General features: G+C 53.1%; 4 protein-coding genes and 4 long non-coding RNA genes across 14 annotated transcripts in view; 1 reads left to right on the plus strand and 7 right to left on the minus strand.

The window, feature by feature from the left end:
- Positions 1-23,818: 23,818 nt before the first annotated feature.
- LOC135308291 (uncharacterized) lies at positions 23,819-98,573 on the minus strand. Its single transcript, XM_064433230.1, has 8 exons — positions 98,491-98,573; positions 97,941-98,048; positions 97,216-97,287; positions 97,056-97,127; positions 96,867-96,968; positions 96,320-96,436; positions 23,975-24,046; positions 23,819-23,886 (listed from the first exon to the last, which is right to left on the minus strand). The coding sequence occupies exons 1-8, from the start codon at positions 98,528-98,530 to the stop codon at positions 23,819-23,821; spliced, it is 651 nt and encodes a 216-aa protein (XP_064289300.1). The 5' UTR covers positions 98,531-98,573.
- LOC135307157 (uncharacterized) lies at positions 47,018-52,772 on the minus strand. 2 transcript variants are annotated; one of them, XM_064431791.1, is made up of 9 exons: positions 52,566-52,772; positions 52,015-52,122; positions 51,258-51,329; positions 51,098-51,169; positions 50,911-51,009; positions 49,024-49,095; positions 48,604-48,717; positions 47,810-47,975; positions 47,018-47,284 (listed from the first exon to the last, which is right to left on the minus strand). In XM_064431791.1, exons 1-9 carry the CDS (start codon positions 52,606-52,608, stop codon positions 47,089-47,091), a joined length of 942 nt encoding a protein of 313 aa, XP_064287861.1. In that variant the 5' UTR covers positions 52,609-52,772; the 3' UTR covers positions 47,018-47,088. The 2 variants fall into 2 exon arrangements, with proteins under 2 accessions (XP_064287861.1, XP_064287860.1); XM_064431790.1 differs by lacking the exon at positions 52,566-52,772 and having other exon boundaries at positions 52,015-52,340.
- Positions 79,213-80,961, minus strand: LOC135307158 (uncharacterized). Its single transcript, XR_010367883.1, has 4 exons — positions 80,844-80,961; positions 80,659-80,757; positions 80,112-80,219; positions 79,213-79,464 (listed from the first exon to the last, which is right to left on the minus strand). It is a non-coding gene; the product is annotated as an uncharacterized LOC135307158 (long non-coding RNA).
- On the minus strand, positions 81,070-85,165 carry LOC135307159 (uncharacterized). 5 transcript variants are annotated; one of them, XM_064431794.1, is made up of 9 exons: positions 85,095-85,165; positions 84,752-84,841; positions 84,206-84,316; positions 83,441-83,512; positions 83,281-83,352; positions 83,092-83,193; positions 82,557-82,661; positions 81,816-81,887; positions 81,070-81,188 (listed from the first exon to the last, which is right to left on the minus strand). In XM_064431794.1, exons 1-9 carry the CDS (start codon positions 85,126-85,128, stop codon positions 81,127-81,129), a joined length of 720 nt encoding a protein of 239 aa, XP_064287864.1. In that variant the 5' UTR covers positions 85,129-85,165; the 3' UTR covers positions 81,070-81,126. The 5 variants fall into 5 exon arrangements, with proteins under 5 accessions (XP_064287864.1, XP_064287865.1, XP_064287863.1 ...); XM_064431795.1 differs by having other exon boundaries at positions 83,281-83,340; positions 84,752-84,853; XM_064431793.1 differs by having other exon boundaries at positions 84,752-84,853.
- On the minus strand, positions 95,596-96,003 carry LOC135307165 (uncharacterized). Its single transcript, XR_010367888.1, has 3 exons — positions 95,929-96,003; positions 95,769-95,840; positions 95,596-95,681 (listed from the first exon to the last, which is right to left on the minus strand). It is a non-coding gene; the product is annotated as an uncharacterized LOC135307165 (long non-coding RNA).
- Positions 98,574-98,677: 104 nt separating the features above from the next.
- LOC135307160 (uncharacterized) lies at positions 98,678-101,140 on the minus strand. The gene is made up of 3 exons (XR_010367884.1): positions 100,499-101,140; positions 98,953-99,050; positions 98,678-98,751 (listed from the first exon to the last, which is right to left on the minus strand). It is a non-coding gene; the product is annotated as an uncharacterized LOC135307160 (long non-coding RNA).
- Positions 101,141-120,168: 19,028 nt separating this feature from the next.
- LOC135307161 (uncharacterized) lies at positions 120,169-123,315 on the plus strand. Of its 2 annotated transcripts, XR_010367886.1 has the most exons (5): positions 120,169-120,538; positions 121,413-121,550; positions 121,752-121,996; positions 122,455-122,620; positions 123,131-123,315. It is a non-coding gene; the product is annotated as an uncharacterized LOC135307161 (long non-coding RNA). The 2 variants fall into 2 exon arrangements; XR_010367885.1 differs by lacking the exon at positions 120,169-120,538 and having other exon boundaries at positions 121,356-121,550.
- A 9,020-nt stretch (positions 123,316-132,335) lies between these two features.
- LOC135307641 (complex I assembly factor ACAD9, mitochondrial-like) overlaps positions 132,336-138,893 on the minus strand; it is an 11,344-nt gene continuing 4,786 nt past the window's right edge. The window contains exons 7-16 of the mRNA XM_064432043.1: positions 138,697-138,772; positions 137,932-138,002; positions 137,482-137,601; positions 136,728-136,856; positions 135,895-135,974; positions 135,279-135,405; positions 134,498-134,575; positions 133,883-134,011; positions 133,069-133,141; positions 132,336-132,618 (exon numbers count right to left, since the gene is read on the minus strand). Coding sequence (XP_064288113.1) covers positions 132,518-132,618; positions 133,069-133,141; positions 133,883-134,011; positions 134,498-134,575; positions 135,279-135,405; positions 135,895-135,974; positions 136,728-136,856; positions 137,482-137,601; positions 137,932-138,002; positions 138,697-138,772 — 984 coding nt within the window. The 3' untranslated portion in view covers positions 132,336-132,517. The remainder of the gene's footprint in view (positions 132,619-133,068; positions 133,142-133,882; positions 134,012-134,497; positions 134,576-135,278; positions 135,406-135,894; positions 135,975-136,727; positions 136,857-137,481; positions 137,602-137,931; positions 138,003-138,696; positions 138,773-138,893) is intronic.

The following is a 138,893-nucleotide window of genomic DNA, read 5'->3' on the forward strand; positions in this document are numbered from 1 at the left end:
TCCTCTGCTTCAATAATGGCGTATCCTGATGCCCATTTTCCCATTACTGTTTGGGAGGATCCATCTATATACTGGATCCTTCCATATGGTAAGGGGTCTTCTTCTAGCTCTTCTCTTACATTTGTTTGCATCTCAATTAGCTCTATACAATTATGATCTAAATTTTCCATTTTTGGTTCCCCGGTTAAGAATTGAGCAGGGTTTCAACCTTTTGAGGTGACAGTCTCTAGATTCTTGACATTCATCAGGGTTATTTCATACCTCAGGATTCAGCTGTGTGTTAGCCACTGAGGAGTTTTTGGCTTAACACTGTCCTCAAATAATGGGATGTGTGTACTGAAATCCTTCCATTTAATGTAGGATTTGGAGTGTCTTCTAATAAGGTAGCTGTGGCTGCCACAGCTTGAATAGAGGCTGGCCACCCTCTTGCAACCACATCCAATAATTTTGACAGATAAGCCACCAGCTTCCTGCTTCCCCCCCAGCCTTGGGTTATCACTCCATATGCTATCCATTCATTAACATTAACAAACAGATCAAATGGTTTTCTTCAATTAGGCAGACTCAAAACTGGGGTTTTCGTCAATCGAGCCTTTAAGTCTTGGAACCGTTCGGTATCCTCCAGAGTCCAGACTACAGGTTCTGTGCTTGTTAATTTTTCATACAAAAATTTTACAGCTTGAGTATACTGATCAATCCATAATATACAAGAGCCCATTAGACCTATTATCTTTCTTAGTAAAAGTTAGTAATTTCTCCACCTTCACTTTGTGGGAAATTGTGGGGGCAAAAAAGTTCCAAGCAAAACAGGGCTCAGCTCAACTACAGCCCTCAGGTTTTGCATAGAGGATCTATTTAAAAAGCAGTGAAACATCATCCCAGCTGTAACTTTCTGTTGTTAAGGGATGCTTCAAAAAAAACATGCAGAGTGTACTTCAAAGTGGTCCTTAGATGAAAAATTACCCCATTTTGGAGCAAGCTTTAGATACTACAACGATGAATTTAATAACCTATCCTTTACTAGTCAAAACAAGAATTTGTTATCAAGATTCCTGCACAATTACCTTGGTTTACAAAATTCAAGATCCTTTATGCTTCCTTGCACCATCACTGACAACATCCAGACAATAAAAACCATGTTCCCAACTCCCCAGTGGCTGGTTTTTCATGTGAACCATAAATAAAGATTATTAAAAGGGAAAAAATCATTGAAGAGGATATATATTTAGAGAAACCTGCAGGAAAATAGGGGCAATATCAATTGTTTTGACTACAAAATCCACTAAATTATACACATTGTATACAAACATGGAGAGAGATATTAAATAAAAAGAAATTTTAATAAAAAGCACAGCTTATTGTTGGTTCTCTTTTTCCAAAGAAAGGTTCACTTCTTGAAAGCTGTGAGAGACATGTGATTTCTTACCCATTTATAGGGCTAGCTTTGAATTTTTATGTGTTAGACAGTAACTCTTCTGTAACTTTCACACACACGGAAAAAAATATATTTAGTTCCCCAAAACAACGACTTCAAACAAGTTTGCAACCACTCAATACATTCCACACAAAGTGCACACATGGTCAGACTTCCATTTCTCTACAGTTCTGGCCCAGATAAAAAAAAAAGCAAAACATGCACTGAAATCTGTCAAAGTTTCATCCGAGTTGAAGTACAATTGTGCCGAGTTGCTGTCCGAGGTTTTTTCTCTACTCCCCCGGGCGGGGGAGGAGGCTGCACCGGCCGAGCTGTGGCACAGCAACTGACAGCCGGGGGGGCACTGCCCAGATGCGCCGGGGGCGTCCGGGCAGCGCCTCAGCAGGAGGCAGCAGTGATCAGCAAGAAGGCGAAGTAGAAAAGAGGGACCCGAATCAGGGCAAAGTCCAGAGTGCTTTAATGTCTCCAGGGAACGCCAGCTGAGTCGGGACTACGAGGCAGGGGTACAGCCGATTAGAAAGGGACGGAACATAGAACATTTCAACCAATGAGAGAGAACTTGGGAGGGAACAAACTTGTGACAAATATGCCGGCTCGCCAATAGGGAATGCGACAGGGAGGGACCCTTGTTCCCGATCCAGTCACCCACCGAGGAGGGGAGAACTTTCTGGAAATAGGGAAGGGGACAGTGGCTGATGGACAGGAACTCAGGGAGGGATTGACAGAGGGTAACCAGGGGAACAGGGGTGGAGACAAAAAACTGACACTCTCAAAAGGAGGGGCTGCCAGGGGGGGAACCCTAGGACCGAACCGTTATAACTTTAGGGGGAAACGGAAGAAACCAAATGAACCCTGCACCACAACACAATTGCAATAGTCATCAGATATTTAAAGATATTTAAAAGTCATATGCAGTACACAGTTACTTCTTAATTATTTTGTGGAAGATTGCTGATATATTCACTTGATCTTATTTAAGTTAATCCAAATTCCAGTGCACTGATTGTATGCTATAATGTGTATCATTGAAAATATTTCTGAAAAACCTCTGAATTAAAAACAATTTCATCTGGTTTTAAAATGCTTTCACAAAAATGTACACCATGTCCTTGGCTAACAACAACAGTTAAAAGGCTTAAAGAAACTGATAACTTTTTTATTATCTATGTGCCCATGAAACAAAAGTGCAGGACATCTGGAACAAGCTGGATACTATCTGAACCTGGGGTTTGGATAAACCCCTCATAGCAAGTGAAGGCACATGAAAACCATGGACCTAAAGACATACCATACTCTGAAATTTTCCAAAATGTTGACGTTGAGAGCTGCATTACAGCCACATACACTGCTTAAAATTCAACAGTCTATGATAAAAAGATGACTTTACACTAAGAAAATTTACTCTTCATGGTAAAACCACAAGTGTTTAATTCCTTAAAATTTACTCTTCATGACAAAACCACAAGTGTTTCATTGACCATATTCTTTGGCTGTGGGTACTTGTCCTTTACCTCTCCTAAAGTTTGTCCCAGCTACCTTCCACAAACTACTACCCCATCATCCCCACCACACAGAGGCAGCCCAGTTGCCCACTGCTAAATAGATATTTATACATAGACAACACGAGGAGAAAGGCCAGTCCACATGCTGTGGTTCTTGTTTCCATGTGAAGTTTAATATGATGATGGTTTCCATTTTCAGAGGGCAATTTTCTGAACTGATAGGCAGATCTGAATCATCTGTAAATAACAGTGTCTTCAGCTTGGCATCAGCTCTCTTCTCTGCAGCACTAACTTTGTTCTTGCCCTAATGACTTCTCAGCCATAGTTTTCCCCAGACTCTAATAATGCTAAATTTAGATCACAACAGATATTTTTTATTATATTCTCTGGCATCTTTGCACTACAACCATTGCCTTACATTAGCTGCACTTTTTTAGCTCCACTGCTTTTACTCCCATAGCTCTTTTTCCAAGAGTGCTCTAACAACTAATTATGTGAGCTAACAGATAAGAAAAAAGTACTTATTTTTTTCAGACCCTCATGTGAATATAATCATATTGTTAAGTAGATTTTACCTACTTTCATCCACATATTTATTTTGAAAAGTAACTGAAATGGGATAGTTTAGTCTTCATTATCATACAGGATCAAAAACTTAAATACAGCAGATTTTTATTTTAGACTGGAAAATAAAATTTAAAAAAAGGCAAAAAACCCAGCAACAACAACCCAACATGGGAATAAGAAAACACTGGAAATCAAAAATACTCCATAGGCAAATGTAGTGAACCTTAGGAGTTTTTGACACATATTAAATTGTTAAAAAAAATTAAAAAAAGCTTGACCAAAACATTGTTTCCAATTTGTGGAATTAAGTCAGATGCAAAGAGCACTGAAGTCAAAGCTTCTTTTTGACATACTTCAAGGGGCTCTGAATTAGACTGTAAGTAATAACCTGCTTCAACTTTAGTTTCATGTTATTTTGTACATTTAAGCTATTCAACATCCACAATTCTTTGATAATGACAGTTACGCTTTCTTAGGAATGACTGATTTTTAGTCGACATCTGTGTTCCTTCCTAAACCTACCACAGTAAAAGAACTACTTTTCAGCTTGGTCTAACTGGACAATTTTTTTGAGAAAATTATGTAACACAGGCCCAGCATGGAATTCTTTTAACATGAGAGGCCTAAAAATAAGCAAAGTCTTCAGACTTTACAAGGTCCCCTGGGTGCTGTGGTGGGGGGAACAATCATCACTGATGACCTGTAGTAAGACCTGAGCCTACTCAAGCCCATAAACCTGTTGATGGACCTGTTCCCATTTCTCCTCTTCCCACCACACCCATGCCTGACATGGACAAAGTCCCAGCCAGCACCCACAAGGACACCGTCCCCAAGTGAGGGGAGTGGGGCACACAGAACTCACCGATTGTGAGGTCACGGGCACATCTCCAGGGAGGCCTGAGGTATAACCGTTGCGGTACATCAACATTGCACTCAGAGCTGAGGACAGGATCCCGAGAGGGAGCTTGCCCAAGGCTGCTGAGCGAGTTTTGGTGTCTCTGAGACATCTCTCTTCACTCAAGGAAGGATTGGAAGGCTTTGTCAGGAGGAGAAAGGCCGGCAGTGCTGTGGCACAGACCATCCAGGCATTCCTCCATACCCACAATGGTGCAGCAGAACGCTGCTAAGAAGCGTCCCCCTGGCAAGGAACGAGGTGAGAGCCAAGTCTCCCTCCCCACAGATGGCAGAGGGGGAGCGGCCAAGAGCAGCAGAAAGGGGAAACAGGAGATCCACAGAATCACCCCAGAGTAGAGGCCCTCCTCTCATGGGCCAGAGGAGCCAGGCTGGGCTGTGGGCACTGGCACTTCCCCTGCCCTTTAGCCAGCCAGCAGGGCCTTGGGGACAATGCTGCAGGGACATTTCCTGAGCTCTACAAGGTGCTCACTCCCCCTGCCCCCTCTCTCTCTCCCCAATGCACACCGTGTCACCGGGCAGAAGCAGACGCAGAGAGCGGCAGCTGCCTCTCCGGACATGCCAGGCCGGACCAGGCTCGTCGCCGTTCATGGAGACAGCAAGCACAAGACTCGGGCAGCCAGAAAGGAAAACGCATCCGGCTCAACCGCGTGCCACTGCTGCGTGCTGAGACCAGCAGCCCCAGCACCGCCCCTCAGGCGGTGTCAGGGCAGTCCCAGGCCGTGGGGCTGGTCACCAGCAGCAGCTTGCCCTGCCGAAAGCAGGGCCTGAAGCGAGGCCACCCACGGGGAGACACGGAGCCTCAGGCACCCAAGAGCCCACTGGCAAAGCGCCGCAGGTTGGAGGATGGTCCAGCCCCTCAGGAGGTGTCAGGGTGGTCCCAGGCCGTGGGGCTGGTCACCAGCAGCAGCTTGCCCTGCCGAAAGCAGGGCCTGAAGCGAGGCCACCCACGGGGAGACACGGATCCTCAGGCACCCAAGAGCCCACTGGCAAAGCGCCGCAGGTTGGAGGATGGTCCAGCCCAGAGTGCTGGTACCACCAGCCAGGTGGCATTGAGGCTGTCCCAGGAATCTCAGTCATCCAGGAAACAAACAGCCCCATACATACCCCCCTGGATCTTGCCCCGCTCCCAATCCGGGCCAATTCGTGTGAGGCACGTCTTGCGGCGGCAGCTGCGAGATAAAAAGCCCTACAGTCGGCCTGAAAACCAGGGCAGGACCAGACGAGCACCCACCCCTGTTGTTTGGCCCCCTCATCCCTCAAAATAAAGTTTTCTGGTTTGTTTGTTTGAACTGGGAGATGCCACATTCTTGTTTCCAGTCGTCTGCAGCTGATCTCCAAATAGGGGCCCCAAGCTCAGTGGGACAAGTGTGTGCCTTCAAGGACTCACCTGTCCCATGGCAACACCCAGCGTCACCACGTTCCATGGCAACACCCAGTGTCACCATGTCCCCTGGTCTGGAGATACCAGCCCTGCTTCTGCCAGGGAAAAAACAGAACTCTGCAAAAGGAGCACGGGGATTTTGCAAGCATTCCTGGCTGAGGCAGCCTCAGTGGGAGGGCACAGCTCTGCCTGCTGCAGGTGCCCAGGAGGGAAAATCATGGATGCAGTAGGATTATTCCCCTCCCAACCCAGCCCAGGCACAGTTCAATCTACCACTGCTGCCACTGGGGTTGCACGTACCAGCCTGGAGAGTAACTGGAATAAGAGAGAGTAACTTCCCAGCATCAGTGCAGCTGATGCTGGGAAGGTAAAACTAAAGCCAGTCCCGCCCCCAGTAAAAATACACTGCACCTGAAAAAAAATAGCCAGCACCCTCCTGTTCTCTGCAAATGGGACCAAAAATTTCAAAAGCATTAAAAAAATTAACCAGGCTTTGGAGCAGTTACAGGTCAGACTACATGAGGCTGGAAAAGATTGTACAGGTGACAGTTCTCAGAGGAAAATTAGCAGGAAATCCCTTCTTTCTGCTATTAAAATCTCAGGCTGTTGCCATGAGACACTCAAGCCACAAGAAAAGTACTTCAGCACCAGCATCCAACTGAGCACCTGTTTGATCCACTTCAGTGGAAAGCCATCACTTTGCCAGCAGAATTCCTCCTCTGGGTTACACACAACATATTTTTTTCTATCTGGGAGTGCCACTGGATTTTTTTACCTAGCATTTAATATTAAATTGTGGAAGTATTTTAAATTAAAAGGGAATGAAAAGATGGACCCACGAGATGGGACAGGAGGAAGCCGGGCAGCCCTTTAAAGAGGGAGATGCTAAGCTGTACATCCAGGAGAGCTCCTCTGAGCACAGAGCAGCCACAGAGCACACCTGACCACAACATTTCTAGTTCACCTGTGTCCTTATAAATGGGAAAAGAACAAAACAGTGGCAGGAAAGGAGGCAGAAGTCAACAGTGAAAGTTTCATTCACAACACATGATACTCAAAATCAGAATGAAGGCCTATCAAGGAACACCAATAGCTATGAAAATATAGGTAAGCAGCAGAGACAGGTGCTATGTATGTCCCTTCTGCTTCCCAGCCTCAATGCAGACTCAGTTTCAGGATGCAGCGGCATCCCAGGAAGCTGCAAATGCTCAGGAGTGCAGTGGCTCGTGCCTCACTGATAACCACTTGGAAAAACATACTGTTTCATATAAATTAGAGGAAACCTAGGAATCTAGCCTAAATCAAGTTCTAGGCAAGACCCCAACCAACATAAAATATGGAGAGGCACAAAAGTGCCTCCATTTTCCACTCCACCTCCCTTGAACTCAGCAAGAACTAATCCCCAAACCTCACAGCCGGAGGCAAATGCAGTTGGTTGGGAGAGGAAATCTAAAGTCTCCTTGCGAGGCAGCTCTCCAAGGCTGAGCCCCAGGAGAGGCAGCTCCCGCAGCACGTGTGCAGGTGGCACAAAAAGAACCTGTGTGCCATGACCAGCAGGACAGTGCCAGCCAAAGGGCTGCCTGAGGACGGCCACCGATGGTTTCACTGCCAGCCCTGGCTGAGGGGAAACCTGGACACAGGACAAGGCAGAGAGGGGCCAAATGTTCTACTCCTTCTCAAAACAAGTTGCTGTTTTTGTTTCCAAGCCTAGCACTTTTTGGATCTAATTAAATTTGAAGAGGGAAATGAGGAGTAAGCAAAATTCTTGGACAGCAGGCTGGTTTGTTCAGCTAGCTGGGGCTGCAAGCCATGCGTGAAAAGCAATGTCAGGTGCTAAAGCAAATCTCTGTGTCCTTCAACAGCAACAAGAGAAGTGTGAACAAGACAGAGAATATACCTATTTTAGGAATGTAATTGTTTTATAGGAAACACACCAACACCCAGTGTTCTTCTAATCTTGCTTTTTAATACTCAGCGCTTGTAAATTTCTTCAATCTGGGAAGTCCAAGATTTCATCTGATAGCATAAATATTTGTTCCGCACCATTTGGGGTTTTTTTTTTTAATTCTTAATGTTTATATAAATATCACTTAGCGAACACTGGACCTGTGAAGAATTAAGGAAATATGCCTTTAACTACTCTGTGTAGGTCACCTGCAACAAATTTCATGGCAGAGGAGCTTCTGGAAGCCCCTGGTTTACCATCACTACCAAAACTTGGTAGTGATCTTCCAGAGACCCAACACGGAGAGGCCAAACAACTGTTACTGGTCTCAAAACAAAAAGAAAATTGCTCCATGGAGCTTAAGAGAGCATGCTGTCTTGGCATTAATTCCTACCAAGTCTGCTGACAGTACAGGGCAGTAAATAATGCAGATTTCTAATTTATACCTCTTAAAGCACAGCCTAAAAATAGGAAAGACTCCTATAACAAAGAATCCTCCATTGAGTGCTCAAGAAGGAATTCTTACATCTTCTTCAAGACCACACATAAACCAGGTGGAATCAGTTCTGAAGTCAGATTTTAATAGCTCTGAGAGAGATTTTCTTTCACAGTTGCATTATTGAAGCCATGTAAACTCCTGGAATCCATATCATCTTCTAACTATAAGCTGCAGAGATTAAATTTCTCACTGTGTGGAGAAATACCTGATTCAGTTTGTTTTGAATCTGCTGCCTGTCAACTTTTTTTGATCTTGTCAAAGGCTGTCTGGGGAGAACGTTGTCAATACAATTTTTGTGAAATCTACATGAGAATCTGAGGAGATTACTACACAGCTTGGATGCTAGAGGAACTTCTGCAAATAGGTTACAGGGTATTTATTTAACTGATTCAGAACTTTGCTTCAGCTGGCAATAGTTCGAAAATTTTCTTTCTAGTGTCTTTTGGTGGCCCACATTAAAAAACAAAAAAAAAAACCACAAAACAAAAAAAAAAACCAAAGAACAAGTTCTGTCCTTTTCCAATTTCAAACAGATATTCTTTTTCTTTACCCATGAATTATGACAAAGCAAGTGACGTTCAAAGTCAGCATTCAGAAAGAGCCCTGAGAAGAGACTAGATGTATGCCAATTCCCTCTTGCTATTCAGCTGATTTTATATACTAGCTTTCTGTGTCTCTAGCTTTTTATATGATCTCTGTTACTACAGCCACTTCCAAATCTTGGTAAAAATTAGTAATTTCTCCACCTTCACTTTGTGGGAAATTGTGGGGGCAAAAAAGTAGCATTGTTTAGTCCAAGTTCAAGCAGAAAAACAGAAATTCAGAAATACATTCTGACCCTTGGCCAGTTTTAATTTTTATTTAACAGCACCCACAAGGACACCGTCCCCAAGTGAGGGGAGTGGGGCTCGCAGAACTCACCGATTGTGAGGTCACGGGCACATCTCCAGGGAGGCCTGAGGTATAACCGTTGCGGTACATCAACATTGCACTCAGAGCTGAGGACAGGATCCCGAGAGGGAGCTTGCCCAAGGCTGCTGAGCGAGTTTTGGTGTCTCTGAGACATCTCTCTTCACTCAAGGAAGGATTGGAAGGCTTTGTCAGGAGGAGAAAGGCCGGCAGTGCTGTGGCACAGACCGTCCAGGCATTCCTCCGTACCCACAATGGTGCAGCAGAACGCTGCTAAGAAGCGCCCCCCTGGCAAGGAGCGAGGTGAGAGCCAAGTCTCCCTCCCCACAGATGGCAGAGGGGGAGCGGCCAAGAGCAGCAGAAAGGGGAAACAGGAGATCCACAGAATCACCCCAGAGTAGAGGCCCTCCTCTCATGGGCCAGAGGAGCCAGGCTGGGCTGTGGGCACCGGCACTTCCCCTGCCCTTTAGCCAGCCAGCAGGGCCTTGGGGACAATGCTGCAGGGACATTTCCTGAGCTCTACAAGGTGCTCACTCCCCGTGCCCTCTCTCTCTCTCCCCAATGCACACCGTGTCACCGGGCAGAGGCAGACTCAGAGAGCGGCAGCTGCCTCTCCGGACATGCCAGGCCGGACCAAGCTCGTCGCCGTTCATGGAGACAGCAAGCACAAGACTCGGGCAGCCAGAAAGGAAAACGCATCCGGCTCAACCGCGTGCCACTGCTGCGTGCTGAGACCAGCAGCCCCAGCACCGCCCCTCAGGCGGTGTCAGGGCAGTCCCAGGCCGTGGGGCTGGTCACCAGCAGCAGCAGCAGCTTGCCCTGCCGAAAGCAGGGCCTGAAGCGAGGCCACCCACGGGGAGACACGGAGCCTCAGGCACCCAAGAGCCCACTGGCAAAGCGCCGCAGGTTGGAGGATGGTCCAGCCCCTCAGGAGGTGTCAGGGTGGTCCCAGGCCATGGGGCTGGTCACCAGCAGCAGCTTGCCCTGCCGAAAGCAGGGCCTGAAGCGAGGCCACCCACGGGGAGACACGGATCCTCAGGCACCCAAGAGCCCACTGGCAAAGCGCCGCAGGTTGGAGGATGGTCCAGCCCAGAGTGCTGGTACCACCAGCCAGGTGGCATTGAGGCTGTCCCAGGAATCTCAGTCATCCAGGAAACAAACAGCCCCATACATACCCCCCTGGATCTTGCCCCGCTCCCAATCCGGGCCAGTTCGTGTGAGGCACGTCTTGCGGCGGCAGCTGCGAGATAAAAAGCCCTACAGTCGGCCTGAAAACCAGGGCAGGACCAGACGAGCACCCACCCCTGTTGTTTGGCCCCCTCATCCCTCAAAATAAAGTTTTCTGGTTTGTTTGTTTGAACTGGGAGATGCCACATTCTTGTTTCCAGTCGTCTGCAGCTGATCTCCAAATAGGGGCCCCAAGCTCAGTGGGACAAGTGTGTGCCTTCAAGGACTCACCTGTCCCATGGCAACACCCAGCGTCACCACGTTCCATGGCAACACCCAGTGTCACCATGTCCCCTGGTCTGGAGATACCAGCCCTGCTTCTGCCAGGGAAAAAACAGAACTCTGCAAAAGGAGCACGGGGATTTTGCAAGCATTCCTGGCTGAGGCAGCCTCAGTGGGAGGGCACAGCTCTGCCTGCTGCAGGTGCCCAGGAGGGAAAATCATGGATGCAGTAGGATTATTCCCCTCCCAACCCAGCCCAGGCACAGTTCAATCTACCACTGCTGCCACTGGGGTTGCACGTACCAGCCTGGAGAGTAACTGGAATAAGAGAGAGTAACTTCCCAGCATCAGTGCAGCTGATGCTGGGAAGGTAAAACTAAAGCCAGTCCCGCCCCCAGTAAAAATACACTGCACCTGAAAAAAAATAGCCAGCACCCTCCTGTTCTCTGCAAATGGGACCAAAAATTTCAAAAGCATTAAAAAAATTAACCAGGCTTTGGAGCAGTTACAGGTCAGACTACATGAGGCTGGAAAAGATTGTACAGGTGACAGTTCTCAGAGGAAAATTAGCAGGAAATCCCTTCTTTCTGCTATTAAAATCTCAGGCTGTTGCCATGAGACACTCAAGCCACAAGAAAAGTACTTCAGCACCAGCATCCAACTGAGCACCTGTTTGATCCACTTCAGTGGAAAGCCATCACTTTGCCAGCAGAATTCCTCCTCTGGGTTACACACAACATATTTTTTTCTATCTGGGAGTGCCACTGGATTTTTTTACCTAGCATTTAATATTAAATTGTGGAAGTATTTTAAATTAAAAGGGAATGAAAAGATGGACCCACGAGATGGGACAGGAGGAAGCCGGGCAGCCCTTTAAAGAGGGAGATGCTAAGCTGTACATCCAGGAGAGCTCCTCTGAGCACAGAGCAGCCACAGAGGACATCTGACCACAACATTTCTAGTTCACCTGTGTCCTTATAAATGGGAAAAGAACAAAACAGTGGCAGGAAAGGAGGCAGAAGTCAACTGTGAAAGTTTCATTCACAACACATGATTCTCTGCAAGAAGCACTGGAGAAGTGCATGGGGTAAGAGTTCTGCAAGTGCCAGGCTCTTCTGCAGCAGAAAAGGTCTGAAAAAATCAAAATTCTAGCAAGCAAAATAAATCCATCCTTTAGGGCTTGTAAATACTCCGATGAATCTCAGTTACTTTGGGACAAAAACAAACACAGGGCAAACTTTCCCAAGTATGGTTTCATGACAAAATTCCCATTTGTCTGCTCCTGTTTGTCGGAGAAGACAAGGTTACAAGCTGCCCAGCTCAAGAAGGAAAGGAGGATCTACACTTCCCTGTCATATTTTCCTACTGACAAAGGATTTAAGACAGAGAATTTGGGTAAATGGAAGGATAAGACTGGAGTACGGATGAAGTTTCACATCTAAGATACTTCATTTGCTAAAATAGAAGCACTTTTGTTGTACATGGATCTCCTTGCTAAACCTCTTTGTCTTCAAACTCCCTTCCTCCATGGCAGAACTGAGCAAGCTCCATGTGTCAGAGCTTCGAGTTAAAAGCTCTATGATGAGTTAGTTTTAATGGATCCATTTCCTGTCCGTGGGGTTGCTGTCATGAGGAGCTCAGGTGGCTTTTTGTTGAGATCAAAATCAATGAGCCATTTGTCCCAGCTCCACCTGTCCTGAGGCAGCACTGGCTCCACTGTGCCATTTCTAATGAAAATTGAACCTCCTAAAGAAGCCAGGCCAAAATCACAAGAGAGTAGTCACAAAAATTAATTTCGGCAGTTTACTGGGTATTGATCTAACAGCTACCACCTTCCCAAAGTCCAGGCAACAGTTAACAAGGCTCTTTGCTCTGTAAACGGCCTTTCAATTGGTAGTGTTTCATACCCATGCAGAAAAACAAAAAGCCACTTCCACTGTAGAAACATGAGCTGCAGCTATGCAGTAAGTTGTGCTCAGTAGCTGACCTGCTGCTTTAGTTTTGGGGCAGGAGATACTGCCATAAAATTTCACAAGGAAACTATCAAGTATCTAAACTATGCAGCATTATGTTATTTTCTACCTCCAGTATTGCCAGCACATAGCTTAAGGAAGACAGGTATTTACCAGCCACCATAGATGAAAAAATTAGAATGAAAAATGGCTTTTAAGGAAATCAGAGTGATGGCCACCAGTCATTTTCCAGCTTTGCAGGATTTTGGTTCACAGTCAATCTAAACAAGCCTGCATATGTCTAGCAAGAAGGAAATCACAGAAACATTTCATAGATTGTAGCAGTTTGTTTGGGGGGGGGGGGGGGGGGTTCCCCGGGGAGTCCCCGGAGGGCCCCCTGGGCTGTGAGTTGGCTGGCAGCAGCAGGCACGCAAGGAGACTCCACACGGCTTCTGAGGGTGCTGATTAGATGAGGGTTTATTGGGGGCCCCAGCCCCGGGTGTAACATGGTTTCAGAGGGAGAAGGGGGAAAGGCAAAAGGAAGGGGGAGAGAGGGCGAGCCTAGGGGAGAGATGGGCCATGAGAGAATCTGGTCTTCCTCGCACAGCTTAAGAGGGAAATTCAAAGTGGGCACGAAATAAGATTTGGGCCAATGGGATTGCAGATTCATGGGACTTCAGGGGAGGAACACAGGTTGGAATAAATCATACATTTTTGAGGGGTACATTTTCAAGATAGAGCATACCATTTGAATGAAATGCAACACCACAATAGATTAATATGATAGATGATAGATAGATAGATAGATAGATAGGTAGATAGATAGATAGATTGACAAGGAAAATAGAGATATATGGATGCACTTGCCTGTATAACTTTGTATAGAAAAGGATGGGGAAGTGAGAGGTTATTCTTTTCCACACATGGGAAACTGTCTTTTTCCCAGAAAAATCAGCTTCCTTCTCCAGTGACCACCAGGGTATCTGAAGACCCCACCAAGAAGGCCCTGTGATGCCAATGGCCTGTGCATCCAGCAAGACAAGAAAGTAAGGCCTGCCTCTTAATACTACAGTGGTGTTAAAGAGGTTTATTCTCGGTTTTTGGTACCAAGAGGAACAAACTGAAGCCACTTGCCATAAAATGCCTGCACAAGCACCAGTGCAAATCACAGCCAAAGGAAGGATGAAGCCAAGGTGTCCCACAACCACAGCCCAAGCGGCCAGAGATCCTCCTTCAACCCTGGCTGCATTGAAGCCCCACTGACTGCCAAGAAGAAAAGCACCCTACTGAGAGCAAGCAAACTTAACCCTCTGGCAGGACACAAATTCAGAGGGAAAAAAATTTTAAAATCCCCACACCACCAGACACACTTCCCAGTGAGAAGGGTTGGAACATTCCGCCCCCCAGCACTTCCCCGGCAGGCAGGTTCCCAAAGGTGCTGGGAGCTAAGCTGTGCCCTGCGAGGGAACAGAGCCAGCCTCCCTTCAGTGGGAGAAGGCGCGGCCTCAGCTGTAGCCCCGGGTGCCTGCGGTGGCCCAGGGCACGGCCATGGCTGTCAATGTGTTGGGCTGCAGCACAGGGCAGGCCGGAGCTCAGCAGCCTCAGCAGAGCCCAGGGCCGCGGCCCTTCCCTGCCGGGGCCCGAGCCTGGCCCGGCCCGGCCCGGCCTGAGCAGCCCGGACTGGCCCAGGGGATGGGCTGCGCCCGCCCGCTGTGCCCACAGGCTGGGCCCAAGCCTTTGCAAGAGGCTTTCTCCCAGCTTGGCAAAACCTCGGCCAAGTGTCCCTGTGCTGTGCTGAGAAGAGTAAAAACCCTCTCAAATTTAACCCTGCTGCCCACCGCATGAGGGATCCCTGCACACCTTAGGAGAGGCCATCAATACTCCTTTGTGCCTCATGAGGGATCCCTGCACCCCTCAGCAGGGACACCAAAATATCCCTTTGAGCCTCTTCAGGTCCAGGCCCAGATGATGCCACGGAAGGAAATGTGCCCTCAGCCCAGGGACGCTCAGCATGGGCTCCCCCATCCCCTCGGGGCCCCGCCGCTGGGCACAGCAGCCCCTGCCTGGCTCCTGCCTGCCCACACCGTGGGCATCCACGGCTGCTCCTGGGCACGGAGCTCAGTCAGTGCTGGTGCCGGGTGGGCTTTGTTGGTGCTACCAACCGGACATAGCTGTGAAAACTCTAATTCTTTATTTAAACATAAAATGTGGGACAAGCCCTGCCCTGCCAGGCAAGGGCTGCCCACCTTCAGTCCTGGCTGGGGAACAGGACCAGGGGGCTCAGGGGCAGAGGGTCTCGTTGAGGAGGGGTGGGTTTTGGGACGGCCGCATGGCGGGGATGCAGCCACGGCAGGGCAGATAGGGGCAGAAGGGAAGAGCTGGGATAAACTGCCAGGTTGTCATTGCCTCTGTTTTTAGGTTTGTCTTCTGAAGATACACGCGAGCACCTGTGAATAGAGGTGGTGGCTGAGGCCCCAGCTGCCAGTGGCACACAGGGAGCCTCCTGCACAGCAGGGCTCAGAGCTGGCAAGGCTCCCCAGCACGGCTGGAGCTGCTGGCACAGCTGGGCCCAGCTGGACAGCTGCCCCTCAAGGCCCCGGCCAGCAGGGCACGGCTCTGGGCAGGGTCCCTGGCCAGGAGCGGGCCCCAGAGCGCCTCTGCCTTTCAAGAGCAACCTCGGCCCTGCTCTTTCTCCTCCCCACCTCCCTCTGCCTCTGCCCCGTGCCCCTGGGGCTGCTCTTGGCCAGGCAGCCTCAGTGGGAGCCAGCTCTGGCTGCAGCCCCAGCGGGGCCCCCAGGACAAGGCCCAGCAATTGAGAGGCCAATGGAAGCACTGGGCAGCAGCAGAACCCTCAGGAGAGTTATTTGGACTATCATGGACTGGCCACAACTCCACTGCAGCCTCAATGGGAATGTTCCCTGTCCACGTTAGACTTTGAAAAGAAGCTGTTGGAGGGGGAGAGCACAAAACACTCACTGTTTTCTGTTCCAAGAATACCAGATTCCAATGCAGCACAATATGAAGACAAGCTCCAAATAAAGCACGCCTGCCAGAAACCCTAGCCAGCAGCCTGTTCCCTGACAGAAACCACTTCCGAGGCCATCCTGGGCATTGGGAACAGGTCTTGTGGTGCCAGCTGCATCTGTAGGAGCAATGGGAAGCGTGAGCCCGTGCTGTGCTGCACTGCTGAGCTGGCAGCACGGTGGATACGGGCAGGACGTTCTCTGTTTCCCCCAGAGCTGGGGCCTGCAGGCACCTTGCCGGCCCTTGGCACAGGCTGTGCCAGCCAGCAAAGCCCAGCAGGCCGGGAGGAGAGCCCGGGGGCAGCGCAGCTGCTTGGGCAGTGGCTGCTGCCAGGGACACGGGCCAAAGCCATCCCTGAGCAGCCACTGCCACCCCTGGCCCTCCCTGCCCCGTGACAGCTCCCCCAGCCCCAGGGGACAGGCTCAGGCCCTGTCAGGACCCAGCGCAGCCCCTGCCCAGTCGGGAGCCAGGGCTGGCTCTGGCCCTGGGCTGGCGGCAGGGCTCCCGCTCGGGGCTGCTCCTGTGCCTTGGGCCTCTGGGCACTCAGGGCCAGTTCCGCAGCAGCTGCAGCGCCAGGGACGTTGCTGCAGCAGTCCCGTTTCCCCGGGGCTCTGAACCAGCTCCAGAGGCCTGGAAGCCGAGGCGCCTCCAGCTTTGGCTGCTGCCGGGCTGGGCAAGGGCAGGCCCTGGGGGAAGAGCTGCTGCCACACAGCCCCGGCCAGGCCTGAGCCTGGCACAGCAATTACCTGCTGTGCCTGTGCCCATGTCTGGCATCGCCTTCCTTCCTGCAGCTAGCGCTGCCAGTGAGCCACTGCTTCTCCCTGAGTGTTCCTCCTCCTGCAGAGCCTTTTGGTCCATCACTTGAAAAAGGAAAAAAGGGACAACTGGATCAAATGGAAACATTCCCCACTGGGGAAGTGGCATCTTCATCAGGAAATGCTTGTCAAAGTCACAGATAAAGACCAGGAAAAATCCCAGGTAATTTGGGCTAGGCCAGTGCACTCCCATGAGCAAACAGCTACACCGCCTGATTTCTCAGAGACTGGGAAATGGCAGGGGATCTCAGGCCCACAGTACAGTTGGGGCACCCTATCAGCTAATGCCAAATTCCATCCTGCAGAGGCTGGGGAGGAATTGCAGCCAGGCCAGAATGGGAAACAGCCCTGCAGGGTGTGAAAGCAGCAGCGGGGCAGCGAGGCTGCCATGGATCCCTTCCCGCTGTGCCGGGCACGGCGTGTCCAGATGTGCAGCCAAAGCCCCCGGCTGATGAGTCCCAGGGGAAGCATGAGGGAAATGCACCCACCTTGTCCTCCGGGTGCTTCCTTCTGTGTTTCTCTCAGGAATTCATCTGCCTCATGAGACATTTTGGCTGCAGTATCTTGGGTCTTCCCTTTTGGAGGACCTTAAGAGAAAGAGTTCCATTTCCCAGGAATGGATCCCGCAAAAGCAGGGCTCAGCCTGTGGTGTCAGCAGGGACACACTACTCACCCCTGCCATGGGAGCTGGGTTGGGGCCAAGCATCCAGCCCTGGAGCTGGAGAAGTCCTCCCTGCAGACACACCTGTAACTCAACAGCCACAGAAGCTTCTGCCATCTCTGCTGATCTGCACGGGCACCACTGAGCCGCAGCAGCGGTGAGGGGATCGTGCAGGGCGCGGGCACACACGTGCATGGTTCTGTGCTGGCACCTGCAGCGCTGCCTCCCTGGCCCAGCTTTGGGCTCTGAGCTGGCAGCTCTCCCAGGGGAAAGGCCTTGACCTACCCTCAGCATCTCCCAGAGGCTCAGTCCTGGATGTGGGGCCTTCACCGGCAGGTTCAGCTGCAAAGAAAGGCAGGACAGAAGAGCTCCTGTGGCACTGCAGGAGATCCTCAGGCTGCCCACAAGGCTCAGCCCCGGGGCACAGCCCTGGGCCCGGCCCCTTCCCTCCCTGCTCTTCTCTTTGACTGCACAGAGCACACGGAAGGACACACTGGCACAGCACACGGGAGGAGGACTGAAAGATCAATGCTCCTTCCTCCCACTGACAGCGATCCTGAGGGATCCCTCAGGGATCCAGAAGGGAGAAGGGAAAGATTCTCAGAATCCTTCAGCCTTTACATAATGTTAAGGGAAATGGTTTATAAATGAGCTTTTGTTGCATTGATCCTGATTATTCACTCAGGAAGGGCAGAATGAAAACTTGCCTCCAGCATCCTCCAGGAACTTCAAACCATCCTTCATCAGGACTTCCTGAAAACCCATGTCACGATTCCAGTCTAAAAGGGAGCAGAGATCAGAACTGTATCTGCGGCATGCTGGGATGCCCGAATGCTACATGGAAAAGGGCACTGGAAGGGGGTCGTGTAAGGCTATGGGACCCAGATGGGAATGGACATGGCCAAAGCTGCACAGGGGCCTGGGGAGCTCTGGGCTGGCTCCTGATCACTCTCCACACTCTTTCCCTGCCCTCAGCAACATCCCTGGGAGGGGTCGCTGCAGCAGTGCAGGGACCTGGGACTCTCCCCCTCACACACAGAAGAAATCCTCCCTAAAGCATGGGGGAAAACTGCAGCAGGCAGTGCCACAGCTATCCATCCTGCCCTCCCTCTGTCCCTCCTGCCCTCCTTCTGTGGGGAAACCCCCCAGATCCCAAGGGCAAACAGCCAGGCCCTCTCAGGACACACTGGAGCCTTGCTCTCCCCCTCTGTCCTTTCCCCACCGTGGGCACCCCGTGCAGTCGCTCCCAGGTTTCAGGACATGTCTCCCATGGAGGGACCCCAGCAGGACTGCTCAGTGCCCTGCGCCTGCTCGGGATAATTCCCCTGGGCTGTGCTGCTCTAGTCCAGGCTGTGCCCGCACTGCCAAGCAGCAGAGAGGGCAGCTCAAGCCTCAGCAGGGCTCAGGCCCAGAGGCACAGCAATTACCTCCTGGGCCTGTGCCTGGCCTGGCCTCCCTTCCTGCAGCAGAGGCTGGCATGCAACCACTGCTTCCTCCGGGAAATGCTTCTTTCTCCGCAGGCTCTCCTTTCATTTCTGGAGAATGGAAAAGAGACAGCTGGATCAGATGAAAACATTCCTGACTGGGAATGGGGAAGGGGACAATTTCAGGAGGCATCACTTGTGAAAGGAATGCACAAGGATCAGAAAACACCCAGGATTTTGGGACAACCCAAGGCTGCTTCCTTCCCCAAACAGCCCCAACATCTGATCGGCCTGGACAACAGGAAATTGCAGGGGATCTGAGGGTGGGCATGGCCTGTGGTGCAATTGGGGCTGTCTGCCAGCTGATGCCAAACGCCTTCCTGCAGAGGCTGGGGAGAAGCTGCAGCCAGGCCAGGCTGGGAAACAGCCCTGCAGGGCGTGAAAGCAGCAGCGGGGCAGCAAGGCTGCCATGGATCCCTTCCCACTGTGCCGGGCATGGCGTTTCCAGATGTGCAGCCAAAGCCCCCGGCTGCTGACTCCCAGGAGCAGCATGAGGGAAATGCACCCACCTTGTCTTCTCTGCAGGGGTTCCTTCAGCTCTTGCCTCATCTGTTTGGATGGTTCTAGGGATATCTTATCTGTTGTATCTTGGATTTTCCCTGTTGGAGTACCTTAGAGAAAAATATTTCCATTTGCCAGGAATGGATCCCAGAAAAGCAGGGTTCAGCCTGTGGGGTCAGCAGGGACACACTACTCACCCCTGAGATGGGAGCTGGGCTTGAGTGCAGCATCCAAGGTAGCAGCTGGAGAAGCTGGAGAAGTCTTCCCTCTAGACACATCTGTAACACAACAGCCACAGAAGCTTCTGTCACCTGGTGCCTGCCCGCTTGTCTACAATTCTTCCTTGGTGGCACACTGAGAACATACCTGCAGGAGGCTCCAAGGGCTTCAAAACTTTATTCATCCAAGCTGATGGAGAAGCCTTCCCAGCACCCTCATCTACAATGCAGCACCGATGAGAACATTTTCCAGTGTGTGCTGGGATCTCTTTCTGCCACAGGGAACTGGGCACTGCCAGGGAGTCGGGTAAGGCCATGGCAGCCAGATGTGAATAGACATGGCCAAAGCTGCCCAGGGGCCTGGGGAGCTCTGGGCTGGCTCCTGGTCACTCTCCACACTCTTTCCCTGCCCTCAGCAACATCCCTGGGAGGGGTCGCTGCAGCAGTGCAGGGACCTGGGACTCTCCCCCTCACACACAGAAGGAATCCTCCCTAAAGCATGGGGGAAAACTGCAGCAGGCAGTGCCACAGCTCTCCATCCTGCCCTCCCTCTGTCCCTCCTGCCCTCCTTCTGTGGGGAAACCCCCCAGATCCCAAGGGCAAACAGCCAGGCCCTCTCAGGACACACTGGAGCCTTGCTCTCCCCCTCTGTCCTTTCCCCACCGTGGGCACCCTGTGCAGTCGCTGTCAGGTTTCAGGACATGTCTCCCATGGAGGGACCCCAGCAGGACTGCTCAGTGCCCTGAGCCTGCTCGGGATAATTCCCCTGGGCTGTGCTGCTCCAGTCCAGGCTGTGCCCGCACTGCCTAACAGCAGAGAGGGCAGCTCAAGCCTCAGCAGGGCTCAGGCCCAGAGGCACGGCAATTACCTCCTGTGCCTGTGCCTGGCATGGCCTCCCTTCCTGCAGCAGAGGCTGGCATGCAACCACTGCTTCCTCCGGGAAATGCTTCTTTCTCCGCAGGCTCTCCTTTCATTTCTGGAGAATGGAAAAGAGACAGCTGGATCAGATGAAAACATTCCTGACTGGGAATGGGGAAGGGGACAATTTCAGGAGGCATCACTTGTGAAAGGAATGCATAAGGATCAGAAAACACCCAGGATTTTGGGACAACCCAAGGCTGCTTCCTTCCCCAAACAGCCCCAACATCTGATCTGCCTGGACACCAGGAAATTGCAGGGGATCTGAGGGTGGGCATGGCCTGTGGTGCATTTGGGGCTGTCTGCCAGCTGATGCCAAATGCCTTCCTGCAGAGGCTGGGCAGAAGCTGCAGCCAGGCCAGGCTGGGAAACAGCCCTGCAGGGCGTGAAAGCAGCAGCGGGGCAGCAAGGCTGCCATGGATCCCTTCCCGCTGTGCCGGGCATGGCGTGTCCAGATGTGCAGCCAAAGGCCCTGGCTGCTGAGTCCCAGGAGCAGCATGAGGGAAATGCACCCACCTTGTCTTCTCTGCAGACATTCCTTCAGCATTTGCCACATGATTTCTAATGTGTCCTGGAATTTCCTGCCTGCCATGTCTTTGGTCTTTCCTGTCAGAGGACCTTAAGAGAAAGTAGTTCCATTTCCCAGCAATGGACCCCACAAAAGCAGGGCTCAGCCTGAGGGGTCAGCAGGGACACACTACTCACCCCTGTCATGGGAGCTGGGCCTTATTTGCAGCATCCAATGTAGGAGTTGGTGAGGTCGTCCCTGCAGACACGGCTGTAACACAACAGCCACAGAAGCTTCTGTCACCTGGTTCTTACCAGTCAGTCAAACATTACGCCTTGGTGGGACAGTGAGAACATACCTGCAGAATGCTCAGAGGGCTTCACAACTTCAGAGCGCCAGGCTAATGGAGAATCCTTCCCAGCATCCCAGTCTGGAAGCAAACCAAGATGAGAACTGTTTCCATTGTGTGCCAGGGCTGGCTCTGGCCCTGGGCTGGCGGCAGGGCTCCCGCTCGGGGCTGCTCCTGTGCCTTGGGCCTCTGGGCACTCAGGGCCAGCTCCGCAGCAGCTGCAGCGCCAGGGACGTTGCTGCACCAGTCCCGTTTCCCCGGGGCTCTGAACCAGCTCCAGAGGCCTGGAAGCCGAGGCGCCTCCAGCTTTGGCTGCTGCCGGGCCGGGCAAGGGCAGGCCCTGGGGGAAGAGCTGCTGCCACACAGCCCCGGCCAGGCCTGAGCCCGGCACAGCAATTACCTGCTGTGCCTGTGCCCGTGTCTGGCTTTGCCTTCCTTCCTGCAGCAGGGGCTGGCACCGAAGATGGAGTGCTTCCTTCAAGAAATACCACCTTCCACTGAAGCACTATGTCCATCTCTTGACAAAGGAAGGGAGACAGCTGCATCAGATGGAGCTGTTTCCCACTTGGGTGGTGGCATCAGAGGTAATATTTGTGAAATTTATGGAGCAGGAAAATGGCCAGGTTACAGTGGCATGATGAGAGCACTTCCACCACCAAACAGCCACCCTTTTCCTAATCTGCAGGGCTGGATATAGTGGGGGATCTCAGGGTGTGATACAGTTTGGGCATGGCCTGTCAGCTGATGCCAAACGCCTTCCTGCAGAGGCTGGGGAGAAGCTGCAGCCAGGCCAGGCTGGGAAACAGCCCTGCAGGGCGTGAAAGCAGCAGCGGGGCAGCAAGGCTGCCATGGATCCCTTCCCACTGTGCCGGGCATGGCGTTTCCAGATGTGCAGCCAAAGCCCCCGGCTGCTGACTCCCAGGAGCAGCATGAGGGAAATGCACCCACCTTGTCTTCTCTGCAGGGGTTCCTTCAGCTCTTGCCTCATCTGTTTGGATGGTTCTAGGGATATCTTATCTGTTGTATCTTGGATTTTCCCTGTTGGAGTACCTTAGAGAAAAATATTTCCATTTGCCAGGAATGGATCCCAGAAAAGCAGGGTTCAGCCTGTGGGGTCAGCAGGGACACACTACTCACCCCTGAGATGGGAGCTGGGCTTGAGTGCAGCATCCAAGGTAGCAGCTGGAGAAGCTGGAGAAGTCTTCCCTCTAGACACATCTGTAACACAACAGCCACAGAAGCTTCTGTCACCTGGTGCCTGCCCGCTTGTCTACAATTCTTCCTTGGTGGCACACTGAGAACATACCTGCAGGAGGCTCCAAGGGCTTCAAAACTTTATTCATCCAAGCTGATGGAGAAGCCTTCCCAGCACCCTCATCTACAATGCAGCACCGATGAGAACATTTTCCAGTGTGTGCTGGGATCTCTTTCTGCCACAGGGAACTGGGCACTGCCAGGGAGTCGGGTAAGGCCATGGCAGCCAGATGTGAATAGACATGGCCAAAGCTGCCCAGGGGCCTGGGGAGCTCTGGGCTGGCTCCTGGTCACTCTCCACACTCTTTCCCTGCCCTCAGCAACATCCCTGGGAGGGGTCGCTGCAGCAGTGCAGGGACCTGGGACTCTCCCCCTCACACACAGAAGGAATCCTCCCTAAAGCATGGGGGAAAACTGCAGCAGGCAGTGCCACAGCTCTCCATCCTGCCCTCCCTCTGTCCCTCCTGCCCTCCTTCTGTGGGGAAACCCCCCAGATCCCAAGGGCAAACAGCCAGGCCCTCTCAGGACACACTGGAGCCTTGCTCTCCCCCTCTGTCCTTTCCCCACCGTGGGCACCCTGTGCAGTCGCTGTCAGGTTTCAGGACATGTCTCCCATGGAGGGACCCCAGCAGGACTGCTCAGTGCCCTGAGCCTGCTCGGGATAATTCCCCTGGGCTGTGCTGCTCCAGTCCAGGCTGTGCCCGCACTGCCTAACAGCAGAGAGGGCAGCTCAAGCCTCAGCAGGGCTCAGGCCCAGAGGCACGGCAATTACCTCCTGTGCCTGTGCCTGGCATGGCCTCCCTTCCTGCAGCAGAGGCTGGCATGCAACCACTGCTTCCTCCGGGAAATGCTTCTTTCTCCGCAGGCTCTCCTTTCATTTCTGGAGAATGGAAAAGAGACAGCTGGATCAGATGAAAACATTCCTGACTGGGAATGGGGAAGGGGACAATTTCAGGAGGCATCACTTGTGAAAGGAATGCATAAGGATCAGAAAACACCCAGGATTTTGGGACAACCCAAGGCTGCTTCCTTCCCCAAACAGCCCCAACATCTGATCTGCCTGGACACCAGGAAATTGCAGGGGATCTGAGGGTGGGCATGGCCTGTGGTGCATTTGGGGCTGTCTGCCAGCTGATGCCAAATGCCTTCCTGCAGAGGCTGGGCAGAAGCTGCAGCCAGGCCAGGCTGGGAAACAGCCCTGCAGGGCGTGAAAGCAGCAGCGGGGCAGCAAGGCTGCCATGGATCCCTTCCCGCTGTGCCGGGCATGGCGTGTCCAGATGTGCAGCCAAAGGCCCTGGCTGCTGAGTCCCAGGAGCAGCATGAGGGAAATGCACCCACCTTGTCTTCTCTGCAGACATTCCTTCAGCATTTGCCACATGATTTCTAATGTGTCCTGGAATTTCCTGCCTGCCATGTCTTTGGTCTTTCCTGTCAGAGGACCTTAAGAGAAAGTAGTTCCATTTCCCAGCAATGGACCCCACAAAAGCAGGGCTCAGCCTGAGGGGTCAGCAGGGACACACTACTCACCCCTGTCATGGGAGCTGGGCCTTATTTGCAGCATCCAATGTAGGAGTTGGTGAGGTCGTCCCTGCAGACACGGCTGTAACACAACAGCCACAGAAGCTTCTGTCACCTGGTTCTTACCAGTCAGTCAAACATTACGCCTTGGTGGGACAGTGAGAACATACCTGCAGAATGCTCAGAGGGCTTCACAACTTCAGAGCGCCAGGCTAATGGAGAATCCTTCCCAGCATCCCAGTCTGGAAGCAAACCAAGATGAGAACTGTTTCCATTGTGTGCCAGGGCTGGCTCTGGCCCTGGGCTGGCGGCAGGGCTCCCGCTCGGGGCTGCTCCTGTGCCTTGGGCCTCTGGGCACTCAGGGCCAGCTCCGCAGCAGCTGCAGCGCCAGGGACGTTGCTGCACCAGTCCCGTTTCCCCGGGGCTCTGAACCAGCTCCAGAGGCCTGGAAGCCGAGGCGCCTCCAGCTTTGGCTGCTGCCGGGCCGGGCAAGGGCAGGCCCTGGGGGAAGAGCTGCTGCCACACAGCCCCGGCCAGGCCTGAGCCCGGCACAGCAATTACCTGCTGTGCCTGTGCCCGTGTCTGCCATCGCCTTCCTTCCTGCAGCAGGGGCTGGCACCGAAGATGGAGTGCTTCCTTCAAGAAATACCACCTTCCACTGAAGTACTATGTCCATCTCTTGACAAAGGAAGGGAGACAGCTACATCAGATGGAGCTGTTTCCCACTTGGGTGGTGGCATCAGAGGTAATATTTGTGAAATTTATGGAGCAGGAAAATGGCCAGGTTACAGTGGCATGATGAGAGCACTTCCACCACCAAACAGCCACCCTTTTCCTAATCTGCAGGGCTGGATATAGTGGGGGATCTCAGGGTGTGTTACAGTTTGGGCATGGCCTGTCAGCTGATGCCAAACGCCTTCCTGCAGAGGCTGGGGAGAAGCTGCAGCCAGGCCAGGCTGGGAAACAGCCCTGCAGGGCGTGAAAGCAGCAGCGGGGCAGCAAGGCTGCCATGGATCCCTTCCCACTGTGCTGGGCATGGCGTGTCCAGATGTGCAGCCAAAGCCCCCGGCTGCTGACTCCCAGGAGCAGCATGAGGGAAATGCACCCACGTTGTCTTATCTGCAGGGGTTCCTTCAGCTCTTGCCTCATCTGTTTGGATGGTTCTAGGGATATCTTATCTGTTGTATCTTGGATTTTCCCTGTTGGAGTACCTTAGAGAAAAATATTTCCATTTGCCAGGAATGGATCCCAGAAAAGCAGGGTTCAGCCTGTGGGGTCAGCAGGGACACACTACTCACCCCTGAGATGGGAGATGGGCTTGAGTGCAGCATCCAAGGTAGCAGCTGGAGAAGCTGGAGAAGTCTTCCCTCTAGACACATCTGTAACACAACAGCCACAGAAGCTTCTGTCACCTGGTGCCTGCCCGCTTGTCTACAATTCTTCCTTGGTGGCACACTGAGAACATACCTGCAGGAGGCTCCAAGGGCTTCAAAACTTTATTCATCCAAGCTGATGGAGAAGCCTTCCCAGCACCCTCATCTACAATGCAGCACAGATGAGAACATTTTCCAGTGTGTGCTGGGATCTCTTTCTGCCACAGGGAACTGGGCACTGCCAGGGAGTCGGCTAAGGCCATGGGAGCCAGATGTGAATAGACATGGCCAAAGCTGCCCAGGGGCCTGGGGAGCTCTGGGCTGGCTCCTGGTCACTCTCCACACTCTTTCCCTGCCCTCAGCAACATCCCTGGGAGGGGTGGCTGCAGCAGTGCAGGGACCTGGGACTCTCCCCCTCACACACAGAAGGAATCCTCCCTAAAGCATGGGGGAAAACTGCAGCAGGCAGTGCCACAGCTATCCATCCTGCCCTCCCTCTGTCCCTCCTGCCCTCCTTCTGCTGGGACAGCTCCCAGATCCCAAGGGCAAACAGCCAGGCCCTCTCAGGACACACTGGAGCCTTGCTCTCCCCCTCTGTCCTTTCCCCACCGTGGGCACCCTGTGCAGTCGCTCCCAGGTTTCAGGACATGTCTCCCATGGAGGGACCCCAGCAGGACTGCTCAGGACCCAAATGCCCTGAGCCTGCTCGGGATAATTCCCCTGGGCTGTGCCGCTCTAGTCCAGGCTGTGCCCGCACTGCCAAGCAGCAGAGAGGGCAGCTCAAGCCTCAGCAGGGCTCAGGCCCAGAGGCACAGCAATTACCTCCTGTGCCTGTGCCTGGCATCACCTCCCTTCCTGCAGCCGAGGCTGGCACAGAACCACTGCTTCCTCCGGGAAATACTTCCTTCTGCACAGGCTCTCCTTTCATTTCTGGAGAATGAAAAAGAGACAGCTGGATCAGATGGAAACATTCCTCACTGGGAATGGGCCATGGATGCCATCCCGCTGTGCCGGGAACCATGCGTTCAGATGTGCAGCCAAAGCCCCCGGCTGCTGACTCCCAGGGGAAGCATGAGGCAAATGCACCCACCTTGTCCTCCCTGCAGCATTTTCTTCAGCACTTGCTTCGTCTGTTTGGATGGTTCCAGGGATATCTTCTCTGTTGTGTCTTGCATCTTCCTCTTCGGATGAACTTAGAGAAAAATATTTCCATTTCCCAGGAATGCATCCCACAAAAGCAGTGCTCAACTTGTCGGGTCAGCAGGGACACACTACTCACCCCTGCCATGGGGGCTGGCCTTGTTGGCAATAACCACCAAAGGACGTATGAATCTCCTCCCTGCAGACACACCTGTAACTCAACAGCCACAGAAGCTTCTGCCATCTCTGCTGATCTGCACGGGCACCACTGAGCCGCAGCAGTGGTGAGGGGATCGTGCAGGGCGAGGGCACACACGTGCATGGTTCTGTGCTGGCACCTGCAGCGCTGCCTCCCTGGCCCAGCTTTGGGCTCTGAGCTGGCAGCTATCCCAGGGGAAAGGCCTTGACCTACCCTCAGCATCTCCCAGAGCCTCAGTCCTGGATGTGGGACCTTCACCGGCAGGTTCAGCTGCAAAGAAATGCAGGACAGAAGAGCTCCTGTGACACTGCAGGAGATCCTCAGGCTGCCCACAAGGCTCAGCCCCGGGGCACAGCCCTGGGCCCAGCCCGGCCCCTTCCCTCCCTGCTCTTCTCTTTGACAGCACAGAGCACATGGTAGGACACACTGGCATTGCACACGGGAGGAAGACTGAAAGCTAAGTGCTCCTTCCTCCCAATGACAGCGATCCTGTGGGATCCCTCAGGGCTCCAGAAGGGAGCAGGGCAAGATTTTCAGAATCCTTCAGCCCTTACATAATGTTAAGGGAAATGGCTTATGAGTGAGCTCTTGTCGCATTGATCCTGATTATTCTGTCAAGAAAGGCACACGGAGGAATAGCCTCCAGCATCCTCCAAGAATTTCAAGCCATTTTCCAGCAGGGCTTCCAAAAAATCAAAGTCATGATTCCAGTCTAGAAGGGAGCAGAGAACAGAACGATATCAGTGGCATTCTGGGATCCCCTTCTGCCACACAGAACTGGGCACTGCAAGGGGGTCGGGTAAAGCCGTGGGAGCCAGATGGGAATAGACATGGCCAAAGCTGCCCAGGGGCCTGGGGAGCTCTGGGCTGGCTCCTGGTCACTCCCCACACTCTGTCCCTGCCCTCAGCAACACCCTTGAGAGGGGTGGCTGCAGCAGCGCAGGGACCTGGGACTCTCTCCCTCACACACAGAGGAAATCCTCCCTAAGGCACGGGGGAAAACTGCAGCAGGCAGTGCCACAGCTATCCCTCCCTCCCTTCCTTCTCCCCTCCTGCCCTCCTTCTGATGGGACACCTCCCCCAGATCCCAAGGGCAAACAGCCAGGCCCTCTCAGGACACACTGGAGCCTTGCTCTCCCCCTCTGTCCTTTCCCCACCGTGGGCACCCCGTGCAGTCGCTCCCAGGTTTCAGGACATGTCTCCCATGGAGGGACCCCAGCAGGACTGCTCAGTGCCCTGAGCCTGCTCGGGATAATTCCCCTGGGCTGTGCCGCTCTAGTCCAGGCTGTGCCCGCACTGCCAAGCAGCAGAGAGGGCAGCTCAAGCCTCAGCAGGGCTCAGGCCCAGAGGCACAGCAATTACCTCCTGGGCCTGTGCCTGGCCTGGCCTCCCTTCCTGCAGCAGAGGCTGGCACGGAACCACTGCTTCCTCCGGGAAATGCTTCCATCTGCACAGGCTCTCCTTTCATTTCTGGAGAATGGAAAAGAAACACATGGATCGGATGGAAACATTCCTGACTGGGAATGGGGAAGGGGACAATTTCAGGAGGCATCACTTGTGAAAGGAATGCACAAGGATCAGAAAACACCCAGGATTTTGGGACAACCCAAGGCTGCTTCCTTCCCCAAACAGCCCCAACATCTGATCTGCCTGGACAGAAGTAATTTGCAGGGGATCTGAGGGTGGGCATGGACTGTGGTACAATTGGGGCTGCCTGTCAGCTGATGCCAAATGCCTTCCTGCAGAGGCTGGGCAGAAGCTGCAGCCAGGCCAGGCTGGGAAACAGCCCTGCAGGGCGTGAAAGCAGCAGCGGGGCAGCAAGGCTGCCATGGACCCCTTCCCGCTGTGCCGGGCACGGCGTGTCCAGATGTGCAGCCAAAGGCCCTGGCTGCTGAGTCCCAGGGGAAGCATGAGGGAAATGCACCCACCTTGTCCTCCTCCCTGCAGCGATTCTTTCAGCATTTGCCTCATGTTTTTGGATGGCTCATGGGGTTTCTGGTGTCCTGTAGCTTTGTTCTTTCCCCTCAGAGGACCTTCGAGCAACAGAGTTCCATTTCCCAGGAACGGATCCCAGAAAAGCAGGGCTCAGCCTGTGGGGTCATCAGGGACACACTACTCACCCCTGCCATGGGAGCTGGGCTTTTGTGTAGGAATCAGCAAAGCAGCTAGACAAGTCCTCCCTGCAGACACACCTGGAACACAAGAGCCACAGAAGCTTCTGTCACCTGATTCCTGCCAGGTTCACAACAATTATTCCTTGGTGGCACACTGAGAACATACCTGACGGTGGCTCAGATAGGACCAACACTTTATGCAGCCAAGCTAATGGAGAAGCCTTCCCAGACACCTCATCTAGAAGGGAGCAGAGATCAGACCCATTTCCATGGTGTGCTGGAGTCCCCTTCTGCCTCAGGGAACTGGGCACTGCAAGGGGCTCAGGTAAGTTTGTGAGGGTCAGATGTGAATGGATAAAGCCAAAGCTGCACAGCAGCCTGGGGAGCTCTGGGCTGGCTCCTGGTCACACTCCAGACTCTTTTCAGGCCCTGTGAAACATCCTTGGATGTAGGAATGTAGGAGAGTGCCCCCTAATTACAGAGTGGCAAAGCTAACCTTTATCCCCCAAAAAAGGAAAGAAGCCCAGAAGTTTCTCCCAACGATCAGGTGACAAGCCACCTCAAAGGACCCCAGAGGCTTCAGTAAAAACTCTGGGTCACCTAACTGGATAGAAGCCAAAAAGTCCTGCCTGAACCATCAGGTAGAAAAGGGGAGGACAAAAGAACCAAAGGGCTTTTGTGAAGGTGTTTCTACCAGTGGCAGACTGCTGTACCTGCATCGGATTTTTCTGTTTGTTATTTTGCCTTTTATTAAACCTTTTTGTTTCTAACACTGCATCAGAAGCCATCCTGCTCATTATTTGCCTCCAAAGGTAATAGCTGAGCTATCCTTGGGTGTGCTGGGTTCCCTTTTGAAGGTTTATAACACCTGGCCCGAGAAAAAAGAACCCAGCACGTGGCGCCCGGACAGTATTTCTCCTATTGAGGAAGATGGTCTAGGGATTTTTTGATTACCTCCATCAAAATAGGACATTTTTACTTGATATTTGCGTGTTTTGGGGGAGCAGGCCTGCACCTGAGTTTTTTGTCGCTTTAAAATAGAAAACCCAGAAGAAGGCATTTGAGATTGAGAGGGAATCTCGAATCAAAGCCTCATACTGGTGAAGAGGAGGCTGTAATCAGAGACGGGACTGGAGCAGCACCGCAGCCTCAGAGGACTCTGTCGCTCAGCTCAGCTGATTTGTCACTGTTGTGACCCAGGACCTGGGAAGAATTTCATACCAAGAAGGACAACTGGAAAACTCTGGTGAGTGCCACCATGGGAAATCGGTTGTCTTTAGCTGAGCAGGATTTTTTTTCATATTTCAATTATAAGTTAGAAATTCAAGATATTCAGTTTGACAAGAAACAGCTTAAAAAGCTTGTAAAATGGGTCTTAACAGAGTTCCCAAACTCAGACATGTCTCAGAAACTCGATCCAGACTTCTGGGATTCGGTCGGACTGAAATTACATAACATGGAAAAGAATAAGAAGTCCAACTTAAAGCTGCGTCCAATATTCAGGACGGTGTTAAAATTTGTAACAATGGAAAGTGCAAAGCAAGCAAAGAATGCACACAAGCAAGCAAAGATCAGGGACAGGGCAGAATGCAAGCAGCAACAGCAGGACCGGGAGGAGAGGAGAAAGAGGAGTTCTGAGGGGACCCAGAAGCCTTCCCTTATCCCAGTCGAGAACCAGAAACCCCGGAGGAGCGGCTGGGAGGTGGCCAGGCCAGCCGCCCTCCCCCTTCCCCACCCCCGTCCTGGGAGAGAGGGGAGCAGACCAGCCCTGGCCAGGCTCCTCTGCAAACCACATCTTTCAGAATCCCTGCCATACCTAAGTCCTCTGTATTCCCTCTGAAAAGCTCCCTTTGGCGCTCGAAATCGGTGAATTTTGGCAGTACAATGGAAAAAAGCCGAGCCGATTGTGCCCACTCTGAGGACAGTGGAGCTCATGGCAGACGCCATGATGGCCCCGGCCCAGCCCCGCCCTTCGTGGGCGTGGCTCGCCCTCCTCCTCGGGCTCCCAGCAGTCCCTGGGTGGCTCCTCCCTGAGCTCCTGCCCATCAGAACAGGGACACGCCCCTTTTGTGGGCAGAGCCTGGGCAGTGTCCCCGCCCCTGCTCCCCGCCCACAGCCCGGGAGGGCACGCCCCCTCCCTGCCGAGCGTGGGAACCGGATGTGATGCCCGGAAGTCACCCTGTCCAAGATGGCGGCGCCCATGTCAGACACCTTGCCGGAACAAAAAATAAATTATTCTTATGCTCCACATTGTAATTCCAAATAATCTAAGGAAGAGTTTAACACACAAGGAGTCACAGATACCTGTCAGAGGATAAGAAAGGATGCAGTTCAGGAAGGAGAGTGGGGAATTGCATCAAAGTTAAAAGTTTTTCCTGTGAGGTGCACAGCAGGTCCTGCACCGAGAGGGAGCTGGCAGCAGATCAGTTTTGCTGAGTTAAAAGAGATTTGCAAAGCCTCTCGTTTGTATGGTAGCGATTCTGCATATTTCAGAAGTCTTTTACAAGCCACCTTTACAGCAAATGTATTTACTCCACACGATTTAAAGCAGCTTTGTACATCCCTGCTGTCCCCAACAGAATTTTCTCAGTGGAAACTGGCATGGAAATGTTTGTTAAATGACCTTTTAGGAGGTTATGCAGGAACTCCAGCCTCTGCAAATTTGACTATAGATCAGCTCAGGTGGAGGAGCTCATACAGATCCTCAAACACAAGCCCGAACTCTCAATAAACAAGTATTACAGGATATCAAAGAAGCAGCAAAAACAGCTTTGTTACAGGTTCCTGATGGCAACAAACCAGAACTAGATTTCACAGAAATAAAACACAGAATAGATGAGCCTTATATTAAGTTTTTGGACCGTTTGAAAATAGCATTGGAAAAGCAGATTCCAATAGACGGAGCCAGACAAGAGTTATTAAAATGGCTTGCAATTTCTAATGCAAACCCGAGCTGCAAAAAAGTATTAGGTGCATTGCCACAGGGTCCTGAGCCCAGCCTGACCCAGCTCGTGGATGCTTGAACCGCCTGGGCACCCCTGAGCCTGCAGCAGCCATGCAGGCAGAGGTGCTGGCCAGTGCCATCACAGCAGCTCAGGAAAACACCCCAAAGCAGCAGGAAAACGCAGCAGAAATGCAAACACAAGCCCTAGCAGAGGCTCTAAGAGCATTCAGAGGTGCAATTGAAAACCAGCAGACTCCAAGGGACACGTGCCATTCGTGTGGCCAGAGAGGTCATTTCAAAGGGGATGTCCTGGGGCCCGCAGAAGGCCACTGCCCAGAAACAGTGGATGCAGAGGTTTCTGTCACGTGCTAACAGCTGTCACCCAGCACAGGGCTGTCCGTGCCATCTGCCGGGAAACGTGCAGCCCGGCACGGGGCAGTGGCTGCCATGACACAGGAACCCTGCACCAGGGGCAGAGAGCACCACAGGCCACCACGGTCAGAGCTGCAGCACGTCTGTGCAGGACTGCCGACCACAATGTCCCCAGGTGCCAGACTGGAGCTGTCCCCAGCCCAGCCAGTGGTGCTGACCAATGCCATTGCTCACACAGTGCCCACAGGACAGCTGGGGCCTGAACCACAACCACGTCAGTTCCTCATCGTGGGAGTGAGCAGATCCCATGCAGAAGGTTTTTATGTCATTCCAGCTGTGCTGTCTGTCACCTGTTCACAGGAAATTACAGTCTTAGCTTTGTGTCCAGACCCTTCATGCTTTTTACCCAAAGGACTGACCACAGCACAAGCTTTCCTCCTACCAGAGTCCCAGAACAGCACAGCTGCCATGGCCTGGACCAGGCTCATCAGCCGCGGGCGGCCTCAGCTCACCTGTGTGCTGCAGCCCCTCGGGCAGCCATCACCCTCAGTGGCCTGACAGATCCCGGAGCAGACGGCATCTGACACCGGAATGGCCACAGGACTGGGCCACGGTGCCTGCGCTGCATCAGCTGGCAGCTATTGGTGGTCACTGTGAGAGCTCTCGAAGCTCCCACTCAGGCACATTTGAGGGGCCTGAAGGTCGTGTTGCCACCACAAGACCATTCATTGTAGGAGCTGATATTGTTCTTTGGGGCCGGGACATTTTGTCGCAATGGGGTGTGAGGTTAGAAACTGGATTTTAACAAAAGCTGTTGATGGACATAACACTTTAAAACTGACATGGACATCTAATACACCCATTTGGGTCAGCCAGTGGCCCTTACCCAAAGAGAAACTTGCTGCTTTAGAGCAGTTGGTACAGGAACAGTTAAACAAAGGTCACTTAACTCCAACTACTAGTCCCTGGAACACCCCAGTTTATGTAATCAAAAAGCCAAACAGTGGGAAGTGGAGGTTGTTGCAGGATCTCAGAAAAGTTAATGAAGTGATTCAAGAAATGGGTTCTTTACAACCAGGTTTACCCTCTCCTGTTATGATTCCAAAAGATTGGAAGTTAAGTGTTATTGATTTAAAAGACTGTTTTTTCAATATTCCCTTGCATCCAGATGATGCACCAAGATTTGCATTTTCCATCCCATCCATAAATCAGCGAGCACCCTTGAAAAGATATCATTGGCTTTCTCTACCAGAAGGAATGAGAAATTCCCCGAGTATATGCCAGTGGTATGTTGCAAAAATACTTTCTTCAGTTCGTGCACAATATCCAAATTCTCTCATATTACATTACATGGAAGATATTTTAGTAGCAGCCAAGGACCAAGCATCAATGCAGGAGACAACAGATCAGGTCATCTCAGCAGAGGAGAAAGCAGGACTCGCTCCAGCAAAGGAAAAAATACAGACACTTCCTCCCTGGAAATATTTAGGATACAGGATGACAGAACAAACGGTAACCCCGCAGCCACTCCAGCTAAGGACAAATCCAAAGACATGGAATGAAGTGCAGCAGCTCGTGGGGACTCTGAACTGGCTTCGTCCACTACTAGGCCTTTCAAATCAGGACTTGGCTCCTCTGGCAGATTTGTTGAGAGGAGACACAGCCTTAAACTCACTGTGAGAATTCAACAAAGAAGCTCAAAATGCTTTGGACAAAGTGATGACAGCCATCCAGTCACGTCAGGCTCATCGGTATAATCCTAACCTGTCTTTTTTGTTTGCAGTTTTAGGAGAGAGTCCACAGCTTCATGGTTTGATATTCCAGTGGGATCTAGAGAAGAAGGACCATCTGATAATCTTAGAGTGGGTTTTCCTATCACGTCAATTGGGTAAAACTATAACAACTTTCCCTGAAATTATTTCACAATTGATTATCAAGGCTAGATCTTGAATGCTTTCCCTTGCAGGAAAAGATTTTGCAGAAATCTTCCTGCCTGTCACATCCATCTATTTAGAATGGCTACTTCAAAATTCAGAAGTCATGCAATTTGCTTTAGAAAATTTTGCAGGAAAAATTTCAGTCAATTGTCCCAAACATGAGCTATTAAGTTCATCTTTAAAATTAATTCATAAGCCTTTAAGAAGTAATGCACGCCTCGAGGCAATCACATTTTTTACAGACGGTTCTGGGAAGTCTAAAAGGTCTGTGATTGCTTGGCAAAATTCAGAGACAAAAAAATGGGAATCAGATATTGAGGAAGTAGATGGTTCTGCACAGATTACAGAGTTAGCAGCAGTTGTACAGGTCTTTTCAAAATTCACATTTCCTTTTAATTTAGTAACGGATTCAATTTACGTTGCAGGTGTGGTGGAAAGAGCAGAAGGATCTCTGCTGAAAGAAGTTTCTGATGATCAGTTATACGGTTTGCTTAAAAAGTTAATCCTACTTCTTTCCATTCAACAAGAACTTTACTTTGTAATGCACATTCGCTTACATTCTTCTCTTCCAGATTTTTTAGCAGAAGGCAATGCCATGGCTGATTTGTTAGCCGTGCCAATCCAGCACACACTTTTTAATGTTATTGAACTCTTCCTCTGTTGTTGTTGATTTAAGCTTCCACTCACCTTCCCTTCTTTTGGGTACCACTGTGCTTTTTCTTGATGTAATCCATTTAAAAATGTCTAGGGGACCTAAACTGATACTGTCCCATGGCCAAATTTCACTTAAGTGTGTCCCCCTGCACACTCAACAATGAATCAAATTAAATTCTTTTATACCATATTGATAAAAAAGATTCTTTCTGTATATTTGTCCCTCTCTATCCCTTTGTCTTTTCAATTGCACTTCTTTCTCTTTGAATGTATCCTCTGAGTTGGTTTCACTTCCTTGTTCAAAGCATACCCATCTTTCTTTCACAGGGCACTCTCCTGACATCCTCTGGCTTGGGTTTGCAATATTTTTAGCCAGCCCATATAATTTATTTTCTTCTTTACAGGTTGTTAACTGGGAGTGATCGATGCATTTGGGATTCATGTCTGTGTGTACTCTGATGAGTACACGTACTGTATCTCCTCTATACAAGGGATAGTAACACTTCTCACAAGTGTTTCCTCCACTTCCTCCAAAGTGGGTGAGTAGTAGCATTGCTACCAGTGGGAGTCTGGTACGGGCTGGCCTCCTCACCTCTCGAACCACAGGGGTTTTCTCGGTGCCCAGAGAGTATTTCCTGGAGGTAATTCCCAATCCAGTCTTGCCTCCCACTTCTGGTTTTCCCTTCTTCTGGAGACATTCTGCCATGGCCTTTATTGTACCGACTCCCTTTCTTCAATTTGGTCCCAATTAGGGTTGCAAGGAGAGTGCTCTATGGAACAGTACCAGAAACTGAGATCTTGTTTTGATTGTCATTCTTAGCTGAACAAAACTTGACCTTGTACTATAACAAACATTAACAAGCTTTAAGGATTTAAGGATAACAATGTAGATGCTTCCCGTGGGGGGTTGTGTTCAGGGTTGCGCTTCTTTTGCTGTTTTCCTCAGGACCAATTTCAAGTCTTTATTGTCTCTGCTGCCTATAGTCCATTTGCTTGCCTCATTTGGGGGTTGTACTGGACCCTTCACTGGACTTGCATGTGTCCACCCCCGCTCCTTTGCTCTTCCTGCGGTGTTTGTTGTAAGCAGCACCTGGAAGGGGCCCTCAAAGCGAGCAGTGAGTGGAGAGGTTTTCCATGATTTAATCAATACCCGGTCTCCTGGGTTAATACTACGTATTTTACAGTTCAGTGGGGAAGTTTGGGGAAGGTGTCCCTTTTCCCTTAGTTCTTCCAGGGTTGCTGTTACTGTTTCTAAGTATTTTTGCATTGTCATGCCCCCTTCTAGATGTTCCCAGGTACTGTACAGGGTAAGCAAGAAAGGCAGCCCAAGCAGCATTTCATAAGGAGAGACCCCTAGATCTGTTCTGGCTCTTGTTCTTATTTGTAATAGGGCTAGATGTAAACATTTGACCCAGTTCTATTGGGTTTCTAAGACCAATTTTGTTAAGATATGCTTTAAGGTTTGATTCACCCTCTCGCCCTTCCCAGAACTCTGAGAGTGCCAAGGGGTGTGTAACTCCCACTTTATTCCCAGGGCCCTGATGACTTGTTGCAGAACACTGGATGTAAAGTGGGGGCCACAGTCCAAATCAATAAGATTTACTAGCCCATATCTCAGAAGAATTTCTTCCAAGAGAACTTTTGTCACAGTTTGAGTTTCTTGTGGGGAACACTTCAACCCAGTGGGTTAGGTGGTTAACTATGACCAATAGGTGTTGCTACCCTGGGGCTGGAGTTAATTCAGTAAAATCAACCTGAATACTCTGGAAAGGTCTTATGGCTAATTTCCTCCCTCCTGGAGTTGTTTTTCACATTACCTTTTTGTTGACTTTTTGGCAGGTTAGACATTCTCCTGTGATGGATCTGGCCATTTCATATATTCCTGTCCCCATGCAATATTTCAGGAAATGATCATATATTCATTGTGTTCCCCAGTGAGTTAATTGGTATATCTCTTCCATCACTTTCCTGGTTATTATTCAGTTGAATATTTATCATCCATCTGGGGTCCAGCACTTTCCATCCCCTGTTTTTACTGCTCCCATTTGCTCTATTTCTTTTAGCTCCTTGTCCTTGAAAACTGGAACCCCCTCTTCCTTTATTTTCCCCTGGTCTTTTTTTACCCTTAGGACTATGACTGAGTCCAGCATTTCAAAGGCTGCTTTTTTGGCTGCCCGGTCTGCTAATTTGTTTCCTTGGATTTCAGGGGTATCCCCTTTTTAGTAGCCTTTAATATGGACTGTGGCAATTTCTTTTGGTCCTCTGAGGGATTCAAGTGCTTCCCTATCAGACTTTCATGTGCCAGATTTTTCCCCTTTGAGTTAAGGTATGCCCTCTCTGGCCAGATTTTTCCAAAGGTATGAGCTATCCCAAAGGCATATTGAGAATCCATGGAGATTGTCCCTATATCATCTAATAAATCAAAACCTCTCTTTAGGGCATATACCTCGCAGTTTGTGCAGAGCAATTTGAGGGTAATTTCCCTTTTTCTTTGTTTTCCTCTGCTTCAATAATGGCGTATCCTGATGCCCATTTTCCCATTACTGTTTGGGAGGATCCATCTATATACTGGATCCTTCCATATGGTAAGGGGTCTTCTTCTAGCTCTTCTCTTACATTTGTTTGCATCTCAATTAGCTCTATACAATTATGATCTAAATTTTCCATTTTTGGTTCCCCGGTTAAGAATTGAGCAGGGTTTCAACCTTTTGAGGTGACAGTCTCTAGATTCTTGACATTCATCAGGGTTATTTCATACCTCAGGATTCAGCTGTGTGTTAGCCACTGAGGAGTTTTTGGCTTAACACTGTCCTCAAATAATGGGATGTGTGTACTGAAATCCTTCCATTTAATGTAGGATTTGGAGTGTCTTCTAATAAGGTAGCTGTGGCTGCCACAGCTTGAATAGAGGCTGGCCACCCTCTTGCAACCACATCCAATAATTTTGACAGATAAGCCACCAGCTTCCTGCTTCCCCCCCAGCCTTGGGTTATCACTCCATATGCTATCCATTCATTAACATTAACAAACAGATCAAATGGTTTTCTTCAATTAGGCAGACTCAAAACTGGGGTTTTCGTCAATCGAGCCTTTAAGTCTTGGAACCGTTCGGTATCCTCCAGAGTCCAGACTACAGGTTCTGTGCTTGTTAATTTTTCATACAAAAATTTTACAGCTTGAGTATACTGATCAATCCATAATATACAAGAGCCCATTAGACCTATTATCTTTCTTAGTAAAAGTTAGTAATTTCTCCACCTTCACTTTGTGGGAAATTGTGGGGGCAAAAAAGTTCCAAGCAAAACAGGGCTCAGCTCAACTACAGCCCTCAGGTTTTGCATAGAGGATCTATTTAAAAAGCAGTGAAACATCATCCCAGCTGTAACTTTCTGTTGTTAAGGGATGCTTCAAAAAAAACATGCAGAGTGTACTTCAAAGTGGTCCTTAGATGAAAAATTACCCCATTTTGGAGCAAGCTTTAGATACTACAACGATGAATTTAATAACCTATCCTTTACTAGTCAAAACAAGAATTTGTTATCAAGATTCCTGCACAATTACCTTGGTTTACAAAATTCAAGATCCTTTATGCTTCCGTGCACCATCACTGACAACATCCAGACAATAAAAACCATGTTCCCAACTCCCCAGTGGCTGGTTTTTCATGTGAACCATAAATAAAGATTATTAAAAGGGAAAAAATCATTGAAGAGGATATATATTTAGAGAAACCTGCAGGAAAATAGGGGCAATATCAATTGTTTTGACTACAAAATCCACTAAATTATACACATTGTATACAAACATGGAGAGAGATATTAAATAAAAAGAAATTTTAATAAAAAGCACAGCTTATTGTTGGTTCTCTTTTTCCAAAGAAAGGTTCACTTCTTGAAAGCTGTGAGAGACATGTGATTTCTTACCCATTTATAGGGCTAGCTTTGAATTTTTATGTGTTAGACAGTAACTCTTCTGTAACTTTCACACACACGGAAAAAAATATATTTAGTTCCCCAAAACAACGACTTCAAACAAGTTTGCAACCACTCAATACATTCCACACAAAGTGCACACATGGTCAGACTTCCATTTCTCTACAGTTCTGGCCCAGATCAAAAAAAAAAGCAAAACATGCACTGAAATCTGTCAAAGTTTCATCCGAGTTGAAGTACAATTGTGCCGAGTTGCTGTCCGAGGTTTTTTCTCTACTCCCCCGGGCGGGGGAGGAGGCTGCACCGGCCGAGCTGTGGCACAGCAACTGACAGCCGGGGGGGCACTGCCCAGATGCGCCGGGGGCGTCCGGGCAGCGCCTCTGCAGGAGGCAGCAGTGATCAGCAAGAAGGCGAAGTAGAAAAGAGGGACCCGAATCAGGGCAAAGTCCAGAGTGCTTTAATGTCTCCAGGGAACGCCAGCCGAGTCGGGACCATGAGGCAGGGGTACAGCCGATTAGAAAGGGACGGAACATAGAACATTTCAACCAATGAGAGAGAACTTGGGAGGGAACAAACTCGTGACAAATATGCCGGCTCGCCAATAGGGAATGCGACAGGGAGGGACCCTTGTTCCCGATCCAGTCACCCACCGAGGAGGGGAGAACTTTCTGGAAATAGGGAAGGGGACAGTGGCTGATGGACAGGAACTCAGGGAGGGATTGACAGAGGGTAACCAGGGGAACAGGGGTGGAGACAAAAAACTGACACTCTCAAAAGGAGGGGTTGCCAGGGGGGGTGGGGGGGGGGAACCCTAGGACCGAACCGTTATAACTTTAGGGGGAAACGGAAGAAACCAAATGAACCCTGCACCACAACACAATTGCAATAGTCATCAGATATTTAAAGATATTTAAAAGTCATATGCAGTACACAGTTACTTCTTAATTATTTTGTGGAAGATTGCTGATATATTCACTTGATCTTATTTAAGTTAATCCAAATTCCAGTGCACTGATTGTATGCTATAATGTGTATCATTGAAAATATTTCTGAAAAACCTCTGAATTAAAAACAATTTCATCTGGTTTTAAAATGCTTTCACAAAAATGTACACCATGTCCTTGGCTAACAACAACAATTAAAAGGCATAAAGAAACTGATAACTTTTTTATTATCTATGTGCCCATGAAACAAAAGTGCAGGACATCTGGAACAAGCTGGATACTATCTGAACCTGGGGTTTGGATAAATCCCTCATAGCAAGTGAAGGCACATGAAAACCATGGACCTAAAGACATACCATACTCTGAAATTTTCCAAAATTTTGACGTTGAGAGCTGCATTACAGCCACATACACTGCTTAAAATTCAACAGTCTATGATAAAAAGATGACTTTACACTAAGAAAATTTACTCTTCATGGTAAAACCACAAGTGTTTAATTCCTTAAAATTTACTCTTCATGACAAAACCACAAGTGTTTCATTGACCATATTCTTTGGCTGTGGGTACTTGTCCTTTACCTCTCCTAAAGTTTGTCCCAGCTACCTTCCACAAACTACTACCCCATCATCCCCACCACACAGAGGCAGCCCAGTTGCCCACTGCTAAATAGATATTTATACATAGACAACACGAGGAGAAAGGCCAGTCCACATGCTGTGGTTCTTGTTTCCATGTGAAGTTTAATATGATGATGGTTTCCATTTTTAGAGGGCAATTTTCTGAACTGATAGGCAGATCTGAATCATCTGTAAATAACAGTGTCTTCAGCTTGGCATCAGCTCTCTTCTCTGCAGCACTAACCTTTGTTCTTGCCCTAATGACTTCTCAGCCATAGTTTTCCCCAGACTCTAATAATGCTAAATTTAGATCACAACAGATATTTTTTATTATATTCTCTGGCATCTTTGCACTACAACCATTGCCTTACATTAGCTGCACTTTTTTAGCTCCACTGCTTTTACTCCCATAGCACTTTTTCCAAGAGTGCTCTAACAACTAATTATGTGAGCTAACAGATAAGAAAAAAGTACTTATTTTTTTCAGACCCTCATGTGAATATAATCATATTGTTAAGTAGATTTTACCTACTTTCATCCACATATTTATTTTGAAAAGTAACTGAAATGGGATAGTTTAGTCTTCATTATCATACAGGATCAAAAACTTAAATACAGCAGATTTTTATTTTAGACTGGAAAATAAAATTTAAAAAAAGGCAAAAAACCCAGCAACAACAACCCAACATGGGAATAAGAAAACACTGGAAATCAAAAATACTCCATAGGCAAATGTAGTGAACCTTAGGAGTTTTTGACACATATTAAATTGTTAAAAAAAATTAAAAAAAGCTTGACCAAAACATTGTTTCCAATTTGTGGAATTAAGTCAGATGCAAAGAGCACTGAAGTCAAAGCTTCTTTTTGACATACTTCAAGGGGCTCTGAATTAGACTGTAAGTAATAACCTGCTTCAACTTTAGTTTCATATTATTTTGTACATTTAAGCTATTCAACATCCACAATTCTTTGATAATGACAGTTACGCTTTCTTAGGAATGACTGATTTTTAGTCGACATCTGTGTTCCTTCCTAAACCTACCACAGTAAAAGAACTACTTTTCAGCTTGGTCTAACTGGACAATTTTTTTGAGAAAATTATGTAACACAGGCCCAGCATGGAATTCTTTTAACATGAGAGGCCTAAAAATAAGCAAAGTCTTCAGATTTTACAAGGTCCCCTGGGTGCTGTGGTGGGGGGAACAATCATCACTGATGACCTGTAGTAAGACCTGAGCCTACTCAAGCCCATAAACCTGTTGATGGACCTGTTCCCATTTCTCCTCTTCCCACCACAGCCATGCCTGACATGGACAAAGTCTCAGCCAGCACCCACAAGGACACCGTCCCCAAGTGAGGGGAGTGGGGCACGCAGAACTCACCGATTGTGAGGTCACGGGCACATCTCCAGGGAGGCCTGAGGTATAACCATTGCTGTACATCAACATTGCACTCAGAGCTGAGGACAGGATCCCGAGAGGGAGCTTGCCCAAGGCTGCTGAGCGAGTTTTGGTGTCTCTGAGACATCTCTCTTCACTCAAGGAAGGATTGGAAGGCTTTGTCAGGAGGAGAAAGGCCGGCAGTGCTGTGGCACAGACCGTCCAGGCATTCCTCCGTACCCACAATGGTGCAGCAGAACGCTGCTAAGAAGCGTCCCCCTGGCAAGGAGCGAGGTGAGAGCCAAGTCTCCCTCCCCACAGATGGCAGAGGGGGAGCGGCCAAGAGCAGCAGAAAGGGGAAACAGGAGATCCACAGAATCACCCCAGAGTAGAGGCCCTCCTCTCATGGGCCAGAGGAGCCAGGCTGGGCTGTGGGCACCGGCACTTCCCCTGCCCTTTACCCAGCCAGCAGGGCCTTGGGGACAATGCTGCAGGGACATTTCCTGAGCTCTACAAGGTGCTCACTCCCCCTGCCCTCTCTCTCTCTCCCCAATGCACACCGTGTCACCAGGCAGAGGCAGACGCAGAGAGCGGCAGCTGCCTCTCCGGACATGCCAGGCCGGACCAAGCTCGTCGCCGTTCATGGAGACAGCAAGCACAAGACTCGGGCAGCCAGAAAGGAAAACGCATCCGGCTCAACCGCGTGCCACTGCTGCGTGCTGAGACCAGCAGCCCCAGCACCGCCCCTCAGGCGGTGTCAGGGCAGTCCCAGGCCGTGGGGCTGGTCACCAGCAGCAGCAGCAGCTTGCCCTGCCGAAAGCAGGGCCTGAAGCGAGGCCACCCACGGGGAGACACGGAGCCTCAGGCACCCAAGAGCCCACTGGCAAAGCGCCGCAGGTTGGAGGATGGTCCAGCCCCTCAGGAGGTGTCAGGGTGGTCCCAGGCCGTGGGGCTGGTCACCAGCAGCAGCTTGCCCTGCCGAAAGCAGGGCCTGAAGCGAGGCCACCCACGGGGAGACACGGATCCTCAGGCACCCAAGAGCCCACTGGCAAAGCGCCGCAGGTTGGAGGATGGTCCAGCCCAGAGTGCTGGTACCACCAGCCAGGTGGCATTGAGGCTGTCCCAGGAATCTCAGTCATCCAGGAAACAAACAGCCCCATACATACCCCCCTGGATCTTGCCCCGCTCCCAATCCGGGCCAATTCGTGTGAGGCACGTCTTGCGGCGGCAGCTGCGAGATAAAAAGCCCTACAGTCGGCCGGAAAACCAGGGCAGGACCAGACGAGCACCCACCCCTGTTGTTTGGCCCCCTCATCCCTCAAAATAAAGTTTTCTGGTTTGTTTGTTTGAACTGGGAGATGCCACATTCTTGTTTCCAGTCGTCTGCAGCTGATCTCCAAATAGGGGCCCCAAGCTCAGTGGGACAAGTGTGTGCCTTCAAGGACTCACCTGTCCCATGGCAACACCCAGCGTCACCATGTTCCATGGCAACACCCAGTGTCACCATGTCCCCTGGTCTGGAGATACCAGCCCTGCTTCTGCCAGGGAAAAAACAGAACTGTGCAAAAGGAGCACGGGGATTTTGCAAGCATTCCTGGCTGAGGCAGCCTCAGTGGGAGGGCACAGCTCTGCCTGCTGCAGGTGCCCAGGAGGGAAAATCATGGATGCAGTAGGATTATTCCCCTCCCAACCCAGCCCAGGCACAGTTCAATCTACCACTGCTGCCACTGGGGTTGCACGTACCAGCCTGGAGAGTAACTGGAATAAGAGAGAGTAACTTCCCAGCATCAGTGCAGCTGATGCTGGGAAGGTAAAACTAAAGCCAGTCCCGCCCCCAGTAAAAATACACTGCACCTGAAAAAAAATAGCCAGCACCCTCCTGTTCTCTGCAAATGGGACCAAAAATTTCAAAAGCATTAAAAAAATTAACCAGGCTTTGGAGCAGTTACAGGTCAGACTACATGAGGCTGGAAAAGATTGTACAGGTGACAGTTCTCAGAGGAAAATTAGCAGGAAATCCCTTCTTTCTGCTATTAAAATCTCAGGCTGTTGCCATGAGACACTCAAGCCACAAGAAAAGTACTTCAGCACCAGCATCCAACTGAGCACCTGTTTGATCCACTTCAGTGGAAAGCCATCACTTTGCCAGCAGAATTCCTCCTCTGGGTTACACACAACATATTTTTTTCTATCTGGGAGTGCCACTGGATTTTTTTTACCTAGCATTTAATATTAAATTGTGGAAGTATTTTAAATTAAAAGGGAATGAAAAGATGGACCCACGAGATGGGACAGGAGGAAGCCGGGCAGCCCTTTAAAGAGGGAGATGCTAAGCTGTACATCCAGGAGAGCTCCTCTGAGCACAGAGCAGCCACAGAGCACACCTGACCACAACATTTCTAGTTCACTTGTGTCCTTATAAATGGGAAAAGAACAAAACAGTGGCAGGAAAGGAGGCAGAAGTCAACAGTGAAAGTTTCATTCACAACACATGATTCTCTGCAAGAAGCACTGGAGAAGTGCATGGGGTAAGAGTTCTGCAAGTGCCAGGCTCTTCTGCAGCAGAAAAGGTCTAAAAAAATCAAAATTCTAGCAAGCAAAATAAATCCATCCTTTATGCCTTGTAAATACTCCGATGAATCTCAGTTACTTTGGGACAAAAACAAACACAGGGCAAACTTTCCCAAGTATGGTTTCATGACAAAATTCCCATTTGTCTGCTCCTGTTTGTCGGAGAAGACAAGGTTACAAGCTGCCCAGCTCAAGAAGGAAAGGAGGATCCTCACTTCCCTGTCATATTTTCCTACTGACAAAGGATTTAAGACAGAGAATTTGGGTAAATGGAAGGATAAGACTGGAGTACGGATGAAGTTTCACATCTAAGATACTTCATTTGCTAAAATAGAAGCACTTTTGTTGTACATGGATCTCCTTGCTAAACCTCTTTGTCTTCAAACTCCCTTCCTCCATGGCAGAACTGAGCAAGCTCCATGTGTCAGAGCTTCGAGTTAAAAGCTCTATGATGAGTTAGTTTTAATGGATCCATTTCCTGTCCGTGGGGTTGCTGTCATGAGGAGCTCAGGTGGCTTTTTGTTGAGATCAAAATCAGTGAGCCATTTGTCCCAGCTCCACCTGTCCTGAGGCAGCACTGGCTCCACTGTGCCATTTCTAATGAAAATTGAACCTCCTAAAGAAGCCAGGCCAAAATCACAAGAGAGTAGTCACAAAAATTAATTTCGGCAGTTTACTGGGTATTGATCTAACAGCTACCACCTTCCCAAAGTCCAGGCAACAGTTAACAAGGCTCTTGGCTCTGTAAACGGCCTTTCAATTGGTAGTGTTTCATACCCATGCAGAAAAACAAAAAGCCAATTCCACTGTAGAAACATGAGCTGCAGCTATGCAGTAAGTTGTGCTCAGTAGCTGACCTGCTGCTTTAGTTTTGGGGCAGGAGATACTGCCATAAAATTTCACAAGGAAACTATCAAGTATCTAAACTATGCAGCATTATGTTATTTTCTACCTCCAGTATTGCCAGCACATAGCTTAAGGAAGACAGGTATTTACCAGCCACCATAGATGAAAAAATTAGAATGAAAAATGGCTTTTAAGGAAATCAGAGTGATGGCCACCAGTCATTTTCCAGCTTTGCAGGATTTTGGTTCACAGTCAATCTAAACAAGCCTGCATATGTCTAGCAAGAAGGAAATCACAGAAACATTTCATAGATTGTAGCAGTTTGTTTGGGGGGGGGGGGGGGGTTCCCCGGGGAGTCCCCGGAGGGCCCCCTGGGCTGTGAGTTCGCTGGCAGCAGCAGGCACGCAAGGAGACTCCACACGGCTTCTGAGGGTGCTGATTAGATGAGGGTTTATTGGGGGTCCCAGCCCCGGGAGTAACATGGTTTCAGAGGGAGAAGGGGGAAAGGCAAAAGGAAGGGGGAGAGAGGGCGAGCCTAGGGGAGAGATGGGCCATGAGAGAATCTGGTCTTCCTCGCACAGCTTAAGAGGGAAATTCAAAGTGGGCACGAAATAAGATTTGGGCCAATGGGATTGCAGATTCATGGGACTTCAGGGGAGGAACACAGGTTGGAATAAATCATACATTTTTGAGGGGTACATTTTCAAGATAGAGCATACCATTTGAATGAAATGCAACACCACAATAGATTAATATGATAGATGATAGATAGATAGATAGATAGATAGATAGATAGTAGATAGATAGATAGATAGATAGATAGATAGATAGATAGATAGATTGATTGACAAGGAAAATAGAGATATATGGATGCACTTGCCTGTATAACTTTGTATAGAAAAGGATGGGGAAGTGAGAGGTTATTCTTTTCCACACATGGGAAACTGTCTTTTTCCCAGAAAAATCAGCTTCCTTCTTCAGTGACCACCAGGGTATCTGAAGACCCCACCAAGAAGGCCCTGTGATGCCATTGGCCTGTGCATCCAGCAAGTCAAGAAAGTAAGGCCTGCCTCTTAATACTACAGTGGTGTTAAAGAGGTTTATTCTCGGTTTTTGGTACCAAGAGGAACAAACTGAAGCCACTTGCCATAAAATGCCTGCACAAGCACCAGTGCAAATCACAGCCAAAGGAAGGATGAAGCCAAGGTGTCCCACAACCACAGCCCAAGCGGCCAGAGATCCTCCTTCAACCCTGGCTGCATTGAAGCCCCACTGACTGCCAAGAAGAAAAGCACCCTACTGAGAGCAAGCAAACTTAACCCTCAGGCAGGACACAAATTCAGAGGGAAAAAAATTTTAAAATCCCCACACCACCAGACACACTTCCCAGTGAGAAGGGTTGGAACACTCTGCCCCTCAGCACTTCCCCGGCAGGCAGGTTCCCAAAGGTGCTGGGAGCTAAGCTGTGCCCTGCGAGGGAACAGAGCCAGCCTCCCTTCAGTGGGAGAAGGCGCGGCCTCAGCTGTAGCCCCGGGTGCCTGCGGTGGCCCAGGGCATGGCCATGGCTGTCAATGTGTTGGGCTGCAGCACAGGGCAGGCCGGAGCTCAGCAGCCTCAGCAGAGCCCAGGGCCGCGGCCCTTCCCTGCCGGGGCCCGAGCCTGGCCCGGCCCGGCCCGGCCTGAGCAGCCCGGACTGGCCCAGGGGATGGGCTGCGCCTGCCCGCTGTGCCCACAGGCTGGGCCCAAGCCTTTGCAAGAGGCTTTCTCCCAGCTTGGCAAAACCTCGGCCAAGTGTCCCTGTGCTGTGCTGAGAAGAGTAAAAACCCCATCAAATTTAACCCTGCTGCCCAACACATGAGGGATCCCTGCACACCTTAGGAGAGGCCATCAATACTCCTTTGTGCCTCATGAGGGATCCCTGCACCCCTCAGCAGGGACCCCAAAATATCCCTGTGTGCCTCGTGAGGTCCAGGCCCAGCTGGTGCCAAAGAAGGAAATGTGCCCTCAGCCCAGGGACGCTCAGCATGGGCTCCCCCATCCCCTCGGGCCCCCGCCACTGGTCACAGCAGCCCCTGCCTGGCTCCTGCCTGCCCACACCGTGGGCATCCACGGCTGCTCCTGGGCATGGAGCTCAGTCAGTGCTCGTGCCGTGTGGGCTTTGCTGCTGCTACCACCCGGACATAGTTGTGAAAACTCTATTCTTTTATTTAAATATGAAATATGGGCCAAGCCCTGCCCTGTCAGACAGGGGATGCCGAACTTCAGTTCTGGCCAGGGAAGAGGACCAGGGGGCTCGGGGGCAGAGGGTCTCGTGGAGGGACGGGTTTTGGGAAGGCCTCATGACGCTGCTGCAGCCACGGCAGGGTAGATAGGGGCAGAAGCGGAGAGCTGGGATAAACGGCCACGTTCTCATTGCCTGTGTTGTTAGGGCCATCTGCTGAAGATGCACAGAAGCACCTGTGAAGAGAGGAGGAGGCTGAGGCCCCAGCTGCCAGTGGCACACAGGGAGCCTCCTGCACAGCAGGGCCCAGAGCTGGCAAGGCTCCCCAGCACGGCTGGAGCTGCTGGCACAGCTGGGCCCAGCTGGACAGCTGCCCCTCAAGGCCCCGGCCAGCAGGGCACGGCTCTGGGCAGGCTCCCTGGCCAGGAGCGGGCCCCAGAGCACCTCTGCCTTTCAAGGGCAATCTCGGCCCTGCTCTTTCTCCTCCCCGCCCCTCTCTGCCTCTGCCCCGTGCCCCTGGTGCTGCTCTTGGCCAGGCAGCCTCAGTGGGAGCCAGCACTGGCTGCAGCCCCAGCGGGGCCCCCAGGACAAGGCCCAGCAATTGAGAGGCCAATGGAAGCACTGGGCAGCAGCAGAACCCTCAGCAGAGTTATTTGGACAATCATGGACTGGCCACAACTCCACTGCGACCTCGCTGGGAATGCTTCCTGTCTGTATTAGATTTTCAAAAGAAGCTCTTTCAGGGAAAGATGTCCACTCACCGTTTCTTCTTCCAGTAACACCACAATCTGACACAGCACAACATGAGAACAAGCTCCAAACAAAGCAGGCCAGCCATTAACCCTGCCCAGCAGGCTGCTCCCTTACAGAAGTCGCTTCCAAGGCCCTTGTGGGCATCGGGAACACATGTTGTGGTGCCGGCTGCATCTGTGGAAGCAATGGGAAGCGTGAGCCCGTGCTGTGCTGCACTGCTGAGCTGGCAGCACGCTGGATATGGGCAGGACGTTCTCTGTTTCCCCCAGAGCTGGGGCCTGCAGGCACCTTGCCGGCCCTTGGCACAGGCTGTGCCAGCCAACAAAGCCCAGCAGGCCGGGAGGAGAGCCCGGGGGCAGCGCAGCTGCTTGGGCAGTGGCTGCTGCCAGGGACACGGGCCAAAGCCATCCCTGAGCAGCCACTGCCACCCCTGGCCCTCCCTGCCCCGTGACAGCTCCCCCAGCCCCAGGGGACAGGCTCAGGCCCTGTCAGGAGCCAGCGCAGCCCCTGCCCAGTCGGGAGCCAGGGCTGGCTCTGGCCCTGGGCTGGCGGCAGGGCTCCCGCTCGGGGCTGCTCCTGTGCCTTGGGCCTCTGGGCACTCAGGGCCAGCTCCGCAGCAGCTGCAGCACCAGGGACGTTGCTGCACCAGTCCCGTTTCCCCGGGGCTCTGAACCAGCTCCAGAGGCCTGGAAGCCGAGGCGCCTCCAGCTTTGGCTGCTGCCGGGCCGGGCAAGGGCAGGCCCTGGGGGAAGAGCTGCTGCCACACAGCCCCGGCCAGGACTGAGCCCAGCATAGCAATTACCTGCTGTGCCTGTGCCCGTGTCTGCCATCGCCTTCCTTCCTGCAGCAGGGGCTGCCAATGAGCCACTGCTTCCTTGGGGAAACACCTCCTTCTGTCCTGCCTTTTGGTCCATCACTTGAGAAACAAAAAGGGACAGCTGGATGAGATGGAAAATTTCCCCATTCCTTTGCTGGCATCATCATGGCAGCATGCTTATCAAAAATAGGGAAAGGATTCACAAAATATCTGGGCTTTTGTGGCTGCGCCATGGCCCTCCCTTCCCCAGACAGCTGTCAGTGCTGAGCAGAAATCATGAAGGTTTTGTGCAGGGCGAGGGCACACACGTGCATGGTTCTGTGCTGGCACCTGCAGCGCTGCCTCCCTGGCTGAGCTTTGGGCTCTTGAGCCAGCAGCTCTCCCAAGGGAAAGGCCTTGACCTACCCTCAGCATCTCCCAGAGGCTCAATCCTGAATGTGGGTTCGGAAGCCAGATCATTTTCACCAGCTGCGTTAGCTGCAAAGAAAGGCAGGACAGAACAGCTCCTGTGACCCTGCTGAACATTCTCCTTTAGGCCCGAGTGGCAGTAAGAGCACCTGGGTGATTGGTGCCCTCCAAGGCACTCCCTCAGCTCTGCCTTCCACTCTGAAGCAGGGGCAGGGGGACCTCGTGCCTGCAGTGGCCCCACACTGGGATGGAAGGAGCCCCTTGCGGGGCAGAAAGAACTCCCTGGAGCTGCCAGCAGCTCTAAAGCCAGCCCTGGGCAGGGCCAGGGCTTGGCAGTGGCAGCAGGAGCAGCTCAGGCTCCCTGGGGCCGGCAGAGGAGCTGCCAAAGGCTCAGCCACGGGGCACAGCCCTGGGCCCGGCCCCTTCCCTCTCTGCTCTTCTCGGTGGCTGCAACAGAGCACATGGAAGGACACACTGGCATTGCACACGGGAGGAAGATGGACAGATAAATGTTCCCACTGACAGCAATCCTGTGGGATCCTTCACAGCACAAGAATGGAGCAGGGCAAGACTTCCTGAACTGATTAACCTTCAGAGGAACTTAAGGGAAATGCCACTTGACTGAGCTCTTGCCACATTGACACTGATTATTCTGTCAGGAAATGTACATTGAGAACTTGCCTCCAACATCTGGCAAGGTCTTCAAACCACCATTCACCAGTGTTTCCAAGTAATCTAAACCATGATCCCAATCTAAAAGGGAGCAGCGATCATAACCATTTCCATGGTGTGCTGGGATACCTTTCTGCCTTAAGGATCTGGGCACTGCAAGGGGGTTGGATAAGGCTGTGGCAGCCTGTGACTCCTGGTCTCTCTCAACACTCTTTCCATGCCCTTGGGAACATCCCTGGAGGGGCTGCTGGAGCAGCCCAGGGCCCTGGGCCTCCCTCATTCCCACACAGGAACCCCTCACTAAATGCTTGGAGAAAACTGCAGCAGGCAGTGCCACAACTATCCCTCCCAACCTCTGTCCCTCCCTCCTGCTTGCCCACCTGCCCACGGAACAGCTCCCACAGCCCAAGGGCAAACAGCCAGGCCCTCTCAGGACACACTGGATCCTTGCTCTCCCCCTCTGTCCTTTCCTCACACTGGGCACTCCGTGCAGGCACTCCCAGTTTTCAGGACATGTCTCCCATGGAGGGACCCCAGCAGGACTGCTCAGTACCCGAGTGCCCTGAGCCTGCTCGGGATAATTCCCCTGGGCTGTGCCTGTCTTCTCCGGGCTGTGCCCGCACTGCCAAGCAGCAGAGAGGGCAGCTCAAGCCTCAGCAGGGCTCAGGCCCAGAGGCACAGCAATTACCTCCTGTGCCTGTGCCTGGCATCTCCTCCCTTCCTTCAGGAAATGCCACCTTCCACAGAGCCTCTCTGTCCATCCCTTGAGAAGGGAAGAGGCACAGCTATATCAGATGGAATCATTACGCACTGGGGAGGTGGCCTCTTCAGGAGGCAACACATGTCCCAGTCATGGATAAGGATCAGGAAAATCCTGATCCCTCCAGTGCCTTGGGACTGGCTATGGCCCTCCCTCCTCCAAGCAGCCACCACTCCGGATGGGCCTGGGGACTGGGAAATTGGAGAGGAATTCAGGCCAGTGGTGCAGTTTGGGCTGTCTGCCAGCTGATGCCAAATGCCTTGCTGCAGGGGCTGGGCAGAAGCTGCAGCCAGGCCAAGCTGGGAAACAGCCCTGCAGGGCATGAAAGCAGCAGCGGGGCAGCAAGGCTGCCATGGATCCCTTCCCGCTGTGCCGGGCACGGCGTGTCCAGATGTGCAGCCAAAGGCCCTGGCTGCTGAGTCCCAGGGTAAGGCAGAGGGAAATGCTCTCACCATGCCCTTTGTGCAGTTCTGTACCGATTTGTTTCAGGGTGTTGTTTGGCTCGTGGGGTTTCTTCTGTCCTTTGCCTTTGTTCTTCCCTCTCAGGGGACCTTAAGAGAAAGTAGTTCCGTTTCCCAGGAATGGGTCCCCACAAAAGCAGGGCTCAGCCTGTTGGGTCAGCAGGGAAGCACGACTTACCCCTGCCATGGGAGCCAGGCTTCTGTGCAGGAATCAGCAAAGGAACAGGAAAAGTCCTCCCTGCAGACCCATCTGTAAGACAAGAGCCACAGAATCTTCTGTCACCTGGTTCCTGACAGGCTGTCAACAATTCTTCCTTGGTGGCACACTGAGAACATACCTGCAGGAGACTCCAAGGGCTTCAAAACTTTATGCAGCCAAGCTAATGGAGAAGCCTTCCAAGCAACCTCAGCTAGATTGAAGCACAGGTGAGAACATTTTTCAGGGTGTGCTGCGATCCCCCTCTGCCACAGGGAACTGGGCACTGCAAGGGGGTCGGGTAAGGCCGTGGGAGCCGGATGTGAATGGATGTGGCCAAAGCTGCACAGGGGCCTTAGGAACTCTGGGCTGGCTCCTGGTGCCTCTTTCCATGCCCTTTGCAACATCCCTGGAGGGGCTGCTGGAGCAGCCCAGGGCCCTCGGACTCTCTCTCACTCCCACAGCTGAAACTCTTGCTAAAGCACTGGGGAAAACTGCAGCAGGCAGTGCCACAACTATCCCTCTATCCCGCCATCCCTCCTGCCCTTTTCTCCCTCCCGTTCTACCTTCTTCTGTCTCTCCATGCCTCTTTTCCCCTGGGAACAGCTCCCAGATCCCAAGGGCACATATCCAGGCCCTCTCAGGACACACTGGAGCCTTGCTCTCCCCCTCTGTCCTTTCCCCACCGTGGGCACCTCGTGCAGTCACTGCCAGGTTTCAGGACATGTCTCCCATGGAGAGACCCCAGCAGGACTGCTCAGTACCCGAGTGCCCTGAGCCTGCTCGGGATAATTCCCCTGGGCTGTGCCGCTTTAGTCCAGGCTGGGCCCGCACTGCCAAGCAGCAGAGAGGGCAGCTCAAGTCTCAGCAGGGCTCAGGCTCAGATACACAGCAATTACCTCCTGTGCCTGTGCCTGGCATGGCCTCCCTTCCTGCAACAGAGGCTGGCACAGAACCACTGCTTCCTCCAGGAAACGCCGCCTTCTGCCCAGCCTCTCCATCCAGTTCTAGAGAAAGGAAGAGGGACAGTTGGATCAGGTGTGGTTGTTCCCCACTGGGGAGGTGGCAACTGTAGGAGGGAATGCTTGTCAAAGACATCAGTAAGAATCAGGAAAATTCCTATAAACTTTTTGGGCAGGCCAGGGCCCTCCCTCCCACAAGCAGGTGCCCTTTCTCTTCTACCCGGCGACTGGAAAATTGCAGGGGATCTCAGGCCCATGGTGCAGTTTGGGGTGCCTGTCAGCTGATGCCAAATGCCTTCCTGCAGAGGCTGGGCAGAAGCTGCGGCCAGGCCAGGCTGGGAAACAGCCCTGCAGGGCGTGAAAGCAGCAGCGGGGCAGCGAGGCTGCCATGGATCCCTTCCCGCTGTGCCGGGCACGGCGTGTCCAGATGTGCAGCCAAAGGCCCCGGCTGCTGAGTCCCAGGCGAAGCATGAGGGAAATGCACCCACCTTGTCCTCCTGCCTGCTGCATTTCCTTCAGCATTTGCCTCATGTTTTCAGATGGCTCATGGGGTTTCTGGTGTTCTGTAGCTTTGTTCTTTCCCCTCAGAGGACCTTAGAACAACATTAGTTCCATTTCCCAGGAACGGATCCAACAAAAGCAGGGCTCAGCCTGTGGGGTCATCAGGCAGACGCTACTCACCCCTGCGACGGGAGCTGGGCTTGCGTGCAACATCCACCACGGGACCTGGGAAAGTCCTCCCTGCAGACACACCTGTAACTCAACAGCCACAGAAGCTTCTGCCATCTCTGCTGATCTGCACGGGCACCACTGAGCTGCAGCAGCGGTGAGGGGATCGTGCAGGGCGAGGGCACACACGTGCATGGTTCTGTGCTGGCACCTGCAGCGCTGCCTCCCTGGCCCAGCTTTGGGCTCTTGAGCCAGCAGCTCTCCCAAGGGAAAGGCCTTGACCTACCCTCAGCATCTCCCAGAGGCTCAATCCTGAATGTGGGTTCGGAAGCCAGATCATTTTCACCAGCTGCGTTAGCTGCAAAGAAAGGCAGGACAGAACAGCTCCTGTGACCCTGCTGAACATTCTCCTTTAGGCCCGAGTGGCAGTAAGAGCACCTGGGTGATTGGTGCCCTCCAAGGCACTCCCTCAGCTCTGCCTTCCACTCTGAAGCAGGGGCAGGGGGACCTCGTGCCTGCAGTGGCCCCACACTGGGATGGAAGGAGCCCCTTGCGGGGCAGAAAGAACTCCCTGGAGCTGCCAGCAGCTCTAAAGCCAGCCCTGGGCAGGGCCAGGGCTTGGCAGTGGCAGCAGGAGCAGCTCAGGCTCCCTGGGGCCGGCAGAGGAGCTGCCAAAGGCTCAGCCACGGGGCACAGCCCTGGGCCCGGCCCCTTCCCTCTCTGCTCTTCTCGGTGGCTGCAACAGAGCACATGGAAGGACACACTGGCATTGCACACGGGAGGAAGATGGACAGATAAATGTTCCCACTGACAGCAATCCTGTGGGATCCTTCACAGCACAAGAATGGAGCAGGGCAAGACTTCCTGAACTGATTAACCTTCAGAGGAACTTAAGGGAAATGCCACTTGACTGAGCTCTTGCCACATTGACACTGATTATTCTGTCAGGAAATGTACATTGAGAACTTGCCTCCAACATCTGGCAAGGTCTTCAAACCACCATTCACCAGTGTTTCCAAGTAATCTAAACCATGATCCCAATCTAAAAGGGAGCAGCGATCATAACCATTTCCATGGTGTGCTGGGATACCTTTCTGCCTTAAGGATCTGGGCACTGCAAGGGGGTTGGATAAGGCTGTGGCAGCCTGTGACTCCTGGTCTCTCTCAACACTCTTTCCATGCCCTTGGGAACATCCCTGGAGGGGCTGCTGGAGCAGCCCAGGGCCCTGGGCCTCCCTCATTCCCACACAGGAACCCCTCACTAAATGCTTGGAGAAAACTGCAGCAGGCAGTGCCACAACTATCCCTCCCAACCTCTGTCCCTCCCTCCTGCTTGCCCACCTGCCCACGGAACAGCTCCCACAGCCCAAGGGCAAACAGCCAGGCCCTCTCAGGACACACTGGATCCTTGCTCTCCCCCTCTGTCCTTTCCTCACACTGGGCACTCCGTGCAGGCACTCCCAGTTTTCAGGACATGTCTCCCATGGAGGGACCCCAGCAGGACTGCTCAGTACCCGAGTGCCCTGAGCCTGCTCGGGATAATTCCCCTGGGCTGTGCCTGTCTTCTCCGGGCTGTGCCCGCACTGCCAAGCAGCAGAGAGGGCAGCTCAAGCCTCAGCAGGGCTCAGGCCCAGAGGCACAGCAATTACCTCCTGTGCCTGTGCCTGGCATCTCCTCCCTTCCTTCAGGAAATGCCACCTTCCACAGAGCCTCTCTGTCCATCCCTTGAGAAGGGAAGAGGCACAGCTATATCAGATGGAATCATTACGCACTGGGGAGGTGGCCTCTTCAGGAGGCAACACATGTCCCAGTCATGGATAAGGATCAGGAAAATCCTGATCCCTCCAGTGCCTTGGGACTGGCTATGGCCCTCCCTCCTCCAAGCAGCCACCACTCCGGATGGGCCTGGGGACTGGGAAATTGGAGAGGAATTCAGGCCAGTGGTGCAGTTTGGGCTGTCTGCCAGCTGATGCCAAATGCCTTGCTGCAGGGGCTGGGCAGAAGCTGCAGCCAGGCCAAGCTGGGAAACAGCCCTGCAGGGCATGAAAGCAGCAGCGGGGCAGCAAGGCTGCCATGGATCCCTTCCCGCTGTGCCGGGCACGGCGTGTCCAGATGTGCAGCCAAAGGCCCTGGCTGCTGAGTCCCAGGGTAAGGCAGAGGGAAATGCTCTCACCATGCCCTTTGTGCAGTTCTGTACCGATTTGTTTCAGGGTGTTGTTTGGCTCGTGGGGTTTCTTCTGTCCTTTGCCTTTGTTCTTCCCTCTCAGGGGACCTTAAGAGAAAGTAGTTCCGTTTCCCAGGAATGGGTCCCCACAAAAGCAGGGCTCAGCCTGTTGGGTCAGCAGGGAAGCACGACTTACCCCTGCCATGGGAGCCAGGCTTCTGTGCAGGAATCAGCAAAGGAACAGGAAAAGTCCTCCCTGCAGACCCATCTGTAAGACAAGAGCCACAGAATCTTCTGTCACCTGGTTCCTGACAGGCTGTCAACAATTCTTCCTTGGTGGCACACTGAGAACATACCTGCAGGAGACTCCAAGGGCTTCAAAACTTTATGCAGCCAAGCTAATGGAGAAGCCTTCCAAGCAACCTCAGCTAGATTGAAGCACAGGTGAGAACATTTTTCAGGGTGTGCTGCGATCCCCCTCTGCCACAGGGAACTGGGCACTGCAAGGGGGTCGGGTAAGGCCGTGGGAGCCGGATGTGAATGGATGTGGCCAAAGCTGCACAGGGGCCTTAGGAACTCTGGGCTGGCTCCTGGTGCCTCTTTCCATGCCCTTTGCAACATCCCTGGAGGGGCTGCTGGAGCAGCCCAGGGCCCTCGGACTCTCTCTCACTCCCACAGCTGAAACTCTTGCTAAAGCACTGGGGAAAACTGCAGCAGGCAGTGCCACAACTATCCCTCTATCCCGCCATCCCTCCTGCCCTTTTCTCCCTCCCGTTCTACCTTCTTCTGTCTCTCCATGCCTCTTTTCCCCTGGGAACAGCTCCCAGATCCCAAGGGCACATATCCAGGCCCTCTCAGGACACACTGGAGCCTTGCTCTCCCCCTCTGTCCTTTCCCCACCGTGGGCACCTCGTGCAGTCACTGCCAGGTTTCAGGACATGTCTCCCATGGAGAGACCCCAGCAGGACTGCTCAGTACCCGAGTGCCCTGAGCCTGCTCGGGATAATTCCCCTGGGCTGTGCCGCTTTAGTCCAGGCTGGGCCCGCACTGCCAAGCAGCAGAGAGGGCAGCTCAAGTCTCAGCAGGGCTCAGGCTCAGATACACAGCAATTACCTCCTGTGCCTGTGCCTGGCATGGCCTCCCTTCCTGCAACAGAGGCTGGCACAGAACCACTGCTTCCTCCAGGAAACGCCGCCTTCTGCCCAGCCTCTCCATCCAGTTCTAGAGAAAGGAAGAGGGACAGTTGGATCAGGTGTGGTTGTTCCCCACTGGGGAGGTGGCAACTGTAGGAGGGAATGCTTGTCAAAGACATCAGTAAGAATCAGGAAAATTCCTATAAACTTTTTGGGCAGGCCAGGGCCCTCCCTCCCACAAGCAGGTGCCCTTTCTCTTCTACCCGGCGACTGGAAAATTGCAGGGGATCTCAGGCCCATGGTGCAGTTTGGGGTGCCTGTCAGCTGATGCCAAATGCCTTCCTGCAGAGGCTGGGCAGAAGCTGCGGCCAGGCCAGGCTGGGAAACAGCCCTGCAGGGCGTGAAAGCAGCAGCGGGGCAGCGAGGCTGCCATGGATCCCTTCCCGCTGTGCCGGGCACGGCGTGTCCAGATGTGCAGCCAAAGGCCCCGGCTGCTGAGTCCCAGGCGAAGCATGAGGGAAATGCACCCACCTTGTCCTCCTGCCTGCTGCATTTCCTTCAGCATTTGCCTCATGTTTTCAGATGGCTCATGGGGTTTCTGGTGTTCTGTAGCTTTGTTCTTTCCCCTCAGAGGACCTTAGAACAACATTAGTTCCATTTCCCAGGAACGGATCCAACAAAAGCAGGGCTCAGCCTGTGGGGTCATCAGGCAGACGCTACTCACCCCTGCGACGGGAGCTGGGCTTGCGTGCAACATCCACCACGGGACCTGGGAAAGTCCTCCCTGCAGACACACCTGTAACTCAACAGCCACAGAAGCTTCTGCCATCTCTGCTGATCTGCACGGGCACCACTGAGCTGCAGCAGCGGTGAGGGGATCGTGCAGGGCGAGGGCACACACGTGCATGGTTCTGTGCTGGCACCTGCAGCGCTGCCTCCCTGGCCCAGCTTTGGGCTCTGAGCTGGCAGCTCTCCCAGGGGAAAGGCCTTGACCTACCCTCAGCATCTCCCAGAGCCTCAGTCCTGGATGTGGGTTCAGAAGCTGCACCACCTTCACCAGCAGGTTCAGCTGCAAGAAAGGCAGGACAGAAGAGCTCCTGTGGCACTGCAGGAGATCCTCAGGCTGCCCACAAGGCTCAGCCTCGGGGCACAGCCCTGGGCCCAGCCCCTTCCCTCTGTGCTCTTCTCTTTGTCTGCACAGAGCACATGGAAGGACACACTGGCATTGCACACAGGAGGAAAATGGACAGCTAAATGCTGCTTCCTCCCAATGACAGTGATCCTGTGGGATCCCTCAGGGCTCCAGAAGGGAGCAGGGCAAGGTTTTCAGAATCTTTCAACCCTGACTTAACAAATGGCCCAGGAGTGACCTTTTGCCACATGGACACGGATTATTCTGCCAGTCAAAACGGAAATGCAGAACTTGCCTCCAGCATTCTCTAAGACATTCAAAATGTCATTCACCAGGACTTCCAAGTCATGTAAGTCATGATCCAATTCTAGAAGGGAGCAAAGACCAGAACCATTTCTGTGTGTGCTGGGATCCCCTTCTGCCACAGGGAACTGGGCACTGCAAGGGCATCGGGTAAGGCCGTGGGAGCCAGATGTGAATGGACGTGACCAAAGGTGCACAGGGGCCTGGGGAGCTCTGGGCTGGCTCCTGGCCTCTCTCCACCCACTTTCCCTGCCCTGTGTAACATTCTGGGAGAGGAATGGGAAATGGGGCTACCCAGGGCCCCTTGGGACACTCTCCCTCCCACACAGGAAACCCTCCCTAAAGCCCGGGGCAAAACCATGCCCAGTGCTTCCCAGGGAGCAGGGAGCGCTGTCCCGGGAAAGGGCAGCCAGGCTGCCGGCTCACCTGCTCGCCGCGCTTGCAGCGGAGCAGCCTGGGCAGCCCTGGCAGGCAGGGCCACGGCCAGGAGCAGCAGGAGTAGGAGGCGCAGAGCAAGGGCCATGCTGCCTTGCCCTCTGCCAGTCCTGCAGCTCTTGCTGCCACCGCTGTCCCGACACCGCTGTCCCAACGTCAGCACCGCTGCTGCCACCACCGCTGCTGCCGCAACAGTTGTGCTCAGGGACTGACTGCTGGCTCCTTGTGCTGCTGTGCAACCACGGGGCTCTGGCACCTCTGGCACCTCTGTGACCTCAGGGCCTGCTGAGAGCTCAGCCTGCTGTGACCCCAGAGCCCTGCTGTGACCTCATGGCCTTAGCTGTACCCCCAGAGTGTGCCCCCATCTGTACCAATGGACTGCCCTGATTTGTTGGGAAGGATGAAAGTTTGACAAGAAAGTCTCACAGCTATGTGTGCTTGGCAGAGAGATTTTTGAATGTGGAATCTGAAGAAGAAATAGAGATGGAAGCAAGTGTTGATATAGAATAAAAGAATTGCCGAGCCACTCTTAGTGGATAACTAAGAAGGCAAATGGTGTGTTAGTTTGAAGGGGGCTTTATGATCTGGAGCAAAGGATAAACCCACCTGAAAGAAGAAGATGCTTTCACCAAGCATGAAGATAGCACAGGAAACAAGACGGCTGATGTTGCAAGTAGAAAGAAGCTCTCAGAATTTTCGACAACTTCTAGTTTAAACTGTAATGTACTAACTTTTAGTGATTGGAGAACAGTAACATGAATGTGGTAATTACAGTAGTTATGACAGGTTATAGATAAATGTTAAGGTACCGATTGGTTCTTCTCTCTTAAGATGCTCAGCGAAGAAAAGTACATAATGCATTGTCAGCAAAACTAAAGGGTCTTCAGGCTTGTGTGCAGCTGGAGCTGACAGCTGCAGGCACAGGCTCTGTCACGCACGACCCTGGACTGCTGTAATGTCTTGGATGTAAGAAAGTGCATTATGAAGAGCTGCCTGGAGTCCCCCATCCCCCATTAAGGCTATTACACTGATTGTAATTGCTTTGCTTCATCCAAGGGCCATTGCTCAGCAAAACCTGCAGGGACACAGGGTCTTGTTTGGGTGGAGGCAGCATCTGCACGGCAGCAGGCTGGTAATGCAGCTGTGACGGGACATTGGGCATGGGCATGGAGATGGGAAGTGTGTGCCAGGTGTGTCCCAGACTGAGGTGTTTGGCTGTTCTCGTGAACTTGCAGAGGGGCAGCTGTTGAGAGAGGAGGTAGCTGCAGCCCCAGTTGCAGCTGGGACACTGTCCTGGCATGACTTTATGATGCTTGTATCCCCATTTGTGGGTTGAGCCCAGAAATAAGTTTTGCACCTTTAGGTCTGGTTCCAAGAGTGAAGGGGGGACAAGAAGAATGGTGGAGTTTGTTATCAGAAACTGCTCTTGCACCTCTGCATCCTTCTCCTGCACTGTGTTGTCTGCGGCAAGGACAGACAGCAGGATAGAGCTCTACTTTGATTTTTAGTTAGTTTTAGCTAGCTAAGGCAGAGAATTTCTCTGGACTGTGGTTTTTCTTTTTTCGTGGAACTGTTTAAACCTCCTCTGGACTGAAAACCCAGAAGAGCACCAGCAGCTCACTGCTGTGGCCCACCGGGCTGGGCCAGGCTTGCAGCATTTCCAGTGCCAGAGGGACTGACCAGAGAATGAGTTAGCAGAGCTATAGCCCACGAAGGTGACTTTCTGAGCATGTCATCTCTTCTAAGTGGCGAGAGGTTTTATTGTTGTCGTGGTTTGGCCCGGAAATGTGTTTTTGGAAAGGTCTAAGTCGGGCCAATCAGGGGCCAAATTCAAAATTGGCATTTAAGGTGGCCACTAAGGGTTTGGATACGCCTCTGAGAACACACGGGGGTTAAAAGCAGGAGATTCCCAGAGAACTTCCTCTTTGGGAACCCGGCGTTGGTGAGTAAGGTCCGACCTCTCCCCTGCCCAGCTGCGTCTGGGTGGGGGAGGGGGAGGCCATGACAGGGAGGAGGCCGGGAGCCCCAAAAGGTGCAGAGGTGGAGGAGAACATGCAGGGATTGATGAGACTTGAGATGTCTGGGCAGCCCCCCCGGAGAGAGGGACAGAGATTGTGCTGGCAACTCAGCCGGCCAGAAGCGGGGGATGCGTCGAGAGAAGGTGCCCGGCAGATGTGGGAGTCCTTGGGCAGGCAGAGTTGAAGATTTTAACCCCTTTGTAGACTAATAGAAACCTTACAAATACTGAATCCTCCTGAATCAGGATGAGGTGAGAGAGAGATGAGAGATGGGCAAGCGTGAGGAAAGCTGGAAGAGAGAAGAATCCTGAGTGGAAGAGATGATGGAGTGGCCTTGGGCTGGACTCTTTCTTGTATAGCCATGGACAGACCCGTGTTTTTTTTTCCCTGTGACCCAGAGACTGTATTTAGGGGGAGGCAACACCCGGGAGTCAAGAGTGAAGCAGTGGCGTGAACAGAGACGGCTGAAGGGGGTGTGGGATGCCCTCTGTCTCCACGGAGAGGAAGATCTCTGTTCATGAGGCCCCTCGGCCCCAGGGGGTGAAATTTGGGGGGGACTGGTGTCCCAAGAGTTGAGAGACTGCTGTTTCTGGAAGTGGGTGGAGCATCTTTAAACGGGGAGCCCTAAAGGCAGTCCTGGCCCGTGTCCAGTGGTGAGAGCACTGGACATGGGGGGGGAGAAGTCACGAGGGCTGATGTTCTTTGGGTGGGGCCATGGATGACGCGGAAGCACAGGAGGTTTCAATTGTGCTTCCGGGGGAGGCCCATGAGGCAAGGGGGGACTCCTCTCTCCCTGATGGATTTGAGGGTTGATAATTTGAGGGGTGGTGAATCTGTGGAGAAAAGGGAGGGGGAGGAGGAAGGTATTTGGAAGGTTTTCATTCTTAGTTTAGTATGTGTTCCTTTCTAGATTTGTAATAAATAAAGTGTTATGTTTTTTTTCCCTCCATCCCCGAATGAGAGCCTGCTTTGTTCTGTTCCCGGGTCACATCTCACAGCCACCATTTTGAAAATATACCCTTCATGGGGGCCCTGGCATTGTGCCAGGGTCAAACCATGACAATTGTTTAACATTGTTCATCATTTTTTCTGATGGTGAATTCCTTGCCTATTAAATAAAGAGGGTTTTTTTTCCATTTTCACAAAAAAAAAATCTTTTTCCCAATCTAGTTGGGGGAGGGGCCTCTTGAATGTGTTTCCTAGAGAATGCCTTTGGAGGTTATCTCCCAAATGTGCCCTAAACCAAGATCAAAACAGAGACCTACCTGCACAGCAGCAGATTAGCATTGTACTCAAAGTTTGCTGCTGAAGACTAAGAGCTAAGCTTGTCAGATATTCTGAAAAATATCAGGGAAAAGGTTTTTCATTGGTTGTTGTGACTAAGTAAAAATCTCCAGAGGGCAAATGGCTTCTCCAGTAGACAAGGTGTCTTGAGATGTCTTAGTTCTTCCTGGAGTAAAGATTGGCTATTAAATTCTGGTGTTTATTCTAGAATGGTAAAAATGTTCTACATTTTTTCCTATTCTAAAACTACTTTGAAAAACCCTAAACTGCTAAGGGAAAAGGGGGGAAATATTTGGGGGTTTCTTTCTACAAAAAGTAAAAAGTCTGAATATTTTTAAAAATTTCTAACTTCTAAAAAAGGAAAATGAAGACAAAACATGGTGCCTCAGGAGCCCCGTGCCCGGCTGCTGCCTGCGCACTCCTAGCTGTGGCGAGACAATCAGCTCAGCCAGTGCTGCGGCTACCAGCCAGAGAGCAGAGGTGAAGCCCAAAGGTGTTGCTCAAGCCCTTCCCTGGCAGAGGGGCCCCATCTTCAGTCCTGGCCGGACACCAGGGCCAGCACCTTTGGGGACAGAGACTCCTGTTCTGGGTGGTGGCAGCATGTCCCTAGCAACAAGCTGATAATGCAGCTGGGGCAGGGATGTTGGACATGGCTTGGGGATGGCTGATGACAGGTACAGGTACAGGTACAGGTACAGGTACAGGTACAGGTACAGGTCTCCCTGATGGAACTCTATGGCCAGTCTTACAGAAGACACTTCCAAGAATGGGGAAGACGTGTTGTGGTGCCGGCTGCATCTGTGGGAGCGATGGGGAGCGTGAGCCCGTGCTGTGCTGCACTGCTGAGCTGACAGCACGCTGGATATGGGCAGGACGTTCTCTGTTTCCCCCAGAGCTGGGGCCTGCAGGCACCTTGCCGGCCCTTGGCGCAGGCTGTGCCAGCCAACAAAGCCCAGCAGGCCGGGAGGAGAGCCCGGGGGCAGCGCAGCTGCTTGGGCAGTGGCTGCTGCCAGGGACACGGGCCAAAGCCATCCCTGAGCAGCCACTGCCACCCCTGGCCCTCCCTGCCCCGTGACAGCTCCCCTGGCCCCAGGGGACAGGCTCAGGCCCACTAAGGACACACTGGAGCCTTGCTCTCCCCCTCTGTCCTTTCCCCACCATGGGCACCTCGTGCAGTCACTCCCAGGTTTTGGGATGTGTCTCCCACGGAGGGACCCCAGCAGGACTGCTCAGAACCGAGTGCCCTGAGACTGTTTGGGATATTTCCCCTGAGCTATGCCGGTCTTGTCCAGGCTGTGTAAGACTAAACATTAAAAATTAAAGGCAATTTTACTTTTTATTCCCAATGTGTCAGAAGATTCTAGGTTTCCCTGCCTGTAAAACTACTTGGACAAATACAGAAGTGTTGGAGGAAAGGGGAACAAATATCTGGTGTCTGTATTCTATGAAAAACGTTTCTCAATGCTACAAAGGATAAACATATCTAAATGTTTCAAAATGAAAGACAAAGATAACATGAGGGTGCTGTTGGTCGAATGAGCCCCATGCCCAGCTGCTGCCTGCCCATGCCTGGCTGTGCCCAGACGAGCAGCTCCGCCAGTGCGGGTGGTAGCACACAGACACCTGAGCTGAAGCTGGACTCAAGCCTGTGATAGATGAGTAATGCGACAGTTGACTCTCACAATTAAAGGATAAATGTCATGTATATATGTTAAGAGAAGTTTTATATATTTATAGATATGTTTTACCCCCTGATGTGTTATCTTGGCGTTACCTGAGTTTGGGACATATAAGAGGGTCAAATTGCTACGACAGCAGCACCTGACCTCCAAGTGAGATGTAAGGAAGTAAACTCCACCACTGGGCATCAAAGAAGGAGTCGATGGACAGAACTTTAAGAAGGGCAAAAGAGTTAAAAGGTGAAACCTCCATTGTGTGGATGAGCATGTGGTGGGAAAAAACCTCTACTCCCGACGACGTAACATTTTCCTTATTCAGTGTCCTGTTATATTTCTAATAAGGTTTTTAATAAACATTTAAAATTTTTACAAGTAAATATAACTTCTGGAACAATCCATTCCCTGGCTAGAGGGCTACACGTCCTGTCCTGGATGGAGAGCGACGCCAGGCCCTTCAGGGAGAGACGGTTCTGTTCTAGGTACTGGCTGCAGCATATTTCCAGCAATAAGCTGGTAATACACCTCTGGAAGGGACAATGGACACTGGCACGGAGATGCATGATGACAGGCCCAGTTCTCCCGCACTGAGGCCTTTGGCTGGTCTTGTGAAGTTCCAGAGGTGCTCCTGTGGAGAGAGGAGGTGGCTGAGGCCCCAGCTGCCAGTGGCACACAGGGACCCTCCTGCACAGCAGAGCCCAGAGCTGGCAAGGCTCCCCAGCACGGCTGGAGCTGCTGGCACAGCTGGGCCCAGCTGGACAGCTGCCCCTCAAGGCCCCGGCCAGCAGGGCACGGCTCTGGGCAGGGTGCCTGGCCAGGAGCGGGCCCCGCAGTGCCTCTGCCTTTCAAGGGCAATCTCGGCCCTGCTCTTTCTCCTCCCCACCTCCCTCTGCCTCTGCCCCGTGCCCCTGGGGCTGCTCTTGACCAGGCAGCCTCAGTGGGAGCCAGCACTGGCTGCAGCCCCAGCGGGGCCCCCAGGACAAGGCCCAGCAATTGAGAGGCCAATGGAAGCACTGGGCAGCAGCAGAACCCTCAGCAGAGTTATTTGGAGAACCATGGACTGGCCACAACTCCACTGCAGCCTCAGTGGGAATGCTTCCTGTCTACATTAGACTTTCAAAAGAAACTCTTTCAGGGAAAGATGACCACTCACCATTTCTTCTTCCAGTTACACCAGATTCTGACACAGCACAATATGAGAACAAGGTCCAACAGAAGCAGGCCTGCCATTAACCCTGCCCAGCAGCCTGTTCCCATACAGAAGACACTTCTGAGGACGTTCTGGGCATCAGGAACATGTGTTGTGGTGCTGGCTGCATCTGTGGGAGCAATGGGGAGCGTGAGCCCGTGCTGTGCTGCACTGCTGAGCTGGCAGCACGGTGGATACGGGCAGGACGTTCTCTGTTTCCCCCAGAGCTGGGGCCTGCAGGCACCTTGCCGGCCCTTGGCACAGGCTGTGCCAGCCAACAAAGCCTAGCAGGCCGGGAGGAGAGCCCGGGGGCAGCGCAGCTGCTTGGGCAGTGGCTGCTGCCAGGGACACGGGCCAAAGCCATCCCTGAGCAGCCACTGCCACCCCTGGCCCTCCCTGCCCCGTGACAGCTCCCCCAGCCCCAGGGGACAGGCTCAGGCCCTGTCAGGAGCCAGCGCAGCCCCTGCCCAGTCGGGAGCCAGGGCTGGCTCTGGCCCTGGGCTGGCGGCAGGGCTCCCGCTCGGGGCTGCTCCTGTGCCTTGGGCCTCTGGGCACTCAGGGCCAGCTCCGCAACAGCTGCAGCGCCAGGACGTTGCTGCACCAGTCCCGTTTCCCCGGGACTCTGAACCAGTTCCAGAGGCCTGGAAGCCGAGGCACCTCCAGCTTTGGCTGCTGCCGGGCCGGGCAAGGGCAGGCCCTGGGGGAAGAGCTGCTGCCACACAGCCCCGGCCAGGCCTGAGCCCGGCACAGCAATTACCTGCTGTGCCTGTGCCCATGTCTGGCATCGCCTTCCTTCCTGTAGCCGGGGCTACCCATGAGGATATGCTTCCTCCAGGATGTGCCTCCTTCTGCACAGATGTTTGGTCCATCACTTCTGACAGGAAAAAGGACAGTTGGATTAGATGGAAGAGTTCCTGATTTGGGTGCTGGCATCTTCAGGATGTCATGCGTGTTAAACATGGGGATACGTTTCAGAAAATGTCTTGGCTTTCAAGGCAGGGTCAGGGCTCTCCTGTTTCCAAACCGCTGCCGTGCCTGAGCCACAGGAGCAGGGAGGGGATCGCGCAGGGCGAGGGCACACACGTGCATGGTTCTGTGCTGGCACCTGCAGCAATGCCCCCCTGGCCCAGCTTTGGGCTCTGAGCTGGCAGCTCTCCCAGGGGGAAAGGCCTTGACCTACCCTCAGCATCTCCCAGAGGCTCCGTCCTGGACGTGGCTTGGGAAGCTGCACCACCTTCACCAGCAGGTTCAGCTGCAAAGAAAGGCAGGACAGAAGAGCTCCTGTGGCACAGCAGGTGATCCTCAGGCTGCCCACAAGGCTCAGCCCCGGGGCACAGCCCTGGGCCCGGCCCCTTCCCTCTCTGCTCTTCTCTGTGTCTGCACAGAGCACATGGAAGGACACATGGGCATTGCACACGGGAGGAAGATGGACAGCTAAATGCTCCTTCCTCCCACTGACAGTGATCCTGTGGGATCCCTCAGGGCTCCAGAAGGGAGCAGAGCAAATTTTCCATATTCCATCAACCTTCAGAAGATCTTAAGTGAAAGGGCAAATGTATGAGCTCTTGCCACCTGGTCACTGTGTATTCTCTCAGGAAAGGTACATTGAGCACTTGCCTCCAGGATTTCCCATGAGTCTCAAGCCATAATCCAGCAGCTTTCCCAGATAATCCATGTCTTGATCCCAACCTAGAAGTTTGCAAAGATCAGAACCATTTCCATGATGTGCTGGGATCCCCTTCTGCCACAGGGAACTGGGTACTGCATGTAGGTCAGGTAAGGCCATGGGAGCCAGATGTGAATGGACAAGGCCAAAGCTGCTCAGGGGCCTGGGGAGCTCTGGGCAGGCTCATGGTCAATCCCTATCTTATTTGCAGGCCCTGTGCAACATCTCTGGAGAGGTGGCTGGAGCAGCCCAGGGCCCGTGGCAGTTCTCAGTCGCACAAGGAAAATGCTCCTTGAATCCCTGGGGAGAACTGCAGCAGGCAGTGCTGCAAGTATCCCTCGCAAACTCCCTCCTGCCTGTCCTCCCAGCCGCCCTTCCTCCATCTGGGCTGGGAGAGCTCCCACAGCCCAAGGGGACCCAGCCAGGCCCTCTCAGGACACACTGGAACCTTGCTCTGCCCCTCTGTCCTTTCCCCACCATGGGCACCCCGTGCAGTCACTGCCAGGTTTCAGGAAGTGTCTCCCACACAGGGACCCCAGCAGGACTGCTCAGTACCTGAGTGCCCTGAGTGTGCTCGGGATAATTCCCCTGGGTTGTGCCCTCACTTCCAGGCAGCAGAGACAGCAGCTCAAGCCTCAGCAGGGCTCAGGCCCAGAGGCACAGCAATTACCTCCTGTGACTGTGCCTGGCATCGCCTCCAGTCCTACAGCAGAGGCTGTCATGGAGCCACTGCTTCCTTCGGGAAACGCCGCCTTCTGCCCAGCCTCTCCATCCACTTCTGCAGAAAGGAAGAGGGACGGCTGGATCAGGTGGGGCTGTTCCCCATTGGGGAGATGGCATCTTCAGCAGCCAGTACTTGTGAAAGTCATGGTTAAGGATCAGGAATCCACACAATTTTCTGGGTAGGCCAGGGTCCACTTTCATGATAACACCCGCCATTAGTGATCATCCTGGAGACTATGAAATTTCAGGGAATCTCAGGCCCGTGGTGCAGTTTGGGCTCCCTGTCAGCTGACGCCAAATGCCTTCCTGCAGGGGCTGGGCACAAGTTGCAGCCAGGCCAGGCTGGGAAGTAGCCCTGCGGGGCGTGAAAGCAGCAGTGGGGCAGAGAGGCTGCCATGGATCCCTTACCACTGTGCCGGGCACGGTGTGTCCAGATGTGCAGCCAAAGGCCCTGACTGCTGAGTCCCAGGGGAAGCATGAGGGAAATGCACCCACCTTGTTCGGTTTGCAGTAATTCTTTCACCATTTGTCCCGTGATTTTGAGTGGCTCATGGGGTTTCTTGTGACCTGTAGCTTTATTCTTTTGCCTCGGAGGACCTTAGAGCAACAGAGTTCCATTTCCCAGGAACAGATCCCACAAAAGCAGAGATCAGCCTGTGGGGTCAGCAGGGACACACTACTCACCCCTGCCATGGGAGCTGGGCTTGCCTGCAACATCCACCAAAGGACCTGGGAAAGTCCTCCCTGCAGGCACACCTGTAACACAAAAGCCACAGAAGCTTCTGCCATCTCTGCTGATCTGCACAGGCACCACTGAGCCGCAGGAGCTGTGAGGGGATCGTGCAGGGCGAGAGCACACACGTGCATGGATCTGTGCTGGCACCTGCAGCGCTGTCAGGATATTGTTAAGAAAGGCACAGGGACAACTTGCCTCCAGCATTCTTCAAGAGCCTTAAGCCATCATCCAGCAGGGCATCCAAATAGTGCAATTTGCCATCCCGATCTAGAAGGGAGCACATATCAGAACCATTTCCCTGGTGTATTGTGGCCCCCTCTGCCTCAGATAACAGGGCATTGCAAGTGGGTTGGGTAAGGTTGTGGGAGCCAGATGTGAATGGATGTGGCCAAAGCTGCACAGGGGCCTGGGGAGCTCTGGGCAGGCTCCTGGCCAATCCCCATCCTCTCTGCAGGCCCTGTGTAACATCCCTGGCGAGGTGGCTGGAGCAGCCCGGGGTGCATTTGGGCTCTGCCACTCCCAGAGCTAAAACTCTTGCTAAAGCACTAGTGAAAAAATGCAGCAGGCACGGCCACAATCATCCCTCCCTCCCTCTGCCCTCTCTCCCTCCCTTCCTAATTTCTTCTCTCCCTTTATTCCTCTTCCCCCTGAAATTCCTCCCTGAATGGAGAGGACATAACCAGGCCCCTCAGGACACACTGGAGACTTCCTGTCCTGCTCTGTCAATTCCCCACCATGGGAATGCAGTCGCTCCTAGGTTTCAGGATCTGCCTCCCACGCAGGGACCCCAGCAGGACTGCTCAGTACCGAGTGCCCTGAGCCTGCTCGGGATAATTCCCCTGGGCTGTGCCTGCACTGCCAGGCACCAGAGAGGGCAGCTCAAACCGCAGCAGGTCTCAAGTCCAGAGGCACAGCAATTACCTCCCATGCCTGTGCCTGGCATCGCCTCCCTTCCTGCAGCAGAGGCTGGCACGGAGCCACTGCTTCCTTCGGGAAACGCCGCCTTCTGCCCAGCCTCTCCATCCACTTGTGGAGAAAGGAAAAGCAACAGCTCATCAGGTAAGACTGATCCCCACTGGAGAGGCGGCATCTTCAAGAGGCAATTCTTGTCAAAGACATAAACATCCTAGGTAGGACAGGGCCCACTTTCATCAAAACACCCGCCATTAGTGATCAGCCTGGAGACTGCAACATCGCAGGGGATCTCAGGGTGGGCATGGCCTGTGGTGCAATTGGGGCTGCCTGTCAGCTGATGCCCAATGCCTTCCTGCAGAGGCTGGGCAGAAGCTGCAGCCAGGCCAGGCTGGGAAGCAGCCCTGCAGGGCGTGAAAGCAGCAGCGGGGCAGAGAGGCTGCCATGGATCCCTTCCCACTGTGCCTGGCACGGCGTGTCCAGATGTGCAGCCAAAGCCCCCAGATGCTGAGTCCCAGGGGAAGCATGAGGGAAATGCATCCTCCATGGCATCAGTCCAGATAACTCAGCATCTTCTCCATGTGTTTGGATGCCTCCAGGGACTTACTGTTACTTCTGGGTTTGTTCTCCATTCTCAGGGGACCTTAAGAGGAACATTTCTATTTCCTCGGAACAGATCCCACAAAAGCAGGGATCAGCCTGTGGGGTCAGCAGGGACACACTACTCACCCCTGCCATGGGAGGCAGGCTCCTCAGTAGGAATCAGCAAAGGAGCTGGAGAAGTCCTCCCTGCAGACACACCTGTAACACAACAGCCACAGAAGCTTCTGCCATCTCTGCTGATCTGCACGGGCACCGCTGAGCCGCAGGAGCAGTGAGGGGATCGTGCAGGGCGCGGGCACACACGTGCATGGTTCTGTGCTGGCACCTGCAGTGATGCCCCCCTGGACCAGCTTTGGGCTCTGAGCTGGCAGCTCTCCCAGGGGGAAAGGCCTTGACCTACCCTCAGCATCTCCCAGAGGCTCCATCCTGGATGTGGCTTGGGAAGCTGCACCACCTTCACCAGCAGGTTCAGCTGCAAAGAAAGGCAGGACAGAAGAGCTCCTGTGGCACTGCAGGAGATCCTCAGGCTGCCCACAAGGCTCAGCCCCGGGGCACAGCCCTGGGCCCGGCCCCTTCCCTCTCTGCTCTTCTCTGTGGCTGCACAGAGCACATGGAAGGACACACTGGCATTGCACACAGGAGGAAGACTGACAGCTAAATGCTCCTTCCTCCCACTGACAGCGATCCTGTGGGATCCCTCAGGGCTCCAGAAGGGAGCAGAGCAAATTTTTCAGCCTTTCAACCCTGACAGAACCTCTAGGAAAGTGGCATGAATGAGCTCTTGCCACATTGACACTGATTATTCTATCAGATAAAACAGAAATTCAGAACTTGCCTCCAGCATTCTCCAAGATCTTTAAAGTGTCATTCACCAGTACTTGCAAATAATTTATGTCGCCATCCAAATCTAGAGAGAGCAGAGATCAAAACTATTTCCATGCTGTGTTTTATCCCCTTCTGCCTCAGGGAGCTGGGTACAGGAAATGGGAAAGGAAAGGCCATGGGAGCCAGTTGTGAATGGACATGGCCAAAGCTGCACAGGGGCCTGGGGAACACTGGGCTGGCTCCTGGCCACTCTCCACCCTCTTTCCCTGCCCTGTGTAACATTCTGGGAGAGGAAAGGGAAATGGGGCTGTCCAGGGCCCCTTGGGACACTCTCCCTCCCACAGAGGAAACCCTCCCTAAAGCCCTGGGCAAAACCATCCCCAGCGCTTCCCAGGGAGCAGGGAGCGTTGTGCCGGGAAAGGGCAGCCAGGCTGCCGGCTCACCTGCTCCCCGCGCTTGCAGCGGAGCAGCCTGGGCAGCCCTGGCAGGCAGGGCCACGGCCAGGAGCAGCAGGAGCAGGAGGCGCAGAGCAAGGGCCATGGTGCCTTGCCCTCTGCCAGTCCCACAGCTCTTGCTGCCACCGCTGTCCCGACACCGCTGTCCCAATGTCAGCACCGCTGCTGCCACCGCCGCTGCTGCCGCAACAGTTGTGCTCAGGGACTGACTGCTGCCTCCTTGTGCTGCTGTGCAACCACGGGGCTCTGGCACCTCTGGCACCTCTGTGACCTCAGGGCCTGCTGTGAGCTCAGCCTGCTGTGACCCCAGAGCCTGCTGTGACCTCATGGCCTTAGCTGTACCCCCAGAGTGTGCCCCCATCTCTATGAATGGACTGCCCTGATTGTAAATGTTTTGCTTCATCAAAGGGCCATTCACAAAACTTTTTTTTCGCCTACTGACATTGCAGGTCAGGCTGTGTCCCTGGAGATGCTCAGTATTCATACAGAATTCACAGAATGACCAGGTTGGAAGAGACCTTCAAGATCATCCAGTCCAACCCATGTCCCAACACCACAACTAAACCATGGCACCGAGTGCCACATTCAGTCTTTTTTAAACCCATCCAGGGATGGTGTCTCCACCACCTCCCCTGGCAGGCCATTCCAGAATTTTATCACTCTTTCTGTGGAAAATATTTTCATGATATCCAACCTACATTTCCCTTGATGCAGCTTGAGACTGTGTCCTCTGGTTCTGTCAGAGCTGCCTGGAGAAAGAAACCAACCCCACCTGACTACAACTACCCTTCAGGGAGCTGTGGAGTGATTAAGGTCACTTCGGAGTCTCCTTTTCTCCAGGGTAAACACCCCCAGCTCCCTCAGTCATTCCTCACCAGGGCTTGTGCTCCCAGCCCCTCACCATCCTCCTTGCCCCCTCTGAATGTGCTCGAGCGACTCAATGTCCTTCCCAATCTGATGGCCCAGAACTGGACACAGCACTCGAGGTGTGGCCTCAGCAGTGCCAAGAACAGGGACAGAATGACCTCCCTGCTCCTGCTGGCCACGCTGTTCCTGACACAGGCCAGGAGCCATTGGCCTCCTTGGCCACCAGGCCACACTGCTGGCTCATGTTCAGCTGGCTGTGACCAGTGCCCCCGGGTCCCTTTCTGCCTGGCCACTGTCCAGCCACACTATCCCCAGCCTAGAACACTGCAGGTGCTTCTTGTGGCCAAAGTGCAGCACTGGGCACTTGCACCTACTGAGCTTCATCCCACTGGACTCTGCCCATCGCTCCAACCATTCCAGGTCTCCCTGCAGAGTCCTTCTATCTTCCAACAGATCAACACACTCTCCCAGCTTAGTGTTGTCTGCAGATTTGCTAATGAAAGACTCAATCCCCTCATCCATGTTGTCAATAAAAGCATTGACCAGAGCTGGCCCCAGCACAGAGCCCGCAGGGACACCACTGGTGACTGGCTGCCAGCTGGGTGCAGCACCGTTCACCAGCCCTCTCCGGGCCAGCCATCCAGCCAGTTCTGAGCCCAGCAAAGAGTGTTCCTCTCCCGGCCCTGGGCTGCAGCTTTTCCAGGAGCGTGCTGTGGAAGACAGTGCAAAGGCCTTTCTGCAGTCCAAATAGACACATCCACAGCCTTTCCTGCATCGACCAGGCAGGTCACTTGCTCATGAAAGGAGATCAGGTTGGTTGGACACGACCTACCCCTCCTAAACCCCTGCTGGCTGGGTCTGCTACCCTGGCCATCCTGTAAGTGCTGTGTGATGCCACTCAGTATAAACTGTTCCATCACCTTACTGGGTCCTGAGGTCAGACTGACTGGCCTATAATTACCAGGATCCTCCTTCCCACCCTTGTTGTACATGGGCGTCACATTGGGAAGCTTCCGGTCATCTGGATCCTCACCAGTGAGCCAGGACTGCTGATAAATGATGGAGAGCGGCTTCAGCAGCTCATCTGCCAGCTCCCTCATCACCCTGGGGTGGATCCCATCTGGCCCCATACATTTAGGAACATCCAAGCAGCTCAGCAGTTCTCTGGCTGCCTCCTCTTGGCTAACAGGGCCCATTCTGCTCCCTGACACCATCTACCAGCCCAGCAGGACACTTGTCCTGAGGACAAGTCGTCTTCCTACTAAAGACTGAGGCAAAGAAGGTGTTCAGCGCCTCTGCCTTGTCCTCATCTGCAGTTCCTAAGTTCCCTCCCACATCAAACAAAGAACAAAGGTTGGTCTTACCCTTCCTTTTATCGGTGATATATTTGTAAATACATTTTTTTATTATCCCTTACAGAAGTCGCCATTTAAATTTCAAACTGAGCTTTGGCCTCCCTAATTTTTTTTTTCCTACGTGCTCTAGCAGCTCCTTTAAAAACTTCCTGAGAGACTTGACCCTCCTTCCAAAGATGATACATCCTCTTTTTATTCCTAAATTCCTCCAAAACCTCCTTGCCCATCTAGGCTGGGCGTTTGCCTCATTGACTCATCTTTCGGCAGCCAGGGACAGACTGTTCCTGTGCCCTCAAGATCTCTGTTTTGAAGCATGCCCACCTTTCCTGGACTCCTTGGTTTTTAAGGGCTGCTTGCCAAGGAACTCTCTGAAGAAGTCTCCTAAACAGGCCAAAGTCTGCCCTCTGCAAGTCATATTGATGAAGTCTTCTTGATGTTCCTCCTGTTTTCACAAAATACCAAGAATTCTTCATACATTGGTGTTCCCCTGTCTGAGACATAACATAAGACAGACCACTCGTGTTTCCTCACAAAAACAGCCTTGTTTATTGTCCGGAGTGTTCTTTTATAGCCCATTCAAATCTCCTGGGCCGAGACAGCTCATTGGTCTATCTGTGTGCCCCCAGACTCTGAACCAAGACAATGTCTGCATCCTAGGAGAGTTCCCACTGCATGTGAGCTTCTGTCAGTCAGACACAGAGGCTAGTTCATGGAGCTGAGCTGGACTGCTTCTTAGAACTTGATTAATGTTGACTACAGATCAGCTTGCAATGCAACAAATTCTATCATTTCATGATCACTGTGCCCCAAGCGGGCTCCAGCCACCACATGTCCCCCCAGCCCACCTCTATCTGCAAACAGCAGATCTAACATAGTCCCTCCCCTGCTGGGCTCACCCACCAGCTGCAACCAACACTTGTCCTCCACACACTCTACAAATTTCCTGGGCTGCTTTTTTTCTGGTGTATTAAGTTCCCAGCATGTGTCTGGCAAGTTGAAGTCGCCTACAAGAAGAAGGGCTGATGATCCTGAAACATCCTCTAGCTGTTCATAGAATGAGTTGTCCACCACTTCTTCCTGGTTGGGTGGATGATAACAGACTCCCAGTAGGATGTCAGCCTTGTTGGCCTTCCCCCTAATGCTCACCCATAGTCATTCCACTTCATCATCACTAATTTCAATATCCATGGTGTCCAAAGCCTCTCTAATATAAAGAGCCACGCCTCCACCTCTTCTCCCTTTCCTGTCTGTCCTGAAGAGCTTGTAGCCATCCAGTGTAGTGCTCCAGCCATGTGAGGCATGCCACCACATTTCTGTGATGGCAATGACATCACAGCTCTGCTGCTGGACCATGGGCTCCAGCTCTTGCTGTTTGTTACCCATGCTGTGTGCACTGGTATCCATGCACCTCAGCTGGGCTGCTGATTTCATCCCTAACTCAGGCTTACCACCCTTGGGCCTGCTTCCAGACAGCCCAGCTGCATCCCGTTCCCTCTTCAAACCTACTTTAAAGCCCTCTCAACAAGTTCTGCAAGCTCATCAGCTAAAATCCTTCTGCCCTTAACAGAGAGATGGAGCCCATCTGGTTCCAGCAGGCCAGGTGCCATCAAAGCTGCGCCATGATCAAAGAATCCAAAATTCTGCCAAGGACACCAGCCCTTGAGCCACTTGTTGATGATACGAGCTCTCCTATTGCTTTCACCATTTTTCTCAGCCACCAAAGGGACTGAGGAAAAGACTACCTGTGTCCCTGTCCTATCAACCACTTGTCCCTGTGCCCTAAAGTCTCTTTCAATGGTCCTGACACTCCTCAATCTCATCACTGCCAGCCTGGAGTTTCAACAGTGGATAATAATTAGAGGACTGAATGAGCCCAGGAAGTCCCTGAGGAATATCCTGCACCTGGGCCCCAGGGAGGCAGCAGACCTCTCTGTGGGGTGGGTCCAGTTGACAGGCGGCCCTCTGTTCCCCTCAGAAGGGAATCACCCACCACGATTACCCTTCTTTTCTTTTTGATGTTAGAGCTGGCAATCCATGTTACAGATTAATTATAATTGGGAGGCTCTCTGGGCAGATAATTTTCTTCTTAATCATTTGGCTAACTCTCTAGATCCAGTCACTCATACCTATTCTGAAGTGGCCCCTGGCTAGGGGACGGGGGTCGGGAGGAATTTTTATTATAACCTCCCCGTGCAGGGACCATTTCCACTCCCCTTCTTCTACAGGTGTCCTTCTCTTGCCTGACAGTGCGCGGCATAGGAGTCCTGTGACTCTTGCTGGGCCTCCCATAAGGATGGAAGGGCTGAACTCCACCAATCTATTTCCCTTTCACTTTCCCTGATACTCCTTAGTCTTTAAACTTCCTCCCTAAGCTTGGCCACCAGTGAAAGGAGATCATTCACCTGTTCACACCACAGGCAGCTTTTCTCCGCACTGCCCCCTGAAACCACTGCTAAGCTCAAACACTCTGCACAGGAATGGGTCAGGACAGACACATTCTTTTTGGAGGGTTCCATCTAGTTACATGCACTTGTACTAACTACAGTTTTCGATTGTGTAAAAACCACTACTACCAGAAACCCCAAAACCACCCAACCAACAGAAACACTGCAAACAACACACAGTAAACCTTCCTAGCAAGAAAACCTGCAACCCTGCCTGCTTGCCCTGCCTGTGCACACTGCCTCGTGAATTGTCCCTCAGAGACATGCCACGGCCCTGTTTGCCCACTCCTGTTTGCCGCAAACCCTAGAGGCCTCTTTTAATCTGCCCGCTAACCAAGGAGGGAGGAAGCTGCACCCCATCCCTGCGTAACTCACAGGCTCTTGATGGCTTCCCTCTTTTCCTGGGCATGCCACTGGAGGAGGTCCAGGCCCAGTTGGTCCCAGGGAAGGAAATGTTCCCTCAGCCCAGGGATGCTCAGCATGGGCTGCCCCATCCCCCCAGGGCCCCGCCACTGGTCACAGCAGCCCCTGCCTGGCTCCTGCCTGCCCACACCGTGGCCATCCCCATGCCCCTGGGCACGGTGCTCAGCCAGTGCTGATCCTGGCTGGGCTTTGCTGCTGCTACCACCCGGACACTGGGGTGACAGCTCCATCTCTTTAGTGCAAGAGAAGAGCTGGGCCAAGCCCTGCCCACCTTCAGTAGGGGCCAGAGAGCAGGGCCAGTGCCTTCAGGGGGAAACGACCTTGTCTGGCTGGAGGCAGCATCTGCACAGCAACAAGCTGTTAAAGCAGCTGGCACAGGGACATCGGGCATGGGCATGGAGATGTGCGATGCAATTAGAGGTCCAGTTCTCCCTTAGGTGTTTGTCAGGACATATGAAGGGAGAAAGATACAACTGTGAAAGAGGCCATGGCAAGTGACACAGTGAACAGAGTCTTGGCTATTCCTATGATGCACTGCTTGTGCCCGTCCTGCAAGCAGAAAATCATCGGGATTCATCAGAGTGGAATCAGGACATGTGTTCCTGTCTTGCTTTGAACCTCTACAAGATCCGTGGGGAGTGTGAGCCCGTGCTGTGCTGCACTGCTGAGCTGACAGCACGCTGGATACGGGCAGGACGGTCTCTGTTTCCCCCAGAGCTGGGGCCTGCAGGCACCTTGCCGGCCCTTGGCACAGCTTGTGCCAGCCAACAAAGCCCAGCAGGCCGGGAGGAGAGCCCGGGGGCAGCGCAGCTGCTTGGGCAGTGGCTGCTGCCAGGGACACGGGCCAAAGCCATCCCTGAGCAGCCACTGCCACCCCTGGCCCTCCCTGCCCCGTGACAGCTCCCCCAGCCCCAGGGGACAGGCTCAGGCCCACTAAGAACACACTGGAGCCTTGCTCTTCCCCTCTGTCTTGTCCTCACCATGGGCACCCCGTGCAGTCACTGCCAGGTTTCAGGAAGTGTCTCCCATGGAGGGACCCCAGCAGGACTGCTCAGAACCCCAGTGCCCTGAGCCTGCTCGGGATAATTCCGGTGAGCTATGCCAGTCTTGTCCAGGCTGTGTAAGACTAACATTATGAATTAAAGGCAATTTTACATTTATTGCCAAACTGTCTGAAGATTCTAGGTTTCCCTGACTGTAAAGCTACTTTGTCAAATACAGAACTATTGGAGGAAAGGGGAGCAAATATCTGGTTTTTGTATTATATGAAAAACGTTTCTCAATGCTACAAAGGATAAACATATCTAAATGTTTCAAAATGAAAGACAAAGATAACATGAGGGTGCTGTTGGTCGAATGAGCCCCATGCCCAGCTGCTGCCTGCCCATGCCTGGCTGTGCCCAGACGATCAGCTCCGCCAGTGCAGGTGGTAGCACACAGACACCTGAGCTGAAGCTGGACTCAAGCCTGTGATAGATGAGTAATGTGACAGTTGACTCTCACAATAAAGGAGAAATATCATGTATATTTGTTAAGAGAAGTTTTATATATTTATAGATATGTTTTACCCCCTGTTGTGTTGTTATCTTGGGATTACCTGAGTTTGAGACATTTAAGAGGGTCACCTTGCTACGACAGCAGCACCTGACCCCCAATCGAGATGTAAGGAAGTAAACTCCACCACTGGTCATCAAAGACGGAGTCAATGGACAGAACTTTAAGAAGGGCAAAAGAGTTGAAAGGTGAAACCTCCATTGTGTGGATGAGAATGTGGTGGGAAAAATCCTCTACTCCCGGCACAGTAACATTGTCTTTATTCAGTAACCTGTTATATTTCTAATAAGGTTTTTAATAAACATCTAAAATTTTTACAAGTAAATATAACCTTTCAAATAATCCATTCCCTGGCTAGAGGGCTGCACCTCCTGTCCTGGATGGGCAGCTAGGCCAGTCCCTTCAGGGAGACACGGATCTGTTCTAGGCAGTGGTTGTAGCATACTTCCAGCTACAAGCTGGTAATACACCTGTGGAAGGGACAATGGACACTGGCACGGAGATGCACGATGACAGGCCAAGTTCTCCATGACTGAGGTATTTGGCTGGACTAGCACCAGAGGTGCTCCTGTGGAGAGAGGAGGTGGCTGAGGCCCCAGCTGCCAGTGGCACACAGGGACCCTCGTGCACAGCAGGGCCCAGAGCTGGCAAGGCTCCCCAGCACGGCTGGAGCTGCTGGCACAGCTGGGCCCAGCTGGACAGCTGCCCCTCAAGGCCCCGGCCAGCAGGGCACGGCTCTGGGCAGGCTCCCTGGCCAGGAGCGGGCCCCAGAGCGCCTCTGCCTTTCAAGGGCAATCTCGGCCCTGCTCTTTCTCCTCCTCACCTCCCTCTGCCTCTGCCCCGTGCCCCTGGGGCTGCTCTTGGCCAGGCAGCCTCAGTGGGAGCCAGCACTGGCTGCAGCCCCAGCGGGGCCCCCAGGACAAGGCCCATCAATTGAGAGGCCAATGGAAGCACTGGGCAGCAGCAGAACCCTCAGCAGAGTTATTTGGACAATCATGGACTGGCCACAACTCCATTGCAGCCTCAGTGGGAATGCTTCCTGTCTACATAAGGCTTTCAAAAGAAGCTCTTTCAGGGAAAGATGACCACTCACCATTTCTTCTTCCAGTAACACCAGATTTGGACACAGCACAATATGAGAATTAGGTCCAAAAGAAGCAGGCCTGCCATTACCCCTGCCCAGCAGCCTGTTCCCATATAAAAGACCCTTCCGAGGCCCTTCTGGGCATCAGGAACACGTGTTGTGGTGCCGGCTGCATCTGTGGGAGCAATGGGGAGCGTGAGCCCGTGCTGTGCTGCACTGCTGAGCTGGCAGCACGGTGGATACGGGCAGGACGTTCTCTGTTTCCCCCAGAGCTGGGGCCTGCAGGCACCTTGCCGTCCCTGGGCACAGGCTGTGCCAGCCAACAAAGCCCAGCAGGCCGGGAGGAGAGCCCGGGGGCAGCGCAGCTGCGTGGGCAGTGGCTGCTGCCAGGGACACGGGCCAAAGCCATCCCTGAGCAGCCACTGCCACCCCTGGCCCTCCCTGCCCCATGACAGCTCCCCCAGCCCCAGGGGACAGGCTCAGGCCCTGTCAGGACCCAGCGCAGCCCCTGCCCAGTCGGAAGCCAGGACTGGCTCTGGCTCTGGGCTGGCGGCAGGGCTCCCGCTCGGGGCTGCTCCTGTGCCTTGGGCCTCTGGGCACTCAGGGCCAGCTCCGCAGCAGCTGCAGCGCCAGGGACGTTGCTGCACCAGTCCCGTTTCCCCGGGGCTCTGAACCAGCTCCAGAGGCCTGGAAGCCGAGGTGCCTCCAGCTTTGGCTGCTGCCGGGCTGGGCAAGGGCAGGCCCTGGGGGAAGAGCTGCTGCCACACAGCCCCGGCCAGGGCTGAGCCCGGCACAGCAATTACCTGCTGTGCCTGTGCCCGTGTCTGGCTTTGCCTTCCTTCCTGCTGCAGGGGCTGCCCATGGGGAAATGCTTCCTCCAGGATGTGCCTCCTTCTGCACAGATGTTTGGTCCATCACTTCAGACGGGAAAAAGGACAGCTGGATTAGATGGAAGAGTTCCTGATTTGGGTGCTGGCATCTTCAGGATGTCATGCGTGTTAAACATGGGGATAGGTTTCAGAAAATGTCTTGGCTTTCAGGGCAGGGCCAGGGTTCTCACTTTCCAAACAGCTGCCATGCGTGAGCCACAGGAGCAGGGAGGGGATCGCAAAGATCGAGGGCACACACGTGCATGGTTCTGTGCTGGTACCTGCAGCGATGCCCCCCTGGCCCAGCTTTGGGCTCTGAGCTGGCAGCTCTCCCAGGGGAAAGGCCTTGACCTACCCTCAGCATCTCCCAGAGGCTCAGTCCTGGACGTGGGTTGGGAAGCTGCACCACCTTCACCCGCAGGTCCAGCTGCAAAGAAAGGCAGGACAGAAGAGCTCCTGTGGCACTGCAGGAGATCCTCAGGCTGCCCAGAAGGCTCAGCCCCGGGGCACAGCTCTGGGCCCGGCCCCTTCCCTCTCTGCCCTTCTCTGTGGCTGCACAGAGCACATCGAATGTGCTGGCACTTGCATTGCACACGGGAGGAAGATGGAGCAGCTAAATGCTCCTTCCTCCCACTGACAGTGATCCTGTGGGATCCCTCAGGGCTCCAGAACGGAGCAGGGCAAATTTTCCGTATTCCATCAACCTTCAGATGATCTTAAGTGAAAGGGCAAATATATGAGCTCTTGCCACCTGGTCACTGTGTATTCTCTCAGGAAAGGTACATTGAGCACTTGCCTCCAGGATTTCCCATGAATCTCAAGCCATAATCCAGCAGGTTTTCCAGATAATCCATGTCTTTATCCCATCCTGGAAGTTTGCAAAGATCAGAACCATTTCCATGATGTGCTGGGATCCCCGTCTGCCTCAGGGAACTGGGCACTGCATGTAGGTCAGGTAAGGCCATGGGAGCCAGATGTGAATGGACAAGGCCAAAGCTGCTCAGGGGCCTGGGGAGCTCTGGGAAGGCTCATGGTCAATCCCTATGTTATTTGCAGGCCCTGTGCAACATCCCTGGAGAGGTGCCTGGAGCAGCCCAGGGCCTGTGGGGGTTCTCTTAGTCGCTCAAGGGAAATGCTCCTTGAATCCTTGGAGAGAACTGCAGCAGGCAGTGCTGCAAGTATCCCCTGCAAATTCCCTCCTGCCTGTCCTCCCAGCCACCCTTCCTCCATCTGCTGAGACAGCTCCCACAGCCCAAAGGCACATAGTCAAGCCCTCTCAGGACACACTGGAGCCTTGATCTCCCCCTCTGTCCCTTCCCCACCATGGGCACCCCATGCAGTCACTCCCAGGTTTCAGGAAGTGTCTCCCACAGAGGGACCCCAGCAGGACTGCTCAGTACCCGAGTGCCCTGAGCCTGCTCGGGATAATTCCCCTGGGTTGTGCCCTCACTTCCAGGCAGCAGAGACAGCAGCTCAAGCCTCAGCAGGGCTCAGGCCCAGAGGCACAGATATTACCTCCTGTGCTTGTGCCTGGCATCGCCTCCAGTCCTACAGCAGAGGCTGTCATGGAGCCACTGCTTCCTTCGGGAAATGCCGCCTTCTGCCCAGCCTCTGCATCCACTTCTGGAGAAAGGAAGAGGGACGGCTGGATCAGGTGGGGCTGTTCCCCACTGGGCCCTGGCATCTTCAGCAGCCAGTACTTGTGAAAGACATGGTTAAGGATCAGGAATCCATAAAATTTTCTGGGTAGACCAGGGTCCACTTTCATCATAACACCGTCTCTTAGTGATCATGCTGGAGACTATGAAATTTCAGGGGATCTCAGGCTCGTGGTGCAGTTTGGGCTGCCTGTCAGCTGATGCCAAATGCCTTCCTGCAGGGGCTGGGCAGAAGCTGCCGCCAGGCCAGGCTGGGAAACAGCCCTGCAGGGCGTGAAAGCAGCAGCAGGGCAGCGAGGCTGCCATGGATCCCTTCCTACTGTGCCGGGCACGGCGTGTCCAGATGTGCAGCCAAAGCCCCCGGCTGCTGAGTCCCAGGGGAAGCATGAGGGAAATGCACCCACCTTGTCTTCTCTCCAGATCACTCAGCATCTTCTCCATGTGTTTGGATGCCTCCAGGAACTTACTCTCTCCTCTAAGTTTGTTCTCCAATCTCAGGAGACCTTAAGAGAAATATTTCCATTTCCCAGGAATGGGTCCCACTAAACCAGTGCTCAGCCTGTGGGGTCATCAGGCAGACACTACTCACCCCTGCCATGGGAGCTGGGCCTGCGTGCAACATCCACCAATGGACCTGGGAAAGTCCTCCCTGCAGACACACCTGTAACTCAACAGCCACGGAAGCTTCTGCCATCTCTGCTGATCTGCACTGGTACCACTGAGCCACAGGAGCGGTGAGGGGATCGTGCAGGGCGCGGGCACACACGTGCCTGGTTCTGTGCTGGCACCTGCAGCGATGCCTCCCTGGCCCAGCTTTGGCCTCTGAGCTGGCAGCTCTCCCAGGGGAAAGGCCTTGACCTACCCTCACCACCTCACAGAGGCTCATTCCTGAATGTGGGTTGGGAAGCCAGATCAGTTTCACCAACCGGGTTAGCTGCAAAGAAAGGCAGGACAGAACAGCTGCTGTGACTCTGCTGAAGATTCTCCTTCAGGCCCAAGTGGCAGTGGGTGCACCTGGGTGTTTGGTGCCCTCCAAGGCACTCCCTCAGCTCTGCCTTCCACTCAGGAGCAGGAGCAGGGGGACCTCGTGCCTGCAGTGGCCCCACACTGGGATGGAAGGAGCCCCTTGCGGGGCAGTCGGGGCAATAAGGACTCCCTGGAGCTGCCAGCAGCTCTAAAGCCAGCCCCGGGCAGGGCCAGGGCTTGGCAGTGGCAGCAGGAGCAGCTCAGGCTCCCTGGGGCTGGCAAAGGAGCTGCCAAAGGCTCAGCCCTGGGGCACAGCCCTGGGCCCGGCCCCTTCCCTCTCTGCTCTTCTCCCTGGCTGCACAGAGCACATGGAAGGACACACTGGCATTGCACATGGGAGGAAGATGGACAGCTAAATGCTCCTTCCTCCTACTGACAGCAATCCTGTGGGATCCTTCAGGGCTCCAGATGGGAGCAGGGCAAGGCTTCCAGAATTCAACAACCTTCCTACTCTTAAGGAAAGTGGGACATGCATGACCTTTTGCCAGACTGACACTGATTATTCTCTAAGTAAAAAGGGACTTTGCGAACTTACCTCTACTATCTGCCGAGGTCTTCAAACTCTCATCCAGAAAGACAAGCATGGAATCCATGTCACGATCCCAGTCTAGAAGGGAGCATAAAACGGAACTGCTTCCATGCTCTGCTGGGTTCCCCTTTGGCCTTTGGGAACTGGGCACTGCAAGGGGGTTGGGTAAGGTCGTGGGAGTCAGATGTGAATGGCTATGGCCAAAGCTGCACAGGGACCTGGGGAGCTCTGGGCTGGCTCCTGGTTAATCTCCACATCCTTTACAATCTTTGCCCCCCATAGACCTTATGCAACATCCCTAGAAGGGCAGCTGGAGCAGCCCAGGGCCCTGGGGCTCTCTCGCTCCTCACTGAGGGAGACTTCCCTAAATCCCTGGGGATAACTGCAGTATGTAGTGCCAGAACCACTCCTACCTCCTTCCCTCCTGCAGTCCCTCTCTCCCTCCATCTCTTGGCACAGCTCCCCCAGCCCAAGGGCACATAGCCAGGCCCTTACAGGACACATTGGAGCCTTGCTCTCCCCCTCTGTCCTTTCCCCACCATGGGAATGCAGTCGCTCCCAGGTTTCAGGATCTCCCTCCCACGCAGGGACCCCAGCAGGACTGCTCAGTACCCGAGTGCCCTGAGCCTGCTCGGGATAATTCCCCTGGGGTCTGCCAGTCTTGTCTGAGCTGTGCCCGCACTGCCAGGCAGCAGAGAGGGCAGCTCAAACCGTAGCAGGTCTCTGGTCCAGAGGTACAACAATTACCTCCTCTGCCTGTGCCTGGCATCACCTCCCTTCCTGCAGCAGAGGCTGGCATGGAGTCACTGCTTCCTTCGGGAAACGCCACCTTCTGCCCAGCCTCTCCATCCACTTGTGGAGAAAGGAAAAGCAACAGCTCATCAGGTAAGACTGATCCCCATTGGAGAGGTGGCATCTTCAGGAGGCAATTCTTGTCAAAGACATAAACATCCTGGGTAGGACAGGGCCCACTTTCATCAAAACACCCGCCATTAGTGATCAGCCTGGATACTGCAAAATCGCAGGGGACCTCAGGTTGGGCATGGCCTGTGGTGCATTTTGGGCTGCCTGTCAGCTGATGCCAAATGCCTTCCAGCAGAGGCTGGGCAGAAGCTGCAGCCAGGCCAGGCTGGGAAACAGCCCTGCAGGGCGTCAAAGCAGCAGCGGGGCAGCGAGGCTGCCATGGATTCCTTCCCGCTGTGCCGGGCACGGCGTGTCCAGATGTGCAGCCAAAGCCCCTGGCTGCTGAGTCCCAGGGGAAGCATGAGAGAAATGCACCCACCTTGTCCTGCCTGCAGCAATTCTTTCAGCATTTGCCTCATGTTTTTGGATGGCTCATGGGGTTTCTGGTGTCCTTTGCCTTTGTTCTTTCCCCTCGTAGGATCTTAGAGCAACAGAGTTCCATTTCCCAGGAACGGATCCCACAAAAGCAGGGCTCAGCCTGAGGGGTCAGCAGGGACACACTACTCACCCCTGAGATGGGAGCTGGGCTTCTGTGTACGAATCAGCAAAGGAGCTGGAGAAGTCCTCCCTGCAGACACACCTGTAACACAACAGCCACAGAAGCTTCTGTCACCTGATTCCTGCCAGGCTGTCAACAATTATTCCTTGGTGGCTCACTGAGAACATACCTGACAGTGGCTCAGATAGGACCAAAACTTTATGCAGCCAAGTTAATGGAGAAGCCTTCCCAGACACTTCATCTAGAAGGGAGCAGAGATAAGAACCATTTCCATGGTGTGCTGGAGTCCCCTTCTGCCTCAGGGAACTGGGCACTGCAATGGGGTCGGGTAAGTTTGTGGGAGTCGGATATGAATGGATAAGGCCAAAGCTGCACAGCAGCCTGGGGAGCTCTGGGCTGGCTCCTGGTCACACTCCAGACTCTTTTCAGGCCCTGTGAAACATCCCTGGAAAGGTGGGGGAACACCCCAGGGCCTTGCAAGACTCTCTCATTTCCACTGCAGAAACCCTCCCTAAAGGCCTGAGAAAAACTACAGGCAGCCATGCCACAGGTGTCACTCATTTCACCACTCCCTGCCCCGTGACAGCTCCCCCAGCCCCAGGGGACAGGCTCAGGCCCTGTCAGGACCCAGCGCAGCCCCTGCCCAGTCGGGAGCCAGGGCTGGCTCTGGCCCTGGGCTGGCGGCAGGGCTCCCGCTCGGGGCTGCTCCTGTGCCTTGGGCCTCTGGGCACTCAGGGCCAGCTCTGCAGCAGCTGCAGCGCCAGGGACGTTGCTGCACCAGTCCCGTTTCCCCAGGGCTCTGAACGAGCTCCAGAGGCCTGGAAGCCGAGGCGCCTCCAGCTTTGGCTGCTGCCGGGCTGGGCAAGGGCAGGCCCTGGGGGAAGAGCTGCTGCCACACAGCCCTAGCCAGGGCTGAGCCCGGCACAGCAATTACCTGCTGTGCCTGTGCCCGTGTCTGGCATCGCCTTCCTTCCTGCAGGGCCTTCCAATGAGCCGCCACTTACCCCGGGAAATGCCACCTTCAGTACAGCTTTTTGGTCCATCGCTTGATAAAGGAAACGGACAGCTGGATCAGATGGAACTATTGCCTACTGGGGAGGCGGCATTTTCAGAGGGAATGCTTTTCAAAGGGTTAGGCTCAGGAAGATGGCCAGACTCTTCATGCTGAACTAGACCCCTCCTTTCTCCAAACAGGTGCCCTTCCTGATCTCCCAAGAGACCAAGAAATTGAAGGGGATCTCAGGCCCATGGTGCATTTTGGGCTGCCTGTCAGCTGATGCCAAATGCCTTCCGGCAGAGGCTGGGCAGAAGCTTCAGCCAGGCCAGGCTGGGAAGCAGCCCTGCAGGGCGTGAAAGCAGCAGTGGGGCAGTGAGGCTGCCATGGATCCCTTCCCGCTGTGCCGGGCACGGCATATACAGATGTTCAGCCAAAGCCCCCGGCTGCTGAGTCCCAGGGGAAGCATGAGGGAAATGCACCCACCTTGTCCTTCCTGCTGCATTTCCTTCAGTACTTGCATCTTGACTATGGCTGGCTCATGGGGTTTCTTGTGACCTGTAGCTGGGTAATTCCCTGTCAGAGAAACTTAGAGCAACATAGTTCCATTTCCCAGTGGATTTCACAAAACCAGGGCTCTAGCCACAGAAGCTTCTGTCATCTCTGCTGATCTGCATGGGCACCACTGAGCCGCAGGAGCGGTGAGGGGATCGTGCAGGCCGAGGGCACACACGTGCATGGTTCTGTGCTGGCACCTGCAGCGCTGCCCCCCTGGCCAAGCTTTGGGCTCTGAGCTGGCAGCTCTCCCAGGGGAAAGGCCTTGCCCTACCCTCAGCATCTCCCAGAGGCTCTGTCCTGGACATGGTTTGGGAAGCTGCACCACCTTCACCAGCAGGTTCAGCTGCAAAGAAAGGCAGGACAGAAGAGCTCCTGTGGCACTGCAGGAGATCCTCAGGCTGCCCACAAGGCTCAGCCCCGGGGCACAGCCCTGGGCCCGGCCCCTTCACTCTCTGCTCTTCTCTGTGGCTGCACAGAACACATGGAAGGACACACTGGCATTGCATATGGAAGGAAGATGGAGCAGCTAAATGCTCCTTCCTCCCACTGACAGTGATCCTGTGGATCCCTCAGGGTTCCAGAAGGGCAAGGTTTGCTGAATACATCAACCTTCAGAAGAACTTACGGGAAATGTTACAAGTAATCTCTTGCTGGATTGACACTATTTTTTTTGTCAGGAAAGGTACATTGAGGACTTGCCTCCAGCATCTGGCGAGGTTTTCAAATCATCATTCACCAGTATTTCCAAATAATCCAAGTCACGATCCACATCTGGAATGGAACACAGACCAGAACCATATCCAATGTGTGCTGGGATCCCCTTTTGCCTTAGGAAACTGGGCACTGCAGGAGGGTTGGGTAAGGCCATGGGAGACAGATGTGAATAGACAAGGCCAAAACTGCACAGGGGCTGGCTCCTGGTCACTCTCCAACCTCTTTGCAGGCCCTTTGCAACTTCCCTGGAGGGGTGTCTGGAGCAGCCCAGGGCCCGTGGATACTGTCTCCCTCCCACAGAGGAAACCCTCCCTAAAGCCCTGGGCAAAACCATCCCCAGCGCTCCCCAGGGAGCAGGGAGCGCTGTCCCGGGAAAGGGCAGCCAGGCTGCCGGCTCACCTGCTCGCCGCGCTTGCAGCGGAGCAGCCTGGGCAGCCCTGGCAGGCAGGGCCACGGCCAGGAGCAGCAGGAGTAGGAGGCGCAGAGCAAGGGCCATGGTGCCTTGCCCTCCGCCAGTCCCGCAGCTCTTGCTGCCACCGCTGTCCTGACACCGCTGTCCCAATGTCAGCACCGCTGCTGCCACCGCCGCTGCTGCCGCAGCAGTTGTGCTCAGGGACTGACTGCTGGCTCCTTGTGCTGCTGTGCAACCACGGGGCTCTGGCACCTCTGGCACCTCTGTGACCTCAGGGCCTGCTGTGAGCTCAGCCTGCTGTGACCCCAGAGCCTGCTGTGACCTCATGGCCTTAGCTGTACCCCCAAAGTGTGCCCCCATCTCTACCAATGGACTGCCCTGATTTGTTGGGAAGGATGAAAGTTTGACAAGAAAGTCTCACAGCTATGTGTGCTTGGCAGAGAGATTTTTGAATGTGGAATCTGAAGAAGAAATAGAGATGGAAGCAAGTTTTGATATAGAATAAAAGAATTGCTGAGCTACTCTTAGTGGATAACTAAGAAGGTAAATGGTGTGTTAGTTTGAAGGGGGCTTTATGATCTGGATCAAAGGAGAAACCCACTTGAAAGAAGTAGATGCTTTCACCAGTCATGAAGATAGCACAGGGAACAAGACGGGTGATGTTGCAAGTAGAAAGAAGCCCTCAGAATTTTCAACAACTTCCAGTTTAAACTGTAATGTACTAACTTTTAGTTATTGGAGAACAATAACATGAATGTGGTACTTACAGTAGTTTGACAGGTTATAGGTAAATGTTAAGGTACCGACTGGTTCTTCTCTCTTAAGATGCCCAGCAAAGAAAAGTACATAATGCATTGTAAGCAAAACTAAAGGGTCTTCAGGCTTGTGTGCAGCTGGAGCTGACAGCTGCAGGCACAGGCTCTGTCACCCACGACCCTGGACTGCTGTAATGTCTTGGATGTAAGAAAGTGCATTATGAAGAGCTGCCTGGAGTCCCGCATCCCCCATTAAGGCTATTACACTGATTGTAATTGCTTTGCTTCATCCAAGGGCCATTGCTCAGCAAAACCTGCAGGGACACAGGGTCTTGTTTGGGTGGAGGCAGCATCTGCACGGCAGCAACACGCTGGTAATGCAGCTGTGACAGGGACATCAGGCATGGGCATGGAGATGGGAAGTGTGTGCCAGGTGTGTCCCAGACTGAGGTGTTTGGCTGTTCTTGTGAACTTGCAGAGGGGCAGCTGTTGAGAGAGGAAGTAGCTGCAGCCCCAGTTGCAGCTGGGACACTGTCCTGGCATGACTTTATGATGCTTGTATCCCCATTTGTGGGTTGAGCCCAGAAATAAGTTTTGCACCTTTAGGTCTGGTTCCAAGAGTGAAGGGGGGACAAGAAGAATGGTGGAGTTTGTTATCAGAAACTGCTCTTGCACCTCTGCATCCTTCTCCTGCACTGTGTTGTCTGCGGCAAGGACAGACAGCAGGATAGAGCTCTACTTTGATTTTTAGTTAGTTTTAGCTAGCTAAAGCAGAGAATTTCTCTGGACTGTGGTTTTTCTTTTTTTGTGGAACTGTTTAAACCTCCTCTGGACTGAAAACCCAGAAGAGCACCAGCAGCTCACTGCTGTGGCCCACCGGGCTGGGCCAGGCTTGCAGCATTTCCAGTGCCAGAGGGACTGACCAGAGAATGAGTTAGCAGAGCTATAGCCCACGAAGGTGACTTTCTGAGCATGTCATCTCTTCTAAGTGGCGAGAGGTTTTATTGTTTAACATTGTTCATCATTTTTTCTGATGGTGAATTCCTTGCCTATTAAATAAAGAGGGTTTTTATCCCATTTTCACAAAAAAAAAATCTTTTTCCCAATCTAGTTGGGGGAGGGGCCTCTTGAATGTGTTTCCTAGAGAATGCCTTTGGAGGTTATCTCCCAAATGTGCCCTAAACCAAGATCAAAACAGAGACCTACCTGCACAGCAGCAGATTAGCATTGTACTCAAAGTTTGCTGCTGAAGACTAAGAGCTAAGCTTGTCAGATATTCTGAAAAATATCAGGGAAAAGGTTTTTCATTGGTTGTTGTGACTAAGTAAAAATCTCCAGAGGGCAAATGGCTTCTCCAGTAGACAAGGTGTCTTGAGATGTCTTAGTTCTTCCTGGAGTAAAGATTGGCTATTAAATTCTGGTGTTTATTCTAGAATGGTAAAAATGTTCTACATTTTTTCCTATTCTAAAACTACTTTGAAAAACCCTAAACTGCTAAGGGAAAAGGGGGGAAATATTTGGGGGTTTCTTTCTACAAAAAGAAAAAAGTCTGAATATTTTTAAAAATTTCTAATTTCTAAAAAAGGAAAATGAAGACAAAACATGGTGCCTCAGGAGCCCCGTGCCCGGCTGCTGCCTGCGCACTCCTAGCTGTGGCGAGACAATCAGCTCAGCCAGTGCTGCGGCTACCAGCCAGAGAGCAGAGGTGAAGCCCAAAGGTGTTGCTCAAGCCCTTCCCTGGCAGAGGGGCCCCATCTTCAGTCCTGGCCAGACACCAGGGCCAGCACCTTTGGGGACAGAGACTCCTGTTCTGGGTGGTGGCAGCATGTCCCTAGCAACAAGCTGATAATGCAGCTGGGGCAGGGATGTTGGACATGGCTTGGGGATGGCTGATGACAGGTACAGGTACAGGTACAGGTCTCCCTGATGGAACTCTATGGCCAGTCTTACAGAAGACACTTCCAAGAATGGGGAAGACGTGTTGTGGTGCCGGCTGCATCTGTGGGAGCGATGGGGAGCGTGAGCCCGTGCTGTGCTGCACTGCTGAGCTGGCAGCACGCTGGATACGGGCAGGACGTTCTCTGTTTCCCCCAGAGCTGGGGCCTGCAGGCACCTTGCCAGCCCTTGGCACAGGCTGTGCCAGCCAACAAAGCCCAGCAGGCCGGGAGGAGAGCTCGGGGGCAGCGCAGCTGCTTGGGCAGTGGCTGCTGCCAGGGACATGGGCCAAAGCCATCCCTGAGCAGCCACTGCCACCCCTGGCCCTCCCTGCCCCGTGACAGCTCCCCCGGCCCCAGGGGACAGGCTCAGGCCCACTAAGGACACACTGGAGCCTTGCTCTCCCCCTCTGTCCTTTCCCCACCATGGGCACCACATGCAGTCACTGCCAGGTTTTGGGATGTGTCTCCCACGGAGGGACCCCAGCAGGACTGCTCAGAACCCGAGTGCCCTGAGACTGTTTGGGATATTTCCCCTGAGCTATGCCGGTCTTGTCCAGGCTGTGTAAGACTAAACATTAAAAATTAAAGGCAATTTTACTTTTTATTGCCAATGTGTCAGAAGATTCTAGGTTTCCCTGCCTGTAAAACTACTTGGACAAATACAGAAGTGTTGGAGGAAAGGGGAACAAATATCTGGTGTCTGTATTCTATGAAAAACGTTTCTCAATGCTACAAAGGATAAACATATCTAAATGTTTCAAAATGAAAGACAAAGATAACATGAGGGTGCTGTTGGTCGAATGAGCCCCATGCCCAGCTGCTGCCTGCCCATGCCTGGCTGTGCCCAGACGAGCAGCTCCGCCAGTGCAGGTGGTAGCACACAGACACCTGAGCTGAAGCTGGACTCAAGCCTGTGATAGATGAGTAATGTGACAGTTGACTCTCACAATTAAAGGATAAATATCATGCATATATGTTAAGAGAAGTTTTATATATTTATAGATATGTTTTACCCCCTGTTGTGTTATCATGGAGTTACCTGAGTTTGGGACATATAAGAGGGTCACCTTGCTACGACGGCAGCACCTGACCTCCAAGCGAGATGTAAGGAAGTAAACTCCACCACTGGACATCAAAGAAGGAGTCGATGGACAGAACATTAATAAGAGCAAAACAGTTAAAAGGTGAAACCTCCATTGTGTGGATGAGCACATGGTGGGAAAAATCCTCTACTCCCGGCGCCGTAAAATTGTCTTTATTCAGTGTCCTCTTATATTTCTAATAAGGTTTTTAATAAACATTTAAAAATTTTAGAAGTAATGATAACTTTTTCAACAATCCATGAAGTGGCTAGAAGGCTGCACCTCCTGTCCTGGATGGAGAGCGACGCCAGTCCCTTCAGGGAGAGGTGGTTCTGTTCTAGGCAGTGGTTGCGGCGTATTTGCAGTAATAAGGTGGTAATGCACCTCAGGAAGGGACAATGGACACTGGCACGCAGATGCATGATGACAGGCCAAGTTCTCCATGGCTGAGGCCTTTGGCCGGTCTTGTGAAGTGCCAGAGGTGCTCCTGTGCAGAGAGGAGGTGGCTGAGGCCCCAGCTGCCAGTGGCACACAGGGAGCCTCGTGCACAGCAGGGCCCAGAGCTGGCAAGGCTCCCCAGCACGGCTGGAGCTGCTGGCACAGCTGGGCCCAGCTGGACAGCTGCCCCTCAAGGCCCCGGCCAGCAGGGCACGGCTCTGGGCAGGGTCCCTGGCCAGGAGCGGGCCCCAGAGCGCCTCTGCCTTTCAAGGGCAACCTCGGCCCTGCTCTTTCTCCTCCCCACCTTCCTCTGCCTCTGCCCCGTGCCCCTGGGGCTGCTCTTGGCCAGGCAGCCTCAGTGGGAGCCAGCTCTGGCTGCAGCCCCAGCGGGGCCCCAGGACAAGGCCCAGCAATTGAGAGGCCAATGGAAGCACTGGGCAGCAGCAGAACCCTCAGCAGACTTATTTGGAGAACCATGGACTGGCCACAACTCCACTGCAACCTCAGTGGGAATGGTTCCTGTCTACATTAGACTTTCAAAAGAAGCTCTTTCAGGGAAAGATGACCACTCACCATTTCTTCTTCCAGTAACACCAGATTCTGACACAGCACAATATAAGAATAAGGTCCAACAGTAGCAGGCCTGCCATTACCCCTGCCCAGCAGCCTGTTCCCATATAGAAGACACTTCTGAGGCCTTTCTGGGCATGGGGAAGACGTGTTGTGGTGCCGGCTGCATCTGTGGGAGCAATGGAGAGTGTGAGCCCGTGCTGTGCTGCACTGCTGAGCTGGCAGCACGCTGGATACGGGCAGGACGTTCTCTGTTTCCCCCAGAGCTGGGGCCTGCAGGCACCTTGCCGGCCCTTGGCACAGGCTGTGCCAGCCAACAAAGCCCAGCAGGCCGGGAGGAGAGCCCGGGGGCAGCGCAGCTGCTTGGGCAGTGGCTGCTGCCAGGGACACGGGCCAAAGCCATCCCTGAGCAGCCACTGCCAGCCCTGGCCCTCCCTGCCCCGTGACAGCTCCCCCAGCCCCAGGGGACAGGCTCAGGCCCTGTCAGGACCCAGCGCAGCCCCTGCCCAGTCGGGAGCCAGGGCTGGCTCTGGCCCTGGGCTGGCGGCAGGGCTCCCTGCAATTACCTGCTGTGCCTGTGCCCGTGTCTGGCATCGCCTTCCTCCCTGCAGCAGGGGCTCCCCATGGGAAAATGCTTCCTCCAGGATGTGCCTCCTTCTGCACAGATGTTTGGTCCATCACTTCTGACAGGAAAAAGGACAGTTGGATTAGATGGAAGAGTTCCTGATTTGGGTGCCGGCATCTTCAGGATGTCATGCGCGTTAAAATGGGGATAGGTTTCTGTGGAAGGGGCTAACAGCGGGCCTGTTAGCTAAAGGAGTAAGAAGAAGCTGAGAAGAAAGAAGCTGATAAGGACCTCTCTCCAAGGCTGTAACCAAGGAGACCAAGAGAATTGAGAGACTGAAGAAAGATAAGAACTTCACAGCTGCATGAAGTATATTTAGAAAGTTAGTTAAGTCACTGTAACTTTTCACCAATGATGTTATGTTGATTTATTGTATCCAATAGTTAGGGTAGAAGAAACATAAACAATTAAAGAGTGTATAAAAGGTCAGCCATGTTCAATAATAAACTGTTGCCATCTGAAACTGCTTGTGGTCCCTGCTTTGTGTCGTGACCACCTCGATAACGACAGGTTTCAGAAAATGTCTAGGCTTTCATGGCAGTGTCAGGGCTCTCCTGTTTCCAAACAGCTGCCATGCCTGAGCCACAGGAGCAGTGAGGGGATCGCGCAGGGCGAGGGCACACACGTGCATGGTTCTGTGCTGGCACCTGTAGCAATGCCCCCGTGGCCCAGCTTTGGGCTCTGAGCTGGCAGCTCTCCCAGGGGAAAGGCCTTGACCTACCCTCAGCATCTCCCAGAGGCTCCGTCCTGGACGTGGTTTGGGAAGCTGCACCACCTTCACCAGCAGGTTCAGCTGCAAAGAAAGGCAGGACAGAAGAGCTGCTGTGGCACTGCAGGAGATCCTCAGGCTGCCCACAAGCCTCAGCCCCGGGACACAGCCCTGGGCCCGGCCCCTTCCCTCTCTGCTCTTCTCTGTGGCTGCACAGAGCACATGGAAGGAAACACTGGCATTGTACACAGGAGGAAGATGGACAGCTAAATTCTCCTTCCTCCCACTGACAGTGATCCTGTGGGATCCCTCAGGGCTCCAGAAGGGAGCAGGGCAAATTTTCCATATTCCATCAACCTTCAGATTATCTTAAGTGAAAGGGCAAATGTATGAGCTCTTGCCACCTGCTCACTGTGTATTCTCTCAGGAAAGGTACATTGAGCACTTGCCTCCAGGATTTCTCATGAGTCTCAAGCCATAATCCAGCAGGTTTTCCAGAAAATCCATGTCTTGATCCCAACCTAGAAGTTTGCAAAGATCAGAACCATTTCCATGATGTGCTGGGATCCCCTTCTGCCTCAGGGAACTGGGCACTGCATGTAGGTCAGGTAAGGCCATGGGAGCCAGATGTGAATGGACAAGGCCAAAGCTGCTCAGGGGCCTGGGGAGCTCTGGGCAGGCTCATGGTCAATCCCCATCCTCTTTGCAGGCCCTGTGCAACATCCCTGGAGAGGTGGCTGGAGCAGCTCAGGGCCCGTGGGGGTTCTCTCAGTCGCACAAGGAAAATGCTCCTTGAATCCCTGGGGAGAACTGCAGCAGGCAGTGCTGCAAGTATCCCTCACAAACTCCCTCCTGCCTGTCCTCCCAGCCGCCCTTCCTCGATCTGCTGGGACAGCTCCCACAGCCCAAGGGCACAGAGGTAAGCCCTCTCAGGACACACTGGAGCCTTGCTCTCCCCCTCTGTCCTTTCCCCACCATGGGCACCCCGTGCAGTCACTCCCAGGTTTCGGGAAGTGTCTCCCATGGACGGACCCCAGCAGGACTGCTCAGTACCCGAGTGCCCTGTGCCCGCTCGGGACAATTCCCCTGGGTTGTGCCCTCACTTCCAGGCAGCAGAGACAGCAGCTCAAATCTCAGCAGGGCCCAGGCCCAAAGGCACAGCAATTACCTCCTGTGCCTGTGCCTGGCATCGCTTCCAATCCTACAGCAGAGGCTGGCACGGAAACACTGCTTCCTTCGGGAAATGCCGCCTTCTGCCCAGCCTCTGCATCCACTTCTGGAGAAAGCAAGAGGGATGGCTGGATCAGGTGGGGCTGTTCCCCACTGGGGAGGTGGCATCTTTAGGAGGGAATGCTTGTCAAAGACATCAGTAAGAATCAGGAAAATTCCTATAAACTTTTTGGGCAGGCCAGGGCCCTCCCTTCTCCGAACAGGTGCCCTTTCTCTTCTACCCAGTGACTGGAAAATCGCAGGGAATCTCAGGCCCGTGGTGCAGTTTGGGCTGCCTGTCAGCTGATGCCAAATGCCTTCCGGCAGAGGCTAGGCAGAAGCTGCAGCCAGGCCAGGCTGGGAAACAGCCCTGCAGGGCGTGAAAGCAGCAGCGGGGCAGCGAGGCTGCCATGGATCCCTTCCCGTTGTGCCGGGCACGGTGTGTCCAGATGTGCAGCCAAAGGCCCTGACTGCTGAGACCCAGGGGAAGCATGAGGGAAATGCACCCACCTTGTTCGGCTTGCAGTAATTCTTTCACCATTTGTCCCGTGATTTTGAGTGGCTCATGGGGTTTCTTGTGACCGGTAGCTTTGTTCTTTCCCCTCGGAGGACCTTAGAGCAACAGAGTTCCATTTCCCAGGAACAGATCCCACAAAAGCAGGGCTCAGCCTGTGGGGTCAGCAGGGACACACCACTCACCCCTGCGATGGGAGCTGGGCTTGCGTGCAACATTCACCAAAGGACCTGGGAAAGTCCTCCCTGCAGGCACACCTGTAACACAACAGCCACAGAAGCTTCTGCCATCTCTGCTGATCTGCACAGGCACCACTGAGCCGCAGGAGCTGTGAGGGGATCGTGCAGGGCGAGGGCACACACGTGCATGGATCTGTGCTGGCACCTGCAGCACTGTCAGGATATTGTTAAGAAAGACACAGGGACAACTTGCCTCCAGCATTCTTCAAGAGTCTTAAACCATCATCCAGAAGGGCATCCAAATAATGCAATTTGCCATCCCGATCTAGAAGGGAGCACAGATCAGAACCATTTCCCTGGTGTGTTGTGGCCCCCTCTGCCTCAGATAACAGGGCACTGCAAGTGGGTTGGGTAAGGTTGTGGGAGCCAGATGTGAATGGACGTGGCCAAAGCTGCACAGGGGCCTGGGGAGCTCTGGGCAGGCTCCTGGCCAATCCCCATCCTCTTTGCAGGCCCTGTGTAACATCCCTGGTGAGGTGGCTGGAGCAGCCCGGAGTGCATTTGGGCTCTCCCACTCCCAGAGCTAAAACTCTTGCTAAAGCACTATTGAAAAAATGCAGCAGGCACTGCCACAATCATCCCTCCCTCCCTCCCTCCCTCCCTCCCTCCCTCCCTCCCTCCCTCCCTCCCTCCCTCCCTCCCTCCCTCCCTCCCTCCCTCCCTCCCTCCGCCCTCTCTCCCTCCCTTCCTAATTTCTTCTCTCCCTCTATTCCTCTTCCCCCTGAAATTCCTCCCTGAACGGAAAGGACATAACCAGGCCCTCTCCGGACACACTGGTGCCTTCCTGTCCTGCTCTGTCATTTCCCCACCATGGGAATGCAGTCGCTCCTAGGTTTCAGGATCTGCCTCCCACACAGGGACCCCAGCAGGACTGCTCAGTACCCGAGTGTCCTGAGCCTGCTCGGGATAATTCCCCTGGGCTGTGCCAGTCTTGTCTGGGCTGTGCCCGCACTGCCAGGCAGCAGACAGGGCAGCTCAAGCCTCAGCATGTCTCAGGTCCAGAGGCACAGCAATTACCTCCTGGGCCTGAGCCTGGCATGGCCTCTCTTCCTGCGGCAGAGGCTGGCATGGAGCCGCTGCTTCCTTCGGGAAACGCCGCCTTCCGTGCAGCCTCTCCATCCACTTGTGGAGAAAGGAAAAACAACAGCTCATCAGGTACGACTGATCCCCACTGGAGAGGTGGCATCTTCAAGAGGCAATTCTTCTCAAAGACATAAACATCCTGGGTAGCACAGGGCCCGCTTTCATCAAAACACCCGCCATAAGTGATCAGCCTGGAGACTGCAAAATCGCAGGGGATCTCAGGGTGGGCATGGCCTGTGGGGCAATAAGGGCTGCCTGTCAGCTGATGCCAAATGCCTTCCTGCAGAGGCTGGGCTGAAGCTGCAGCCAGGCCAGGCTGGCAAACAGCCCTGCAGGGCGTGAAAGCAGCAGCGGGGCAGCGAGGCTGCCGTGGATCCCTTCCCGCTGTGCCGGGCACGGCGTGTCCAGATGTGCAGCCAAAGCCCCCGGCTCCTGTGTGCCAGGGGAAGCATGAGGGAAATGCACCCACCTTGTCCTCCCTGCAGCACTTCCTTCAGCATTTGCCACGTAATTTCTAATGGATTCTGGAACTTCTTGCCTGCCATGTCTTTGATCTCTTCTGGTGGAGGACCTTAATAGAAAGTAGTTCCATTTCCCAGCAATGGATCCCACAAAAGCAGGGCTCAGCCTGTGGGGTCAGCAGGGACACACTACTCACCCCTGCCATGGGAGCTGGCCTTTTGTGCAGCATCCAAGGTAGGAGTTGGTGAGGGCGTCCCTGCAGACACATCTGTAACACAACATCCACAGAAGCTTCTGTCACCTGCTTCTTACCAGTCAGTCAAACATTATGCCGTGGTGGGACAGTGAGAACATACCTGCAGAATGCCCAGAGGGCTTCACAACTTCAGAGCGCCAGGCTAATGGAGAATTCTTCCCAGCATCCCAGTCTGGAAGCAAACCAAGATGAGAACTGTTTCCATTGTGTGCCAGGGCTGGCTCTGGCCCTGGGCTGGCGGCAGGGCTCCCGCTCGGGGCTGCTCCTGTGCCTTGGGCCTCTGGGCACTCAGGGCCAGCTCCGCAGCAGCTGCAGCGCCAGGGACGTTGCTGCACCAGTCCCGTTTCCCCGGGGCTCTGAACCAGCTCCAGAGGCCTGGAAGCCGAGGCACCTCCAGCTTTGGCTGCTGCCGGGCCGGGCAAGGGCAGGCCCCGGGGGAAGAGCTGCTGCCACACAGCCCCGGCCAGGGCTGAGCCCGGCAGAGCAATTACCTGCTGTGCCTGTGCCCGTGTCTGGCTTTGCCTTCCTTCCTGCAGCAGGGGCTCGCACCGAAGATGGAGTGCTTCCTTCAAGAAATACCACCTTCCACTGAAGCACTATGTCCATCTCTTGACAAAGGAAGGGAGACAGCTGCATCAGATGGAGCTGTTCCCCACTTGGGCGGTGGCATCAGAGGTAATATTTGTGAAATTTATGGAGCAGGAAAATGGCCAGGTTACAGTGGCATGATGAGAGCACTTCCACCTCCAAACAGCCACCCTTTTCCTAATCTGCAGGGCTGGATATAGTGGGGGATCTCAGGGTGTCTTACAGTTTGGGCATGGCCTGTCAGCTGATGCCAAATGCCTTCGGCAGAGGCTGGGGAGAAGCTGCAGCCAGGCCAGGCTGGGAAACAGCCCTGCAGGGCGTGAAAGCAGCAGCGCGGCAGCAAGGCTGCCATGGATCCCTTCCCACTGTGCCAGGCAGGGCGTGTCCAGATGTGCAGCCAAAGCCCCCGGCTGCTGACTCCCAGGGGAAGCATGAGGGAAATGCACCCACCTTCTCTTGTCTGCAGGGGTTCCTTCAGCTCTTGCCTCATCTGTTTGGATGGTTCCAGAGATATCTTATCTGTTGTATCTTGGATTTTCCCTGTTGGAGTACCTTAGAGAAAAATATTTCCATTTCCCAGGAATGGATCCCAGAAAAGCAGGGTTCAGCCTGTGGGGTCAGCAGGGACACACTACTCACCACAGTGACGGGAGCTGGGCTTGAGTGTAACAGCCCCGGTACGAGCTGGAGAAGTCTTCCCTGTAGACACATCTGTAACACAACAGCCACAGAAGCTTCTGTCACCTGGTTCCTGCCCGCTTGACTACAATTCTTCCTTGGTGGCACACTGAGAACATACCTGCAGGAGGCTCCAAGGGCTTCAAAACTTTATTCATCCAAGCTGATGGAGAAGCCTTCCCAGACACCTCATCTAGAACGGAACACAGATCAGAACACTTTTGCAGGGTGTGCTGGGATCCCCTTCTGCCACAGGGAACTGGGCACTGCAAGGGGGTCGGGTAAGGCCGTGGGAGCCAGATGAGAATAGACATGGCCAAAGGTGCACAGGGGTGTGGGGAGCTCTGGGCTGGCTCTTGGTCGCTCTCCACACTCTTTCCCTGCCCTCAGCAACATCCCTGGGAGGGGTGTCTGGAGCAGCGCAGGGCCTCCGGGTTCTCTTCCTCAGACACAGAGGAAATCCTCTCTAAAACCCCGGGGAAAACTGCAGCAGGCAGTGACGTAGGTATCCATCCCTCCCTCTGTCCCTCCTGCCCTCCTTCTGCTGGGACAGCTCCCAGATCCCAAGGGCAAACAGCCAGGCCCTCTCAGGACACACTGGAGCCTTGCTCTCCCCCTCTATCCTTTCCCCACCGTGGGCACCCCGTGCAGTCGCTGTCAGGTTTCAGGACATGTCTCCCATGCAGGGACCCCAGCAGGACTGCTCAGTACCTGAGTGCCCTGAGCCTGCTTGCGATAATACCTCTGGGCTGTGCCTGACTTGTCCAAGCTGTCCCTGCACTGCCAGGCAGCAGAGAGGGCAGCTCAAGCCTCAGCAGGGCTCAGGCCCAGAGGCACAGCAATTACCTCCTGTGCCTGTGCCTGGCATCGCCTCTCTTCCTGCAGCAGAGGCTGGCATGGAACCACTGCTTCCTCTGGGAAATGCCGCCTTATGCCCAGCCTCTGCATCCACTTCTGGAGAAAGGAAGAGGGACAGCTGGATCAGGTGGGGCTGTTCCCCTACTGGGGAGGTGAGGCCTTCAGGAGGGAATGATTGTCAAAGACATGGCTAAGAATCAGGAAATCCCTATAAACATTTTGGGAAGGCCAGGGCCCTCCCTTCCCCAAACTGGTGCCGTTTCTGTTCTACCCGGCGACTGGAAAATTTCAGGGGATCTCAGGCCTGTGGTGCAATTGGGCGGCCTGTCAGCTGATGCTAAATGCCTTCCTGCAGGGGCTGGGCAGAAGCTGCAGCCAGGCCAGGCTGGGAAACAGCCCTGCAAGACGTCAAAGCAGCAGCGGGGCAGCAAGGCTGCCATGGATCCCTTCCCACTGTGCCAGGCACGGCGTGTCCAGATGTGCAGCCAAAGCCCCCAGATGCTGAGACCCAGGGGAAGCATGAGGGAAATGCACCCACCTTCTCCTGCCTGCTGCATTTCCTTCAGCATTTGCCTCATGTTTTCGGATGGATCATGGGGTTTCTGGTGTCCTGTGGCTTGGTCCTTCCCCCTCGGAGGACCTTAGAGCAACAGAATTCCATTTCCCAGGAACAGATCCCACAAAAGTAGGGCTCAGCCTGTGGGGTCAGCAGGGACACACTACTCACCTCTGCGATGGTTGCCAGGCTTCTGTGTAGGAATCAGCAAAGGAGCTGGAGAAGTCCTCCCTGCAGACACACCTGTAACACAACAGCCACAGAAGCTTCTGCCATCTCTGCTGATCTGCACGGGCACCACTGAGCCGCAGGAGGGGTGAGGGAATCACACAGGGCGAGGGCACACACGTGCATCGTTCTGTGCTGGCACCTGCAGTGCTGCCTCACTGGCCCAGCTTTGGCCTCTGAGCTGGCAGCTCTCCCAGGGGAAAGGCCTTGACCTACCCTCAGCATCTCCCAGAGCCTCAGTCCTGGACGTGGCTTGGGAAGCTGCACCACCTTCACCAGCAGGTTCAGCAGCAAAGAAAGGCAGGACAGAAGACCTGTAAATCCACCAACAGAAACACCAGCCAAACCTCACTAAAAAGTCACCACTACTTCTTGAAGTAAAATAGACTGATGCATGTTAATACCTAAGCTTGTAAGCTGTAAAACCCATTGTTATGAGAAGTAAAATATTTTATTTTAAACTGTATTATTCATGAGGTTGTTTTAAGTGAACTGAATATTTAAGGTGTGATATGCAAATTTATTTCAAAAAATAAAATATTTTAGTGCTTTTGTTATAACAGACAAAAGAAATAGAAGTAAAAGCTAATGAAACACTGTAAAGAATATATTAGAACAATAATATGATTCGTGAAAAATCGGAAAAAAATTAAGTATATAAGATACAAACCAGATTTAAGTTACAAGAAACACTAAAAGTAACATTAAATCAGATAGGATATAACAAAAGCCGTTAGATATTTAATAAGGATCAAATTAAAATAAAGGAAAAAAGCCAAGTATAGCTGAAAGAAAGAGAAGTGTACAGACTAATTACAACTTTAGAGCTAAAATGTCAAAGAAACAAAACTATAACAATTAGAAATAAGCAGGTGCTATCCTAAATCCTGAAAAACAATTTAAAAGGCTCTTATAAATCTTATGAAGTAAATACTGAGAATGAGACGAATGACGTCAGTGACTAGATCCCAAGGTGTAAGCTCTGCTACCAAGAAGATACACATCTTGGCCCTTTGGCTGCAACCCAAAGGGGCTTTGAGAGAGCTAGAGTGTTAAAACTGCAGAGGATTATTGTCACTGTATTAGTTATCCAAGCCCAAAAAGAATGAGCCATATGCACACTACCAAGTTAGTGTAGTACGCTATAATTTTAACAAATTCAGAAGGTGCACTATGAGTAGTAAAAGACTGCAATAAAGAAAATGTGAAATACAGCAAAAAGAATAAAATGGCAAAATTTGTAAGCAATATATTAAAACTTTTTGTTCTGGAAGAGCTAGAGAAGAAATAAATCCTGAGAGTAGAATAAAGCAAATTGCTCAAGAATTAGAAAACAAGAACATGAGACAGTTATAAAGACACATTTTAGCAGGCAACATAAGAAAACATGAAAAACTTATTTTACAAATATTACCAGCCTTAAACGACTATGGAGTCAAAATATATCTAAATTACAATAAGCACATGCATTGATATAAAAAAATATAATTGACAATCCAAAGAAAAGAAATTAAAGATTTAGAATAATCTACCTTATGAGAAGAGCTGTTAATTTTATACCCTGACTAGTAGTATGAAAGTGTAGTTGTCAAGTTTTATAAATACTAAACATAAAATTAGAAAATAAGTAAGCTTTGTCAAAGTGTATCCTAAAAGTACAAATTTAATAAATTAATAGAGAAAGGGAGGGATTCTGATAGATTGTATGCACAAATTCATGCTGAGACTACAGTAATCTCGCCTAATGAAAATCCTAGCATACCAAAAGAGGGTTCCGGGCAATCAACATGCACCAAAATCCTAGCCTGAATATTCGTCCCCAGAAATGCTGATTCCAGAAGATTATTTCTCTGACCAAACCTCAGCAATGTGCATTCGATTTGCATCAACTATAAGACAAATGTGTGCCTCCTAGAATGCATATTCCAGGAGATTTTCCTCTAACAAAGTGAATTTTTTACCAGTTTTGGGGAAACTCTCAGCAAGAGCTGCAGCAAGAAAGGAAAAAATACATGAATATGCAAAAAGGATAAAAACAACCATAAGAAAGCAGAAAAACTCCTGCCCTCCACACCGCCTGGAGCTTGGAAATGGACAAAAAAGACTTTGAGAGAGCTGTCCCTTCGTGATGCACAGGGGAGAGAAATGCCCCACCTGTCTCACCTGACGCTGTCAGCCTGGTTCAGGGCCAATCTGATATTTGCTTCTAGATTTTCTACGACTGAATTTTAATTATGGAATAAATTCTCCGTATTAATCAAAAAAAGCTAATTCATTTAAAACATCCGGGACTCCTGGAACCCTCATCAGGCACCACAAAATATCCCTTTGTGCCTCTTCAGGTCCAGGCCCAGATGATCCCCCAGAAGGAAATGTGCCCTCAGCCCAGGGATGCTCAGCATGGGCTCCCCCATCCCCTCGGGGCCCCGCCGCTGGGCACAGCAGCCCCTGCCTGGCTCCTGCCTGCCCACACCATGGGCATCCACGGCTGCTCCTGGGCATGGAGCTCAGGCAGTGCTCCTGCCAGGTGGGCTTTGCTGGTGCTACCACCAGGACAATCTGGTCACAGCTGCATCTCTCTTCTGCAACAGAAGAGCTGATTTGGGAAGTGCTGTGCTGCCCCATGTCTTCAGCCCCACTAGCTGCCCACACCCACAGTGGCACTGGGCTGCCCCCAGAAAACTGTCGAATCTGGGCTGTGGCTGCAGGGCACAGCTGCTCTACAGCACAGGTGGACTGCCTTGGGGGTAGGACTGCCCTGAGGGTAGGGACAAGGAACAGGGTGAGGTCTGCTCTATGTTTTCCGACGGTGATTACTCTACAGACCATCAGGGGCAGGCCAACACTGCACTAAAGGCATACACCAACTTACAAACAATGCAGGGTCCCAGGGCAGGATACAATCTTTAGCCAATTGGGAGAAACTGAGGGTGGAACACCAGGCGGGGAATACAAGGTTTAAACCAATTGGGGATTACAGGGGAGGGGAAGAACTTAAACAAACCAATGGGATTCCGAAGGATACAAAATTGATAGGGAAGTTTCTAGAGCAAGGGGCAGGCTTGGAGAGGGACTGACATGCAATGGGAGGAGGAACAGTGAACAAAAGGGCAGGTCTTTGGAGAGATGGACAAGTGGGGCAAAACCAACATCACAGGGGGGAAAGGAGGAACCCATTGGTAATAAAATATGCTATAACAATAGAAAATAAGGGGAGGGGTATAAAACTGACTTCTAGGAGTGAATTACAGTCAAAAATTTTGTTATATTTCTCCAATTACTGTATCATGAAAGAAAACCAAGCAAATTAAATGTTGCAGCAATTTTAATGAAGTAGCTGAAAAGTATATGAAATTGAATCCACTCAAAATATTGACAATATAATTTGGTTATAATAAGGGATAATTTGGTTCTTATAATAGCACATAAGGAAAAATAATCGTGCGGGGTACACGAGGGGTACGGAGGGCAGGGCTTGACCCCTGTCCCCTCACATACAAATTGCCAAGCCTAAAATTCTCCTTTTTACACTGTACATCATCACCGTCTCCTCCCATTTGCAATTTGTCACACTTGTATCTCCACCTTCATTATCAGTTTTACCACGCATGCTCCACCATTTTTTAGGTGGTTGCACTGTTCTTTGGGGTCATCTCTGATGAAGGCCTCTCCTCTTCCTCGATGTCCTTTGATTCACCTTTTGGATTACACATGCGCAACAAGCTGGTATAATGTAAGTCAAAGCTAATATCATACAAGCCAATACTATGTTCTAGCATCAAAGCAATAAATCTCCTATAATTAACATTTTCCTGGATGTCCAACCAAACTTTCCTCTCTTCCAACTAAATTCAGTAATACTTATCTCTTTCTTCTTCCTGTTCTGAACATCTGCAGGAGAAGGGGGGGAGCCCCTCCTCTCCCTTTCTTCCTTGGCATTACACCTTCTAACTGTTCTACTGTTTCCAAATATTAATTATTATATCAATATTGATTACTTTACAATTTTATCAGCAGGAATCACACCTATTTATTACAACATGAACTGCAATGGAGAAGCTCTGAGTCAAGGCTCGGATGAGCTCTTCAAATAATTTCCTGGCAGAAACAGATAGCCAAACTTGCCCTTATCCCATGCAAACAGAGGGTTCCAAAAATAGCAACACCTTCCGAGGCCCTTCTGGGCATTGGGAACACGTGTTGTGGTGCCGGCTGCATCTGTGGGAGAAATGGGGAGCGTGAGCCCGTGCTGTGCTGCACTGCTGAGCTGGCAGCACGGTGGATACGGGCAGGACGTTCTCTGTTTCCCCCAGAGCTGGGGCCTGCAGGCACCTTGCCGGCCCTTGGCACAGGCTGTGCCAGCCAACAAAGCCCAGCAGGCCGGGAGGAGAGCCCGGGGGCAGCGCAGCTGCTTGGGCAGCGGCTGCTGCCAGGGACACGGGCCAAAGCCATCCCTGAGCAGCCACTGCCACCCCTGGCCCTCCCTGCCCCGTGACTGCTCCCCCAGCCCCAGGGGACAGGCTCAGGCCCTGTCAGGAGACACTGGAGCAATCACCTGCTGTGCCAGTGCCTGGAACTGCCTGTTCTCCTGCAGAAGAGGCTGCCACTTAGCCGCTGCTTCATCCTGGAACAGCCACCTTCTCTGTCAGCTTTTGGGTCATCGCTGGAGAAAGAAAAGGGACAGATGGATCAGATGGGACAGTTCCCCATGGGGAGGTGTCGTCTTCAGAAGCTAACACTGGTGAAAGTCATGGACAAGGATGAGGAATTCAGATGAGCTTTTGGGATTGGACAGGCCCCTCCCTTCTCCAAACCACCACCTTTTGTGATCTGCCTGGAGACTGGGAAATTGCAGGGTAACTCAGGGTGGACATGGCCCATGGTGCAGTTTGGGCTCCCTGGCAGGAGATGCCAAATGCCTTCCTGCAGAGGCTGGGCAGAAGCTGCAGCCAGGCCAGGCTGGCAAACAGCCCTGCAGGGCGTCAAAGCAGCAGCGGGGCAGCGAGGCTGCCATGGATCCCTTCCCGCTGTGCCGGGCACGGCGTGTCCAGATGTGCAGCCAAAGGCCCCGGCTGCTGAGTCCCAGGGGAAGCATGAGGGAAATGCACCCACCACAGCATCTCTCCAGGTCACTCAGCATCTGGCCCAGATGTTTTCCTGACTCCAGGAACTTGCTGTCTCCTCTTTGGTACTGACTGTTGGAGGACCTTAAAAGTACTTCCAGTTCATGTGGATGGATCCCACAAAAATAGGACTCAGCCTGCGGTGTCAGCAGGGACACACTACTCACCCCTGCCATGGGAGCTGGGATTGTGTGCAGCATCCAGCCCTGGGGCTTGAAAAGTCCTCCCTGCAGACACACCTGTAACAGCCACAGAAGCTTCTGTCACCTTGTTCTTCCAGGCTTACAATAATTATTCTCTGAGGGAAACTGGTGAACTAACCTGCAGAAATTCCCAAGGGTTCCAAATCATCTTCCATCCCCACTGCTGGAGAAGCCATCCCAGCACCCTCACCTAGAAGGGAGCACAGATCAGAAGTGTTTCCATGGTGTACTGGAATCTTCTTCTGCCTTAGGGATCTGGGCACTGACCAAGGGAGGGAAATGCACTGACCATGGCGTCTCACCTGTGCACTCATCATCTGGTCCAGATGTTTGGCTGCATCCAGGGATTTTTTGTCTTCTGTGTCTTGGGTCTTGTCTCTTCGAGGACATTGGAGAAAGGTAGTTCCTCTTCATGAGGATGGGTCGGATAAGGCCATGGGAGCCAGATGTCAATGACCATGACCAAAGCAGTACCAGGGGCTGAGGAGCTATGGCCTTGCCCCGGTCACTCTCCACACTATTTCCTAGCTCTGTGGAACATCCTTGGAGTGGAAACTGAGGAAGCCCCAGGCCCCTGGGGTCTCCCTCCCTCCCTCCCTCCCTCCCTCCCTCCCTCCCTCCCTCCCTCCCTCCCTCCCTCCCTCCCTCCCTCCCTCCCTCCCTCCCTCCCTCCCTCCCTCCCTCCCTCCCTCCCTCCCTCCCACAGAAGAACCCCTCCCCAAAGCCCTGTCAAAACCATCCCCAGCACTTCCCAGGGAGCAGGGAGCGCTGTGCCGGGAAAGGGCAGCCAGGCTGCCGGCTCACCTGCTCCCCGCGCTTGCAGCGGAGCAGCCTGGGCAGCCCTGGCAGGCAGGGCCACGGCCAGGAGCAGCAGGAGTAGGAGGCGCAGAGCAATGGCCATGGTGCCTTGCCCTCTGCCAGTCCCGCAGCTCTTGCTGCCACTGCTGTCCCTACACCGCTGTCCCAACGTCAGCACCGCTGCTGCCACCGCCGCTGCTGCCGCAACAGTTGTGCTCAGGGACTGACTGCTGGCTCCTTGTGCTGCTGTGCAACCACGGGGCTCTGGCACCTCTGGAACCTCAGAGCCTGCTGTGAGCTCATGGCCAGGGTGCAGTTGTTTCAGGAGCTGGATCTGCCTTCTTCGGGAGTGAGCTCATCCTGCCCAGCTGCTCTGCCCAAGGGCTGTGGCACAGTCCCAGCCCAGCTGATTTCTCACAGGCTGGGACATGAAGGGATGCAGAGCAGCTCCACCAAGGACTTCGTGTTGCTGCTAGAAGAGAGGCTGGACATGAGGCAGCCATGTGCATCCAAGGGAGAGTGCCCAGCAGGTTGAAGGAGGTGATTCCACCTCTCTGCTCTGGTGAGACCCCACCTGGAGTACTGTGGAAGAGGTTTTACAGTGACCTCTGTGAGCCATCGAGAAGTTTGATAAGAGGATCCATGTTAACCCCTGAAAGAATTTTCTACCAAGGTTGTTGACATAGAAACCAAGAAAGAAAGAAGGATAAATAAGAGAAACCTGCAACTCCCTATTTCAATGAGTATTTTGTTTGTATCTCGTGACCAATGAATAAAGTATAAACTTAAGAGCTTTGTAAGAATGGAGAAAAAGCATGCAGGCTAGAATAAAAATAGGGTTTGAAGCCTTCTGGAAATGGAGTGTGTTGCCTTGTAGTGTCTCGATCTCTCCCACGACAGAGTACTGCATCCTGCTCTGGGTCCCCAAGACAGGAAGGACATGGTCCCGTGAGATCTAGTCCAGAGGAGGGACAAAATGCTCTGAGGGCTGGAGCCCTTCTGCTTTGGAGACAGGCTGGGAGAGCTGGCAGTGTTCAGCCTGGAAGAGAGAAGACTCCAGGGACACCTGATTGCTGCCTTTCAGTGTCTTCTGGGGGCTTGTAAAGAGATGGGACTGAATTTTTAGTAGAGCCTTTTGTGACCAGACAGAGAGGGAATGGTTTTAATCTAAAAGATGGTCAATTCAGACTAGATGAAAGAAACACATTTTTTACACATTTGCTTTTGAAACCCTCGCACAGGTTGCCCAGAGAGCTGGACATCCATCCCTGCAGACATTCAAGCTCCTGCTCTGAGCAACCTGACCTAGTTCAAGGTGTCCCTGCTCACTGCAGGCCATTGGGACTAGATGGCCTTTAAATGTCCCTTCCAAGCCAAGCCATTCTGTGCTCCTGTGCACCATCAAAGCAGTGCTGCATTAGTGCTGGGCTGATTGTGCTGGCACCTGTATTTTGGTACTTGTGCCATTTAGCAATTGGCCACGAGAGGATTGATGGGCTGGACAGTGAAGTCTGCAAATAACATACAGTGTGCTCAAGGAGAAACAGGAGAGCAACACGGCTTCCAGTTCAGATAAATGCCAGCATTTTGCTGCCCATTCCTGGTTAGAGAAATAAAGGAATGTCCTGAAGATCCCTTCATGTGGGTGCATTATTGGCCGTATCAGTACTTGTGTTCTGTAAAACAGGTTAAGTTGTTACAGCTTCTTGCCCCATTTATCCCTGGAGAAAACCCAAATACTGCATTGCTCCTTGTCTACTTTCTTCCAAGTCAGGGCAAATTTTGTTCACTACTGAGTGGGACATATTCATCTGTTCACAAGCAAATTCCTCTTGCTACTCTCACAATGGCAAGACTGCTTTGTTGATTTGCTCTAATCAGACTGTAATTAAGGCTACCTCTCACTAGAATTAAAGCTGATGCATTGGGAGGCAAAGTGTTCAGTCATTTCTCCTGGAGTCTGGCACTGTAGAGAGTTGTTCTGTAAGTAAATGACATTTGAAGATAGGTGTAGTCTACCATACTTCTGGCATACTAAAAGTGAGAAAAAACCCTTTGAATCAGGATTTTATCCTTTCTTCCTCCTCCTCCTCCCAGGAATTTTAATCTCTGAGGTCTAAGCTCTTCAGCTGCCTCACAAACATTGTTTTAATTCAGGCAGGTATCCATGCATTGAGCCACAAATCAGGACCATGGTGTGAACCTTGAAGCAATGTAGGTTTATAGCACTGAAAATAGTAACCCATTACCCAGGTTAAGCCAAGCATTTCCCAAAAACTCCACATGTCCTCAGAGATGTTTCAAAAGGGATCACTGTTATAGGTGGGAGTGGGGAGAAAGAGTGTCCTCAAAATTAAAAATAGAGCTTTCTGAGATCTTTATATTCCTATAAAAAGAGAGTCCAAATTGTTCTTCTACGGAACATTAACTAAGAAGTGAATGACAGATTGTCAAAATAATTCCTTGGGGAACCAAAAAAACCCATAAATAAAAGCAAGTTTACATGTAGATAATAAGTAAACCATCATGCTGAGGAAAAACCCAGACCTGCAAAAACTAAAATGAATTAGACTGTATCGTCTGTCTCAATACAAAAAAACCCAAATACTGAAAAGAATCAGAGATCCTCAAGGGCATTACTAAATATAGAAACTTCCAGGTACTGGGAAAAATGAAGGAAACTGTAGTGTGCAATTCACAGATGTAACCTCGAATTTATTGGTGGATTTGTTGCAAAATTTCTGAGAGCAGACTGGAAAAGCATAGGGGCTGATCAGACCACGTGTGGGCATTTACAGCAGTCTGAGGGATTTACAACTGGAGGGAGGAAAAGCAGCACACAATTCCTGGGACAATCTCTTTGCTGGCTGTGGACTTTTTGACAGTCTGTCCCCTGGGGCTGGGGGAGCTGTCACGGGGAAGGGAGGGCCAGGGGTGGCAGTGGCTGCTCAGGGATGGCTTTGGCCCGTGTCCCTGGCAGCAGCCACTGCCCAAGCAGCTGCGCTGCCCCCGGGCTCTCCTCCCGGCCTGCTGGGCTTTGTTGGCTGGCACAGCCTGTGCCAAGGGCCGGCAAGGTGCCTGCAGGCCCCAGCTCTGGGGCAAACAGAGAACGTCCTGCCCGTATCCACCGTGCTGCCAGCTCAGCAGTGCAGCACAGCACGGGCTCACGCTCCCCATCGCTCCCACAGATGCAGCCGGCACCACAACACGTGTTCCCGATGCCCAGAAGGGCCTCAGAATGGGTTGCTGTTCGGGAACCCTTTATTTTCATGTGATAAGGGCAAGTTGGGCCATCTGTTTCTGCCAGGAAATTATTTGGAAGTGCTCAACTGAACCTTGAATCAGAGCTTCCCCACTGCAGTTCATGTCTTTGATTGTAATTCGGTCCTAGCAGTCAGTTTTATAAACCACCCCCCCCTTACTTTGTATTGTTATAGCATATTTTATTACTAATGGGTTGCTCCTTTCCCACTGTGTTGTTGGTTTTGCCCCACTTGTCCATCTCCCCAAAGACCTGCCCTTTTGTTCACTGTTCCTCCTCCCATTGCATGTCAGTCCCTCTCCCAGCCTGCCCCTTGCTCTAGAAACTTCCCTATGAATTTTGTATCCTTCGGAATCCCATTGGTTTGTTTAAGTTCTTCCCCTCCCCTGTAATCCCCAATTGGTTTAAACATTGTATTCCCTGCCTTCTGTTCCACCCTCAGTTTCTCCCAATTGGCTAAAGATTGGATCCTGCCCTGGGACCCTGCCAAGTTTGTAAGTTGGTGTATGCCTTTAGTGCAGTGTTGGTCTGGCCCTGATGGTCTGTAGAATAATCACCTTCAGAAAACATAGAGCAGACCTCACCCTGTTCCTTGTCCCTACCCTCAGTGCAGTCCTACCCCCAAGGCAGTCCACCTGTGCTGTAGAGCAGCTGTGCCCTGCAGCCACAGCCCAGATTCGACAGTTTTCTGGGGGCGGCCCAGTGCCACTGTGGGTGTGGGCAGCTAGTGGGGCTGAAGACATCGGGCAGCACATCACTTCCTAAATCAGCTCTTCTGCTGCAATAAAGAGATGCAGCTGTGACCCAGTGTCCTGGTGGTAGCAGCAGCAAAGCCCACCCGGCACCAGCAGTGGCTGAGGTCCATGCCCAGGAGCAGCCGTGGATGGCCACGGTGTGGGCAGGCAGGAGCCAGGCAGGGGCTGCTGTGCCCAGCGGCGGGGCCCCGAGGGGATGGGGGAGCCCATGCTGAGCGTCCCTGGGCTGAGGGCACATTTCCTTCTGGGGGATCATCTGGGCCTGGACCTCCTCCAGGGCGATGCCCAGGAAAAGAGGGAAACCACCTAGAAAGTGCATGCCTTGAGATCAATGGAATGAGGCTGGACTCTGAAGGAAGTCCTTCATAGCCTGAGGGGTGAGCTCAGAGCCCGACAGAGACTGAACCTGTGGCACTCCCAGATCTCTTATGAGCAGAGAGGCCATTTGCCCCCAAGCCTCATCTGTTCCCCCAGGGACACATGGTGAGCACACACTGAAGATGGCTCAGCCCTGTTGCTGCTCCCTGAGTGTTATGTTTGGCTCCCTCTAAAGGCACACAGCAGCTTTGGATCATCTCTGTGCTGTGCAAGGGGGTGACGGCCCCCAAAAATTGTGCAGGGAATTTACTGTATGTGGAAAGGTGTGCAGGGGCCGAGGGACACCTGTAAATAGAGCAGGGGTCTGGGGTCTCTTGTGAGGCACACTGGGGGATTTTAGGGTGGCGGAGGATACCCCTAAGATGTGCAGTGGGTTTGGGTGTCCCCTAAAGTGTGCAGTTACTCTGATGGCCTGTGTTGCATTACTTTTGTAAGCTATGGCATCAAGTCCTCCACTTTTGAAATAGGGGCCAAAGGCCAGCACAGCGCACAGCAGGGACATGGTGGGAGCGGGGCAGGGCTGGGGCTGCCTGCAATAGTGGGAATGGCCAATGTGAGCTGAATTTTGGACGTGACATTGCTTTGGCATGTAGAACCATGAAATGTCTCACGTGTCCAATATTGTATAGCTCGCTTCTTGTGAAAAAGAGCTAGATTGCACATAGCTACCAGCAGGGACACACTCTCCTTGCTGGAAGGGCACCTCTTGAGATCCTTTGCCACAAAAACCTGCCCTGGCCATGAGGTCACAGCGGGCTCACGGGTCACAGCAGGCTGAGGACACAGCAGGCTCTGAGGTCACAGAGGTGCCAGAGGTGCCAGAGCCCCGTGGTTGCACAGCAGCACAAGGAGCCAGCAGTCAGTCCCTGATCACAACTGTTGCAGCAGCAGCGGCGGTGGCAGCAGCGGTGCTGACCTTGGGACAGCGGTGACAGGACAGCGGTGGCAGCAAGAGCTGCGGGACTGGCGGAGGGCAAGGCACCATGGCCCTTGCTCTGCGCCTCCTACTCCTGCTGCTCCTGGCCGTGGCCCTGCCTGCCAGGGCTGCCCAGGCTGCTCCGCTGCAAGCGCAGCGAGCAGGTGAGCCGGCAGCCTGGCTGCCCTTTCCCGGCACAGCGCTTCCTGCTCCCTGGGAAGCGCTGGGGATGGTTTTGCCCAGGGCTTTGGGGAGGGTTTCCTCTGTGGGAGGGAGAGAGCCCCCACGGGCCTTGGGCTGCTCCTGCCGCCCCTCCAGGGATGTTGCACAGGGCCTGCAAAGAGGGTGGAGAGTGACCAGAGCCAGTCCAGAGCTCCCCAGGCCACTGTGCAGCTTTGGCCTTGTCCACTGACATCTGGCAGCCAAGGCCTTACCCGACCCCCTTGCAGTGCCCAGTTCCCTAAAGCAGAGGGGGATCCCAGCACACCATGGAAATGGGTTCTGATCTGATCTGTGCTCCCCTCTAGACGAGCATGCTAGGAAGGCTTCTCCAGCAGCTTGGCTCCATGAAGACTTCCAGCCTCTTAAGCCTCCTGAAGGTATGTTGTCAATGTTCCTAAAAGAATAATCATTGACAGCCTGGTAGGCACCAGGTGACAGGAGCTCCTGTGGCTGTTGAGTTACAGGTGTGTCTGCAGGAAAGACTTTTCAGGCTCCTTTCCTGGTTGCTGCACACAAGCCCCACTCCCATGGCAGGGGTGAGTAGTGTGTGCCTGCTGACCTCACAGGCTGAGCCCTTGTTCTGTGGGATCCCTCCCAGGGAAAATGCAAATAATTCTCTTAAGGTCCTCCAAGAGGGAGGAACAAACCTATAGGAGACAGGAAGTCCCTGGAGGCATCCAAACACATGGATAGGGTCCTGAGTGAGGTGGACAGGCAGCGTTGTGGGTGCATTTCCCTCATGCTTCCCCTGGGACTCAGCAGCCGGGGGCTTTGGCTGCACATGTGGACACACCGTGCCCGGCACAGCAGGAAGGGATCCATGGCAGCCTCGCTGCTGCTGCTGCTGCTTTCATGCCCTGCAGGGCTGTTTCCCAGCCTGGCCTGGCTGCAGCTTCTGCCCAGCCCCTGCAGGAAGGCATTTGGCATCAGCTGCCAGGGAGCCCAAACTGCACCATGGGCCATGCCCACCCTGAGATCCCTTGCAACTTCCCGGTCACAGGGCATTTCCAGAGGGGTGGTGGTTTGGAGGAGTGAGGGCCCTGGTCCCGCTCCAAAGCTTGGATGACTTCCTGAACCTTATTAATGTCTTCAACAAGCATTGCCTCCTGAAGATGCCGCCTTCCCATTGGGGAACAGCCCCACCTGATTCATCTGTCCCTTTTCCTTTCTACAGAGATGGAAGCAAAGCCTGTGGTGAAGGCTGAGTTTCCTGGAGGAAGCAGTGGCTCATTGACAGCCTCTGCTGCAGGAAGGGAGGCCATGCCAGGCACAGGCACAGGAGGTAATTGCTGTGCCTCTGGGCCTGAGCCCTGCTGAGGCTTCAGCTGCCCTCTCTGCTGCTTGGCAGTGCAGGCACAGCCTGGACTAGAGCGGCACAGCCCAGGGGAATTATCCCGAGCAGGCTCAGGGCACTCGGGTACTGAGCAGTCCTGCTGGGGCCCCTCCATGGGACAGATTTCCTGAAACCTGGGAGCGACTGCACAGGGTGCCCACGGTGGGGAAAGGACAGAGGGGGAGAGCAAGGCTCCAGTGTGTCCTGAGAGAGCCTGGATGTGTGCCCTTGGGCTGCGGAAGCTGTCCCAGCAGAAGGAGGGACGGAGGTTGGGAGGGACACTTGTGGCACTGCCTGCTGCAGTTTCCCCCAAGGATTTAGTGTGGATTTCCTCTGTGGGAGGGAGAGAGCCCCCACGGGCTCTGGGCTCCTCCAGCCATCACTCCAGGGATGTTGCACAGGGCCTGCAAAGAGGGTGGAGAGTGACCAGAGCCAGTCCAGAGCTCCCCATGCCCCTGTGCAGCTTTGGTCTTGTCCATTGATATCTGGCTCCCACGGCCTTACCCGACCCCCTTGCAGTGCCCAGTTCCCAAAGGCAGAGGGGGATCCCAGCACACCATGGAAATGGGTTCTGATCAGATCTGTGCTCCCCTCTAGACGAGCATGCTAGGAAGGCTTTTCCAGCAGCTTGGCTCCATGAAGATTTTCAGCCTCTTAAGCCTCCTGAAGGTATGTTGTCAATGTTCCTAAAAGAATAATCATTGACAGCCTGATAGGCACCAGGTGACAGGAGCTCCTGTGGCTGTTGAGTTACAGGTGTATCTGCAGCAAAGACTTTTCAGGCTCCTTTCCTGGTTGCTGCACACAAGCCCCGCTCCCATGGCAGGGGTGAGTAGTGTGTGCCTGCTGACCCCGCATGCTGAGCCCTGGTTCTATGGGATCCATTCACCTGAAATGCAAATACTTCTCTTAAGGTCCTCCGAGAAGGAGGAACAAACCTATAGGAGACAGGAAGTCCCTGGAGGCATCCAAACAGATGGACAGGATCTGGAGTGACCTGGAGAGACAACGTGGTGGGTGCATTTCCCTCATGCTTCCCCTGGGACTCAGCAGCCTGGGGCTTTGGCTGCACATCTGGACACGCCGTGCCCGGCACAGCGGGAAGGGATCCATGGCAGCCTCGCTGCCCCGCTGCTGCTTTCACGCCCTGCAGGGCTGTTTCCCAGCCTGGCCTGGCTGCAGCTTCTGCCCAGCCTCTGCAGGAAGGCATTTGGCATCAGCTGACAGGCTGCCCAAACTGCACCAGGGGCCATGCCCACCCTGAGATCCCCTGCAATTTCCCAGTCTCTGAGCACATCTGGAGGGGCAGCTCCTTGGAGGAGGGAGGGCCCTGGAGCGGCCCCAATAACCTGGTCTTTCTCCTGAATCTTGTCCATTACTGAGACAAGCATTGCCTCCTGAAGATGCCACATTCCCATTGGGGAAGAGCCTCACCTGATGCAGCATTGCCTTCTTCTTTCTGCAGAGATGGAAGGAAAGCCTGTGCTGAAGGCAGCATTTCCCAGAGGAAGCAGTGGCTCTATGGCAGCCTCTGCTGCAGGAAGGGAGGCGATGCCAGGCACAGGCCCCGGAGGTAATTGCTGTGCCTCTGGGCCTGAGCCCTGCTGAGGCTTCAGCTGCCCTCTCTGCTGCTTGGCAGTGCGGGCACACAGCATTACCTGACCCCCTTGCAGTGCTCGGTTCCCTATACAAGGGGATCCCAGCACAGCATGGAACAGTTCCCATCTGTGCTCCTTTCTAGATTGGGAACGTGACTTCCGTCATTTGTTAAAGCACAGTTTAAGGATCTTGGAGCTTGGTGGTGGTAGGTTATCAGCAACCCTTTGCTAACAGAGCAATCACTATCCAAGTGTAATCATTGTCCAGAGTAATATTCCTTTGTCATTTCCCTTAAGATCCTCCGAAGTTTGATGGATTCTGGAAATCCTGGCCTCCAAATTTGTACTCTTGTACCCAGCAATGATCTCACAGGATTGCTGCCCGTGGGAGGAAGGAGCATTTAGCTGTCCATCTTCCTCCCATGTGCAATGCCAGTGTGTCCTTCCATGTGCTCTGTTGCAGCCACCGAGAAGAGCAGAGAGGGAAGGGGCCGGGCCCAGGGCTGTGCCCCGTGGCTGAGCCTTTGGCAGCTCCTTTACCGACCCCAGGGAGCCTGAGCTGCTCCTGCTGCCACTGCCAAGCCCTGGCCCTGCCCAGGGCTGGGTTTAGAGCTGCTGGCAGCTCCAGGGAATCCTTTCTGCCCCGACTGCCCTGCAAGGGGCTCCTTCCATCCCAGTGTGGGGCCACTACAGGCACGAGGTCCCCCTGCCCCTGCTCCTGAGTGGGAGGCAGAGCTGAGGGAGTGCCTTGGAGGGCACCAAGAACCCAGGTGCCCTCACTGCCACTCAGGCCTGAAGGAGAACCTTCAGCAGGGTCAAAGGAACTGTTCTGTCCTGCCTTTCTTTGCAGATGAACCTGATGATGATCCTGATGATGAAGATGAGCCTGTTGACGAAGATGATCCTGTTGACGAAGACTATCCTGTGAATGGAGATGATCTGGATTCCCAACGCGTACCCATTACTGAGGCTCTGGGAGATGCTGAGGGTAGGTCAAGGCCTTTCCCCTGGGAGAGCTGCCAGCGCAGAGCCCAAAGCTGGGCCAGGGGGGCATCGCTGCAGGTGCCAGCACAGAACCATGCACGTGTGTGCCCGCGCCCTGCACGATCCCCTCACCGCTCCTGCGGCTCAGTGGTGCCCGTGCAGATCAGCAGAGATGGCAGAAGCTTCTGTGGCTGTTGTGTTACAGGTGTGTCTGCAGGGAGGACTTTGGTGGATGTTGCACGCAGGCCCAGCTCCCATGGCAGGGGTGAGTAGCGTGTGCCTGCTGACCCCACAGGCTGAGCCCTCATTTTGTGGGATCCATTCCTGGGAAATGGAAATATTTCTCTTAAGGTCCTCCAAGAAGGAAGAAGAAACCTATAGGAGCTAGTACATCCCTGGAGGAATCCAAACATCTGGAAAAACTCCTGAGTGGTGTGGACAGCCAGCGTGGTGGGTGCATTTCCCTCAGCCTTCCCCTGGGACTCAGCAGCCGGGGGCTTTGACTGCACATCTGGACACGCCGTGCCTGGCACAGCGGGAAGGCATCCATGCACCACAGTCCATGCACACCCTAAGATCCCCTGCAATTTCCCAGTCTCTGAGAACATCTGGAGGGGCCGCTCTTTACAGGAGGGAGGGCCCTGGAGCAGCTCCAAAACGCTGGCCATTTTCCTTCTCCTTATCCATGTCTTCGACAAGTGTTGCCTGGAGCAGAATGGCACAGCACAGAGGAATTACGGTGTGCAGGCGCAGGGGTTTGGGTAATTAGCAGGCCTGTGCCAAAGGGCAGCAAAGTGCCTGCAGGCCCCAGCTCTGGGGGAAACAGAGAACATCCTGCCCGTATCCACTGTGCTGCCAGCTCAGCAGTGCAGCACAGCACGGGCTCACGCTCCCCATTGCTCCCACAGATGCAGCCAGCACCTCAACACATTCTGACATCATCTGGAAAAGCATGAGAAGAGTTTTCTGCTGGGGAACACCTTGTTTGATTAAGTTGATGGCCATTGTGGCTGGTGCGGCACTGTGCCTGATGATGTGCTGTGCAGGAATCTGGTATTGCTGGACGAGAAAATGGTGAGTGTTTTGCGATTCTCTGCCTCAAACAGCTTCCTTTAAAGGCTGCTCATAGTCAGGGAACATTCCCAGAGAGTCTGCAGCGGAGCTGTGGCCAGTCCATGATTCTCCAAATGACTCTGCGGAGCTTCCATTGGCCTCTCAATTGCTGGGCCTTGTCCTGGGGGCCCCGCTGGGGCTGCAGCCAGAGCTGGCTCCCACTGAGGCTGCCTGGCCAAGAGCAGCCCCAGGGGCACGGGGCAGAGGCAGAGGGAGGTGGGGAGGAGAAAGAGCAGGACCGAGATTGCCCTTGAAAGGCAGAGGCGCTCTGGGGCCCGCTCCTGGCCAGGGACCCTGCCCAGAGCCGTGCCCTGCTGGCCGGGGCCTTGAGGGGCAGCTGTCCAGCTGGGCCCAGCTGTGCCAGCAGCTCCAGCCGTGCTGGGGAGCCTTGCCAGCTCTGGGCCCTGCTGTGCACGAGGGTCCCTGTGTGCCACTGGCAGCTGGGGCCTCAGCCTCCTCCTCTCTCCACAGGTGCTCCTGTGCATCTTCAGAAGATGATCCTAAAAATAGAGACAACGACAACTTGACAATTTATCCCAGCTATCCACTTCTGCCCCCATCTGCCCTGCCGTGGCTGCACCACCATAATGAAGGCATCCCCAAATCCACCCCTCCTCAACGAGACCCTCTGCCCCCGAGCCCCCTGGTCCTGTTCCCTGGCCAGGACTGAAGGTGGGCAGCCCTTGTCTGGCAGGGCAGGGCTTGGCCCACATTTTATGTTTAAATAAAGAAATAGTTTTCACAGCTATGTCCATGTGGTAGCAGCAGCAAAGCCCACCCGGCACCAGCACTGACTGAGCTCCATGCCCAGGAGCAGCCGTGGATGGCCACGGTGTGGGCAGGCAGGAGCCAGGCAGGGGCTGCTGTGCCCAGCGGCGGGGCCCCGAGGGGAAGGGGGAGCCCATGCTGAGCGTCCCTGGGCTGAGGGCACATTTCCTTCTGGGGGATCATCTGGGCCTGGACCTCCTCCAGGGCGATGCCCAGGAAAAGAGGGAAACCACCTAGAAAGTGCATGCCTTGAGATCAATGGAATGAGGCTGGACTCTGAAGGAAGTCCTTCATAGCCTGAGGGGTGAGCTCAGAGCCCGACAGAGACTGAACCTGTGGCACTCCCAGATCTCTTATGAGCAGAGAGGCCATTTGCCCCCAAGCCTCATCTGTTCCCCCAGGGACACATGGTGAGCACACACTGAAGATGGCTCAGCCCTGTTGCTGCTCCCTGAGTGTTATGTTTGGCTCCCTCTAAAGGCACACAGCAGCTTTGGATCATCTCTGTGCTGTGCAAGGGGGTGACGGCCCCCAAAAATTGTGCAGGGAATTTACTGTATGTGGAAAGGTGTGCAGGGGCCGAGGGACACCTGTAAATAGAGCAGGGGTCTGGGGTCTCTTGTGAGGCACACTGGGGGATTTTAGGGTGGCGGAGGATACCCCTAAGATGTGCAGTGGGTTTGGGTGTCCCCTAAAGTGTGCAGTTACTCTGATGGCCTGTGTTGCATTACTTTTGTAAGCTATGGCATCAAGTCCTCCACTTTTGAAATAGGGGCCAAAGGCCAGCACAGCGCACAGCAGGGACATGGTGGGAGCGGGGCAGGGCTGGGGCTGCCTGCAATAGTGGGAATGGCCAATGTGAGCTGAATTTTGGACGTGACATTGCTTTGGCATGTAGAACCATGAAATGTCTCACGTGTCCAATATTGTATAGCTCGCTTCTTGTGAAAAAGAGCTAGATTGCACATAGCTACCAGCAGGGACACACTCTCCTTGCTGGAAGGGCACCTCTTGAGATCCTTTGCCACAAAAACCTGCCCTGGCCATGAGGTCACAGCGGGCTCACGGGTCACAGCAGGCTGAGGACACAGCAGGCTCTGAGGTCACAGAGGTGCCAGAGGTGCCAGAGCCCCGTGGTTGCACAGCAGCACAAGGAGCCAGCAGTCAGTCCCTGATCACAACTGTTGCAGCAGCAGCGGCGGTGGCAGCAGCGGTGCTGACCTTGGGACAGCGGTGACAGGACAGCGGTGGCAGCAAGAGCTGCGGGACTGGCGGAGGGCAAGGCAGCATGGCCCTTGCTCTGCGCCTCCTACTCCTGCTGCTCCTGGCCGTGGCCCTGCCTGCCAGGGCTGCCCAGGCTGCTCCGCTGCAAGCGCAGCGAGCAGGTGAGCCGGCAGCCTGGCTGCCCTTTCCCGGCACAGCGCTTCCTGCTCCCTGGGAAGCGCTGGGGATGGTTTTGCCCAGGGCTTTGGGGAGGGTTTCCTCTGTGGGAGGGAGAGAGCCCCCACGGGCCTTGGGCTGCTCCTGCCGCCCCTCCAGGGATGTTGCACAGGGCCTGCAAAGAGGGTGGAGAGTGACCAGAGCCAGTCCAGAGCTCCCCAGGCCACTGTGCAGCTTTGGCCTTGTCCACTGACATCTGGCAGCCAAGGCCTTACCCGACCCCCTTGCAGTGCCCAGTTCCCTAAAGCAGAGGGGGATCCCAGCACACCATGGAAATGGGTTCTGATCTGATCTGTGCTCCCCTCTAGACGAGCATGCTAGGAAGGCTTCTCCAGCAGCTTGGCTCCATGAAGACTTCCAGCCTCTTAAGCCTCCTGAAGGTATGTTGTCAATGTTCCTAAAAGAATAATCATTGACAGCCTGGTAGGCACCAGGTGACAGGAGCTCCTGTGGCTGTTGAGTTACAGGTGTGTCTGCAGGAAAGACTTTTCAGGCTCCTTTCCTGGTTGCTGCACACAAGCCCCACTCCCATGGCAGGGGTGAGTAGTGTGTGCCTGCTGACCCCACAGGCTGAGCCCTTGTTCTGTGGGATCCCTCCCAGGGAAAATGCAAATAATTCTCTTAAGTTCCTCCAAGAGGGAGGAACAAACCTATAGGAGACAGGAAGTCCCTGGAGGCATCCAAACACATGGATAGGGTCCTGAGTGAGGTGGACAGGCAGCGTTGTGGGTGCATTTCCCTCATGCTTCCCCTGGGACTCAGCAGCCGGGGGCTTTGGCTGCACATGTGGACACACCGTGCCCGGCACAGCGGGAAGGGATCCATGGCAGCCTCGCTGCTGCTGCTGCTGCTTTCATGCCCTGCAGGGCTGTTTCCCAGCCTGGCCTGGCTGCAGCTTCTGCCCAGCCCCTGCAGGAAGGCATTTGGCATCAGCTGCCAGGGAGCCCAAACTGCACCATGGGCCATGCCCACCCTGAGATCCCTTGCAACTTCCCGGTCACAGGGCATTTCCAGAGGGGTGGTGGTTTGGAGGAGTGAGGGCCCTGGTCCCGCTCCAAAGCTTGGATGACTTCCTGAACCTTATTAATGTCTTCAACAAGCATTGCCTCCTGAAGATGCCGCCTTCCCATTGGGGAACAGCCCCACCTGATTCATCTGTCCCTTTTCCTTTCTACAGAGATGGAAGCAAAGCCTGTGGTGAAGGCTGAGTTTCCTGGAGGAAGCAGTGGCTCATTGACAGCCTCTGCTGCAGGAAGGGAGGCCATGCCAGGCACAGGCACAGGAGGTAATTGCTGTGCCTCTGGGCCTGAGCCCTGCTGAGGCTTCAGCTGCCCTCTCTGCTGCTTGGCAGTGCAGGCACAGCCTGGACTAGAGCGGCACAGCCCAGGGGAATTATCCCGAGCAGGCTCAGGGCACTCGGGTACTGAGCAGTCCTGCTGGGGCCCCTCCATGGGACAGATTTCCTGAAACCTGGGAGCGACTGCACAGGGTGCCCACGGTGGGGAAAGGACAGAGGGGGAGAGCAAGGCTCCAGTGTGTCCTGAGAGAGCCTGGATGTGTGCCCTTGGGCTGCGGAAGCTGTCCCAGCAGAAGGAGGGACGGAGGTTGGGAGGGACACTTGTGGCACTGCCTGCTGCAGTTTCCCCCAAGGATTTAGTGTGGATTTCCTCTGTGGGAGGGAGAGAGCCCCCACGGGCTCTGGGCTCCTCCAGCCATCACTCCAGGGATGTTGCACAGGGCCTGCAAAGAGGGTGGAGAGTGACCAGAGCCAGTCCAGAGCTCCCCATGCCCCTGTGCAGCTTTGGTCTTGTCCATTGATATCTGGCTCCCACGGCCTTACCCGACCCCCTTGCAGTGCCCAGTTCCCAAAGGCAGAGGGGGATCCCAGCACACCATGGAAATGGGTTCTGATCAGATCTGTGCTCCCCTCTAGACGAGCATGCTAGGAAGGCTTCTCCAGCAGCTTGGCTCCATGAAGATTTTCAGCCTCTTAAGCCTCCTGAAGGTATGTTGTCAATGTTCCTAAAAGAATAATCATTGACAGCCTGATAGGCACCAGGTGACAGGAGCTCCTGTGGCTGTTGAGTTACAGGTGTATCTGCAGCAAAGACTTTTCAGGCTCCTTTCCTGGTTGCTGCACACAAGCCCCGCTCCCATGGCAGGGGTGAGTAGTGTGTGCCTGCTGACCCCGCATGCTGAGCCCTGGTTCTATGGGATCCATTCACCTGAAATGCAAATACTTCTCTTAAGGTCCTCCGAGAAGGAGGAACAAACCTATAGGAGACAGGAAGTCCCTGGAGGCATCCAAACAGATGGACAGGATCTGGAGTGACCTGGAGAGACAACGTGGTGGGTGCATTTCCCTCATGCTTCCCCTGGGACTCAGCAGCCTGGGGCTTTGGCTGCACATCTGGACACGCCGTGCCCGGCACAGCGGGAAGGGATCCATGGCAGCCTCGCTGCCCCGCTGCTGCTTTCACGCCCTGCAGGGCTGTTTCCCAGCCTGGCCTGGCTGCAGCTTCTGCCCAGCCTCTGCAGGAAGGCATTTGGCATCAGCTGACAGGCTGCCCAAACTGCACCAGGGGCCATGCCCACCCTGAGATCCCCTGCAATTTCCCAGTCTCTGAGCACATCTGGAGGGGCAGCTCCTTGGAGGAGGGAGGGCCCTGGAGCGGCCCCAATAACCTGGTCTTTCTCCTGAATCTTGTCCATTACTGAGACAAGCATTGCCTCCTGAAGATGCCACATTCCCATTGGGGAAGAGCCTCACCTGATGCAGCATTGCCTTCTTCTTTCTGCAGAGATGGAAGGAAAGCCTGTGCTGAAGGCAGCATTTCCCAGAGGAAGCAGTGGCTCTATGGCAGCCTCTGCTGCAGGAAGGGAGGCGATGCCAGGCACAGGCCCCGGAGGTAATTGCTGTGCCTCTGGGCCTGAGCCCTGCTGAGGCTTCAGCTGCCCTCTCTGCTGCTTGGCAGTGCGGGCACACAGCATTACCTGACCCCCTTGCAGTGCTCGGTTCCCTATACAAGGGGATCCCAGCACAGCATGGAACAGTTCCCATCTGTGCTCCTTTCTAGATTGGGAACGTGACTTCCGTCATTTGTTAAAGCACAGTTTAAGGATCTTGGAGCTTGGTGGTGGTAGGTTATCAGCAACCCTTTGCTAACAGAGCAATCACTATCCAAGTGTAATCATTGTCCAGAGTAATATTCCTTTGTCATTTCCCTTAAGATCCTCCGAAGTTTGATGGATTCTGGAAATCCTGGCCTCCAAATTTGTACTCTTGTACCCAGCAATGATCTCACAGGATTGCTGCCCGTGGGAGGAAGGAGCATTTAGCTGTCCATCTTCCTCCCATGTGCAATGCCAGTGTGTCCTTCCATGTGCTCTGTGCAGCCAGGGAGAAGAGCAGAGAGGGAAGGGGCCGGGCCCAGGGCTGTGCCCCAGGGCTGAGCTTTTTGCAGCTCCTTTACCGACCCCAGGGAGCCTGAGCTGCTCCTGCTGCCACTGCCAAGCCCTGGCCCTGCCCGGGGCTGGGTTTAGAGCTGCTGGCAGCTCCAGGGAATCCTTTCTGCCCCGACTGCCCTGCAAGGGGCTCCTTCCATCCCAGTGTGGGGCCACTACAGGCACGAGGTCCCCCTGCCCCTGCTCCTGAGTGGGAGGCAGAGCTGAGGGAGTGCCTTGGAGGGCACCAAGAACCCAGGTGCCCTCACTGCCACTCAGGCCTGAAGGAGAATCTTCAGCAGGGTCAAAGGAACTGTTCTGTCCTGCCTTTCTTTGCAGATGAACCTGATGATGATCCTGATGATGAAGATGAGCCTGTTGACGAAGATGATCCTGTTGACGAAGACTATCCTGTGAATGGAGATGATCTGGATTCCCAACGCGTACCCATTACTGAGGCTCTGGGAGATGCTGAGGGTAGGTCAAGGCCTTTCCCCTGGGAGAGCTGCCAGCGCAGAGCCCAAAGCTGGGCCAGGGGGGCATCGCTGCAGGTGCCAGCACAGAACCATGCACGTGTGTGCCCGCGCCCTGCACGATCCCCTCACCGCTCCTGCGGCTCAGTGGTGCCCGTGCAGATCAGCAGAGATGGCAGAAGCTTCTGTGGCTGTTGTGTTACAGGTGTGTCTGCAGGGAGGACTTTGGTGGATGTTGCACGCAGGCCCAGCTCCCATGGCAGGGGTGAGTAGCGTGTGCCTGCTGACCCCACAGGCTGAGCCCTCGTTTTGTGGGATCCATTCCTGGGAAATGGAAATATTTCTCTTAAGGTCCTCCAAGAAGGAAGAAGAAACCTATAGGAGCTAGTACATCCCTGGAGGAATCCAAACATCTGGAAAAACTCCTGAGTGGTGTGGACAGCCAGCGTGGTGGGTGCATTTCCCTCAGCCTTCCCCTGGGACTCAGCAGCCGGGGGCTTTGACTGCACATCTGGACACGCCGTGCCTGGCACAGCGGGAAGGCATCCATGCACCACAGTCCATGCACACCCTAAGATCCCCTGCAATTTCCCAGTCTCTGAGAACATCTGGAGGGGCCGCTCTTTACAGGAGGGAGGGCCCTGGAGCAGCTCCAAAATGCTGGCCATTTTCCTTCTCCTTATCCATGTCTTCGACAAGTGTTGCCTGGAGCAGAATGGCACAGCACAGAGGAATTACGGTGTGCAGGCGCAGGGGTTTGGGTAATTAGCAGGCCTGTGCCAAAGGGCAGCAAAGTGCCTGCAGGCCCCAGCTCTGGGGGAAACAGAGAACATCCTGCCCGTATCCACTGTGCTGCCAGCTCAGCAGTGCAGCACAGCACGGGCTCACGCTCCCCATTGCTCCCACAGATGCAGCCAGCACCTCAACACATTCTGACATCATCTGGAAAAGCATGAGAAGAGTTTTCTGCTGGGGAACACCTTGTTTGATTAAGTTGATGGCCATTGTGGCTGGTGCGGCACTGTGCCTGATGATGTGCTGTGCAGGAATCTGGTATTGCTGGACGAGAAAATGGTGAGTGTTTTGCGATTCTCTGCCTCAAACAGCTTCCTTTAAAGGCTGCTCATAGTCAGGGAACATTCCCAGAGAGTCTGCAGCGGAGCTGTGGCCAGTCCATGATTCTCCAAATGACTCTGCGGAGCTTCCATTGGCCTCTCAATTGCTGGGCCTTGTCCTGGGGGCCCCGCTGGGGCTGCAGCCAGAGCTGGCTCCCACTGAGGCTGCCTGGCCAAGAGCAGCCCCAGGGGCACGGGGCAGAGGCAGAGGGAGGTGGGGAGGAGAAAGAGCAGGACCGAGATTGCCCTTGAAAGGCAGAGGCGCTCTGGGGCCCGCTCCTGGCCAGGGACCCTGCCCAGAGCCGTGCCCTGCTGGCCGGGGCCTTGAGGGGCAGCTGTCCAGCTGGGCCCAGCTGTGCCAGCAGCTCCAGCCGTGCTGGGGAGCCTTGCCAGCTCTGGGCCCTGCTGTGCACGAGGGTCCCTGTGTGCCACTGGCAGCTGGGGCCTCAGCCTCCTCCTCTCTCCACAGGTGCTCCTGTGCATCTTCAGAAGATGATCCTAAAAATAGAGACAACGACAACTTGACAATTTATCCCAGCTATCCACTTCTGCCCCCATCTGCCCTGCCGTGGCTGCACCACCATAATGAAGGCATCCCCAAATCCACCCCTCCTCAACGAGACCCTCTGCCCCCGAGCCCCCTGGTCCTGTTCCCTGGCCAGGACTGAAGGTGGGCAGCCCTTGTCTGGCAGGGCAGGGCTTGGCCCACATTTTATGTTTAAATAAAGAAATAGTTTTCACAGCTATGTCCATGTGGTAGCAGCAGCAAAGCCCACCCGGCACCAGCACTGACTGAGCTCCATGCCCAGGAGCAGCCGTGGATGGCCACGGTGTGGGCAGGCAGGAGCCAGGCAGGGGCTGCTGTGCCCAGCGGCGGGGCCCCGAGGGGAAGGGGGAGCCCATGCTGAGCGTCCCTGGGCTGAGGGCACATTTCCTTCTGGGGGATCATCTGGGCCTGGACCTCCTCCAGGGCGATGCCCAGGAAAAGAGGGAAACCACCTAGAAAGTGCATGCCTTGAGATCAATGGAATGAGGCTGGACTCTGAAGGAAGTCCTTCATAGCCTGAGGGGTGAGCTCAGAGCCCGACAGAGACTGAACCTGTGGCACTCCCAGATCTCTTATGAGCAGAGAGGCCATTTGCCCCCAAGCCTCATCTGTTCCCCCAGGGACACATGGTGAGCACACACTGAAGATGGCTCAGCCCTGTTGCTGCTCCCTGAGTGTTATGTTTGGCTCCCTCTAAAGGCACACAGCAGCTTTGGATCATCTCTGTGCTGTGCAAGGGGGTGACGGCCCCCAAAAATTGTGCAGGGAATTTACTGTATGTGGAAAGGTGTGCAGGGGCCGAGGGACACCTGTAAATAGAGCAGGGGTCTGGGGTCTCTTGTGAGGCACACTGGGGGATTTTAGGGTGGCGGAGGATACCCCTAAGATGTGCAGTGGGTTTGGGTGTCCCCTAAAGTGTGCAGTTACTCTGATGGCCTGTGTTGCATTACTTTTGTAAGCTATGGCATCAAGTCCTCCACTTTTGAAATAGGGGCCAAAGGCCAGCACAGCGCACAGCAGGGACATGGTGGGAGCGGGGCAGGGCTGGGGCTGCCTGCAATAGTGGGAATGGCCAATGTGAGCTGAATTTTGGACGTGACATTGCTTTGGCATGTAGAACCATGAAATGTCTCACGTGTCCAATATTGTATAGCTCGCTTCTTGTGAAAAAGAGCTAGATTGCACATAGCTACCAGCAGGGACACACTCTCCTTGCTGGAAGGGCACCTCTTGAGATCCTTTGCCACAAAAACCTGCCCTGGCCATGAGGTCACAGCGGGCTCACGGGTCACAGCAGGCTGAGGACACAGCAGGCTCTGAGGTCACAGAGGTGCCAGAGGTGCCAGAGCCCCGTGGTTGCACAGCAGCACAAGGAGCCAGCAGTCAGTCCCTGATCACAACTGTTGCAGCAGCAGCGGCGGTGGCAGCAGCGGTGCTGACCTTGGGACAGCGGTGACAGGACAGCGGTGGCAGCAAGAGCTGCGGGACTGGCGGAGGGCAAGGCAGCATGGCCCTTGCTCTGCGCCTCCTACTCCTGCTGCTCCTGGCCGTGGCCCTGCCTGCCAGGGCTGCCCAGGCTGCTCCGCTGCAAGCGCAGCGAGCAGGTGAGCCGGCAGCCTGGCTGCCCTTTCCCGGCACAGCGCTTCCTGCTCCCTGGGAAGCGCTGGGGATGGTTTTGCCCAGGGCTTTGGGGAGGGTTTCATCTGTGGGAGGGAGAGAGCCCCCACGGGCCTTGGGCTGCTCCTGCCGCCCCTCCAGGGATGTTGCACAGGGCCTGCAAAGAGGGTGGAGAGTGACCAGAGCCAGTCCAGAGCTCCCCAGGCCACTGTGCAGCTTTGGCCTTGTCCACTGACATCTGGCAGCCAAGGCCTTACCCGACCCCCTTGCAGTGCCCAGTTCCCTAAAGCAGAGGGGGATCCCAGCACACCATGGAAATGGGTTCTGATCTGATCTGTGCTCCCCTCTAGACGAGCATGCTAGGAAGGCTTCTCCAGCAGCTTGGCTCCATGAAGACTTCCAGCCTCTTAAGCCTCCTGAAGGTATGTTGTCAATGTTCCTAAAAGAATAATCATTGACAGCCTGGTAGGCACCAGGTGACAGGAGCTCCTGTGGCTGTTGAGTTACAGGTGTGTCTGCAGGAAAGACTTTTCAGGCTCCTTTCCTGGTTGCTGCACACAAGCCCCACTCCCATGGCAGGGGTGAGTAGTGTGTGCCTGCTGACCCCACAGGCTGAGCCCTTGTTCTGTGGGATCCCTCCCAGGGAAAATGCAAATAATTCTCTTAAGGTCCTCCAAGAGGGAGGAACAAACCTATAGGAGACAGGAAGTCCCTGGAGGCATCCAAACACATGGATAGGGTCCTGAGTGAGGTGGACAGGCAGCGTTGTGGGTGCATTTCCCTCATGCTTCCCCTGGGACTCAGCAGCCGGGGGCTTTGGCTGCACATCTGGACACACCGTGCCCGGCACAGCAGGAAGGGATCCATGGCAGCCTCGCTGCTGCTGCTGCTGCTTTCATGCCCTGCAGGGCTGTTTCCCAGCCTGGCCTGGCTGCAGCTTCTGCCCAGCCCCTGCAGGAAGGCATTTGGCATCAGCTGCCAGGGAGCCCAAACTGCACCATGGGCCATGCCCACCCTGAGATCCCTTGCAACTTCCCGGTCACAGGGCATTTCCAGAGGGGTGGTGGTTTGGAGGAGTGAGGGCCCTGGTCCCGCTCCAAAGCTTGGATGACTTCCTGAACCTTATTAATGTCTTCAACAAGCATTGCCTCCTGAAGATGCCGCCTTCCCATTGGGGAACAGCCCCACCTGATTCATCTGTCCCTTTTCCTTTCTACAGAGATGGAAGCAAAGCCTGTGGTGAAGGCTGAGTTTCCTGGAGGAAGCAGTGGCTCATTGACAGCCTCTGCTGCAGGAAGGGAGGCCATGCCAGGCACAGGCACAGGAGGTAATTGCTGTGCCTCTGGGCCTGAGCCCTGCTGAGGCTTCAGCTGCCCTCTCTGCTGCTTGGCAGTGCAGGCACAGCCTGGACTAGAGCGGCACAGCCCAGGGGAATTATCCCGAGCAGGCTCAGGGCACTCGGGTACTGAGCAGTCCTGCTGGGGCCCCTCCATGGGACAGATTTCCTGAAACCTGGGAGCGACTGCACAGGGTGCCCACGGTGGGGAAAGGACAGAGGGGGAGAGCAAGGCTCCAGTGTGTCCTGAGAGAGCCTGGATGTGTGCCCTTGGGCTGCGGAAGCTGTCCCAGCAGAAGGAGGGACGGAGGTTGGGAGGGACACTTGTGGCACTGCCTGCTGCAGTTTCCCCCAAGGATTTAGTGTGGATTTCCTCTGTGGGAGGGAGAGAGCCCCCACGGGCTCTGGGCTCCTCCAGCCATCACTCCAGGGATGTTGCACAGGGCCTGCAAAGAGGGTGGAGAGTGACCAGAGCCAGTCCAGAGCTCCCCATGCCCCTGTGCAGCTTTGGTCTTGTCCATTGATATCTGGCTCCCACGGCCTTACCCGACCCCCTTGCAGTGCCCAGTTCCCAAAGGCAGAGGGGGATCCCAGCACACCATGGAAATGGGTTCTGATCAGATCTGTGCTCCCCTCTAGACGAGCATGCTAGGAAGGCTTCTCCAGCAGCTTGGCTCCATGAAGATTTTCAGCCTCTTAAGCCTCCTGAAGGTATGTTGTCAATGTTCCTAAAAGAATAATCATTGACAGCCTGATAGGCACCAGGTGACAGGAGCTCCTGTGGCTGTTGAGTTACAGGTGTATCTGCAGCAAAGACTTTTCAGGCTCCTTTCCTGGTTGCTGCACACAAGCCCCGCTCCCATGGCAGGGGTGAGTAGTGTGTGCCTGCTGACCCCGCATGCTGAGCCCTGGTTCTATGGGATCCATTCACCTGAAATGCAAATACTTCTCTTAAGGTCCTCCGAGAAGGAGGAACAAACCTATAGGAGACAGGAAGTCCCTGGAGGCATCCAAACAGATGGACAGGATCTGGAGTGACCTGGAGAGACAACGTGGTGGGTGCATTTCCCTCATGCTTCCCCTGGGACTCAGCAGCCTGGGGCTTTGGCTGCACATCTGGACACGCCATGCCCGGCACAGCGGGAAGGGATCCATGGCAGCCTCGCTGCCCCGCTGCTGCTTTCACGCCCTGCAGGGCTGTTTCCCAGCCTGGCCTGGCTGCAGCTTCTGCCCAGCCTCTGCAGGAAGGCATTTGGCATCAGCTGACAGGCTGCCCAAACTGCACCAGGGGCCATGCCCACCCTGAGATCCCCTGCAATTTCCCAGTCTCTGAGCACATCTGGAGGGGCAGCTCCTTGGAGGAGGGAGGGCCCTGGAGCGGCCCCAATAACCTGGTCTTTCTCCTGAATCTTGTCCATTACTGAGACAAGCATTGCCTCCTGAAGATGCCACATTCCCATTGGGGAAGAGCCTCACCTGATGCAGCATTGCCTTCTTCTTTCTGCAGAGATGGAAGGAAAGCCTGTGCTGAAGGCAGCATTTCCCAGAGGAAGCAGTGGCTCTATGGCAGCCTCTGCTGCAGGAAGGGAGGCGATGCCAGGCACAGGCCCCGGAGGTAATTGCTGTGCCTCTGGGCCTGAGCCCTGCTGAGGCTTCAGCTGCCCTCTCTGCTGCTTGGCAGTGCGGGCACACAGCATTACCTGACCCCCTTGCAGTGCTCGGTTCCCTATACAAGGGGATCCCAGCACAGCATGGAACAGTTCCCATCTGTGCTCCTTTCTAGATTGGGAACGTGACTTCCGTCATTTGTTAAAGCACAGTTTAAGGATCTTGGAGCTTGGTGGTGGTAGGTTATCAGCAACCCTTTGCTAACAGAGCAATCACTATCCAAGTGTAATCATTGTCCAGAGTAATATTCCTTTGTCATTTCCCTTAAGATCCTCCGAAGTTTGATGGATTCTGGAAATCCTGGCCTCCAAATTTGTACTCTTGTACCCAGCAATGATCTCACAGGATTGCTGCCCGTGGGAGGAAGGAGCATTTAGCTGTCCATCTTCCTCCCATGTGCAATGCCAGTGTGTCCTTCCATGTGCTCTGTTGCAGCCACCGAGAAGAGCAGAGAGGGAAGGGGCCGGGCCCAGGGCTGTGCCCCGTGGCTGAGCCTTTGGCAGCTCCTTTACCGACCCCAGGGAGCCTGAGCTGCTCCTGCTGCCACTGCCAAGCCCTGGCCCTGCCCGGGGCTGGGTTTAGAGCTGCTGGCAGCTCCAGGGAATCCTTTCTGCCCCGACTGCCCTGCAAGGGGCTCCTTCCATCCCAGTGTGGGGCCACTACAGGCACGAGGTCCCCCTGCCCCTGCTCCTGAGTGGGAGGCAGAGCTGAGGGAGTGCCTTGGAGGGCACCAAGAACCCAGGTGCCCTCACTGCCACTCAGGCCTGAAGGAGAATCTTCAGCAGGGTCAAAGGAACTGTTCTGTCCTGCCTTTCTTTGCAGATGAACCTGATGATGATCCTGATGATGAAGATGAGCCTGTTGACGAAGATGATCCTGTTGACGAAGACTATCCTGTGAATGGAGATGATCTGGATTCCCAACGCGTACCCATTACTGAGGCTCTGGGAGATGCTGAGGGTAGGTCAAGGCCTTTCCCCTGGGAGAGCTGCCAGCGCAGAGCCCAAAGCTGGGCCAGGGGGGCATCGCTGCAGGTGCCAGCACAGAACCATGCACGTGTGTGCCCGCGCCCTGCACGATCCCCTCACCGCTCCTGCGGCTCAGTGGTGCCCGTGCAGATCAGCAGAGATGGCAGAAGCTTCTGTGGCTGTTGTGTTACAGGTGTGTCTGCAGGGAGGACTTTGGTGGATGTTGCACGCAGGCCCAGCTCCCATGGCAGGGGTGAGTAGCGTGTGCCTGCTGACCCCACAGGCTGAGCCCTCGTTTTGTGGGATCCATTCCTGGGAAATGGAAATATTTCTCTTAAGGTCCTCCAAGAAGGAAGAAGAAACCTATAGGAGCTAGTACATCCCTGGAGGAATCCAAACATCTGGAAAAACTCCTGAGTGGTGTGGACAGCCAGCGTGGTGGGTGCATTTCCCTCAGCCTTCCCCTGGGACTCAGCAGCCGGGGGCTTTGACTGCACATCTGGACACGCCGTGCCTGGCACAGCGGGAAGGCATCCATGCACCACAGTCCATGCACACCCTAAGATCCCCTGCAATTTCCCAGTCTCTGAGAACATCTGGAGGGGCCGCTCTTTACAGGAGGGAGGGCCCTGGAGCAGCTCCAAAACGCTGGCCATTTTCCTTCTCCTTATCCATGTCTTCGACAAGTGTTGCCTGGAGCAGAATGGCACAGCACAGAGGAATTACGGTGTGCAGGCGCAGGGGTTTGGGTAATTAGCAGGCCTGTGCCAAAGGGCAGCAAAGTGCCTGCAGGCCCCAGCTCTGGGGGAAACAGAGAACATCCTGCCCGTATCCACTGTGCTGCCAGCTCAGCAGTGCAGCACAGCACGGGCTCACGCTCCCCATTGCTCCCACAGATGCAGCCAGCACCTCAACACATTCTGACATCATCTGGAAAAGCATGAGAAGAGTTTTCTGCTGGGGAACACCTTGTTTGATTAAGTTGATGGCCATTGTGGCTGGTGCGGCACTGTGCCTGATGATGTGCTGTGCAGGAATCTGGTATTGCTGGACGAGAAAATGGTGAGTGTTTTGCGATTCTCTGCCTCAAACAGCTTCCTTTAAAGGCTGCTCATAGTCAGGGAACATTCCCAGAGAGTCTGCAGCGGAGCTGTGGCCAGTCCATGATTCTCCAAATGACTCTGCGGAGCTTCCATTGGCCTCTCAATTGCTGGGCCTTGTCCTGGGGGCCCCGCTGGGGCTGCAGCCAGAGCTGGCTCCCACTGAGGCTGCCTGGCCAAGAGCAGCCCCAGGGGCACGGGGCAGAGGCAGAGGGAGGTGGGGAGGAGAAAGAGCAGGACCGAGGTTGCCCTTGAAAGGCAGAGGCGCTCTGGGGCCTGCTCCTGGCCAGGGACCCTGCCCAGAGCCGTGCCCTGCTGGCCGGGGCCTTGAGGGGCAGCTGTCCAGCTGGGCCCAGCTGTGCCAGCAGCTCCAGCCGTGCTGGGGAGCCTTGCCAGCTCTGGGCCCTGCTGTGCACGAGGGTCCCTGTGTGCCACTGGCAGCTGGGGCCTCAGCCTCCTCCTCTCTCCACAGGTGCTCCTGTGCATCTTCAGAAGATGATCCTAAAAATAGAGACAACGACAACTTGACAATTTATCCCAGCTATCCACTTCTGCCCCCATCTGCCCTGCCGTGGCTGCACCACCATAATGAAGGCATCCCCAAATCCACCCCTCCTCAACGAGACCCTCTGCCCCCGAGCCCCCTGGTCCTGTTCCCTGGCCAGGACTGAAGGTGGGCAGCCCTTGTCTGGCAGGGCAGGGCTTGGCCCACATTTTATGTTTAAATAAAGAAATAGTTTTCACAGCTATGTCCATGTGGTAGCAGCAGCAAAGCCCACCCGGCACCAGCACTGACTGAGCTCCATGCCCAGGAGCAGCCGTGGATGGCCACGGTGTGGGCAGGCAGGAGCCAGGCAGGGGCTGCTGTGCCCAGCGGCGGGGCCCCGAGGGGATGGGGGAGCCCATGCTGAGCGTCCCTGGGCTGAGGGCACATTTCCTTCTGGGGGATCATCTGGGCCTGGACCTGAAGAGGCTCAAAGGGATATTTTGGGGTCCCTGCTGAGAGGATCAGGGATCCCTCATGAGGCACAAAGGAGTATTGATGGCCTCTCCTAAGGTGTGCAGGGATCCCTCATGCGCTGGGCAGCAGGGTTAAATTTGAGGGGGTTTTTTACTCTTCTCAGCACAGCACAGGGACACTTGGCCGAGGTTTTGCCAAGCTGGGAGAAAGCCTCTTGCAAAGGCTTGGGCCCAGCCTGTGGGCACAGCGGGCGGGCGCAGCCCATCCCCTGGGCCAGTCCGGGCTGCTCAGGCCGGGCCGGGCCGGGCCAGGCTCGGGCCCCGGCAGGGAAGGGCCGCGGCCCTGGGCTCTGCTGAGGCTGCTGAGCTCCTGCCTGCCCTGTGCTGCAGCCCAACACATTGACAGCCATGGCCGTGCCCTGGGCCACCGCAGGCACCCGGGGCTACAGCTGAGGCCGTGCCTTCTGCCACTGAAGGGAGGCTGGCTCTGTTCCCTCGGAGGGCACAGCTTAGCTCCCAGCACCTTTGTGAACCTGCCTGCCGGGCAAGTGCTGGGGGGCAGAGAGTTCCAACCCTTCTCACTGGGAAATGTGGTGGTGTAGGGATTTTAAATTTTTTTCCCTCTAAATTTGTGTCCTGCCAGAGGGTTAAGTTTGCTTGCTCTCAGTAGGGCGCTTTTCTTCTTGGCAGTCAGTGGGGTTTCAATGCAGCCAGGGTTGAAGGAGGATCTCTAGCCGCTTGGGCTGTGGTTGTGGGACTGGCTTCATCCTTCCTTTGGCTGTTATTTGCACTGGTGCTTGTGCAGGCATTTTACAGTAACTGGCTTCAGTTATTTCCTCTTGCCCCCAAAAACCGAGAATAAACCTGTTTAGCACCAATGTTTGGGCTCCCAAACAGAACTGTTCTCATTCTACGAGTGTCACAGACATATTTTATGAAAAATCCTTTTTCCAGGGTCTTTTCTCCTGTGAAGCTGGGAAGCTTCAGCTTCTCCATGTTTTGTTGCTTTGGAATGTGATTTGGAGAATTGTTACCCAGCATGTGAAATTGTTTTTACTTGATGAGCAATGACAGCCACCTGTGTTAAAGCTGTGGCCAGTCACAAGATTTGTTATTCATTCCTTTGCTCTCCCTTCCAGCTTTTTGATGAATTCTTTCTCTCTATTTAATATAGTTGTAGTGTAGTACTTTAATTTAATATAATATCCTCATATATCAGCCTTCTGAAACATGGAGTCAAGATTCTCATCTCTTCCCTCATCCTGGAATCCTCAAGCTTGCTCAGTGAATGAGCAGCTGATTGAAGTACAAAAATACTGAGAAACCCCACAGTCCCTTCCTAGGAAGAAACATCTCCCCATCTAAACCTCACCTGTCTTTATCCAGTTACAGGGGAAACAGACATATATATATATATATATATATATATATATATATATATATATATGTATGTATGTCTGTAATAAAATAACTTCAGCTTTAAATGAAATCTCTGTATTTATCCTTTTCCTATGAAATTTTGGTTAGAAAGAAGTTTTATTTTACACAGTTACATTTAGTAAAGACATTAAATAACAGATGCTTTTAAGATGCCAAATACTGGAACTGCAGCAAATTCCTCCCTGACTGACATTCATGAGTGCCTGCTCTCAGGGAGGAATCAGAAGGTCCTGTCCAGAGGGTGAGAGCAGATGTATGCCCTCTTCTCCAGGATCTGCTTTGCAGCTTTTTTAATGGAATCATCCAGATTTTCATCAGCATCTGTGGAGAAAGAGAGAAAAGTCAACTAAGGGACCACAAAGAGCTGTTGTAAATTTCTTTCAAGAAGTGTTTTTGAACACAAATGCAAGAGTGTGAGGGCCAGGAAGAAACTGAACATTCTCTATTGAAAAAGATTGGTTATTACAGACTGAGCTTCAGAGACCCAATGCCCAGCTGGTCAGTACTTCCCAAAGAGTCCAAATCCCTCATTTCTATCAGCTACTTGTCAGAAGTATATACATGAAATGTAGATATTATATTCCTCAATAAGGAACTCTTGCAGTTGGCTTTAGCTATGAAGTGAAGAGACTCTTTTCAACAGGTTCCAGCTCTGCTGCTTGTTTCAATTAAAAGCGGAGCCAAACTCTTCTGTTGGTCACATCAAACTCACCTTTTTTTGATTACAGTCTGAAAGACAGAAGAGCGTAAGAACTATTTTATAGTACTTACATTTTTCTAATTGAGCCATGGCATAATTATTCTTGAAATAGGCTTCTGTGCAGAAGATATTTGTAAGAAGCACCTGGAAAAGGAGTAAAACTGAGTTTAAAAATAGTGAATGAATTTCATAACAAAAACCATGTAGTAAGAATACAGTAATTGAAACATCTCAAAGCTCTTTGATGATGGTGCCCTGAACCCCAGCCATGTGCAGTGCAGCCTCAGCTGTCCCTTTGAGGCCAGAGAACTGCCAAGGCTCAGGGCTGGGATGAGCCTTCGCCCAAAAGCTACTCCAAGACTGATTGGGAATCAATCCAGAGCAGGGCTCACACAAAGAGCAAAGTCTCAAGGCCAAAGCCAAACCTTCATCACGTTGGATTTGTTTTCACACTGATCTGGAGCAAATTTTTCTTGTGCTGCAACACCACTGTTACCATGAAACTTTACATGAGCTACTAAATAAGCACTGTCCTGTCCTGACCTGAGCTGTGCTGCCCAAATACTGTTGTGCTTATGTGTTTTTATTAATGATTATATGGAAAGAGCTTGGGAAGAACTGCATGGTGTTAACAGATTTGAGAGAACGTGCAGAGTTGTGGTGAGGTTCTAAATGTCTGTGTATGTGTTACAGAAGTATTTTAAACATGTTGAAAGTGTGCAGCTCAACAAGCAGAGCCCCTGAGAGGCTCCTGCACTCTGGCAGGTTTAGCTACGTTCTGCTGCACTTTTATGGGAGAGTTTGCTGTAATTCCCCAGAGATGCAGCCTGCCTGCTGCCAGGAGCACAGCCTGAGTGGGAATGGTTGGTGCTGAGGGACACTCACCTCGTGGTCATGGTTCCTGAGCCCGATGCTGATGGAGCGGCTGGCCCGGGAGATGGCTGCAGTCATTGCATACAAATTAATCACCACATCTGCCACTCTCTTCAGCACCAGCTGCTCATCCACTATTGTCTGGGAGAGAGAAAATCATTATCTGCTTGTGGTTTGCCAATTTAAAACTTTAACCAAATATCACTGTCCATACTTCATGTTTAGGTCCAGCTTTATTTCGCATAAACCCGTTCTAGCCTAGGTCAGAAATTATCATTGTTAGTTTTGGGTTTACTAAGCTGCACCTTTTAAATTCTACTTGTAAAATTGTAATATTGATGTGTGCCTTAAACCACTTTGTTAAATGCCTGTAGCAGCAGGATTTGTGCTTACACAAGAAGAAAACAACCAATTCACTGAGGGTGCTGGTACTTTGGTTTTGGTTCTAACAATGTAACTTGCCCATTACACTGAGTACCTAATGTCAGTGTGTTTTCTCACACCCAGTGAGAAGGTGTCATGTGAAGGAAGTGCTGGTCCTGCCACACTCAGTCCCCTGCAGGTTCCAGTGGGGCCCTGAGGATAAACTACTCAGTAACAAAGACAACAGACAAAATAAATAGTTACCTTGCCAAACCTACTTAGCAGGCCCCTGACTGTAGTTCCAAAATAATAAATGTTTTCTTCAAGTTTCTTGGCATTCTCCTATAAAACAAAACACAAAATAGAACAATTTGAGTAGTCTTATAACAGAAAAGCAACATACCCCCACCCCCTTTAAAGAGGATACTGGATTTTCTCTTTTTTAACATTCATCCACCTTGCTGCTAAAAGCCAGACAGGCACATTTCTTTCTCTCAAAGATCCATTACAATTTTCTGGAGTTTACTCTCAGTAACTTTTAGTATAGGCTTATGATAACAAAAGTAACTAACAGAACGCCCCATGAAAAATATACCTTATCTTTTTCCTATTAACAGAACATTCATTTTTGGTCATAAAAACCTTTTCCTAAGTGATTAAGCAAGTATGTGTATGTGTAATTCACAGTCATTCTGACCTGAAACTCTGTTCCAATTAAACAGGAAAAACTCCTGTTTTGTAACTAACCTTATAACAAAGGGCAGCTATTAAAAACGCTTTCATATGGTGAAGGCTCAATTTATACAAATTATCCAAATGGATCTAAAACTGGATTTGGTATAAACACAGGCTTAGGGCAGCCTTCATCCTCCCTTGATACCTGGACAATAACTGTAACTTCTTACCCTGTCATGGTGCCAACATCTGCTTACCCTGGAAAATCTCACTGCCCCTAGGTATACATTTTGGTTTGCAAAACCAGGAGATGAAATTGTGGCAAGCAGCAAAGGGAACAAACACAAGAGCTCAGCAGAGAGGCCCTTACCTGGAGGCTGGGATGCACCACCCCACTGTCACCTACAAGCCCCAGATCCACCTTCCTGCCCAGGGTGTCCTGTAACCTGGTCAGGAACTCCCCCAGCGCCACTCCCACGTTTCCTTTCTTGATTGCTCTGAAATGTTGGGGAAAGAATGGCTGTTAAAAAAAATTCCAAGAGGTTCAGACACAACCAGTTGGAATTCCAAATACTTTAGCACTAAGTCCTGATCCACTGCTGTGAAGTCTGGAGAACAACTGTGGAGCCTTAAGAGTCATCAGCTGCTCTCCAAGACACCCACAAGGAATTCCAGAGACCAGTACTCAATATGCACAATGCAGCTGTTGTGTCAATACAACTTCATTCAGATACAAAATATTCATTACTGGTCTTAAAAGAAATAATTACAGCTTGTGTAAAAGTCCAAGATAAAATGAATTAAATGCTACAATTCCTAAATCTATGAACCATCCCATTAAAAACACAGAGTCCCTGTAACAGTGAACTTTTACAGACAATAAATAGAAATACTGCAGGTATTCCCTGCAGTTTGTCCTCTTATCTATAAAGTTATCTGATTCTGTTTAGTTTATTTAAAACTATTAAGAATAAATAAGAACATACTTAATTTTGTCAGTTAAGATCTTCCCTGCATGCTGCATCCCTGTCAGTGCAATGTACATTCTCAGGATTTCATTGGTGCCCTGGAAAAAGCAGAAGAGAAAGTGAGAAGGTGGGTAACCAGAGTTTACAATAGTGTTTCCCAAGCAGGTCTGTTGTGCCCCTGTGCTCTTCCCACTGCTCCAGTATCACATGATGACTCTCCCCACACATAAACTGCCGCCTTTTGCTTTATCTCAGTTTTAATTCTGATTTCATGGGGCATTGCAGAAGTTGAGCCCCTCATCATTAAACACACAAATATACCCCAATGTAAAAGAAAACAGACAAAATGCATTTTGATTAAAAATGCTCTGCACTGTTCCAGTGAAGGAATATTTGAATAGTTGTAGAACTGCTCAAAATGAGCTGAGTTAAAATCAAGTCTGACAGTGACTCTGATGTGCACATGATGGGTCACTGACAATCCAGCTTGGAAAGAGAACAAGCTTCAGAACCAACCTTTCTTTTAATTTAAATAGCCATCAATAAGTTAATTAAATGTCTAAGTTGATCTTTTATGAGTTTCTCTGCTTCTCTTGTGAGAAGCACACAAGAGGAAAGGTTACTGCTGTAACTCACACTGTGGTCAGTCTGTAAAAGCCATCATAGCTTATTTTATTATAGGGAACTACTATTGATATTCCAAAGAAAACAAGGTTAGTCCTGCAGTTTTACTGTTAGAGACTTTGCAGCTGAAGGAACAAGATCCTGGTCAATCAAACCTTCAGGTTTCTACTCCCCTTTATAGGAGGTGTGAACTGCAGTTTGCAGAAAAAGGGGATCCTGGTACTTGCCTCAAAGATGAGCAGGATCCTGGTGTCTCTGAGGTAGCGTTCATAAGGATAATCCTTCATGTAGCCAAGGCCTCCAAGAATCTGCAGAGCCTCACTCACACATGCCCAGGCACCTTCAGAGCTGAACACCTGCCATGGAACAGGGTTTGATCAGCAGAGAGTAGATAATAAATCAGCAATAAACACAGGATGCCCTGCTCTGGGGTTGTATCCACAGGACACTGCTGCAGCGTTTTCTGTGTGTTACACCGGTCCTGGAGCAGTATCCCTGTGGCTCAGGGGTTTGTCAAATTTAGTGATGCAATGCACAGGGCACTCTCCACATTCCAGGGACAGGGGCAGCCCCACACAGGGAGAGCAGCTGCAGCTGCTTGGCTGGAGCCCAGAGCAGGAGTTTTCTGCAGTGACCATGAGGGACACCCTGACAGGCACAGACTGGATATTCCACAGGGTTTGTTGTGCCATCAGGTCCCTGGGAAAGCTGGCACAGCAGCAGCTTGGCCAGGATGGCAGCTGGAGTGTGACTGAGTGTCCCAGTGCTCATGTGAGGCCTCCTCAGACGCCAGCTCAGCGGCTGTGACATTCTCAACCTGTTCCCTGCAGGTTTTATTTTGCACGAGTCTGAGCTTGTGGGGTACAGACAGAACAGTATCTGTCATTCCACCTGGCTGCAGTGCTTCTCTCCTCTAAATGCAGCCCTGAGTTCTCAGCCCTCTGCAGGCTGAACACTGAGCCTTTTCCCAGCCCTGGTTACCTTGACCATGGCAGCCTCGACGGAGCAGTCAGGGAAGCCTGGCCTGTCCATCATCCCTGCAGTCAGGTAAGCCATGCTCTCCACCACGTAGGCTTTCACAGCCATCAAACAAAACTTCTCCTGCCACACAGCAACAGGAGGAATCGTACAGAAATTCAGATGCAAAAGTCCACAATCAACCCTCAAACTTAAAAAGACCTGCAGTTCTTATATGTTTTACATCATCAAATTAATCAATCAATAAAAAGTACCACTTTGAAACAACAATAAATAAAAAATACTTTTATACATTTATCATTCTGGACATTTAAAAGATCAGTGTACAGAAGTCAGCACCAGGTTCACACAAATTTCTAGCAAATCCTTTAAACCAGTACAGCCAAAATACACCCAATGCAATCTATGTCCTGGCACTTCGCACAGAGATTTAGGTGTTTCATGTTTTGTTACCTGAATTAATCCAAACTGGCTGAGTTTCTTATTGAATTGTTTCCTGGTGCAAGCATACTCTGATGTCAGTTCTTCAAAGAAAGAAAAACAAGTCATTCTCAGAAGGGCTGTGACAGACCATTCCAGCAGCTGGTGTCCTTCCCTGGGCGGTGACATTCCAGTCTGTGCCCAGGAGCCCCCTGGCTGTTCCAGAAGCAGCACTTTGTGAAAATCACCCTCACACTGATGATGTTGACCAAGTGTGGGACCAGCCTGTCAAAGGCTTTTGAACCAGAGGTATGAACCTGTACTCTTAAGAGAAGTGATCAGGTTTGGTGCTAATTGGTTAGAGAGACTTCTGTTACTGTTTTGGCTAATAATTGGCAGAAAGCAGTTTTAGCCCTAGTTACTGTGTGCAGCTTTGAGCCAGTTATTCAGGTGGGAGGTTCCAGGGGAGATTACACCTTCTAAAATCAATAGTACAGAGGTTTTTTTGTTGGGAATAACATTTTACCTCAGGGAAGTCCAACAGAGGCAATAACCTCCCACTCTATGAACTGAATCTACACTGTACAAAAGGAAAAAGACCTTTATTTCAAAACCTCTGCAAGCAGGCTTTTAATTTAATTTAATTTTTCAAAACCATATTTTCGTGTTTTAAAGATATCAAAGCCTGTTATGACAAGGTCAAGACTCCTGCTCCCACTCTGAATGTCCTGCATGATCTGCCTCAGGCAGAGCAGTTTCTGCTGGCACCCAGCCATGCAGAGCTCCCAATTCACCCACCTATCAACTTCTTAATCATTCCAGCAGATGCACTGCCCATGCTAAATCTTCCACTGTTGAGGATATTCATGGCAACCTGTGAAGAAACAGATGGGGTTTAGGCCACATTCTCCTTAGGTCACTGCTTCCTGCTTCTGTGTTCCCTGGATTTCACTCCTCACTGGGACACACTGCCAGTCCTGGAGAGTGCCCTCACA

Source organism: Passer domesticus, chromosome 9, assembly GCF_036417665.1.
Source record: "Passer domesticus isolate bPasDom1 chromosome 9, bPasDom1.hap1, whole genome shotgun sequence".
Lineage (NCBI taxonomy): Eukaryota > Metazoa > Chordata > Aves > Passeriformes > Passeridae > Passer > Passer domesticus.

Excerpts from the sequence above, each read along its gene's own strand:
- LOC135308291 (XM_064433230.1), bottom strand. The coding sequence starts at position 98,530 with ATGAGGCAAATGCTGAAGGAAATGCAGCAGGCAGGAGAAG. Across the intron at positions 96,969-97,055 it reads GCCCAGCTCCCGTCACTGTG|GTACTCCAACAGGGAAAATC; the intron begins GTGAGTAGTGTG and ends TTTTTCTCTAAG. Across the intron at positions 23,887-23,974 it reads GCCCTCTGAGCATTCTGCAG|CCGTGTCTGCAGGGACGACC; the intron begins GTATGTTCTCAC and ends GTTGTGTTACAG.
- LOC135307157 (XM_064431790.1), bottom strand. The coding sequence starts at position 52,213 with ATGTCTTTGACAAGCATTCCCTCCTACAGTTGCCACCTCCCCAGTGGG. Across the intron at positions 51,010-51,097 it reads GCCTGGCTCCCATGGCAGGG|GTCCCCTGAGAGGGAAGAAC; the intron begins GTAAGTCGTGCT and ends CTTTCTCTTAAG. Across the intron at positions 47,976-48,603 it reads CACGGGCACAGGCACAGCAG|ATGCAGCCGGCACCACAACA; the intron begins GTAATTGCTATG and ends TTGCTTCCACAG.
- LOC135307159 (XM_064431793.1), bottom strand. The coding sequence starts at position 85,128 with ATGTCCAGGACAGAGCCTCTGGGAGATGCTGAGG. Across the intron at positions 83,194-83,280 it reads GCCCAGCTCCCATCTCAGGG|ATCCTACGAGGGGAAAGAAC; the intron begins GTGAGTAGTGTG and ends TGTTGCTCTAAG. Across the intron at positions 81,888-82,556 it reads GCCAGGCACAGGCAGAGGAG|ACTGGGATCGTGACATGGAT; the intron begins GTAATTGTTGTA and ends GCTCCCTTCTAG.